General features: G+C 53.2%; 15 protein-coding genes, 2 non-coding genes and 1 pseudogene across 27 annotated transcripts; 9 read left to right on the top strand and 9 right to left on the bottom strand.

Annotated features, from left to right (window-relative positions):
- Window positions 1-3,759: 3,759 nt before the first annotated feature.
- Window positions 3,760-5,494, bottom strand: BATF2 (basic leucine zipper ATF-like transcription factor 2). Its single transcript, XM_090258964.1, has one exon. The coding sequence runs from the start codon at window positions 5,478-5,480 to the stop codon at window positions 4,911-4,913; it is 570 nt and encodes a 189-aa protein (XP_090115090.1). The 5' UTR covers window positions 5,481-5,494; the 3' UTR covers window positions 3,760-4,910.
- Window positions 5,495-20,625: 15,131 nt separating this feature from the next.
- On the top strand, window positions 20,626-26,411 carry ARL2 (ARF like GTPase 2). The gene is made up of 5 exons (XM_090258928.1): window positions 20,626-20,757; window positions 22,968-23,078; window positions 23,175-23,337; window positions 25,021-25,101; window positions 25,946-26,411. Exons 1-5 carry the CDS (start codon window positions 20,693-20,695, stop codon window positions 26,078-26,080), a joined length of 555 nt encoding a protein of 184 aa, XP_090115054.1. The 5' UTR covers window positions 20,626-20,692; the 3' UTR covers window positions 26,081-26,411.
- A 3,247-nt stretch (window positions 26,412-29,658) lies between these two features.
- On the top strand, window positions 29,659-37,960 carry SNX15 (sorting nexin 15). The gene is made up of 8 exons (XM_090258952.1): window positions 29,659-29,864; window positions 32,362-32,397; window positions 32,577-32,697; window positions 33,821-33,936; window positions 34,037-34,205; window positions 34,510-34,650; window positions 36,762-37,019; window positions 37,400-37,960. Exons 1-8 carry the CDS (start codon window positions 29,766-29,768, stop codon window positions 37,504-37,506), a joined length of 1,047 nt encoding a protein of 348 aa, XP_090115078.1. The 5' UTR covers window positions 29,659-29,765; the 3' UTR covers window positions 37,507-37,960.
- Window positions 37,961-38,378: 418 nt separating this feature from the next.
- On the top strand, window positions 38,379-40,740 carry SAC3D1 (SAC3 domain containing 1). Its single transcript, XM_090258916.1, has 3 exons — window positions 38,379-38,443; window positions 38,581-39,161; window positions 40,156-40,740. The coding sequence occupies exons 2-3, from the start codon at window positions 38,588-38,590 to the stop codon at window positions 40,677-40,679; spliced, it is 1,098 nt and encodes a 365-aa protein (XP_090115042.1). The 5' UTR covers window positions 38,379-38,443; window positions 38,581-38,587; the 3' UTR covers window positions 40,680-40,740.
- NAALADL1 (N-acetylated alpha-linked acidic dipeptidase like 1) lies at window positions 40,713-51,835 on the bottom strand. Its single transcript, XM_090258941.1, has 18 exons — window positions 51,636-51,835; window positions 51,378-51,550; window positions 51,170-51,291; window positions 50,715-50,837; window positions 48,593-48,876; window positions 48,389-48,490; window positions 47,594-47,679; window positions 47,336-47,455; window positions 44,516-44,601; window positions 44,352-44,415; window positions 44,205-44,272; window positions 44,007-44,098; window positions 43,839-43,929; window positions 42,304-42,385; window positions 42,048-42,221; window positions 41,886-41,973; window positions 41,680-41,772; window positions 40,713-41,390 (listed from the first exon to the last, which is right to left on the bottom strand). The coding sequence occupies exons 1-18, from the start codon at window positions 51,833-51,835 to the stop codon at window positions 41,204-41,206; spliced, it is 2,235 nt and encodes a 744-aa protein (XP_090115067.1). The 3' UTR covers window positions 40,713-41,203.
- Window positions 51,836-59,443: 7,608 nt separating this feature from the next.
- Window positions 59,444-62,104, bottom strand: LOC150017531 (uncharacterized; annotated as a pseudogene). Its single transcript, XR_016507507.1, has 5 exons — window positions 61,915-62,104; window positions 61,624-61,730; window positions 61,293-61,391; window positions 59,812-59,878; window positions 59,444-59,686 (listed from the first exon to the last, which is right to left on the bottom strand). The product of XR_016507507.1 is annotated as an uncharacterized LOC150017531 (transcript).
- Window positions 62,105-64,831: 2,727 nt separating this feature from the next.
- CDCA5 (cell division cycle associated 5) lies at window positions 64,832-70,398 on the bottom strand. Its single transcript, XM_090258863.1, has 6 exons — window positions 70,216-70,398; window positions 69,884-69,978; window positions 69,740-69,805; window positions 69,625-69,660; window positions 65,954-66,388; window positions 64,832-65,773 (listed from the first exon to the last, which is right to left on the bottom strand). Exons 1-6 carry the CDS (start codon window positions 70,259-70,261, stop codon window positions 65,693-65,695), a joined length of 759 nt encoding a protein of 252 aa, XP_090114989.1. The 5' UTR covers window positions 70,262-70,398; the 3' UTR covers window positions 64,832-65,692.
- A 169-nt stretch (window positions 70,399-70,567) lies between these two features.
- ZFPL1 (zinc finger protein like 1) lies at window positions 70,568-74,531 on the top strand. Its single transcript, XM_090258849.1, has 8 exons — window positions 70,568-70,653; window positions 70,959-71,068; window positions 71,378-71,489; window positions 72,599-72,792; window positions 72,897-72,969; window positions 73,043-73,189; window positions 73,449-73,572; window positions 74,072-74,531. Exons 2-8 carry the CDS (start codon window positions 70,967-70,969, stop codon window positions 74,256-74,258), a joined length of 939 nt encoding a protein of 312 aa, XP_090114975.1. The 5' UTR covers window positions 70,568-70,653; window positions 70,959-70,966; the 3' UTR covers window positions 74,259-74,531.
- CATSPERH (catsper channel auxiliary subunit eta) lies at window positions 74,523-80,009 on the bottom strand. Of its 2 annotated transcripts, none has more exons than XM_090258829.1 (5): window positions 79,609-80,009; window positions 79,385-79,459; window positions 74,946-75,120; window positions 74,742-74,841; window positions 74,523-74,655 (listed from the first exon to the last, which is right to left on the bottom strand). In XM_090258829.1, exons 3-5 carry the CDS (start codon window positions 75,117-75,119, stop codon window positions 74,579-74,581), a joined length of 351 nt encoding a protein of 116 aa, XP_090114955.1. In that variant the 5' UTR covers window position 75,120; window positions 79,385-79,459; window positions 79,609-80,009; the 3' UTR covers window positions 74,523-74,578. The 2 variants fall into 2 exon arrangements, with proteins under 2 accessions (XP_090114955.1, XP_090114960.1); XM_090258834.1 differs by having other exon boundaries at window positions 74,946-75,076.
- Window positions 80,010-80,077: 68 nt separating this feature from the next.
- VPS51 (VPS51 subunit of GARP complex) lies at window positions 80,078-85,681 on the top strand. The gene is made up of 10 exons (XM_090258825.1): window positions 80,078-80,403; window positions 80,898-81,027; window positions 81,833-81,979; window positions 82,060-82,279; window positions 82,389-83,106; window positions 83,414-83,629; window positions 83,838-84,056; window positions 84,448-84,569; window positions 84,666-84,753; window positions 85,275-85,681. Exons 1-10 carry the CDS (start codon window positions 80,176-80,178, stop codon window positions 85,533-85,535), a joined length of 2,349 nt encoding a protein of 782 aa, XP_090114951.1. The 5' UTR covers window positions 80,078-80,175; the 3' UTR covers window positions 85,536-85,681.
- Window positions 85,682-85,876: 195 nt separating this feature from the next.
- TM7SF2 (transmembrane 7 superfamily member 2) lies at window positions 85,877-90,267 on the top strand. 3 transcript variants are annotated; one of them, XM_090258812.1, is made up of 11 exons: window positions 85,885-86,058; window positions 86,456-86,652; window positions 86,753-86,807; window positions 87,142-87,336; window positions 87,416-87,519; window positions 88,719-88,838; window positions 88,928-89,096; window positions 89,324-89,404; window positions 89,491-89,613; window positions 89,862-90,046; window positions 90,154-90,267. In XM_090258812.1, exons 1-10 carry the CDS (start codon window positions 86,010-86,012, stop codon window positions 90,020-90,022), a joined length of 1,254 nt encoding a protein of 417 aa, XP_090114938.1. In that variant the 5' UTR covers window positions 85,885-86,009; the 3' UTR covers window positions 90,023-90,046; window positions 90,154-90,267. The 3 variants fall into 3 exon arrangements, with proteins under 3 accessions (XP_090114940.1, XP_090114939.1, XP_090114938.1); XM_090258814.1 differs by having other exon boundaries at window positions 85,877-86,058; window positions 89,862-90,267; XM_090258813.1 differs by lacking the exon at window positions 89,324-89,404 and having other exon boundaries at window positions 85,884-86,058; window positions 89,862-90,267.
- Window positions 90,268-90,412: 145 nt separating this feature from the next.
- On the bottom strand, window positions 90,413-91,734 carry ZNHIT2 (zinc finger HIT-type containing 2). Its single transcript, XM_090258819.1, has one exon. It carries the CDS (start codon window positions 91,671-91,673, stop codon window positions 90,459-90,461), a length of 1,215 nt encoding a protein of 404 aa, XP_090114945.1. The 5' UTR covers window positions 91,674-91,734; the 3' UTR covers window positions 90,413-90,458.
- Window positions 91,735-94,087: 2,353 nt separating this feature from the next.
- On the bottom strand, window positions 94,088-95,571 carry FAU (FAU ubiquitin like and ribosomal protein S30 fusion). Of its 2 annotated transcripts, none has more exons than XM_090258800.1 (5): window positions 95,485-95,571; window positions 95,158-95,240; window positions 94,924-95,068; window positions 94,427-94,482; window positions 94,088-94,259 (listed from the first exon to the last, which is right to left on the bottom strand). In XM_090258800.1, exons 2-5 carry the CDS (start codon window positions 95,230-95,232, stop codon window positions 94,134-94,136), a joined length of 402 nt encoding a protein of 133 aa, XP_090114926.1. In that variant the 5' UTR covers window positions 95,233-95,240; window positions 95,485-95,571; the 3' UTR covers window positions 94,088-94,133. The 2 variants fall into 2 exon arrangements, with proteins under 2 accessions (XP_090114926.1, XP_090114933.1); XM_090258807.1 differs by having other exon boundaries at window positions 95,158-95,272; window positions 95,485-95,545.
- Window positions 95,572-95,670: 99 nt separating this feature from the next.
- Window positions 95,671-98,681, top strand: MRPL49 (mitochondrial ribosomal protein L49). The gene is made up of 4 exons (XM_090258787.1): window positions 95,671-95,824; window positions 96,867-97,017; window positions 97,819-97,943; window positions 98,055-98,681. The coding sequence occupies exons 1-4, from the start codon at window positions 95,747-95,749 to the stop codon at window positions 98,199-98,201; spliced, it is 501 nt and encodes a 166-aa protein (XP_090114913.1). The 5' UTR covers window positions 95,671-95,746; the 3' UTR covers window positions 98,202-98,681.
- Window positions 98,682-99,705: 1,024 nt separating this feature from the next.
- On the bottom strand, window positions 99,706-106,680 carry SYVN1 (synoviolin 1). Of its 6 annotated transcripts, none has more exons than XM_090258757.1 (16): window positions 106,581-106,680; window positions 105,628-105,776; window positions 105,347-105,439; window positions 105,106-105,258; window positions 104,947-104,995; window positions 104,462-104,565; window positions 103,716-103,842; window positions 103,525-103,624; window positions 103,376-103,441; window positions 103,157-103,273; window positions 102,897-103,060; window positions 102,518-102,646; window positions 102,269-102,421; window positions 101,996-102,182; window positions 101,019-101,173; window positions 99,706-100,933 (listed from the first exon to the last, which is right to left on the bottom strand). In XM_090258757.1, exons 2-16 carry the CDS (start codon window positions 105,757-105,759, stop codon window positions 100,827-100,829), a joined length of 1,836 nt encoding a protein of 611 aa, XP_090114883.1. In that variant the 5' UTR covers window positions 105,760-105,776; window positions 106,581-106,680; the 3' UTR covers window positions 99,706-100,826. The 6 variants fall into 6 exon arrangements, with proteins under 6 accessions (XP_090114883.1, XP_090114857.1, XP_090114873.1 ...); XM_090258731.1 differs by having other exon boundaries at window positions 102,269-102,424; window positions 106,581-106,679; XM_090258747.1 differs by having other exon boundaries at window positions 101,022-101,173; window positions 102,269-102,424; window positions 106,581-106,679.
- Window positions 106,681-108,593: 1,913 nt separating this feature from the next.
- Window positions 108,594-108,698, top strand: LOC150017521 (U6 spliceosomal RNA). The gene has a single exon (XR_016509433.1). It is a non-coding gene; the product is annotated as a U6 spliceosomal RNA (small nuclear RNA).
- Window positions 108,699-118,361: 9,663 nt separating this feature from the next.
- Window positions 118,362-118,468, bottom strand: LOC150017520 (U6 spliceosomal RNA). Its single transcript, XR_016509393.1, has one exon. It is a non-coding gene; the product is annotated as a U6 spliceosomal RNA (small nuclear RNA).
- Window positions 118,469-120,616: 2,148 nt separating this feature from the next.
- On the top strand, window positions 120,617-123,417 carry SPDYC (speedy/RINGO cell cycle regulator family member C). Its single transcript, XM_090267452.1, has 5 exons — window positions 120,617-120,752; window positions 121,000-121,058; window positions 121,321-121,406; window positions 121,508-121,679; window positions 121,760-123,417. The coding sequence occupies exons 1-5, from the start codon at window positions 120,617-120,619 to the stop codon at window positions 122,312-122,314; spliced, it is 1,008 nt and encodes a 335-aa protein (XP_090123578.1). The 3' UTR covers window positions 122,315-123,417.
- The last annotated feature ends 295 nt before the right edge of the window (window positions 123,418-123,712 follow it).

Raw genomic sequence — 123,712 nt, 5'->3', positions numbered from 1 at the left:
TACAAACTGTCTCCTCTGTTGTGTCTGGTTTCTATAGCCTGACATTATGTTTGTGAAATGTATTCATATGGTTTCAAATGGTTGTAGTTTGAGCATCCTCTTTGCCTTGTAGCATTATCTTGTGTAAAATACTCCACAATTTACTCATTTTACTATTGACGGGGCATTTGGGTTGTTTTTGGTGCTCCGAAATAGGAGTACTGCTGATGTAAACATTCTTGTTCATGTTGTATGGTGAGCATATGTCTTTCTATTGTATATACTATATATACATGTATCTACAGATATATATACACCTATACACATATACATAGGGTAGATTGTGGGTAGGTACACTTTACAATTCTCATTTTTCAGGTGAGAAAACCGAGGCTTGAAAGTTGAGCCAGGCGGTGGAAGAGCTGGGACACGAACCCATTCCTGCCTGGCACTGGCGCTCAAGCTGTCTCACCACCATGCTTAATGCCTCCCAATGTGCGGGCTGTTTAAAAGTACCCGTGATGTGCCTGACTGGCGGCGCCACGGAGAGAGATTAAGAAGACAGGAAGGCTCAGTCACACAGGAAGAAAAATGGTAGATACTGGGGAAAGAAAGGCACAGGGGTGTAATGAGCCTGAGGAAAAGGGGGTCATTTTTATCTTGGAAGATCACAGGAGGCTTCCTGGAGGAAGAAGCATTTGAAGAGGAAGGACAGGGCCAGAGTCTGGGCATGCAGGAGTGGTGACGGAAGGAGGGCCAGGCTGAGAGGGCTCTGGGGGCGCGAGAAGAGGCCATCGTGGAGACACAGCTGTAAGAGCCCTTGGAGGCCTTCTCGCCTGCTCACCCACGTTTACATTGCTGGCCCCCAAATTTACATACCCAGTCTTGACCAGTCCCCTGACCTCCAAACTCTGTGTTCCAGGAGGATGGCTAACAGGCATCTCAAATTTAACATGGCCAACACAGTGTTCCTGATCCCCCGCCCGCCACACACACACTCCAAACTGCTCCTCTCCCAGCCTCCCTTGATCCTTGGCATGACCCACCACCCATGGCTCGGGCCCCAGACCACAGCAGCCTACGTCCTTCTTCTCTGTCCCCACAGCCAATCCACGAGCACATCCATCAGCTCTATCTGTAAAGCACATCCTGAATCTGATCTCTTCTTACCACCTCCCTGTGCCACCCTGGTCCTGGCCACCACCATCGCTCACCCCCTCGCTGCCCTCCCTGCCCCCATGGCCCCGGGACGCCAGGGCAGAAGCCTTCTTTGCCTCTTCCAGCTTCGGCTGGCTCCCAATGCTGCTGGGCGTGGGGCTGCCTAACTCCCATCTCTGCCTCTGTCTTCTCTTCCTATCATTGGTGCCCTCCTTTTACTGGTAATTGGATTTGGGGCTCACCTGGATAGTCCAGGATGACCTTAGCTTTAGGTCTTTAACTTAATTACATTTGCAAAGATACTTTTTTCAAATAAGGTCCCACTCACAGGTCCTGGGTGGACATATCTTTTAGGGAGCTACTGTTCAACCCACCACAGAGGTGAATACCGGGGGTGCAAACAGCTAAAAGAGTTTAAATTGAGTTTAAACTTGAGTCCTTCAGTGATTGATTACTTCTCAAAGCCTAGAAGGCCTCTGGCCTGCACATACTGGCTATTTCAGCACTGACGGTCCAAGCATGACTTCAGAGGTCATTGTGAGGAGGGAGCATCTATACTCTGCCTGCTGCAAGGCTAACTTGAGGCTGTGTATCTCGGGGGGGGGGGGGGAGAGAAGGGGGGGGTTGTTCAGTCCTAAACCTACCAGGTCCTCTCTGTTTCCTGCTGGGGACATTGCCACTGCTAAAGAGGGGACAAAGTTGTTTCCTTCTGAAAAATGTCCCCCTCAGCCCTGGCTGGGTGGCTCAGTTGGTTGGAGCGTTGTTTTGTAACCAAAAGGTTGCAGGTTCGATTCCCGGTGAGGGCACATACCTAGACTGCGGGTTTGATCCTTGGTCAGGGCACGTACAGGAGGCAACCAATCGATGTTTCTCTCTCACATCAATGTTCCTCTATATATATTTCAAATCAATAAACATATCCTCAGATGATTAAAAATATAGCCCCCTCAAAAAAAAAAAAAAGAAAGCCAACTGTTAGTGTTGGTGGCGAAAGGAAAAAGAGGGGACCCAGGTAAGTGCTGCTTCTTGCTCAGGATGGTAGGCAGCCTCTAAGGCGGGTGTCCCCTTGACGCCCCCTCCTGGCTTTTGTGCCCTCATGTAATCCTCTCTCCTGAGTGTGAGCTGGATCTAGCGACTGATAGAATGCAGGAAACGTGACAGGACGTCGCTTCTGAAATGAGGTTACAAAAAGATTATGGCTTCCGTATGGCGTACCTCTTCTTGCTCTCGGGCTTGCCTGCCCTGAGGGAAGCCGGCAGCCATGGGGAGCTGCCCCGCAGAGAGGCCCACGCAGCAGGGCACTAATATTGCCAGCCAGCCGCCTACGAGAACTGAGGTCCTCAGTCCAACAGCCCTCAAGGAATAGAATCCTGCCAACAGCCTTGTAAGTAAGCTTGGCAGTGGGCCTTCTGAGGCCAGCAGACAGCCGTGGGCCCGAGCCTGGAAGCAGATCCCCCACCCCACCCACCGTGGGGACCTGGGCTGGAGCCTCTGCACATCTCTGAGCCCGAGGCCCCAGCTAAGCCACGCTCAGAGTCCTGCCCCTGTGGGAGGGGAAGTGTTTGCTGTTAGAGCCCCTGAGTTTTGGAGGAATTTGTTAGGTAGCTGTATATACACGCAGGGTCTGTTTGACCACGTGGAAGGCTCCTGTGATAGGGATGGGCACGTTTACAAATCAGGGCTTGCTGGGTATTAGCACGTATACTTCAAAAACTGACAATACCTCCTCCCACTATTTCGATTCGGTTTATTTTTAAACAAGCAGAATATCAAGCTATAGTGACATTTGCACATTCTATTTTTTATGCTTAATACGTTGCAAGTATTTCTCACCTCATTAGACATTCTTCAGAGAATTCTTTGTTCTCAGTACGTCTTTAGTCATCATTAAATGAGGGTACCAATGTTAATTTAGTTACTCCCCTCTCTTACTTGTCTTGAACTTAAGGAAGGCTTCTACTTTCCTGGGTCATGTCTATCAGCCTGTGACTGCAAGGAGGGGATGGGAAGGCAGGAGGCAGGATTGCCTGTGGCCAAGTGCTCCTGATGCTGCCTCAAGTCTACTCCATTTCCTAGCTATGTGACCTTGAACTTATTACTTAACTCCCTGGCCTCAGTTTCCCCTTCTGCACAGTGGGAATAATAACCATACCTGCTTCACAGAGTTATCAGAAGAGTCACTGAATTAACTCAAGTAAAGCACGGCACAGTGCCTGACAGATTTTAAGGCATATAGACACAAGCCAGACCAAGGTATTCCCATCTGCCCCTCGAGTCCTGGTCCGTGGGCATTATACCAACTCCTGTTCCAGATTCCAGCCACCCTCTAAAGAACATCTTAGCTTCACTCCTGCCAATCTGCTCTCCCTGACCCTTCTGGTGACCCCAGCTCTGTTGCCATCCACAATCCTGTGACCATCACACCTACTCTTGCTGGGTGACCCTGGGCAAGTCCATTCCATCTCTGGGTCTCAGTTTCCTCATCTATAATGTGGGAGGGGAGTTAGATTAGGATGTCCATGAGAGATTGCCCACCTCTGAGATTCTAGACTATTCCCTCTTCTTCCAAAAGCCCTTTGTTTTCAATAGTACAGAGTACAAGCAGAGCTTCCCACAACTAGCCAAAGCAAAAGGAGTAAAAAACTTTATTTACAATAACAATGTGCCGAGACTTATGCTCAGCATCCTGGCGCGTGTCAAATACTAGCATAGTGTCTGCTTACAGAGTGTGTGAAAATCTGGGCGAAGAGCTGGATCTTCTCATCTCAAGCCCCTGACAGTGCTTGTCCTGAGTCTGAGTGAGAACCCCCCCTTGGAGCAGACACTGCAGCTGAGCTCTAGCCGGGCCCCAGCCAAAGAACAAGGAGGGGTGCTGATCAGAGGGTCCTGGAGGCTGCACAGGGACAGGGCAGTACTAAAGAAGACACGGGTCTTGCTACTGCCAGGTTCAGGTCCAGCACTTGCTTAAACACAGCCTTGCACCTGACCCTCCCATCATTCTTTCCTCCAGCATTTTGTCCCCTGGTTGGAGGTGGGGAGGGAGCTATTTGGGAATAGCCTGGAGAGCTGACCCCACAGAATCTCCCCAGGTGTTGGTAAGGCTATAGGCAACTCACCTGTAGAAACCCCAGGGGAGACTGTTCTAGGCTTCTCCCCAGTTCCCTTCCACAGTCTCAGTTTCTGGAACTGAAAACACTGTTAGAGGAAGAAAGCATCTGCTTCTAGGCTCCCGCCTGGTCTGTCCCCTCCCAGGCGTGGACTCTGGGCTGCCCCTAGTTAGGGCAAAGTTTCAGGGACTGCAGGGTTCTGTGGCCCTGGGAGTCACAAAGCAGAGGGAGAACTCCTCCCTGCTCCCAGCACTTAACTCTCTTCACACCAGCCCACAGCTTTTAGGACTTCAGTCCCTAAGTTACCTGGGCCAGGACCCTACCAGGAGAAGGAGGAATAGGTGGTGGCTTTTCAGGTCCCAAGAAAGGCCAGGTGACCTTGGACAAGTCACTTGGCTTCTCCACCCCTCTGTCTCCTTCTCTGAAAGAGTGGAGTGATGATCTGGATTGTGCAAAAAGGCCATGATGTTGAAATGAGACGGTGGTGGTAAGAGCTCCTGGTAGAATGGTGCGCACGTAGGAAGGATGGCTTCCTTTCCCTGGGGAAGTTCTGGGCCAGCTGGGCAGCCGAGAAGGGCAGCCTCCAGTGGCAATGGAAAAGGTACTTGTGTGCTAAGGCTGCCTCCCGAGCCCAGGAAGGGGCCAGGCCGGCTCCAGGGGGCCGGGTTAGAAGTGGACTTGAGCAGAGGAGAGCAGGGGGAAGGCCAGGAGGGGGTGGGGGCTGAGATCCACACCCAGCCCTGGCTGATCTGCTGCTGGGAGAGCAGGTTTGTCCATTTCCTGTAGGCAGGCTAGCCCCAGAGCAGTCGAGGGACTGCGGGGTGAGGACACCAGCTTCTCCCTCGTGAGGTGCTCTGGTTCAAGCGGCTGCTGAGGGGCAGGTTGGGCTGAGGAGCTGGGCAGGATGGCTTTGAGCTTGCAGGAAGGCCTCAATAGGCTGGAGCCAGAGGGCAAGGCAGATGGGCCAGGGCTGGGGGACAGGTGGGCAGGGAGTGCAGTCATCGCAGTAGGGCCAAGGGACAGTGAGGGCTGAGGGGACAGGAGGAAGCCAGGGGAACCATGAGGCTGCGGATCTGGAGAGAGTTTTTGCTGAGCCGAGGGAGAGGAGTCTGGGCTCTGGAACGGGCCCGGTGGCTGCTGGCAGCCATGTGGTCTGTGAGGTGTGGGGTCCAGGGGCTGCTTGGCCTGGCCCCAGCAGCCAGAGGACAGAGGAGCCAGGCAGGAGGCACAGTCCATGAGGCACAGGCGCTCGTGCGCGTGCAGAGTCTGCCTCCACCACGCCAGCTCCAGCTGCAGGTCCCGGATCTCCTTCTGCAGAGCGTGGTTGTGTTTCTCCAGGGACTCATGCTGCTGGAGGGAGGAGCAGGTGGGCAGGGAGGGGGTGTCAGCCAGCACTAGAGGCTCAGCATGAGCCCTGTTCACCTCCCCCATCACCAGCCCCTCGGGGATCTCCACTTAGGGAAAAGACACCGCCAGCATGCAAATGTCCAAGCTGGGGGCCCTGGGCTACTCTCTGGCCAGCCTCTACAACCACCACCATTCTACCTCCTACTGGGGCTCAGGTGTGCCTGCTCCCCATCCTCAATTCCCCAAGCCAGGGGTCTCTACCAGCCAGCAGCCTCCACTCAGCTGGGAGCTCCACCAGCCTCCTAACTGGGGCTCCCTGCAACCCACCCCATTTTCTTGGCCCAGGGGAACCATTGGGCAGCTGTATCATTAACCAAACGTTCTAAAGGTTCCCACAACTGCCTGTGTGTGGTGACCCCAGCTCACGCCTCCAGCTTTAACTCTCAAGTTCGCGTGTCCTCCCACTTCCTGTCCCTCAGACTGGACTCTGCTTCCTCATGACACTTCCTGTCCCCTCTGCCCGGACACTCTTGCAGCAATCCCCTCCCGGGGCTCATCCAGACAGAGACTTCTCACGGCAACCACAGCCCAGGCGTCCTGCCATCCTGGACGCCTCCGGGCTGCTCGGTGCCCTGCTGGACCTCCCCAGCGCCCAGGCACCATGGGGGGAGCCCAGATCCTGCTCTGCGGGGGGGGGGGGGGGGGGCAGCACTTGTCAGGGTCTGCCCTGCTGGGTTCTGAGAACCCATGGAGACAAAAACCAATGTGCAGTTCTAAACAGCCATGTATGATGACCACAGTTGTGGAAAAGGCAGAAAGAACTCTATTTCCACAGCTCAAGAGGCTGAACCACTTTCTTCGGTTCCCTCCCCCACGCCACCCCTTGGGGACACTCTTCAAAAGGAGAAGCTGCAAGGGCGTTTTACAAACAAATGTCGCTTAGGCCACGGACTCAAAATCCTAAGACATCAAAGCCACCAGCAGCCCCATCCCAGCCTGGTCTCTGCATGTGGAATGACATTTTTGAAATGTCATTAGGTCACCCTTCACCTAAATTCTCCAAAGGCTTCAAATCACCTCCGGAAACTGAGTCACTCACTCACTCACTCAATCACTCATTCATCCGTTTGCCACCTTTAGACTGCTCGAATGTCACCGACTCAGGGAGGGCATCCCCCTGTTGGCTTTCCATCACCCCCACTCCCTCCCCTCTCCCCCGCTTTAAATCATCTTCATAGCTCTATCACCATCTGGCGTCCCAGGCGCCTCAGAAACCATTTGTTTGTCTGCCTGGCTCCCCCATAAAAATATGAGCCCAGCTCTGGCTGCTGTGGCTCAGTGGATTCAGTGCTGGCCTGTGAACCAACGTGTCGCTGGTTCGATTCCCAGTCAGGGCATGTGCCCGGGTTGCAGGCCAGGTCCCCAGTTAGAGGTGCGCAAGAGGCAACCACACAGTGATGTTTCTCTCCCTCTCTTTCTCCCTCCCTTCCCCTCTCTCTAAAATAAATAAATAAGATATTTTTTTAAAAAAGTAGCCCAGGGAAGGGGAGGCTGGGCTTTTTTTTGTCTGCTGTGTTCACAGCAGTGTCTCTGATGCTTAGAAGCGTGCCTGTAACACAGGAGACACTAGGCCCAGCCTGGAAGGAAGGAAGGAAAGAACGCACAAAGCCCCACCCGTCACGCGCGTGTGGGTCCTCGCTCTCACGCCACCTATAGGGTGGGGTTCTGTCACGGCCACCCAGCGCAACTTCGTTTGCCTGCAGTGCCTTTTCTTACTTCCGTCCGTTTGGGAAACTCCTACTCTTCCTGCAGCGCCAGCTCGGGCTCCATCTCTGCCTCACCTTGATGCCGCTACCTGTCGTTCCCCCCGCCCATGCCCGCGTGTTTCTAATGCACTTTTATTCTGACTGTATTGTTCGCTCCACAGGGCATTACTGCGTCCCTTCCATTTGTCAGGCACTGGTCCAGGTGACAGGGAAACAGTGGGGAACAGAAGAGTTCCCTGCTGTCGTGTGGCGTACAGTCTGGTGAGGGAGACAAGCAAGGGACAGCATCCATGGAGGTCAGTGCTGACAAGAAAAATAAACCAGGGTAACAGGGAGAGGTCGCTTTAGAGATCTAGAAACGCTCCTCTGAGGAGGTGACATTTAAACCAAACAACTGGAAAGAAGTGAGACTCTAGCTGGACTGCTGTCTGAGGGTGGAGGGAACAGCAAGGGCGGAGGCCCTGAGGCTGGATGTGCCTGTCCAGGGACAGACCAGGGAGAACAGGGCGTGGATGTCAGGAGAGCAGGGCAGGCGGGTGGGGGTCAGTGCTGCAGGCGGCGTAGGGACTCTGGGTGCCGAGGGCTGTGAGTTCTAGACATCACTAGAGGGACTTATGTGTATGCCAGGTCCCGAGTCTCGCTCTCAGTATCCCCCCTAGAAAGGACCTAATTGCATCCTGCCTGTCCCCAGAGAGGAAGATGGGAACCTCCAAGGGCCGGTTACCATCCCAGGTCCAGAGGCCGGTGCGGGTGCAGCCCTCTCCTGACCCACTGGGCTCCTTTGCCTCCTTTGGCCTCCGCAAGGGTCCTGCCAGAGGGCAGGCGTTCTTGTCCCCGTTTTTGGATGGCGAAGGAAGTGACCTGCAGCTGAGTACCACGGCTGGGACTCTAAAGCCAGCGCTTCTGAACCCTGAACCAGAGTTTCTCACAGTGTGGTCCCTGCCACCTACATCGGAGGCAATGCGACTAGTCCCAGGGTGGCTCCTGGCCTCCTGAGGTGGGACCTGGGGGTGAGGGGGTGGGGCCGGGGGCGTGGCCGGGAACCCGCCTTTTAAGAGTGCCTCAACTGGCTCCTGGGCTGGATTCTCCCAGTTTGCCTCCACGTGTTGCCTCCTCTCCCTAGACCGGGGCACCTAGAGGGCAGGGCCGGCCATGGACCCACCTTCTGTCCCTGCAGCCCAGTGTGTACCTGGAATACGGTTTGCACTCCACACCTAGGAATTTCTAAATCTTAGCGGCAGAGCCCTTCCCTCCTCCCAAATTCAGCACCGGGGGAGCACCCGGCAGTGTAGTGGGGTCTGCTCCTAGGCGGATGGAGAAGAGGCAACGGGCCGGGTAAACGCAGGCAGAGGTCGGGAAGGGTGGAGTCCCCCACCTGGTGCAGGGCGTCCGCCTTGTCCGTGTGCTTCCGCCGGCTGCGCTGGGCAGATGCCCGGTTCTTCTGTTTCTTCTTCAGCTGCCTCTGGTGCTCCTCCGGGTCCTGCAGAGCACAAGCCAAGAGTTCAGGTCCTGGCAGCGGCTTGTGCCCTCCATCCTGGCCTCCTGGAAAGCCATGCCCTTCCCGAGTCAAGTCCCCGAACGTCCCCTTTCTCCCAGAAGCCGCCTCCAGCTCCCTCGGAGTCCACATACCCCACTGCAGGCTTGTCACGCCTCGTTGGAACGCCAGGCTCCCTCAACGTCAATGTCCTGCCCACATCCCACGTCGGGGGAGGATAAACGAGCAGCTGGGAGGATGGGATTTGAACCCGTACAGTTCTGGCTTCACACCCACACTTTATCAGCTAGGTCGCTCTGGGCAAGTCACTACTCCTCTGAACCCAGCGTCTTCCTCACTGTCGTAAAGCAGGCGGCCCAGGGCCAGCCCAGAGCCAGGGGTTAATAAAGGTCACCCTCCTATCGCTACTATTTCCACAACCAAGGCGGCTGATTTCCCTAGCTGTGAGCTCCACCATGAGGGCAGGGCCGGGGCCTGACTCGGTTCCCTGAGCAACTCAGCCCAAAGGTGATATTCACCTACTCAACAAATATTTGTTGAGCACCTACTGTGTGCCAGGCACTGAGCTAGGGGGACGCAGCAGTGAACAAAACAGGGAAAAATCCCTGCCCTCAAGTTGCTCAATTCTAGTGGGGCAGCAACCTAAAGTGAATGAATGATGTCTGCTCTGATGGAAGAGTGGACTCAAAGGTTGACAGCTATGACTGTTCCCTGCCCCCAGATGCCAGATTAGAGCGTCCATGATATTTAGATGAAATATTTAACCCAAATGCCCAGAGTTTGGAAGGTTAGGCAAGAAAGAATGTGGGAAGCCCCGCAGCCCAAGCTCCCATCGCACAGATCTCTCTGGGAGGTGTGTTCTGAGTGTAGGGAGCTCAGGTGAGACCCTGGCCTTCCTGTCAGAGGGTGCTGTGCTCCTAGGTCCGTGGCCATAGCAGGCTAGTTCCAAGTGCTGGGGCCGGGGGAGGCAAGAGACTGGGGCTTGGGGGAAAGACCCACAGCGAGAGAAGGGGCTGGCCTCTGGGTTCTGGGTCCTGGGAGTGGGGCAGGGCCTCCTAGGGGAGGGAGGAGAGGCTATTCTAAGGGCCGTGAGGGCAGAACAGGTGGGTTAGGGGAGAGCAGTACTCAGAGGCCACGTTCTAAACTGGAGGCTGGGTCTGCAATATGAGAGCTGGAAAGCCTGCATTCTGGTCCCTGGGGAAACCAAAACCCAGAGAGAGGAGCTGTGGAGCCCACTGTCACAGAGCCCATGTGTACAGAGCTGGGGCAAGGAGCTCTGACCACATTCTCCCCACCCAGGCACTGCGGACCCCCGGGGCCTATGCCCCCCCCCCCCCCCCCCCGAGTTCCCTGTACTCACCGACCCGGTCAGCAGCCCTTCGTCCCCGCAGAGGTGCATGGCTTAGGCAGTGGGGCAAATGCTCACACCTGGTTCAGGGTTTCCCTCAGCTGCTGTGACCTCCTAGTGCCCTCTGGGAACCTAAGGAAGTAGTGAGTCTTTAAATCACCAGTGACCACTCCACCCCCAGCAAGCCGAGTTTCAGTTTCTTCTAAAGCCACCGGCTGCTCAGAATCCCTGGCTCGGGTTGGCTCACGTGGCTGGAATTTCCTGACATGAATTGGCCTTCCGGTGGGGCCCCTTCTCTGGGAGGAGGACAGTGGAGGGTGGCCAGAGGAGGGGAGACCAAAGCCCAGGTGTGGGGAGGGTCTTCTCAGGGAGGGAGGGCAGGCTGCCGGAGACAGAGTCAGGAGAATGCAACAGGGGACTGAAGGCACATAAGGGATACGGGAGAGCCTCTGCGCTCTAGACTCGGAGGAGCCCAGGTTCACAGCCCGCCTCTGGCACACTGGAGCTGTGCAGCTTTGACAAGATGACTCAGCCTCTCTGAGCCTTATTTTCCTCAACTGTAAAGGGTGTTGGGGGGATGATACAAATACTCATTCACAAGCTTGATATAGAAACCACGCAAGATAACACAACCACCTCAAACCCTCTGAGACCAATGTTGAGGCAAAAATAATCAATGGCCCTTAAATAGGAGAACAGATGAATAAGTTATTGTGTTTTCATTCAACAGGCCATGCAGCAGTACAGAGAGCGGTGTCTCGCAGTCAGGAGCACAGCTTCCAAGCTATGCGACTCGGGTACATCATTTCACCTTTCTGTGCCACTGTTTCCAAATCTGTTAAGTGAGGATAAAAGTAATTTTGTTGTGAAGATTAAATGAGTTAGCCAGGTAAGGCACCTGCAGAGTAAGGGCTCAACAGCTACTCACAATTAATGCATGGAGGGAGATTCAAAGCCACACCTATCGTCATGCCTGTAAGTCCATAACGCCCCATTGTGTGACAGTAACAAGTGGCAACAAGACCTGAACAAGATAATATCTGTAAGGTTTAACAATATGGATATGCCAATATGTAATAAAAGTATAAAATATGCATGGGAATGTGATACACAATTCAGAGAGATGGACTGAGGGAGAATACGGGAACTTCAATTATGTCTCTGGTGTTTGGCTGCTTAAACTGTGGAAACAAAGTTCCATGTGATAATATTATCTACACTTTAGGGTATACCTGAAATGTGTCGTAATAAAAAATTCTATTAAAGACCTAGCAAACCCTGAAAGCCCAGACAAACCTGGGTGGGTGGGACTGGGCATGACAGCTGGGCCGGGCCCTTCTTGCTTGTGAGGGGCCTGGGTACAGAAGCTGAAGTGGGGCACCCCATGCAGTGAGGCTGCCCTATTTCTCTGAATTATTTTCGTTTCCCAGAAACCAGGAAGGCCGGGCATCTTGCCTGAGACAAGCACCCAAGGGGCTCATTAAATCAGTCCACAGAGGGATCTAGGGAGCCGCAGGCATGGTGTAATCAAGAGAAAACATCTGGGGGGGGGGGTGGTTAGGGCCTGAGTGTCCTCACCCCGGCCCCCAGCCCCCAGCGCCCAGCCCCAGACCTGGATCCCTGTCTCCCTCTCTCCAGACCTCTGCTTCGGGTGGGAGACAGTCAGCAGGCATACCTGTGGCCCCTCCCAGGAGGCCACAGCCCTGGAGGAAAACCAAAGAAGGCCGTGTTTATGGCTCGATATCCCTGAGGAGTGGCAGGGAGGGACTGACACAGAGGGGTAATGTTTAACTATGAATGGCTGTGCAAGGCTTCCCCACTGAGGTGGACCCTGTCCCAGGCTGGCAGAGCAGGTTTCAGGGACAGCCAATCAACTTCTCACTACAAGGTAAGGAAACTAATGCCTGAGAGGCAAGGCCATCCGGTGGGAGAGGGCAGAGCTAGAGGGAGGACATGCCTCTCTCCCTCAAGCGCTCGGTGCTCCCTCTGTGAACCAGGCGTGCGGAAGGGCCTGGTTCAGAGCCTGCAGCCTCAGTGAGTGAAGGGTCAGAGGCCTCCCAAAACATAGCTACAGAGTGAGCTCCTGGGCAGCAGGATCACTGCCTGTCTTTCTGAAGTATCCCCTGTGCCTCACACACTGCCTCCACATAATAGGTGCTCAATTAATGAATTCATGAATGAAAGTCCAGCAGGCAGCTTGCCACCCGGGAACCCCTAACGCTTCCTGGATGGGAAAAGAAACTTCTGCCTTACTCATTCCCACAGGACTTGCCCTGGGTTCCTGGGAGACTCTTCCTAACCAGCCTCCTCCTTTTACCACTGAGGAAACTGAAGCAGAGGAAGGGGACAGTCACACGGCTGGTTTGGGAGACGTTAGGATGTATTGATGCTCCATCCCAGTTCCTTCCCACACCTCCTGGAGTTGGAGATACCAGGGGTCTCCAGCTGTCCAGGGATGAAGACCCTCTTTCTACGTCCCCCTTCATGTGCACCCCTCATTGGAGGTCTGGTGTCTTCAGGGCATCTTGAAGGAACTTCAGACAATGAAGAGGAGAGAAAGAGGCCAGGTGGCTGCTGGAATGACTGAGGCTGGATATTGAAGTCCCACTTGCAACTGTGGATGGGCCTCATGGGAATTAGGCCACCGCTGGGACGAGTTTACAACCCAGCGGGGTGTGGGACACACACAAGGCACATGGACTGGCAGGCCAGGTGGCACACCTCCTGTTGGGGAGATCAGAGAAGTGGGCAGGTTCCATCCTGGACCTGGAACTTGATCTTGGGCCAGTCACTTAACTAAGCTCCTTCTGCCTCATCTGTAAAATGGGGATAATAATATAAGGATTTGATGAAGTAATGTATATTATGGGCTTAAAACAGTGCCTAGCACACAGTAAGTCACACAAACATCTGCCAAACTTTTAACAGAGGCGCTCAATACCTGATGAATTTTTTGTTCACATAACAATAGGCTTGCATTTTATTCATTATTATTATTAATTTCAAAGAAAAAAAAGTTGGAGTGCAAGGACAGGGATGAGATTTTTTTCCTAATGAAATACCGTTTTAATGAAAAAAAAAATGGTAATGACTATGTCCATGTGTAAGACGTAGTACTTAATATTTGATATAAGTTGCTCAACATTTTTCAAGCTCACAAAGAAGTCTCAATAAGAAATGGGAAATTAGGTGTTCTCTGGATTCTTTGTTTTATAAGGGATCTAACTCAAGGTTAAGTCATTGACAAGTCTAGAATGTTCCAGCTTCAGGCATGGCTGGATCATGCTGCCCAAACAATGTCAGAAGGGGTCTGTGTGACACTCCTGCTCTGCTCTGGGCTGGCTATATCCTCAGGCAGGGACCACTCGTGGTAGTAAGATGGCCACCAGAAACACCAGCTTAGCTGCCCCAGGGTGGGGGTGCATGTTCTCACCCCTTACTATGTTCCCAACAGTTCCAACAAAAGTCCCAGGTCTGGCTCTCCTTGGTCCGACTTGAGTCATGTGGCTAATTCCTGACATGAGTCACTATGTCCAGGAGATAAAAGGTAAGAAGGGCAAGGCTGGGTCCCAGGCCCTTCCTGAGCCTGGGGAATAGGATGAGCCCTGTCTTAACCAGAGGGACTATGGGTGAGGAAGAGCCAACTTCCAAAGGACACCAAGTGTTACTGGTGGGAGGAGAGGGAACACATTGCTGGCCCAGATCCTGATATGAGTAAGCTGCTGTGCAGAGGCACACCCCTCAGCTGAGTCACATCCCCAGATGGGACAAGCTCAATGAATGCTTGTGTCTCGGACACCAAGACCAGCGCTCCCTCGTTTCATTGCTTCACAGGGACCTGTGGGTGGGAAAGCAAAGTCTTGCTGAGGGGACAATGCTAGGTGAGCAGGGACTGGGGGCAGTGACATTGTGGGGACTCCCCAGGGCATTAGAGAGGAAAGGACTGACTCACTTGGGCACAGTACCTCGTGAGTGCTCACTAAAGCCAGAACCTGCGGGCAGCCAGGCTTCCCAGGAACCGGGTGACTTCACCGGGGCTCTCTGATGCCATCACAGCCCGGTCCCTAGCAAGTTTGCACAGTTCCCCCTCCCAGTCCTGCAGGGCCTTCGGCCTCCTCCAAAGCTCTGTGCTTCTGATCCTCTGCCATTCCTTTAACACAGCAGTCCCCTACCTTTTTGGCACTCAGAGACCGGTTTAGTGGAAGACAATCTTTCGTGGAAGATGGGCGGTGGGGGTGGGGGGAACGGGAGGCGGAGCTCAGCCGGTAATGCTGGAGAAGCTTCTCTGGCTCCCCGCTCACCTCCTGCTGTGCAGCCAGGTCCTAACAGGTCACTGGGTCACGGACAGGCACTGATCCAGGCACAGGGATTGGGGACTCCTGCTTTAACATACACCTTTCCAGGAAGCCGACTCAAACTTTTGGAAGTGGGCAGGGAGCATAAATAATAAACAGACAAGCGCCGAACAGTCCTGAGCCTCCTGGGGCTTTGCAGGATGTGGTAGTGGTGACCACAGCTCCTGGGTTTTCCCACGTGGTCCAGGTCCCAGATAGGCTTGAGTTCAAATCCCTGCTTTGCCACTTCTAGTGCGGATGGAGGGATAATAAATTAAGGGAGTTCTATTGGCTGGTAGAAGGCCTTACATGTCATGGCAAAATATAAAGCAAAATAAAGGATTTGGGGAATGCGGGTGGGGCATTAAGTGGTTTCAAATTTAAATAGGGTCATCAGCCTCATTGAGAGATTGGAACAATATACTTTTTTGAGGCATTGGAACTTGAGCAAAGTGCTGAAGTCGGGGAGGTGACAGGGAGGTATGGCTTAGGGGCTGTGGGAATGCCTGGCGGGCTGGAGGGTTGATAAGGGGACAGGGAAGAGAAGGCGATCAGGACAGAGAACAGAGAGGGCCACTCACTTGGGGCCTCACCAGCTCCGGGAGATCTCAGGCTCTAACTCTGAAGGATACAGGGGACATAGTGGACAGGGCTTTGAGCACAGGGGGGACAAGATCTGAGCACCGGTTACAAAAGTCTTGGGAAAGGGGGACAGGGAACCCGGTTGAGAGGCTGTTACAGCCATCTGGGTGAGTGGAGCTCCTAGCTCATGTGTCAGGTGGCGATAACAGGGTACCTGGCTCTCAGGTTGCTGAGAGAAGGCTCAGTAGGTACTCCCCGCGCAGTGGCCTGGCCAAGCCCTGGGAGACAAAGGCAGGCACGGCCTTGCTCTGGAGGGTGCCACAGGCATGGGGGGTGGGGGGAGGGGCGTGGACATGGTTCCTGGAAGAGCCCAGATTTTCAACTCCTTGAAGGCCTAAGGATGTCATGAGCCCTTGGGTGGATGGTGGGGGGTGGGGTGAGTAGCAGCTCACTTCATCATCTGGAAATTGGAGAGGACACCTCCTCTGCCTCCCACACCAGGCAGCTGCCCTGAGACCTGTAAGGAAGATTTCAGCTGTGGCCTGCTCGCTGCACACACCAACTGGGGGTGGGCCACCCTTGGGTGCTTAAAGGGCGGGGCTACAGCAGCAAGGCAGGGTAGGGCTGAGGCCTAGAGGCAGTTGTCACATCAGTGATCAGGGTGCAGACTTCCAGTCCTTTCTGTCCTGAGTACATGGTCCAAAAAAATAAATAAAACTGGCATCATAGACATGTTTCACCAGAGGAAAAACATAGGATTTCTCTTATCAAAACTGGAACTTTAATTTAAACCTCATATGTGCACTGTAGTTTAAAAGAATGAAAGAAAATTCATCCAGAGCAAGCTTAAAAATAAATATTTATGTACACAAATAAATAAAGTACTTCGGTATACTTCTTGCTAATGCTTAATATTCAGCAATTATAACTCTAGCAGGGTCTTTCTACCCCGGCTCTTTGTTGGTGGTGCTGCTGCTGCAGAATAAAGGGTTAAAGGCGACGCATGGAGCGCATGGTTGGGTCACAAGGGCTTTGTCTCTTAAATTTAACACTGAGGTGCCAAAATTTCCTCCCCAAACACTGGGCAAACCCAACTCTGTACAAGATTATCTAGAACTCAACCTGGCTGGTGGCTCAGTTGGTTGGAGCCTCATCCCATACACCAAAAAAGGTTGTGGGTTCCAGTCCTGGTCAGGGCACGCACCTAGGTTGCAGGTTCAATCCCTGGTCAGGGCATGTACGTACGACAGGCAAACAATCGATGTTTCTCCCTCATATATATCTCTCTCCCTCCCACTTCCTCTCTCTCTAAAATCAATAAACACATCCTCGAGTGAGGATTAAAAAATCATAACAAAAAAATAAAAAGTATCTAGAACTCTACCCCCAAGTTACAAGGCACTTAGAAATTCTCCCTTCAAAACCAGGTTTCCCAGCTGTCAGGATTTGGGTATTTTAAATTCATGATTCTTTCTCCTGAATATATTCAGTTATAAATAACTACAGCTCTATAGATCTCCTTTCCCAGTTTTCTTCCAAAGGTATTCCCTAAAAAGTTTATTTCAAGAGCACCCTTTCCTCCTTCCCACCAGGCAAATGAAAATACTGCCTGTCACTGGGGTCCTACATTTGCGTATCTTTAAAAGCCCTTACACTCCCCACCGTGGATTTCTAGCTATAGGCAAATATTATTCAAAACTGCAACACAGCTTCCGGCCAAGATGGAGGCCTAGGCTGGCACACTCCATCTCCCTCCACAATTAAAAGGAATACAACTACCGCAAAACCAGAAATAACCAGAAGTTCCAGAGAATAAAGCTACATGGAAGTCCAGCGTATGAAGTTATAAACAAGTGGTGCTCGTCCGGACGGGCAGGAGGTGCGAAGCCAGGGCAGAGAGGTCAAGCTGTGCTGGTGGCGGTGGCAGCAGCAGTGATGGCAGCAGGATGGCAGTAAGCACAGACACCCATGTTTAAGGGGAGGTGAGAAGCACCTGGGGAGCACCCCCAGCTGCAGACCAGACCCATCAGCTCGCGATTCCAACGCCAGGGAAGGCAGACCCGCATTGCCTTGGACTTGAGGCCCGGAGGTGGTGGGGATGGAGGAGGAGGCTCCCGGTCTCTCAGCAGAGAGTCAACGGCAGGAATCCATCTTGGACCCCTGCTCCCACACACAAAACTCCACAGCGTGGTGAGAAGGGTCACCCGGTAGTGAAGAGTGCATGGGGCTCTGCCCTTTCTAGCATCAGAGGTGTGACAACCCCGTACAGGAGGCAAAGGTAAACACAAAATAGTCAGGATGGCACAGATCATGATAGAGATCCCGGTGACACAGCTGACCACACAGCAAATATCTAATCTAATGGCTCAGCAGATAGGAAATCGTTCTGAGGCTCAGTTCAGAGCTTTGGTTATAAGAAAGCTTACAGACCTAACAGCAGATCTTAAGACAGGGAAGGAATGAAGGCTAATCCTGCTGAAATGAATGAAAACACATACGAAACTAGTGGTGAGGGAAGGAAAACCAAGGGATCAAATCAACAAATCGGAACATAGGGAAGGAACAAACAGTCAACCAGTGCAGAAAGAGGAAACAAAAAAATGAGGAAAATGAGGAGAGGCTCAGAAACCTATGGGACAGCTATAAGCGGGCCAACATCCGAATCATAAGGTTGCCAGAAGGTGAAGAAGAACTAGAAATTGAAAAATTATGTGAAAAAAATAGTGAAGCAGAACTTCCCTAACTTGGGAAAGGAAATAGACTTACAGGGCCAGGAAGCAGAGAGTTCCAAATAAACTGGACCCAAGACACATTATAATCAAAATGTCAAAAATTAAGGATAAAGAGAGAATCTTAAATCAGCAAGAGAGAAGAGAATTATGTACAAAGGGGTCCCAATAAGGCTCTCAGCTGATTTCTCAAAAGAAACTCTGCAGGCAAGAAGGGACTGGCAAGAAATATTCAAAGTAATGGAAAGCAAAGATCTACAATCATGATTACTCTATCCAGTGAAGCTGTCACTCAGAATAGAAGGGCAGAGAAAGTGCTTCCAGGACAAAGTAAAACTGAAGGAGCTCATCAGATCCAAACCACTGTTATATGCAATGCTAAAGGGACTTGTTTAGGAGAAGGAGGACAAAACTATGAACATTAAAATGAAAACTGTATCACAACAACCAACAACAGAAGCTAGGGAACTGAAACAAAGGCAGACTAAGTAGGCAACAAGAGTTGGAAAAGAATTATAGGTATGGGGAACATTATGGGGGGAGGTCAGCAGGGAGGGGGAAGGGGGAAAGGGAGGGAGATGGTAGAGGAATTAGGAAGAATAGTAGGAGGGAGTGGAGTAGACAGGAAGATGTTGAGAAGAACTATATGCACAACCAATGGGCATGGACTAAGCGGGGGAGACAACTGGAGGGAGGCGGGTCACTGGGTGGAGGGGAAAAAGGGGAAAAGAAATTGGGACAACTGTAACAGCATAATCAATAAAGCATATTTTTTAAAAAGTGCAACATAATTACTTCCTGGTCTCCTACTATTTCACTGAACTTCCAGGTTTTTGCCGTTGATATTCACTGTAATGCTACAATGCGGCCCCTGGGAATCCATGACAACGGCTTGGACGGGACTGCAGACCTGATATTTAAACAAGGATTTCAATGCTGGTGGCAAGAGTAAAGTAAAGCAATCCACAGGTGCTTAAGATAATAATTTTCAGCTTCCCTTAAACCCGCTCCAGAGGTAACAGTTTAATTGTAGTGATTTTCAAATTTTTGTGACTGACTCCTCGTGAGAAGTGCACACATCTATATAAATATCTGAAACAAACACTACGGACCTTTAAATTCAAGGGCAAAGGCAGTAATGCTTTCTGCTCTGTTCACTCTAATTTTTGCTAGTGTTACGCGGTAGAGCCCTACAAAATGGATTGATAGACAGCTTTGTAGTCAACACAGTCAAATATGGGCAACTTCATATGGTTCAACTTATTTGTGACACTAAAGTCATCTCAGTCTCCTTAATGTGCTGCATCCCATAGTTTGAAAAGCATTGTTTAGTGGGTTACTGTTATTGTTACCATTAAAATGGAATAGTTCCCTTTTTTCACTTAGTATGACGTCTTTCCACGCATGCACATTCTAGCTCCACCTCATCCTTCTCAGAAGCTTCATGGAATCGAACACACACATGTACCCCAGCTTAGGTAACTGATCCACACTGAAGGCACTTAGATTTCTTAGGGACCTGGAGGAACAGTGCACTTTCCTGTCAACCAGATCTGAATTTAAATTGCTGTCCAAATGCCTTAAACTCTCTGGACTCCACCATCACATCTGCAGAAAGGAAATAAACCTCACACGTTGCTGGGAGGATGAAGTAGAAAACAGAGGAGTCAGCCACGATCTTCAGTTGGTGCCTGACTTCTTTCCCGAACACGAGACAGAGCCTTCGCTGTGCTGCCTGCTCATATTTACCAAGCAGTGGGCTGGGGGAAGGGCTCAAAATAAGACAGTAAGGACCTGGTCAGCCAGGTAGCTCATTTGTCTGGATACCCCAAGGTTGGAGGTTGACCCCTAGTCAGGGCACATACAAGAATCAACCAGTGAATGCATAAATAAGTGGAACAACAAATCCATGTTTCTCTTTTTCTCTCAAACCAATTTAAAAAAATAAGACAAGGCACACTCTCCTGAGTTTACAATATGCCTAGCCCCTGGCCTCAGTTCCATCACTTTTTTCTGGACATTATCATTAAGGTAAAAAAACAAACTCTTGGACAGTCGTTCATTCAACAATACATATGGAGCATCTACTATAAGCCAGTGACTATGCTAAGACCATGTGAGCCTCAACCTTCTTGGTGGAAAATCAAAGAATTGTGCTTATTAACAGAGAAATGATGGGCATCTTGAGCGGGATAATTCTTTTATGGGTCTGTCCACTGCCCTCTAAACAACAGAGACCTACCTGGTAACTGGGACAACCCAATGACGCCACCGCACATTTCGAAACGGCCCCTAGGGGGCACTTTCGTCCTCCATGGAGAACCCCAAGCCCACCCTCTAGGATTCCAGGTGCCAAGAAAAGGAGTAGGCAGGTTCAGGATGACGCTGAAGCCCAAGATGAGAAGAATCTGGACCACGTTTTCGGGGAACATGGCCTTACAATGGCCACGGGATGAGATCGTCAACCATCTTGGGGCTACCGGTTCTGACTCCCGAGTCAGAACGCTTACTCTCCATGCAGCCAAGACAAAACCCAGGAACTTCAGGTTTCCGTTCCCGGCCGAGCCTGGGGTCCTCGACAGATAGGAATGGCAGTGCCCTTGTCCTTCAAGCCCTAGGAATGCGAAGGGTTAAAGCAGGTGGCCGCGCAGAAGACCCCATCACCGCTGGGGGGGCCAGCTCAGCTGAACCACTGGGCAACCTTACGATCACGTGGGAGCGAGGGCGGGGCTGAGCGAGGGAACGACCAATAGGCTGTGCTGTCCGTGGGCGTGATAGCCAATAGGAGCAGGGAAAGGGGTCCCGGGACTAAGAAGGAACGGCAGCCGGTAGGGGGCTACGGGGACCATGGGCCTTCTGACCATCCTGAAGAAGATGAAGCAGAAAGAGCGGGAGCTGCGGCTGCTCATGCTGTATCCTCCCGGACACCGGAGCCGCCAGGGTAGCGGGGCCCCGCCGGCGGGCGGTGCCAGGCGCCCCCTACCGGGTACGTGGTGCGCGGCCGGGCGGCCTGCCCCAGCTGCCCATTGTGCGTCACGCACGCAGGCCCTACCAATCGCTTCGGCAGGGGACCGGGAGGAGGCCGAACCACCGGCTCGGGGTGGGGGGGACTCGGTTCCCGAGGCCAAAGCTGTGGGCCCGAAGATGCAACAGTCGGACCAAGTGTCGCAGTGTAGGGGAGTGGTGGGGCCCGGAGGTGACTCGTACGCCACCACCGTTAGGTCTGGCCCTAGTGTGCGGCCGTGGTCCTCTTCGGCTCTGACCTCTTACCCCCTGTCCGAGGGGGATAGGCCCCGACCCCGCCCTCAAGGTCGGAACCCCGGAGGCGTGCGGGCCCCGCCCTCAACTCCCGGGAAAGGCGGGTAGGGACACCACGCGGGTCGTTTCGCAGGTGGGCCCAATTGTCCCGTCTCCTCCCCGCGGCTGATGGCTTGTAGGCCCCGCCGGCCTTCCGAATCCCACGAACTGGCGTCCTCACTCTTTCGCCCAAGTCTGTCCCGGACCCCTTGGCGGGGGAACTCTCTGAGATCCAAGAGCTGGGCCTTCCTCACCCCCAGCTCCCCTAGCAGACAGAGAAGACATTTCCGTACTCAAATAACTCAGAAGCAGTGTTCACATCACGTCTGTTTTAAAGAGCCCCGAGATAGGCACAGAGAATGCGATCATCCAGTATATATTTACTGAGCACCTACTGTGCGCTAGGACTGACCTAGAGGCTGGGGTTAGACTGCAAACTAGAAACAGCGGCTGCCTTCATGGCCATTCTGTGATGCTGGAGGGAGGAAGATGTTAACAAGGTAAGTGAGAAAACGCATAGCAGTTACGGAGAAGAATGTAGAGAAGAATGTAGTTTAGATTAGGTGGGCGGGAAGGCTGCGTTGAGAAAGGGACAGCTGAGTGAAGACAGGGAGGTGAAGGATGAACCATGTAGATATATGGGGACGTTTTTTTAAGCCAACGGAACAGCAAGGGCAGCAAACTCCCGGGAGGAGGAACTCAAGTGGGTGTCTTCAGGGAGTGACCTTGGCAAGAGCAGTTGTAGGGACGCAGTTGGAGCAAAAGCCTCATGGTTTCAGGAAAGAGCAGGAGAACAGAAATGGGAGGTGAGAATGGAAGTGGTTTGGAGGAGGTGCGCTGTTAAGGGAGGGAAATAATGGAATAAAGGGGACAGGGATCAAGTGAGGATGTTTGCTTCTCGTAAGGCGGGCGAGAGCTAGTTTGTCAGCCGAGGGGAACGATCCCGTGGAGAAGGAAGCCTGGGTCCTGGAGTTGAGGGAATAACCGGTGGCCAGTTATCAGGGGCTAAGGCTGGGTCTCAGGAGAGGCTCTCTGTCATCCCCACGTCACTGGTTTGAGTCACTTGCTCTGGTCAGGTGAGCAGAAAGGCTGCTGAGTCCCGGGCTGGGGCCCTCTTCCCAGCTGCAAGCCCCCCTGAAGTTGTTAGAAGGAAAGAGGGGGGGGGGTTCTCTCCCGATGGTGACCTTACATTTGCACACTCAGCAGCAGCAGACTTGGAATATTCCAGAAATGAGTGAGGATGGCTGCCTCTAGGTTCTTCTTCTTGCTCTTCCCTCTGCTTAGAATGTCGTTTCACCAGTCCTTCAAAAAGCTGGCTTCTCGTTGTTAGGGCCTCTCAGCTCGAGACCCTCAGAGAGGCCTTCCCTGACACTCAAGCTAAAGGGAGCCCCTCCAATGGCCCGCTCCGAAACGTCCTCATTGATTTTGTTTTTGTCTTCGTTGTATCGCTAACACTCACCAGGACCTGCCAGTACCTTGTTTCTCCTGCGTTCGCACTCCGTGGGCGGTCTCCACACTAGCACTGCAGCATCAGCTGCGCAAGGGCAGACTTTGACTCCGGGTCCCCGCAGCGCCCCAGCAGGGCCTGGCAGTTAGTAGGTGTTCTGTAAATATTGCCGAGTGAATCAGGGAGCCTTTGGTCTGGAGGAGATGGTAAGATACTTGTTTAGTGATACTCCCACACTTACCAAGGGCCGGTTGTGGGTCAGTCATGTGCTCACTGATTTTGACAAGTGGTGGGAAATGATTTGCCCCTCAGTGAGGGGCACTGGTGGTGACCACCCTGCAGAGTATGGGGGTCTCTCCTTAACCTGGTGTGTCCCAGCGGCCTAGACAACGCTGGCAAAACAACTATCCTCAAGAAGTTCAATGGGGAAGACATCGACACCATCTCCCCGACTCTGGGCTTCAACATCAAGACCCTGGAGCACCGTGGGTGAGCGGGGTCCCTGTGGGTGGGCCAGCACAGAGCAGGGTGGGGAGGGTGGGTAAGGGGCCAGGCTGACCGTCCGGCCACCTGCTCCCTGCCTAGATTCAAGCTGAACATCTGGGATGTGGGCGGCCAGAAGTCCCTGCGGTCCTACTGGCGGAACTACTTTGAGAGCACCGATGGCCTCATCTGGGTGGTGGACAGCGCCGACCGCCAGCGCATGCAGGACTGCCAGCGGGAGCTGCAGAGCCTGCTGGTGGAGGAGGTGGGCCAGGGGCCTGGCCGAGCGGGGAGGGCGTGGAGCCGGGCTTCCACCAGCAGCCAGGCCCCGGTGCTTTGTGTGCATACATGGACGTGGACATCCTCCTGGGCAGATTCCCTGAGCCCTCGCCATGTGCCCAGCTCCCTTGGGGAGGCAAAGACATCCTGTATGCCTGGTCCAGGGAGGCCCACGGTGCCACATGCAGGTCATGCTGTGGACCGAGACCTGGGTTCACATCCCTGTGATGTCATGCTCGACCACCCTTACTTCGGTTTCCCTGCCTTCAGTTGAGCTTTAGGAAGATGATGGCAGGCCAGCTTGTGGAGCTTTGGGAGGCAGTGGAGCCTGACTCAGGCATCGGACTCCTTGCTGTGTGACCTCAGGCAAGGCACTTAACCTCTCTGAACCTCCACTTCCTCATCTCCAAGATGGGCATTATAATTAGAATGGTCTTATAATTTACCATCTGGGCCAAAACACTTTTTAAAAAATAAAATTTTAGATTTACAGACAAGTTGCAAAGATAGTGAAGAGGGAGCCCGTATAGCCTTCACCCTGCTTCCCTACTGTTAATATCTTACATAATCACTGTACGTTTGTCAAAACTAAGAAATTAACACTGGGAAGTTACTCTTAAAAAATTACAGATTTTTGCCCTGGCTGGTGTGGCTCAGTGGATTGAGCGACGGCCTGCGAACCAAAGTGTCGTGCGTTCAATTCCCAGTCAGGGCACATGCCTGGGTTGCGGGCCAGGCCCCCAGTTGGGGGCTCGCAAGAGGCAACCACACTTTGATGTTTCTCTCCCTCTCTTCCCCTCTCTCTAAAAATAAAAAAAATAAAATATTTGGAAAACAAAATTACACATTAAAAAAAAAACCAAAAAACTAAATTTTTATTTGCGTTTCACAGGTTTTTCCACTAATGACCTTTTTTTGTTCTAGGATGTCATCAAGTTACTGCGCCACATTTAGATGAAAACAAGTACACTTTTGAGAGTGAGAGGGAGTTGTTAATGATGAGGGACAACAGGCATAAACAGGACTGTCATGGGCACACAGGGACATACGGTTAACCTGGTGGTACAGTAGCAACCTCCTGGGGGTGTCAAGCAGGTCCAGTGGGATCAAATGCTCAGGCCTGGGCTAGACCCACCCACCCACATGGAGCAACACCCAGGGCTAACCACATACACGGACATAACTGGAATGATAGGCAGAGGGGCCTGTCAGGGCAGTGGGGTAGTTGAAGGGCTCCATGAATGTAGGAGAAGGAGAGAGAGAGGTCATTTCCAGCAGACCTGTGGCCTCTGGAACAGTCGCATTCTTTGTGCATGTCAGTTTCATCAGGTGGAACAGTCTAGAACCACAGAGGGTTCTGGGATCACCTTGTCTATCACCCACCCCACCCCCACTTATGGAAGAGGAAACAGGAAAAGAGGAGAAAGTTTCCCTCTGGGTAGTGATTAAATTAGAACCAGGGCCTGGCTGAGCCCAGGGCTCCTCCACCTCATGTGTGCCCAGCCTCAAAGGCAGGTCCACGCTGCCTACCGCACTTGGGCCTCATCCACCCCCGTGGTGCCTTGCCCTGATTTTCCAGATTGGTCTCTGACTCCAGATGCTCTGGGCAATTAGATGAGGAGCCAGGCTGCCCTCTGAGCCCCCACACCCCTCTGTTTTTCTCCCCCAGCGCCTGGCTGGAGCCACCCTCCTCATCTTTGCCAATAAGCAGGACCTGCCTGGAGCTCTGTCTTCTAGCGCTATCCGCGAGGTGAGTTTAGGCCTCGGTGCAGGCTCGTGGAGGAAAAGAGGGACGCCTTTATTTGTTACCTTATTTTAAAGGCAGGTATGAGCCCCTGCCGTGTGGCAGGACCTGTTGGGGCCCGGGAGATCCAGTGATCAGAGTGGCCTCACAGCCGGAAGGCAGACCTGCAAATAGGTCATTCCACAGGGTAACAGTAACCAACTAGTGAGCGCTTTCTGTGCACTAGGCTCTTTGTATGGTTCACTCACTCAATTCCCACAGCAACCTCATGCAGTAGGAACTATTATCATTCTACAGGTAATGAAGTAGGCTTAGAGGCATTAGGTAACTCACCCAAGGTCACACAGCCAGTAAGTAGACAAGGATTTAAACTTGGACCTGTCTGACCCTAGAGTCTTAACTATTGTATAGCTTCAGCACCAGAATGAGAAAGAGTGTGGTTAGAATATTGGTTCTGCCACTTCCTAGCTGTGTGACGTTAGGCAGGTTGCTTAACCACTCTGAGCTTTGGTTTCCTCCTTGGTAAAATGGCCAGCGCAGACCCTGCCTAGTGTGGTCTTGGGAGGAACAGATGAGAGGTCGTTTGTTGGGCCCGCAGCACAGTGCCTGGGTCCTAACAGATACTTGGGAGCCTGTGTTGCTACTTTCTTCCTAAGGGGTAGAGCTGGCATGACAGTGCACAGAGAGCCTGGTGCCCATGCCTGCGAGGGCTGACAGCTTCACCAGAGACTGGGGGAAGTTTCCCAGGGCAGGACCGTGAAGAGGCATGGATTTCCCCTGGGCCAGGAGAGGAAAGGAGCTGTGGGCAGGCTGGGCCACGGGGCCTCACCGGCACTTTCCTCCCTTTCAGGCCCTGGAGCTGGACTCCATCCGCAGCCACCACTGGTGCATCCAGGGCTGCAGCGCCGTCACTGGGGACAACTTGCTGCCTGGCATCGACTGGCTCCTGGATGACATTTCCAGCCGTATCTTCACAGCTGACTGAGCTCCTCCAGATGCTCCCCACCAAGTCAGGTCCCCCCCACCAGGCCCTCACCAAGCACCACTTGTGGGGGGATGGGAATCAGCCAGCCCAACTAACACCCCCTGTTCCCCTCTGTAACTTGCTGCTGCTGCCCACTGCTGCTCCATGGCCAGCCTGGCTCCCGTGGCGGGCGGGCAGCTCCCTGACTGTCACCCAGGCTCCTGATCAGCCCGCCTGCAGCCGCCATACCAAGAGGGGAGGGCTGGGGCTGGGAGGGGGCTGCCTCTGCTGCAGTTGAGGCTGTGGGCCTCACCCTTTGCTCAGCTGTGAGAATAAACTTTTCCTGTCCTGATCCTGGCTGAGTCATTTGCTGATTCAACAGCCTCAGAGACCACCTAGAGCTCACAGTCCAGTCAGAGAGTTAACTGCTGCTGTATCTACGAGATGGGCAGAGACTACAGAAGCACAGGACCAGGCTGCAATTAATGCCATTTGGAAGAGTCCAGGCAGGCTTCCCAGAGGAGGTGACGTTAAGACTGGGAGTAAAGGATGAGTAGAAGTTTCCTGGATAGAGGAAGGGGGAGGACAGTTTACCAGAGCGACTGCTACCCCCAGCTGAATGAATTAGAAAAAGAGATATACCCCCACATCAAGGCTCACAGCTTCTTGAACATGGGCTGAATTTCAACTGCCAACTTCCTGCCACAGCCAGGAACCCACATGCAGTAGACAGCCTGCAGAGGGAATCACATGACAGGAATAAAAAGCAAGCGCTCTTGGGAAATAAGGAAGGGTGAGGACTCAGGCAGGGCCAGCTAACCAAGAGCAGAGCCGCAAGAGGCCTTTCCTGAAGGCTACAGCACTGAAGCATGGGCCAGTCTGGGAAGGAATGGGAACCAGGGCAACCCCAGGAGGGCAGGACAAATGGATATTTTCACAGGGACTTTTGCTGTGGTCCCAACAGTGACTGCTCGCTCTGCTGGGTTCTGTTCAAAGAACCTACTGTTTACTGTCCCATTGAAGGATGACCCTAAGCAGCATGGACTCAGTATCCCATTTATGTGGAAACTGACTCTCCAAATTACATGACTTGCTCAGAGCCACCCAAGGAGGAAGTGGGGGAGCTGGGATTTGGACCCAGAGCACTTAGCCACTACCCGCTACAAACTTTTTAGCTTTTGTCTCTGCTCAAAATTCGAACGCCAGGGCGGGGGATCTACTGTACCTAATGAGGGAAGGGTGGTTTTCCCAAGGGAAAGTCAGGGAAGAGGCACTGGTTTACATCTAAACTAGCACTCGGATCCCCTCCTGGAGGAGTAGAGACGGGTGCAAAACCTGGGCTCTGTTAGGGCGAAAGAAAGGAAACAGGTACTGGGGTGGATAACCTCAGAACAGCAGCTGTCCTTCAGTGTGGAAAATAAGAACCGCTTGCCCTGTGCTCTGTGTAAGACAGACACCGTGGACCCCATATTCCCAAATCTTGTGCCCAGTGAACACGCCTGGGCTCCAGAGCCACACCCCAGCTCTGCCCCTTCACTGGGTGATGCTGAGCACATTGCCTGGCCTACCTTTGTCTCACTTTCCCCATCAGGGAAAGATCATGGCACCTACCTCCTAGGGCTGGGATAAGGAGCAAATGGATGGATGTCTTGTGCGTCTTAAGCACTGTGTAATGCTAGCTGTAATTGTCACTGTATGAACCAGTAGGAGCGCAAGTAGATCCAGCCAATGTGAATTCAGCCATCCACTGATCTGGGTGAATCACCCCAGTGTTCAAGTCCTCTTGGGAGCCCTTAGTAAGCAGCATCCTTGATTTAAAATGTGAATTACGCATGGCTAGAGACAAGAAAATAACATGGTTATTATACTCATCACAAAGGCCTTCAGATGGGGAGTTTGAGCTGTGGCAGAAAGTCTGCATCACATGGTCAAGCAGTGCGAACGCGGGGGCAGCCCCCTGCAGCTGCGCACTAGCAGCTCTTCCCTCTCCCCGCCTTCTGCTAAAGCTCTTCTGCTTGCTTCTAGTGGCAGAACAGGGGTGCTGGCAATCTGGAGAAGGCCAGAGGCTAAACTGATCTAGACAGGAAAGGGTCTGGAGGGGACAGAAAGAAACAGCAGAAAGGGGAGCCCTGGCTATTGTAGCTCCGGCAACTGAGCACCAGCCTATGAATTGAAAAGTCACTGGTTCAGTTCCCAGTTAGGGCACATGACTGGGTTGCAGGCCAGGTCCTGAGTTTGGGTATGTGTGAGAGGCAAGCAATCGATGTATCTCTCACATGTTTCCCTCTTTCTCCTTTCCCCTCTCTCTAAAAATAAATAAAATTAAATTAAATTAAAAAAAAAAAAGCAGAAAGGGGAAAATTAGGAGTTGTTGGGTCAGGAAGGGGAGGTAATGATGGGTGAGAAGGAGACTTGGAGCCACAGCCCCGCCTGGAAAGATTCGGAGAGCAGCAGCCATGTCTAAAGGGGTCTTTAGAGGAACCCCAGAGTGTGTAGTGAAAGGGGGCACCACCCAATCCAGCCTCCTCCCAAGCATCTCCTAGATGAACTCTCTCATTTCTGAGTTTCCTAGAGTCTGATGTAGGGTTTTACTTCGTGTTTCTCTCTGGAGACAGTGTCCGCACACCCGAGTTCTAGTATCGGCACTTAGGTGCATCACCCATAGTGAGGGTCCTCGATGGCCTGCCCCAGAAGCAGATTACAGCTGCCTCCAGCTGAAAGAACATTGCTTGAAAGGACACTGGGGACTCACCCACAGCCAAAAGTGTACTCTAGGAACAAGTTGGTCCCCTTGCCAGGCACTGCATCCTCTGTCGCTTACTCAAGATTCAAGGCCTCAGGAGAGAGTCCCTCACCCCCACCTGGGACCTGGCGCAAGAAAAGGGGCTGGTACCTTTGGGTTCTGGGTTAGGAGGCTGGAGGACTACACATATTACACTACAAAGGGCTGGTGGTACAATACTAACAGGAAGGAAAAAAAGAAATATCTCAATTCTAGGGATAAGAAACTGAGGCTTGAGTGGTTATGGGAAAATCATACAGCTAGTAAGAAGTGTGACTTCAGAACCCAAGACCCCCCCCCCCCACCCATCCAGAAAACAAGAAATTAGGGAATCCTTTGGAAGGAGAGAGGAAAATAGTTCAGCTACGTCTGGTATATATTAGGCACATTAAAAATTGGGTGATCCCTGGCTGCTGTGGCTCAATGGATTGAATGTCGACCTGCGAACCAAGTGTCGCTGGTTCGATTCCCAGTCAGGGCACATGCCTGGGTTGCACGCCAGGTCCCTAGTTGGGGGCGCGTGAGAGGCAACCACACATTGATGTTTCTCTCCCTCTCTTTCTCCTTTCCCTTCTCTCTAAAAACAGATAAAATCTTTTAAAATTTTTAAAAAATTGGGTGAAGGAGAATGAAAGGGAATTGGAAAGCAGAGAAGCTGTTTGGAGATGTGTGATGAGGGTTTACGCTGAGATGAGTGATCCAACCTCCCCAATCCTTATCCGCAAGTCACGTTGTTTACGTTTTCCCAAACACCGAGACCTTTTTAGACGCTCCCTTGGCCGCGCGCCTTGGCTAAGAACTGCGCTGTCACTTGCTCCCAGCTCCCTGGGCCAGAGGCTGAAAGGCGCAAGCCCGGGAGAGGCGGTGGCTGGCCGCGGCAGACCTGGAGGGGCGGGGACTCAGCTCCGCCCCAGCTGGGTGGCCATGTCCCGCCAGGCGAAAGACGACTTCTTGCGGCACTACACAGTCTCGGATCCCCGCACCCACCCCAAGGGCTACACCGAATATAAAGTGACCGCGCAGGTGAGGTGGGACCCAGCGAGGACCTTACCCTTTTAACAAGAGAGGGGCCGTGTTTTACCTTAAGGCAAGGCGCGGCTGGACGCTCCCTCTTCAACGGACAGAAACAGATTTCCCCTTTAAGGGGCGGTGTACGTTCCTGGCTTCTTTTGCCTCTTTAGGCATCAGGGGGCGGGGCCATGGGAGGGCGCTGTCCTCTTAAAAGGGCGTGGACTGCAGTTCCAGGACCAGCGAGTCGGGGTGCCCACGCCCGAAGTGTGATGTCTGTGCGTCAGGCTGTGAATTTCTTTAAATTAACAAGAAATCTCTGGCTCAACCAAAATATTAGTTAGTTCTCCAATCTCTAGGACTAAATTTTGTTTTTTGGTTGGTTTGATATTTCCATAAAAGCCCTTTAAAGAGTTTATTTTTAATTAAAAAAAAATACTTGTCTCTGACTTAAAAATTCATACTGTTCTAAAGAGCCTAAGGAATATGTCCCCATCTTCACAGTCATATCAGGAAGACCAGTAAAAGCTACAGTTGATACACGAAGCAGTAACAACGTTATATATGCACATTATATAGAAACTGAAAAGAATTACAAATAGAAACAATATAATAGAAAATCTGTAGAGTGAAATACAAGAATTAGCTAGGGGAAGACTTCACTGTGAACTCTTTTGTACCTTTAGAATTTTGAACGAGGCAACTATTAAACTGGTGCAATAGTAGCTATTTAAGTGGAGCAAAAATATAAAGACACTTCCGTAAGTGCAGATCCTAAATATTTAAAATAAGCTTTCCCCAAGCCTTTTATAATGTCTTCCCAATGCCTAAAAAAATACAATTAAAAAGATAGTCCCTGGAGTGTAGGGGAGAGTGTGTCGCAAGGGACTGTAACCTTTCCTTTAAACCTTCTGTTGGCTTTTTAAACAGATAATGTGCATTACTTTGATATGCTTTTATAACTTTTAAAGATAAATAATTTTCCCTCTCTTACCCCCACTTGTCATTTTCATAGGAACCACCGCTGTTTTTAAAAATTTATCCTTATAGATAAACCAAATTTAAAAGCAAATATAAGTATTCATTCTATTATTACTTACAGTGAGTGGTGTTCTGCACTTTGCTTTTTTCACTTGCTGATATTAAATTATTTTGTTTTACCTTTAAAATTTTTTAAACTGAGACATAATTTACATGAATAGACACTAATCTTAAGTATACAGCTCAATAATTTTTACATATGTAAACATCTGTGCAAACACCACTCAGGTCAAGATAGACATTTTCATCACCCCAGAAAGTTTCCTCGCACCTTTCCAGTCGATATTCCTCCTACAGAGGTAACCGCTGTCCTGACTCCTGTCACCAGAGATTAGTTTCGTCTGTTCTTGAACCTCATACTCACAGCAAGTGTCTGGCCTTTTCCACTCAATATTAATGTTTTTGGAATTCATCCATGTTGCATATGGAAATAGTTCGTTCTTTTTTATTGTTGTGTAGTTACAGACCATTGTATGAAATATACCATCATTTCTTTATTCGTTCTGTTGTTGGACGTTTGGATTTCTAAAAAAAATTTTGTTTTTATGACTAAAGTAGTATGAACAAATACACATATGTACAAGTCTTTTTTTTTTTTATGGACACAGGGACTCATTTCTCCTTGATATATACCGAGGAGTGGACTTACTGGGCCATTAGAGTATTAATTTGCATTTCTCTGATGACAAATGATGTTGAGTATATTTTCATCATCTTATTGGCCATTCATGTGTTTTCTCTTGTGGGATGTGCCTGTTCAAGTGTTTTGCCCCATTTTTAAAGTTGGGTTGTTTGTCTTTTTTTTTTAGTATTGACTTGTAGGAGTCTGTTCTTAGGGAGATATCCCTCAACGGTTTTTAAACCGTAAACACTGTCAAGTACTCCAAGCTGTAGGATGTTATCTTCTTAGTACCTCAGACCCCGTCTGCTCTAGTCACAACCCCAGTGGCGGTTTCTTCTTTGTCCAGGAGTGTTTTGTTCGCAGAGGACTCCTCCTTTAGGAAGGCGTAGCTCCGGGGACAGGAGCTCATTTTTCAGAGAAGTGGTTCTTTGATATTGATCGGTTGCCTCTCCCACACCCCCAGCCCCTGCAACCCAGGCACGTGCCCTGACCGTGAATCTAACCTCGACCTTGCCGTTCACGGGCCAGCGCTCAACCCGCTGAGCCACACCAGCCAGGGTGGGACTTGGCTTTTTGAAAGAACTGAGATAAAAGTTGGCTGAGGATAGAGGGGTCTGGAGGGGCCTTTAGGTACCCTCTCATTTGACAGATGAAGAAACCGAGGTGCATGATAGACAAACTGCTCCAGGTCCCATTCAAAGCCTTAAAGCCAGGGCATCTTCATACCAGTGGCCAGTGGTCACTGCTCCTTTGAGGGGAGCTGGGATGGGGCATCCTAGGATTTTACCAGCTGATGGGATGTCAGATGTCAGTCTCTGGTCTCACCTGGTTCTTGCCTTTCTTCCTCAGTTCATCTCAAAGAGAGACCCAGAGGATGTCAAAGAGGTGAGGCTCCTGGGAGGGAGGGGGACCATTCTCCAGTTCCAGATCTGGAAAGAGTAAAGAACTCTGTGAGACCAGCCCCCCACCCCCACCCCATTCCTACCACACCCCTGGGCCAGGCTGGAGGTGGGGAGGCCTCTCCCCACAGTTGCTGGTTCCATCAAGTCTCATGTTCCTCTTAGGTGGTGGTCTGGAAGCGGTACAGTGACTTCCGCAAACTGCATGGAGACCTGGCCTACACCCACCGCAACCTCTTCCGCCGCCTGGAGGAGTTCCCTGCTTTTCCCCGGGCCCAGGTGTTTGGTGAGTGCTGATCTGGGCATTCGGGCCAAAGGTGGCCCAAGAGTTGGGCAAAGGGGACCTCTGCTGGTGAGGGCTGGAGAGACGGCCCGATGGTCCCTCCAAAGGCATTCCTTGTTGAGTGTCCAACCATTTAACATTCCTGTCCCCATTAGCCCCATTTTCAAGATGAGGCAACTGAGGCTCAGGGAGGTGAAGGGGCTGGGCCTGTAAGTGGCAGAACCAGAATTCCTACCCACAAGCCTGTGTTTCCTGTAGACCTGCCCTGTCCAAAAACAGCAGCCATGAGCCACACGTGGCATGGGAGCACTAGAGATGTGACATGCTGTTTGAGTCACATACACACGGAAAAAAGAATGTAAGCTATCTCAACAATGTATGTATTGATTATATGGTCAAATGAGACTAATTTGAATATATAATAGAAAATATTAAAATTAACCTTTTTAACTTTAAAAATTAACTTTTTAATGTGGCTACTAGAAAATTGTAGGTAACATATCATATTTCTGTGGGACAGGGCTGGTCTGTACTGGGTTCTCTAGACTTCCATGAGATGCTCTTCTGCAGGAAGGTGAAGGTTGCTGCTGGCAGGTTGTGCCAGGCAGTGGGGAGTGCAGCAGACTGCTCCCCAAGGCTGCATGATAACTAGGACAGAGTTAGATTACTCTGCATACCTAGAACAGAGCAGTGATGCTATAAAAAAGTGGGGGGCAGTGGGAGGCTACTTGCTGTGTGACCTTGGGCAAGTCACTTCCCCTCTCTGAGACTTACTTTCCTCCCATAACATCAAAGCCATCTGAAATTACTTTGTTTCTTGCCTGCCTCTGCTTGTCTAGGATGTGATATCCATGAGGGCAGAGATCTTGCTTCTCTCTCATTCACCTTGTGAACCTAGCACATAGTAGGTGTTCAATAAACATCAAATAAATGGATGAATAGGGAGACTGGTCCCTTCTTGCAAGCGCCCGCACCCTGGAAGGAGTCAAGGGAGATTGCTGGGAGAACGGGGAGGGGGCAGTGGGCTGTTCAGATCCTCTCAGAGAGAACCAGGAGAAGTGGCCTGGGGGCCAGAGGCCATGTGAGTCACTGCTTCTCTTCCTGCCCCTTGTTCTGGGGCCTGTAGGCAGATTTGAAGCCTCTGTGATTGAGGAGCGGAGAAAGGGGGCTGAGGACTTGCTTCGCTTCACTGTGCATATCCCAGCGCTCAACAACAGCCCCCAACTCAAGGAATTCTTCCGGGTATGTGTCCTGCTTGTCTGCCTGCCCAGCACCTGGGAAACCATCCTGCCCACCAAGCTGCACCCTGTGACTCCTCCTGGCTGGTCTTTCTCTCCTTCAGGGTGGGGAGGTGACAAGGCCCTCCCAGGTGTCCAGGGACCTGCACATCCTGCCACCCCCTCTGATCCCCACGCCGCCCCCTGAGGACCCCCAGCCACCACCTGACGAGTCCTGGTTGCCCCAGCCACTCCCTGCAGAGAAGAGAGGCCTTGAAGAGTTGGAGGTGCCAGGTTCGTTGAGTTGGGGAGGGAGCCAGGGCTGGAGGGTCGAGAGCGGGGTGGGGGACACACTCCTGCCTCAGTGATCTCAGCAAAAAGTCTAGGATGTGTGGCAGCTCCTCTACTACCAACCTGCCAAGAGCTCTGCACAGGGCATCTACGCTGTAGTTTCTTAATCTGTAAAATGGGCGCAAGCCCTACAAATGGGCTTGCCTGTGCCCGTGGTAGCTGCAAGGATTCAGTGAGAGGGAGCTCCATTTTGAAGCTGCGAAGTGATAAGGGCAGACATGAATGTCCCCACTGATCTGTTCCCCAGCGGACCCCCTGCCCTCCAGCCCTGCCCAGGAGGCCCTGGATCTCCTCTTTCACTGCGAGAGCACAGAGGCATCTAGTTCTCCTGCCCGAGGCCCCCTCACTGAAGCCGAACTTGCCCTCTTCGACCCCTTCTCCAAGGAAGGTAACAAGCTGGGACAATTAGAGGGAGGGCTGGGCAGAGCTCCTTAGGGACAGGGAAGCCAGCAGAGCCACTAGCTGGCCTGTGGCGCCTGTGTCCATCTGAGAAAGGCGCCCTCTGCCGGCAGAGGGCAGCCTCGGTGAGAAAGAGAAGCGGGGGCCATAGTCCCGCACCAGGGCTTGGCAAGCTGGAAGCCCTGTGTAGGGAGCAGCCACGGAGGAACGGAATAGGCCACTTCCCATGATGGGATCTTCTCCCTGAGAAAGCTGTGGAATGAGCAGGGGTCACACTGCCCTGGGAGGGTTTGAGTTGCAAGCTCTAGGTGGGGGTTCCCTATCAGGCTCAGGGTCTGGCTGCAGATCCTGAAGTCAGGAGAGGGCTGTTGGTCAAGAAGGGTGAGGCCTGGGCTGAGAGAGCAGCAAGAGAAGGTCCCGGAGCAGCTGCCGGCATGGGGGGCACCGGGGTGGAAGGGGCCCCCATAGAGGCCCAGGCCCTGAGCTCTTGGCAGCTGAGATCAGGAACTGACAGTCCGAGGCTCTGAGACACTGGATCTCTTCCTTGTGAAATTCTCTGAATTTATGCTGTTCCTGCAGCTGGGGTGTTGAAGTGGCTGATCTCACTTCAGGATCATCATGAATCAGTTTCATTTTGGATTCCTTAGCAGTTTTTATAAGCCCACGTTGTTGGCTTCTCTTCTTCACCCCTTGGTGACCTCCTGGAAGACCCTTAGCTTCTGATCAGTTTCAGGCATTTGTGCTCTCTCACCCTCAGTCTGATCCAAACCAGGACCTCAGTCTCTCGTCCAGTTTTCAGCCTCTCCCACCCCAGCCTACTCCAGCCTGACTGGTGGCCTGGGCTCTGGTCATGGTAACCAGGGCCCATGGTGACCACGGGTACGAGGGGGGTTCTTTTGCTCTTTTAATCATGCTCCCTTCCCAACCCTACTCCAGCCCCCCCACCCAGGGCTGGGGAAGGGAAGAAGGGACTGGAGGGGAAGGGCAGCATTGGTGTCACTGCGACTGATGTACCCGCTCTGAGAGGCAGGTGTCCAAATACTGTGCCTTGCTCCAGCCTGGGGTGCCCGGTGGCCAGATGCTTAGACAGGAGCCAGACAACAATCCTCAAAGGCAGCTCCCATGAGACATCCCCTTGGCCCATGGGAAAACTCACAAATCCTTGACCTCAAAGCTGGGAGGTGCAATTTGTGCAGATGCTGCCTTGTCTCGCCCTACTCTCATGGGCACTTCCGGCCAGCCTCTCACATTCAGAGCACGCCAGGCAAGAGTGGCACTGTCTGCTCATCACATACATCATGCTCCTGAACTCAAGGACATCCCATGAACTCTTCTGCCTTCTGCTCTGTTAGCAACACAGGGAGGGCTGCAGGTCCCACTGGGAAGCCCCCGGTCTGCTCAGGGGGTCACTTGGATGGAGTGGGAGAGATACCCATACTTCCATCTCTAGGCCAGTGGTGCACCATGGCACTTCCTGCTCCTGCACCTTCCCTGCAAAGGCCTTTTCATCATGGATCCATCAGCTCTCTAGTCTTCTTTTATATAAGCTACAGAAGGGGTGTTCGACCACCTCTTTGCCAGTCCTGGGGGATGTAATGAGCAATTTTCTCTGAAGTGTGAGGATACCTACTACCCAGCGTTTTCACACATGGGGCCTCAGCTGAAAGTATAAGACCTCAAAAAAAAAAAAAAAAAAAAGAGCCCTAAAATTCCAAGGCTTGGAGTACTTCTACTCTTGGCCTGGCGTGGTTGGCCTAGCATCCGGCAGTCAAACTTTACAGAGGGAATTCTTGAATTGACTGATCAACTGTAGTCAGGAGGGAAGTAGGACCAGTGGCCCAGAGCTTGCAAACTAATGTTAATGTGCATCTAAAGAAGGAACTAGTAAGGCAGATGGGTTTTCAAAAGCATATGAACTCCACCAACCAAATAGATCATGGCTAGTCTGCTATGCACGGTGGCTCCTGGGTTGCTCAGGCACTGTTCCCCCCGTACCTGGGACAGCTTGGTACCCTCATGAGCAAGAGAGGTCTGGGATGGGCAGCAGGCCCTGGGAAAGGGAGGGCCAGTGTGGCCTGAGTCCTCCATATCTGATTTCAGAAGGTGCAGGCCCCAGTCCTACCCACGTAGGTGAGCTGGCAGCAATGGAGGCAGAGTCTGAGAGGCTGGACCAGGAGCCCTGGGAGCCAGGAGGGCAGGAGGAGAAAGAAGTTGAGGAGGGATGGCCCACCCCTGCCTACCTGAGCCAAGCCACAGAGCTCATCACCCAGGCCCTGCGGGATGAGAAGGAAGGCGCCTACGCTGCGGCTCTGCAGGGCTACCGGGACGGCGTGCACACCCTGCTTCAGGGAGTGCCCGGTGAGTAGCACTGGAGGGAGGGGGGTCAGGCCTGGGGTTCTGGATGGTACAGCGAAGCGAAGGGAAAGTGAAGAAAAGCAAGTCAAGGATGAGAATTTCTCCTCACTGACCAGCTATATAACCTTGGGCAGTTTCTCTACTTCTTGTGGCCTCAGTGTTCTTGTTTGTAAAGGGGGGAGAATAGATCTGATACCCAGGGATGGAGAAAGACACATGTCGACGCTTTGTGAACTATAAGGGGCTAGACCAGGAAAGGCAGCGGTGGTGTCACTGCAACTGATATACCTACCTACCGGCTCTGAGAGGCAGGTGTCCAAATACTGTGCCTTGCCCCAGCCTGGGGTGCCCGGGCACCTCCGCTGAGCCATTTCTCTCCACAGGTGACCCATCGCCCGCCCGCCGGGAAGGTGTGAAGAAGAAGGCAGCCGAATACCTAAAGCGGGCAGAGGAAATCCTGCACCTGCACCTGTCCCAAGGCCCACCCTGAGAGGCAGTGGACCCTTCCCCAGGACTCAGGCTCCAGCACTGCCAGCCACTTCTTCCTCCTCTCCCTGAGGCCTGGCCCCATCTCTAGTCTTGTAACCCCAGAGGCAGTTTCTGTATGTAATTGGACCAAGAATGAGAAAAATAATGACTTCTCAGTTGCTTGACCACACCCGCCAGCATGGAATGAGGGACTCAAACTTCTGATCCTGCCTGTCTCCATCTGGATGTGTGAGCAGTAGCTCTGGTCACTAAACTGTTTAGCCTTCTAGAACCGGGGTCTGCAAACTGCGGCCTGCAGCCAAATCTGACCTACTACCTTCTTTTGTAAGGCCCGTGAGCTTGGATGGTTTTTACATTTTTTTAATAGCTGAAAAACAATTAAAACAATAATGTTGTGACAGGTGAACATGATATGAAATTTAAGTATCTAAAAATACAATTTTATGGGAACACAACTAGGCTCATGTGTTTAGTGTTGTCTCATGGCTGCTTTCCGGCTACACCAGCAGAGTTGAGTAGTTGCAGAGTCGAGTATGTAGTTGCCACAGAAAGTCCCAAAACATTTACTCTCTGGCTTTTTTCAGAAAATTTGCTGACCCCTGATCTAGAAAATGGGGAGCACAGTCTCCAGGGAAACAGCAGAGAGTGACAGTATGGCCGATTGGGCAAGTTCATTGATCAGAGGGGATGGTGGGGAGGAACTCGTTTTGAGGTGGGTGCCAGCCCCGAACACTAACCGCAAAGTGCGCTGGACTGGCGCGGCTCCGCTCCTGCCCGCCCCCTGCAACGCGATTGGCTGCGGAAGGGACTACAAACTGGGGTGTTGGGGAGTGTCCGCCCGCTACGGGGACGGTTGCTGCTCTGGCAGCCGCACGGAACTACAACGCGGTGCATCTCGGGAGACCCGCTTGAGGCTTTGTGGGAGGCAACGGGACTCGGTGAGCGGGGCGGCTGCCGGACGGTTGGCGGGGGCCTTATACTCCGCCCCGTCTCCTCCCAGCCTCCGCAGTCCGCAAAATGGGGCGAGGGGCCGCCGCCGTCCTCGGGATGCTGAGCGCCCATCCTCTCCCCGCAGCCCACCCATGCCCAGCTGTGAGCTGCCGGTGGGCACCTGCCCCGACATGTGCCCAGCCGCCGAGCGCTCACGACGCGAAAAGGAGGGCCGCCTGCATCGCTTCGAGATGGAGCCCGGGTGCCACGGGGACCTGCCCCGCGCTGACCCGCAGCGCGCTGTGAAGGAGTACAGCCGGCCGGCCGCCGGAAAGGCCCGGCCCCAGCCGAGCCAGCTCCGCCCGCCGTCCGTGCTGCTGGCCACCGTCCGCTATTTGGCCGGCGAGGTGGCGGAGCGCGCCGACGCCTCCCGCGCGGAGGTGGCCAGCTTCGTGGCGGACCGGTTGCGCGCCGTGCGTCTGGACCTGGCCCTGCAGAGCGCGGGCGAGGCCGAGGCGGCGGTGGTGCTGGAGGCGGCGCTGGCCGTGCTGCTGGTCGTGGTGGCGCGGCTCGGGCCCAACGCAGCGTGCGGGCCCGTGGACCCGGTGCTGCTGCAGGCCCAGGTGCAGGAGGGCTTCGGTTCGCTGAGGCGCTGCTACGCGCAGGGCGCCGGGCCGCACCCCCGCCAAGCCGCCTTCCAGGGCCTCTTTCTGCTCTATAACCTGGGTGAGTCGCAGACCCGGCAGCGGCACAGAACGCGGGCGCGGGGTACCCTGCATGTGGACAGTGGGTGCCGGGACGGAACGAGAAGCTTTAAAGTCTCACCTGTTTAGCCCTCCCCCGTCCCTGCCTTTAAATGTGTGTCAAGTCCAAGTCCAAGGTGCGCCAGCCCCCGCCGTGGGCCTTCAGACCTGTCCCTTCCCATCTGTGTGTCAGTTTTCTCCAATAAAAGCGGAGGGGATGGGGTTGGAACAGGAAAATTGGCTTGTAATTTTCAAACTTTTTAAACCTCCAGTTAGTGTTGTAAAGCATCCAAGAACTTAAATGCCTACGAATATATGAGACATAAGTTTCAAGACTTTAGATCCTTTCTGTGGATGCATGGTGCATTCTAGTAAGTTCTATTTAATGTAATAAAATGCTCTTGACTTAATCCACTAATGGGTCAAAAGCCTCAGTTTACAAAAGTGACCAAAGGTTCCAGTGCCCGTGATTCTTCTGGAAGGGAAGCAGGGCCAGTAACTCCTCGAAGAAATGGCCTTACCAGGTGGACAGGGGAAGGTGTGGCCGAGCCTGTGCGGTAATCCATGCGGCAGGTACGGCAATGGAGAAAGGGCTGGGTTCCAAGTCAGAAAACTTGGACTTCATTGGATCGGTTTCTACTAGATGTCAACTGTAGGACAGTCCCAGGCAAGTAGTTGAGTTATCCGGGCCTGTTCCCCTCATCCAAAAACACAGCCTCACTGTATGAGGATGCAGACTGTTTGAGGGGGCAACCGCAGCGAGGGCTGCTGGGAAAAGGGGGAGAGTGGAGGTGGCTTGATCCAGGCGAGGGGCGTGGCCAGAGGTGGTTGGTGGGCGGGACTGAGGTGGGGGGGCAAGTTTGATGGAGGACCGGAGCTGGTGGGTGGGCAGGGGACGCATGAGAGAACAGCGTGGAAAGTGGGCCTGCTCCTGGAAGGACTCATCCCGTTCTCATCCCGGCTTCCCGCCCTCACAGGCTCGGTGGAGGCCCTTAATGAAGTTCTGCAGCTGCCCGCCGCCCTGCGTTCCCGCCCAGCCCTGCGCGCAGCCCTGGCTGTGGACGCAGCCTTCCGCGAAGGCAACGCCGCCCGCCTGTTCCGCCTGCTGCGGACCCTGCCGTACCTGCAGAGCTGTGCGGTGCAGTGCCACGTGGGCCACGCCCGTCGCAGGGCCCTGGCCCGCTTTGCTTCTGCCCTGAGCACCCCCAAGGGCCAGACCATACCCCTAGGATTCATGGTCCACCTGCTGGCCCTGGATGGGCCCGAGGAGGCACGGGACCTTTGCCAGGCCCATGGACTGCCCTTGGATGGACAGGAGAGAGTTGTGTTCCTGAGGGGTCGCTACACTGAGGAAGGACTGCCACCTGCTGGGACCTGCAAAGTGTTGGTAGGGAACAAACTTGGAGGGCAAACCCTGGAGGAAATAGTCATGGCAGAGCAGGAGGATGAGGGTGGGGACAAATCCAAGTCCTGGGCACGAATAGCCGAGGACTGCGTGTGAGCATTCAGGTTTCTTTTCCACGATTCCCACATAATAAAAGGAGCTTGTTTTGTAGGGATAATAGCTAGGCTTGATTTATTTGGGGGAGGGCAGAGAGGAGCTGAGAAATGCCAGGGGTGTGAGGGTAGAGGAACCCAGAGTGGGCAAGGCCCTGTTTACCCTGGGCCTCAGTTTCCCTGCTGGTTCCTGAGAGGTGGCCCTAAGGACTCTGAGCTGGCATCTAAGGTTGGCATTATGCATCCTGTCCTCACCCACCCACCACAAAGAGCAATTGGGAGTTTTGCCACTCCCGTCGTCCACACCTCCTGTTCCCCACCCTCTGCCAACCGAGAGCCAGAATGCAGGAGACTTTCATCCAGGGCTTGTCACTCTCCTCAGGCGACCATAACTAGTAGGACCCTGAGCTGTTGCTTCAGAAGCTTGAGAGGATTCCGTGGTTGTGCCCTCTCGGCATCAGGGAAGACTGGGACACACCCAAAGAAAACTGGAGTGGATTAGGGATAGGATAAAGGGTGGTGGTGGGGTCAGAGGTCAGCCACAGGCCTCAGGGTGGCTGCTGCACCCTTCAGGGCCACCACCACAATGCTGAGCTGCCTCTCCACCTCAGCCCAGGCTGCAGATCCTGGGCCTGTATTCATGGCCTTGGAACAGGCATTGGCCAGGCCTGGGAATGTGGCTACGGAGCCGGTGCGGGGTGCCCAGAGCACATGGCTAACAGGAGAAATAAGGAAGAATCAGGGTCATTCGGGGGTCAGAAATGGGGGGAGCTTAGCCTGGAATGGGCTCAGCTGTATAAAGCTAGGCCCAAAAGCACCTCCCACTGCCTCTGAAAGCTGGTGGTAGCAGATATAGGTTCTAGTCCCAGGGTGACCTCGACTGATTTGCATCCCTTCCTCTGAACCTGATTCCCCTAAAGGCCAGCGAACTGCTGATGTTCTCCTTGCTCAGTGCCCATTACCCAGCCTCACCCCATCTCCCAAGAGCTTTAGGACAGGCTCACCTATAGTAGCGTTCCTCTGGGAAGGCTCGAGGGTTCAGGAAGCTTCGTTCCAAGAGCATCAGCTGGTCATTGACCATCCGGACCTGCAGGGGGCTGGAGGTAGCAGGGCCTGCTGGTCACTCTGGACCTGCATCCGAGCTGCCAGTCTGCATCTCGCCCTGGGTGCCCCCGCCCCTCCCGGACACCTGCTTGCTGCCCTTGCTCACTTGAAGGTTCCCTTCTGCAGCGCTGATATGTGTCGGCCCAAGGCCACAGCTGCCCCCTCAAACTTCTCCACTGCAGTCACCAGAGGCCCTGTGGGTACAGCCAGCACCTCAGCCCTGGGAGTGCAGGTTCCCCTGTGCCTCCACGTCAGGGGGCCTTCATACCCAGGCTGATGCTGTGCTGCTCTAGCAGGGCCCCGAGGTCCTGCTGGGCGGCCTGCAGGAAGCTTCGGAGGGTCTCACTGTAGTCACTGACATTGAGAGGCAGGAAAAGGCTGTCACTGAGCCGAAGAATCACATTCCCTGCCGTCCGGGCCACAGCCTGGTGGCTGCTGAAGCCTGCAGGGAGGGCGACATGGGCAGGGCTCAGCCTTCAGCCCATCCTCCTCCAGCCTCAAGGGCCCGTTCCACCTCTCCTCACCAGGGTCCACAAACTTGTCCACGTAACCAAAGGTGTCGAAGGCTGTGTGGTAGGTGGGGTAGATCCGGGCTGAGGTCTTGCTCTGGGGGAACAAAACCCCGAGATGAGAGGCTTGAGGTGGGAAGAGGGAGGAGGTGGACCTACAGTGAGCTACAAGGTAGGGACATTATCAAGTCATTGCCCCATCCATGAGGTAGGTTCTAGAATTCCCACTTTGCAGAGGAAGAAACTGGTGCTTGAAGAGGTTAAGTAACCTGTCTGACATCACACAGTATGTGGCAGACGTGGGCAGGCACCAGTTTCCCCCTTCACATAGAGGAGATCCTGGGGCTTTGGAGTCAGACCATTTAAATCCAGCTTCCCTACCCAGGAGCAGTGTGGCCATGAAGGGGAAAAACAGCTTTTGAGACACAGGCTAGCATTCTGCATCCTTTATCTCATTTCTCTGTCACAGCAATGCTAGGAACCCTCCCTGTTTGACACTGTTACTTAATTATTCTGAGATAAACTTTTCACACTTTAAGATCTCGAGAATCAGGATGCTTCTTACGGTCAATGTTATCCTACAACTAGTTGACAGGGTTTTTTTCCCCCTCCTGAGTAGTGCATGTCATAATGGTGCATCTTAAAATCAGTGGTATATTTTTTTAATTTTATTTATTGATTTTAGAGAGGGAGGGAGGGAGAAACATGGGTTTGTTGTTCCACTTATTTATGCATTCATTGGTGGTTTTCTTGTATGTGCCTTGACCAGGGATTGAACCCGCAACCTCGGTGTATCTGGGTGACGCTCTAACCAACGATCTACCCAGCCAGGGCATAATCAATAGCATATTAAATTGGATATTGCCCTGGCTGGTTTAGCTCAGTGGATTGAGCGTCGGCCTGCGAGCTAAGTGTCGCTGGTTCGATCTTCCAGTCAGGGTACATCAGAGAAGGAAAACTCTGACTCCAAAAAACCTCCGCTGCCTTGCGGCATACCTCTTCTGGGGAAAGGCTAAGGGAGTAAACCCCGACAGAAAATCCGGAGCCGGAGTCCCTAAGGCGGTTTGACGTTGTAGTCAACACCGGCAACTCCTGCGGCGCACCTGAAGCCAAGCTGTATCGACTCCGTCTTTCCCTTGGACCCTTCAGCTGCGAAGAGAGGGGGGGTCTGCTGCATGGGCAACAGCAGACCCTCCATATCACCCTGCCCAGGCTCTGTAGCTTCAGCTCCACTGGAGAGGACACTCCAGCGTCATCGCAAGATGTCAATTCAACACGGGAGGAGACAGATGCCATGTCACTCCCGAGTCGGACTGCACAGCCATTCTCGGCGGTGCAGATAGACACTTAAGAAGCTACACCATCGTCTCTCGAGACGGACGGCTGCCGACGACGACGATTAAATTGGATAAATTAGATGAGCATAAGCAGATTCTCAGAGAAGTTAAGAGACTTGGCTGATGTGGCACAGTGAGTGAGTGATGGAGCCAGATTCAGACCGCACCACCGCACCAGAGCAGCCTGAAGGAGAGGAGGGGGCTGCCGCTCACCCGGTCGTAGGTGTAGGCGATGTCCATGGAGGAGATGCCCAGGAAGTGAATGAAGGGGGCATAGTCGCTGCCAGCACCCAGAGAGCCCAAGCTGTGGGAAGGAGGATCGGCTAGAGGCTGCTGGGCCAGCCCGCCCACCGGGGGCCCCAGTTCCGGCCCTGGGCTCACCTGGGGACCAGACCATACACCGGGCTGCTGCGGTTGAAATACCGGATCCAGTTGTTGTAGATGCTGAGGCCGCTGGGGCCTGGTGCGGGAACCTGACGAGAGAGGCGTCTAGTCTCGGGGTGGGCCCCTCGGGCCCCTCCCCGATCCCAGCCCCTCGCCCCTCACAATAAGTACCAGCTCCGGCCCCGCCCCCTCCACCTGTTTGGCTGCGGAGAAGATGACGCTTTGGACCGGGGGCGTTCCCTGAGCTCTTAGGGTGGCATTGGCTGCGGGAGGATCAGAGAAAGACTGTCAAGGCGCCCTCCCCTTACTTCCCTCCTGAGTTCGCCCAGTCGCCCTCCGTACCAAACACCGAGATGTCCACGTTGATGTAGGCCACGGTGCGCTCCTGCAGCTTGCTGAAGAACTCCTGCGGGTGCGGGAGGTGGTGGGGGATGTGGGGCGACGTCAGCCTGGCACTACCCCGCGCCGGGGATCCCTTTGATCGGCCTCCCTTGAGGCTCACTCACCTCCGTGAATTCTGTGGAGCCAATGAGCCCAAACTCCTCTGCCCCCCAGCTCGCAAACACGACTGATCTGCGGGGGCGCCAGGTGCCTGGGGACAAGAACGAAGGGTTGGAGGGCAGGGGCCCTCCCGGGGATGACTTAAAGGAAAGGTTGGGGATGTGGAGAGGACCGAAGACTGGAAGGGGGCGGGGCAGCCAAGAGGTAAGTCCTGACACCTCTCCAGCCAAGCCTTCCTGGAGCCCAGAGTGACCCAGTTGGTAAGCAGAGAGCCAGGGTTCAAACCCAAGGCCTGGCTGCAGAGTCCGGGGGCTTAATCAATGCCCCACACTGCCTCTCACAGCCTCGTGCAGCCTGGCTTCCATCTCTCGTCTCTATGCCCACACTGCTCTTGCCATGGTCCCCAGCTCGTCCTGTGACTTCCCCCGGCCTCCCTGTCACCCTCCGTCACGACCCATGCTCCTGGTTGTGCTCCCATCTCTGGCTGCAGCTCAGTCCCCTTTAATCATTGCTCATCTTTTTTGTTGTAAATGGAAAAAGTATGTATACAATTATCACATGCTTGCAATTATAAATTTCCATACTCTTCCCTGCCAAAAATGAATCGCCTGAATCTAATCAGATAAACCCAAACCAAGGGACATTCAACAGGATAATACCAGAATCAAGAAAGACAAAGAGCAGCTAAAGAACTATTATACAAAGAACTATTATACAGTACACATGCAACGACTCCACACGCAACATGTGATCCTGGATTGGCTTGAACCAGAGAATTCTTTTGTTCTAAAGGTCATTATAGGAACAAGGGCAAAATTGTTAATTTCCTGATTCTGATATGGCCCTGTGGCTATTTCAGGAGCTATACAGCGACATGTTTATGGGTAAAGGTGCAGCATTTCTGCAACTTTCAAACACTTCAGAAAACACAGAGAGCAAACAAGGCAATACATTAATAGCAGGAATATCTGAAGGAAGGCTTCTTTGTACTCTTTCTGCTACTCTTGTAAGTCTGAAATTATTTCAGAATAAAACACTTAACAACAATAATAATAAAGACAGGAATTCCTGCACTACCAAAGGAGGTCAGATCAAGAGCCCAGGCTCCCTTTCCAAGATTCTTCTTACTCTCCACTCCCATCAGTAAATCACAACCACACCTGTGTTTCCACATATCATTTACGCCACCGACTCTCCAGGTTCTCTTTTCTAACCTGGAGGTCAGCACCTTCAGCTGTCTGCTTGCCCTCCCCCCAAATGTCTCCTCGGCACCTCAAAATCAATATGAGAATGGGCACACAATCTGTAAAGTTGTAATTTGTGACACTGATAACAAATGGGAAGGACAGCTTTGGAAGAGTAGTTTTCGTATGTGATTGAAGTTAAGTCGGTCCAATTCAAATTAGATTGTTATAACTTTAGAATGTCAGCTCTAATGGAAGGTGAAAAGGTTCTAGTGATGGACGGCGGTGACGGTTGCACAAAATTGTGAAGATACTTAATGTTACTGTCCTGCACAGTTAAAAGGCGCTAGAAGGTAACAAACAAATGAAGTAAAACAAAAACAAACTCAAAGATGTAGAGAACAATCTGATCGGTGGTTACCCAGGAAAAGGGGGCTGGGCGGTGGGTGTACAGGGTGAAGGGGGTCAGTTCTATGTATGCACTTTGTAGCGGATACAAGACGTGAAATTAGAACGTTGCACGCCCTTCCAACATTGAGAATCAAGGGTCTCCCAGCCTGCCTGTGCTTGAGAGGTGGTTACATCAAAGCATGGGAATAAGCCCTTAAATTGAAAAAGGAAAGCAGTGGAAGGGGGAACGGTTAAAGGGGTAAATTTTGTGGTGTGTATAGTTTACCACACTAAAAAAGAAAGAAGAAAGTCATTACGCGAGGAACTGAATTCTGTTCTCCCCAATCAGTGATCAGCTCTCTGGTCCTGTTTTGTTTTTCATGGATGGCCCCGCCACACACACTGGGCTGCTCAGACCAGAAGTGAGAAATCCGGGAACCCCCACCCATCCTCTCCCTCACCACTGTCACCAACAGACCCCAGGTCTCCCCACTGTCTCTCTCTCCCACTGCCCCTACCTGGTCCAAGCTCCCACCTCTCCTGGCTCTGAGGACGGCAAAGCCTCTGATGGTCCCCCCACACAAGGCCTGCCACTCATACCTCCCCCACCGTAGCAGAGGAAACCATCTAAAATTTGGGCTCCCCCCTGTCCCTCTCTTGACTGAAATCCCTCCCCAGCTCCCTGCTGCCCTTGGGTGGAACTCCAAACTGGCCCTACTGCCCTGCCACCTGGCCACATACTGTGTCCTCCACCTGGATCCACCCCCTGTTCTCTGAACTGCCCTCTGACTTGCACCTGGAAAGGCCTTCAGATACGTTTCTTTATAACACACATCCTAATTGTCATTATACCCAGGAACTCTGGGTGCTCGCTGCGGGATATCGGTGCTTAGAACTGGCCGGACATACAGTAGGCATTGAGTTAATCAGAAGAACGGGGCTGAGGCTCCGGAGGGCAGAGCCTGGGCACTGCCTTGCTCACAGCAGCATCGGGCCATCCTTCCATCAAGGGGCACCAGAAGGCTCTCAGAAGCTACCGCATGAATTAATCAATGGTCCACACTGGGCTACCCGAAGCCAGGGCTGGGGTCTATGCCTGTCTGCCCCTGGCGCCCTCAGGCTTGGCACAAGTGGGCACTGGAGAATGAGAGGGGGGAGGGGGGACAGGGTGCCCAGAGCTAGGAAGGAATGGGCTTGGAGATGAGCTCCTGAGGGGAGAGCCCCCGGACCAGGGGAGAGGGGCGTCCTCACCCTTCTTCAGCAGGGTCCCCAGGACGCGGGAGAGCTCCAGGAGGACAGCGGTGCCACTGCTGGGGTCCACGGCCCCATGCACCCAGCTGTCCCGGTGGTTTCCATACAGCACGTAACGGTCTGGCGAAAGGAGTAGAGTCAGAAACCATAAAGAGGGGGAGCCGGCCAGGCCAGGCGGAAGGGACAGAGGGGACGTGGTCAGGGCACTCAGAGCAGGGTGGGTCCTGGGGGCGCGGGGAAGCGTGAGGGGGTGCTCACCAGGCTCCACAGCCCCGCGGATGATCCCCAGGACGTTGGAGGAGTTCCGCAGCTCCAGGCGGTTGTGAACGCTCACGTTCACCTGGCTGGGGGCGTCAAGGGGGTGACCGAGTGTTGGCCTTGCTCATTTCCCTCGACCCCTGCTGCCCCGACTCCCTGCCCCAGCGCAGGAGGAACTGGGGCCCAGCGGAGCAAGGCTAGAGCCCAGCTCTTCTGATTCCTGTTCTCTTTTCCGCTGAGTTACGCACTCCCTCTGTCCGTGAGTACTTATTAGATACTTAGCGCATGCCGGCACCGCACTAGGCTCTGGGCAATGGTAGACATGGACTCAGCCTCGTGAGGCCTCCCTCTGCCGAGCCAGACAGACCGCGAGGAAGTGAGCAACCGCAGGAGGTGAAGGGGCCTGGGACCCCACTAACGAGCTGATGTGGGACAGGTTACCCAGTGGCAAGTGCAAGCCGGGAATGGCAGGAGCATCGGGAAGAGTGTGCTCCGCAGAGGGAACAGCACGTGCAGAGGCCCTGACTGGGAAATGGGCTTGGTGTGTTCAGGAGAGGGGTGGCTGGAGAGTGGAAGCCCGAGATAAGGTGGGGGGACCCCATAGGAACTTGGGGGCCATGCAGCTGTTCTCCTGGTTCCCCCAAAGACAAGACAGATATTTTGGAGTCAGGGGAAGGCTTGGGAGAGAGAAGAAAGAGAAAGGGCAGAAGAAGTGGGCAGAGGGGAAACTCCAGTCAGCGCAGCCTAACAAGGGAAGGGGAGAGGAGAGCTGGGGGAGGAGGGGCCCCATCTCACCTGCCTGCAAAGATTCCATCAGGCTGGAAGCCTGGCCCCAACTTGTAGTCACAGCCCAGGGCCCCCTGCCAGGCGACTGAGGCCAACGTTCCCTGGAGGTTACTGGGGAGGAGGGGGAGAGCCTTCAGAGCAAATGTAGGTGTGTAGGTCGGAAGTCTGGAGGCCACTGGGGGATGGGCGGGAGACACCAGGGCACAGGCTCACCACAGAAGGACTTTCGCATCCTCGAAGCCAATGGGCTGAATGGGAATTGGGGGAAATCCGGAGGCAGTGGCGGGGTCCAGGCGAAAGGAGGAGGGGTTGGCCGGAAGGTAGGGAGTCAGGGGGTCTCCAAAATACTCATAGTAGGAGCCTCGCTCCACCCCCGAGGGAGGCAGGTGCCAGGAGTGTGGGAAGGTCTCGTTGGGCAAGCTGTGGCCATCATTGATGTCTGCGGGGTCCGTGTACACCAGCACCCCCGCCACCCCATGCTTGGCGGCGTTCACAGCCTACAGGAGGAGGAGGAGGCTAGTTTAGGTGGGTAAGGAGGACGCATGCCCTCCTTTGCTCGCCATGGAAGCCAGGAGAGCTCTGTCTTCCCACCGGCAGGATGATGCTTGCCGAGCCCGTTACTGCAGAGCTGCTTTAGAGAGCAAAGGCTGTCGGGCACAGGCAAGCCAGTGCTTGTCAGGGGGCTCTGGCTGAATAAACTACTAGGGAACACCATGCAGCCATATAAGAGAACCAGGCCGTGCCGGTCCCCCCATGTTCATCGTGGTGCTGTTCACAATAGCCGAAAGGGAGAAAGAACTCGGGTGTCCATCGACGGATGGATGGAAAAGCAAAACGTGGCATAAAACATGCAAGAGACTATTACTCAGCCTATAAAGAGAAGGAAATTCTGATACACCCTTGATGAACCTTGATAACATTATGCTAAGGGAAATAAGACAGAGGCATAAAAGGACAAATACTGTATGATTCCTCTTAGATGAGATACCCAGAATATGCAAATTCATAGAGACAGAAGGTTGAAGAGAAGTCACCAGGGGCAGAGAGGGGGAGAGGGGGAAAGGGTTAGTGTTTGATGGGGACAGGGTTTCATTTGGAATGATAAAAGAGTCCTGGAAATGGGCGGTGGCGATCGCTGCCCAATTTTGTGAATGTTCTTAATGCCACTGCATTGTGCACTTAACACTGGTTAAAATAGGACACTTCGTTACACGTGTTTTTGCCACAATAAAAACAAAACAGTACCTTTAAAAAACTAGAACAAGGACAGAGTTTATGTACCAATTGAGGACGATTTCCAAGACATATTTATGTGAAAAAATACTTTTCAGAACAGTGGGTATAGTCTGCTACTTCTATGTAGAAAGAGGGGGGGAATGCGAATATGTATTCATATGTGCTTCTTCCAAAAGACACTATGAATAGACATTTCATAAACTAACAGTTTTCTCTCCCTTACACTGGAAACTCCATCATGCCTGTCCCTCCACCTTTTTTCTGTTCTTTTCTTCCTTTTGCTTTTTTTCAGCTCTTATCATGGACACTTCTTTAAAACCTGTGATAAAGTATGCATAACATAACATTTACTGTCTTAACAATCTTAAAGTGAACAGCTCAGTGGGATTAAGTACATTCATATTACTGTGTAACGATCATCACCACCATCCATCTTAAGAATTCTTTTCGTCTTGCAAATCTGAAATTCTGTATCCATTACACACGAACTGTCTTTCACTCTATACCTTTTTATATTTATAAAATGTTAAAACCATAGATTGTAATATTTGGTCAAACATTTTAATGGAAAAGAGGCAGGTGGCGGGGAGGGCAAGTGGAGGGATTTAAGTTGAATATTCAGAACTATTTCCCAGGAGGACTGAGACTCCCTAAATATCAACATTGAAAACTGCCTAATTCAACCCTGGCTTGTGTGGCTCAGTGGATTGAGCGTTGGCCTGCAAACCAAGAGTCGCTGGTTCGATTCCCAGTCAGGGCACATAACTAGGTTGCGCATCAGGTCCCCAGTTGGGGGCGCGAGTGAGAGGCAACCACACAGTGATGTTTCTCTCCCTCTCTTTCTCCTTTACCCTCTTTCTAAAAATGAAACAAATAAATAAATTATTTTTTAAAAAAGAAAACTCACCTAATTCCTCTATTTCCTGAGGCTCAGAGAGGTTAGAGGAGGTATCCAAGGTCACACAGCACATCAATGGCATAACACAAATACAACTCGACCCACAAGTCAGCACTACTCCTTCCCCCGCCTCCCACATTCCCCTGTCCACTGCTGGGCCCCTGTCCTGACCCAGCCCCTGCAGGGCGGGCTGCTGCTCACCTTGGCTCCTCGTCCTACACCCCCATAGCGGGTCAGGGCGATGGTGCCGTTGAGTTGGATGCCCTGAGCCAGCAGCTCCTTAAAGTCTTCCTCCGTGCCCCGGTTGGCGTAGACAAGGAGGCCCTAGTCCCAAGAGGAGGCAATCCTTAGAGCCAGACGGGGTGGGAAATGAGAGGGAAAGCTGGGGGGCAGGAGAAAGGGTTCAGATTCCGGTTCCCCACCTCACCGAGAGTTTGTAAGCTCCCTAAGCACAGTTACACCTGGTTTCCTCTGTGTCCATGTACCCTGTAGCTGGCCTGGCTTGGAGCAGAGGCTATTAGCGTTTATTGAGAGGCTAAGCGATGGGTGAAAGAAGTAGCAATGGAGTATGGAGGAGTAAATTCTGGGGGTGGGGTCAGGATGGGGGAAGCTGGAGTGAGAGCCATGGCAGTGGGGTGGGCATGCTCTAGGCCCACCTGTGGGGTTCCAGGGGGAGCGTAGGCAGCATAGGGTGGTACCACATCGGGCCCCCCCTGCTCCCCAGTCAGGTTCGCTTCGCTCTCACTACAGGAGAAGAGTATGTCACCAGTGGGATCCACTGTGAAAGGAGAGCCGTGTCAGGACTGGGCCCCACGGCCCCCCCACCCCACAGGCAGCCCTAAGCCAGGGCAGGCAGGACCTCACCAATGGTCACGCGGTTAGGCTGCCCCTGACTGGGGAAGGACAGCAGCACTTCGTACGTGGAGGCCTCAGCCCAGTCCAGGCCTGACTCTGGGTCCTGCCAGCGCCGCAGCAGCAGCTGGACCAGTGCTTCGTCCCCAGGGCTGGTGGCCAGGTGTGGCTCCCTAGAGAGTTCTCTGCAGGATGGGCAGAGCGAGGGCAGGCCCAGGGTCAGGGAGGGGCCTCAGGCAAACAGAAGGGGCAGATAGATAGGCCTCTCACCTGAGATTCTCCCGGATCCTGCTGGCATCAAGCTGTCCCATAACGATCTCAAGGATCTCTGGGTCCAGGTCCTGGGAGAGTGAGTCACTGGAGGCTGGTGGGCTGGCCCCTTTGGGGATGGCAAAGTGACCCAGGATGATCCCCAGCCCCAAGAGGGCAGCGGCCCCCACCACCCCACCAAGCACCTTCACCCACTGCATCCTGTGGAGTCTTGGCCAGTCAGGGTGGCTTCTTATAGATGGGGTGTCAGGTCTAGTTAACCATTACCCCAAGATGGCACTGCACTTTGACCTCCCTGCTGCCAGGGAAGGTGAGGGAGCATCCTGCAGGGAGGGCCAGGAGCCATTCACATCACCTCAGTGTATATCATTCACCTGGAAAAGGCCTCTAGGGGCATCAAGTACACACAGGGACACTGAGGCCCAGAGAGCGACCAAGTCCTATCCAGGGTGTCTCAGTAAAACAGAGGCCAAGCCAGAACTGGAATTCAGAGCCCTTGTGTCCAGAGCAGAGCTGTGCTTACTCCCCACCATCCCTGCCTGTCTCCTTGGTGTCATTTGATCTCTAGCACATTCAGCACTGACCTCTTGAGCAGGTTTTGAGTTCAAATCCCATCCTTCCTAGACAGAAGCTGTATGACCTTGGGCAAGTCACTTAACTTCTCTAAACCTGTTTTCTCAACTGTAAAACGGGGATAACAGGATCTATTTCATAAAACTGTGGTTCTGTTTTCATTAAACAAGACCACATCTGTAGAAAAACCTAGTACAGCCCTGGCTGGTGTGGCTCAGTGGATTGAGCGCCAGCCTGTGAACCAAAGGGTTACCAGTTTGATTCCCAGTCAGGGCACATGCCTAGGTTGCAGGCCAAGTCCCCAGCTGGAGGTGCAGGAGAGGCAACCACACATTCATGTTTCTCTCCCTCTCTTTCTCCCTCCCTTCCCCTCTCTAAAAATAAATAAAATCTTTAAAAAAAAGAAAGAGATATCTAGCGCAGTGTCTGGCACATAGTGAAAGTTCAATACATTTTAGCCACTCCTGTTCTGTCTGACCCCTTAAAATGCAAAGTTTGGAGATAAAAGAAGGACCCAGAAGAATTCTCTGTATCTAGCCTGCAGGATTCCAGCTTATGGGAGGAAGGGGAACTCATAGAAAGATAGGCTGCTCTAGAGAACAGAAGAGAGGCCCACACTTCTTGGCAAAGTGACTTCCTCTTCCATCCCCTGACCCTATCTGAAATCCATTAATCTGTTCATCCATATATACACCTATTTATCCACTACCCACCCTCATTTATCTATCATCTCTTCATCTACCCACCCATTCATTTATCCACCCCCTTTCCTGTCCATCTATCCACTCCCCTTCCCATCCACCCAGCCATCCAAGCATCCGTTCTCCATTTATTTACACTGTCACTCATACCTGCAAGTCTCATTAATTCACTCAGCTCTATGCCAGATCTATGCCAGGCCCTGAGCAAAGGTACTCAGGAACTCAGGTCCAGCAGGGGAGGCAGACAGGCTTTGGACTCAACCTTGTGGTAAGTGCCCCTTTGTGAGGAAGGACCAATGTGTTCCCCAGGAGGAGAATGAGGAATTCTGTCTAGGAGGGGCCATTAGAGGCGATCTTCCAAGGATGAGAAGGAATTCAGCCCACAGGGAAAGCAAGGACCAGCCATGTGTACAGATGGCCTAGCATGTGTGAAGGCTGGGGGAGAGGGAGACGGAGAGACCAAGTACTCAGCACAAATACTGAACCTCTTCCAGACCTCACAGGGCCACGCAGAGCTGGGAAGGTCCCTGAGGCTCAAGCTGTGACTGTTCCTCTCACCTCCCACATGACATCCTGCCTTGGACCACAGCCAGGCTGCAGCCCATCGACAGGCCAAAAAACACCCGAAGAGCTGGGCAGCTGGACTTAGTGAGCGCACGTGTGCGTGATTTCACCGCCAGGGAGCTGGGCCGGGCCAGACTAGTGAGTGTATGTGTATGTGTGATTTCAACACCAGGGAGCTGGGCTAGGCTGGACTTAGTGAGTGGGCCTAACTTAGCGCACATGTGTGTGATTTCACTGCCACAGAGCCAGGCCGGTCCAGACTTAGTGAGTGCAAGTGTGTGTAATTTCACCACTGGGCCAGGCTGGACATATTGAGCGCTCCTGTGTGTGTGTGATTTCACCGTCAGGGAGCTGGGCGGGGCTGGACTTAGTGCACGTGTGTGTGATTTCCCTACCATGTAGCCGAGTCGGGCCAGACTTAGTAAGCGCACATGTGTGTGATTTCACCGCCAGGGAGCCGGGTCTGGCCGGACTTAGCGCTCATGTGCTTATGATTTCAACGCCAGGTAGCTGGGCCGGGCCGGACTTAGCGCTCATGTGCTTATGATTTCAATGCCAGGTAGCTGGGCCGGGCCGGACTTAGTGAGTGCACATGTGTGTGTGATTTACCCGCCAGGGAGCCGGGCCAGGCTGGACTTAGCACTTGTGTACTTGTGACTTCAATGCCAGGGAGCCAAGCAGGGCCGGGCCGGACTTAGTGAGTGCACATGTGTGTGATTTCACCGCCAGGGACCCTGGCTGGGCCGGACTTAGTGAGCGCACGTGTGTGTGTGATTTGCCCTCCAGGGAATCGGGCTTGGCTGGACTTAGTGCATGCCTGTTTGATTTCACCACCAGGGAGCCGGACCAGGCCGGATTTAGTGAGCAAACATGTGTGTGTGATATCACCACCAGGGAGCCGGGCCTGGCCGGACTTAGCACTCGTGTGTGTGTGATTTCACCGCCAGAAAGCCAGGCTGGTCTGGACTTAGTTAACGCACGTGTGTGTGTGATTTCACCTCCAGGGAGCCAGGGCAGGCCGGACTTACTGAGCGCATGTATGTGTGACTTCACGTACAGGGAGCCTGACCTGGCTGGACTTAGTGAGCACAAGTGTATGTGATTTCACCACCGGGCCAGGCTGGACTTAGTGAGCGCTCATGTGTGTGTGTGTGTGTGATTTCACTGTCAGGGAGCCGGGCAGGGCCGGACTTAGCGCACGTGTGTGTGATTTCACCACCAGGGAGCCAGGCCAGACTAGTGAGTGCACGTGTATGTGTGATTTCACCGTCAGGGAGCCAGGTTCGGCTGGACTTAGTGAGCGGGCCTGATTTAGCTCACATGTGTGTGATTTCACCGCCAGGGAGCCAGGCCAGACCGAACTTAGTGAGCGCATTGCGTGTGTGATTTCACCTCCGGGGAGCCGGACTGTTCTGGACTTAGTGAGCACATGTGTTGCATTTAATATTTGTGGAAAGAGACGCTGAGATTAAGTCCAGCAAGCAGGATGAGTGGCCAGCTGTGAATGGAGGGTTGTAACTCTCTCTGGTAATCAGCGATTGTTCACAGCCCGACCATTCCTTTTATTGAGTTGCAGAAAAGATTTTTTTTAAAGTAAAACTAAACAGAAACTAAAAAGGCTTACATAGTAACAAACATTCTTTCCACTAAAAGGGATATACATTAACCTACAGAGCTACAGAACTAACAAGCTCACGTGATCCCACTAAGAGGGACAAACATTAACCTATAGGGCTACAGAGCAAAGCGGTAAATCACAAAAAGTCCAAGGGTCTGTCCCAAATCCAATATAGTTGCTATGGGAGAGAGGAGACACTAATTTTCAAGCTTCTTTGTTCTTAGAGACTTGTAAACCGGTCTCCAAGAACTGTGTGCAGGTAAGGGTCCAAGGGTCTGCACCACATCCGATGTTATCACGATGGGAAGGAGGCTTAGGTCTTCAGCCGGCTTTGTTCCCTGGCTTTCGTGACTCAGTTACCAGGAGCCGCGTGCAGCTGCTGGCGTCAGCAAGACTCTCTTGCAAGTTCTTGCAGGCTGAGATCACAGGACACCTGGGTAGGGGGGCCCGCTTGCAGGCCCCCGGCAAAGGGCTTGTGACTTTCATCTACACACACGTGTGTGTGTGATTTCACCGCCAGGAAGCCGGGCCGGGCCGGACTTAGTGAGCGCAAGTGTGTGTAATTTCACCACTGGGCCAGGCTGGACATAGTGAGCGCTCTTGTGTGTGTGTGATTTCACCGCCAGGGAGCTGGTCCGGGGCAGACTAGTGAGCGCACGTGTATGTGTGATTTCACCGCCAGGGAGCCAGGCCGGGCCTGACTTAATGCTCATGTGTGTGTGATTTCACCGCCAAGGAGCCGAGCCGTGCCGGGCCGGACGTAGTGAGCGCACATGTGTGTGTGATTTACCCACCAGGGAGCCGGCCGGGCCGGACTTAGTGAGTGCACATGTGTGTGTGATTTACCCACCAGGGAGCCGGCCGGGCCGGACTTAGTGAGCGCACGTGTGTGTGATGTCAGCACCATGGAGCCGGGCTGGGCTGGACTTAGTGAGCGAACGTGTGTGTGTGATTTACCCGCCAGGGAGACGGGATGGGCTGGACTTAGCGCAACTGTGTGTGAGTTCAACACCATGGAGCCGGGCCTGGCCAGACTTAGTGAGCCGGCCTGACTTAGCGCATATGTTGTGATTTCACCACCAGGGAGCCGGTTTGGGGCAGACTAGTGAGCGCACGTGTATGTGTGATTTACCCGCCAGGGAGCCGGCCGGGCCGGACTAGTGAGCACGTGTGTGATTTTACTGCCGGGGAGCCGGCCGGGCCGGACTTAGTGAGCGCACGTGTGTGTGTGATTTACCTGCCAGGGAGCTGGGCCAGGCCGGACTTAGCGCACGTGTTTGTGATTTCACCACCGGGCCAGACTGGACTTAGTGAGCGCATGTGTGTGTGTGATTTCACCGCCAGGGAGCCGGCCGGGCCAGACTTAGTGAGCACACGTGTGTGTGTGATTTACCCGCCAGGGAGACGGGACAGGCTGGACTTAGTGCAAGTGTGTGTGATTTCAACACCACGGAGCCGGGCCTGGCCAGACTTAGTGAGCCGGCCTGACTTAGCGCATATGTTGTGATTTCACCACCAGGGAGCCGGTTTGGGGCAGACTAGTGAGCGCACGTGTATGTGTGATTTCACTGCCAGGGAGCTGGCCAGGCCAGACTTAGTGAGGACACGTGTGTGTGTGATTTACCCGCCAGGGAGCTGGCCGGGCCAGACTAGTGAACGCATGTGTGTGATTTTACTGCCGGGGAGCCGGCTGGGCCGGACTAGTGAGTGCACGTGTGTTTGTGATTTACCCGCCAGGGAGCCAGCCAGGCCGGACTAGTGAGTGCACGTGTATGTGTGATTTCACCGCCAGAATGTTTGGTTGGGCCAAACTAGTGAGTGCACGTGTATGTGTGATTTCACCTCCGGGGAACCAGGCCGGGCCAGACTAGTGAGTGCACATGTGTGATTTCACCTCCAGGGACCCAGGCTGGGTCGGACTTAGTGAGCACACACGTGTGTGATTTCACTGCCAGGGAGCCGTGCATGGCTGGACTTAGCACACACGTGTGATCTTTCCGCCAGGGAGCCAGGCCGGGCCGGACTTTGTGAGCGTACATGTGTGTGATTTCACCGACAGAAAGCCGGGCCCGGCCGAACTTAGTGAGCACACGCGTGTGTGATTTCACTACCATCTCTAGGAGCGGCCCCCTTCCTGCTCCCCACCAGGCCCATCTTCCCTTGTGCTGCTAGTCAGGAGGGTCTGCATGTCAGCAAAGGAGGCCGGGAGGTGGATGGGGGTGGGGCAAGTGGGTGCTGTGATTAGTGACTTTAGGGTTGTGCCCTAGGAAGCCACTGTTCTTGGCATGAGATTATCAGCACCCAGGATATTGACCTCAGATCTTATCAGAAGTCTGTTCTTACGAGGACACAAGATGACAGTCACCACCATGCTGACACCAAGGTCCGCTGATAAGTTTAAGGAAGAGACAGGGTTATGACACCACGAGGCAGCAGCTTTATGGTCCTGCCCACTTCCTCCTGGAAGGATCTAGTCACTTGAACATGTGAAGTCAAAAGACGGTGTTTTGGATGGGAAGTAGCTCTCAGCTGGCCTGGCAGAGGGTGGCAGGGTTATTTTGGGGTGTTTTAGAGAGGAAGAGCTCTGAAGCAGAAGCCTGCCATTCTTCCAAAATTGTGTAGCTTTTCAATCTTATGTTGTTTTAGTTTGTAAACTAACCCTGTAAAAATAAGGTAATTAAAAACTAACAGGGGGAAATGCTAGGAGAGCTCAGGTGTTAGAGTTTGGCCTTAATTGGTAGGTTTAAGTGATTTAAGATGTAACTAGAGTTTAGCCTTATAAGTAATTAAAGCTGTAACTAAAGAGTTAAAGACTTCAGCCTTATTGACAGGCTTAAGTGACTAATATATGTGGAAAGCTGTTGTTCCCAAACTGCAGGTTTTGAATAGAGTCCTATCTTTTATCACCAAAAATAAAAAAATAAAAATAGAAAGAAAGAAAGAAAGAAAGAAAGAAAGAAAGAAAGAAAGAAAGAAAGAAAGAAAGAAAGAAAGAAAGAAAAGAAAAGAAAAGAATCACGGGGAGCCCTAGCTGGAGTAGTTCAGTGGATTGAGCGCCGGCCTGTGAGCCAAAGGGTAACCAGTTCGATTCCCAGACAGGGCACGTGCCTGGGTTGTGGGCCAGGTCCCCAGTTGGAGGTGCGTGAGAAGCAAGCACACATTGATGTGTGTGTCTCTCTCTTTCTCCCTCCCTTTCCCTCTCTCCAAAAACAAATAAGACCTTTAAAAAGAAAAAGAACCATGGGGCGCTGGTGCTCTCCCTCCCGGAAGCACGCCGCACCTGCCCCCTTCCCCTGGCCCGTCGTCACCTTTCCCTGTCCCTCTCCTAAGCTCCGAGAGCCCTTCTTTTGCTTCTGCAACTTCTTTCCTCAGCCTATTCCTCCTACCACTCACTTCTTCTAAATAAACTTTCTCTTTGGTTAAAAAAAAGAAACCCTGGGACATCTAGAAAGGCCCCCCGAGACTACACAGAGGCTGAGGGCCTGCAGGCGCTGGGGGCACAGTGACCACAGCTGGAAGCTCAGGCAGCCAGTCCTGAGCAGGGTCGGAGGAGTCTGTGGCCCCCGACAGAGAGATCCCCGCAGATCAGTGGTTCTCAATCTTCCTAATGCCGCGACCCTTTAATACAGTTCCTCATGTTGTGGGGACCCCCAACCGTAACTAAAGCATAGTGATTAATCACAAAAACAATATGTAATTATATATGTTTTCCGATGACCTTAGGCGACCCCTGTGAAAGGGTCGTTCGACCCCCAAAGGGGTCAAGACCCACAGGTTGAGAACCGCTGCCTTAGATGAAGGCGTGAGGTCTCAAGGGAGACCCCAGGAGGCCCTGGCTGGAGGGTGGGCGTGGGTGGGAGTGGGACTTCAAATTCCAGAAGCATCTCCAGCCTGAAGGGTGTTGGGCACTTTGGGGAGGTTTCACTAACTCCTCTCCAGACCAGGACTTGACTTACAAAGGGTGACAGACTCATCCAATGGGGCCACAAGGTGGGAAGTGATTCTTCTTGCTCCTCCCTAGTGTATCTGCCCTTTGGAGTTAGACCTGGTGCCTCCATTCTCCCCAGGAGGGGGGAGGCCCCCTTCTGGTCCTGCCCCAGCACTTGTCACAGGGACGTTGACCTGGACGCTGACACTAGACCTAGAACCTCCTCTGGGTTGGGGGAGGCTCAGAGCCAGCAAACCCAGGGAGGTGGGGTGATATCAGAGGCCAGTCCAGGGACGAAGCTCCGTTTGGAGCCGGTGGCCTCCTCTGCTGCACAGTTTTCAGGAGCCACGACACACTGGGAGCTGCCACTCAGCAGTGGGGAAGTTTATTGCTGGGACCTGGGGAGGGCCTGCAGGAGCGGCTTCCCGAGGTGTCCGGTCTCTGGCCTTGGGCCTGTCCAAGGCTGACGTTGGTCTCTGTGGTCACGGGGTGGCTCCTGGGCACTGGGCTGTCGCAGGCAAGGGGAGGGAGGCGCACCCTCCTTCATCACTTGCTGAGGGGCTACCTGTCCACCTGGAACAACCCAGTTCCCTGGTTGGCTGGGCTCCTGGGCTCCCTCCTGGACAGCCTTCCCTTCTTCCTTCAGCTTCTTATACAAGGAGCTGGGCTAGAACCAAGGGTTGCAGAAGGCCGAGGTGGGTAGCAGACCTGGGCAGGACTTCCTGAGGCTCCCCAACACAGAGGCCAGCTGGGGCGGGAGGGAGGAGGCGCTGCAGAGGAAGAGGATCTCACCAGGTTTTGCAGCTTCTCCCTCAGGACCAGGTTGTCTGCTTGAAGAGTGCTCAGTGACTCCTGAAGCCTAGGGTGAAAGAAAGACGCTCCCCTGGGTCCCCAGGCCCTTGTCCTAGGCAGCCCCACTTCCGCAACCCATGCCTCCCGCAGGAGCGGTGGGACCTGGCACAGCCACCTGAGACCAGGGTTTCACCCAGAACCCAGTCCTGAGGGGGACCAAAGTTTTTCCACCCCAACATGTGCATTTTGAGATATTGATTTTTAAGCTGGTTATTAAGAAAGAACAGACTCAGCTATTTTGACCCTCCTCTTATGACCCTCCTCTTACCTGCCTAAAGAATTCGGATAGAAAAACCTGCTTAAAGGAAGGGACTATCACCTTAGTGTCATAATATCGACAAAATGTGGCAGAAACCCAGCAAAGCTTGTCAGAAGCCTCTCTGTGTCCCATTGTTTCCGGGTGGCCCAGCAGAAGTCCCAGCCCCCGGCCTCCCCCGACTCCTTAGTCCAGAATGGCAGTCTTCAGGTCAGATATCTTATGGCCCCCCCACATGTACGTCCGTAATAAATTTTGAAATTTTCGCCTTTTAATCTCTCTCGTATTAATTTGATTATTAGCCCAGCTGAAAGAACTTAGAAGGCGGGAGAAAAGTTGTTATTTTTTGCACCCCCACATACTTCTGGCACAGCCACGGTTGGGGAGGAAATTGCTGCTCCCCTGTGACTCATAGCAGGGGGCCCAGACAGACAAAGTGCGCTTTCTCTCTTCTTTAGCAAGAGAAAGGCAGGCTGCTTCCTCACACAGGCTGGGACAGAAATCCCCCAAGGTCCCCACTGGGAGGGGGCAGCCCAGGGCTAGCCACCCCACCCTTCCGGGCTGCATGGGGCTGCAACAAGACTCAGTGAGTCCTATGTGGAGACGGCCCTGCCCGAGCACTCTCAGTCAGCGGCAGATCAACAGCTGCGCTGACCCTCGGAACCGCGGCCATGGGAGCCTGTGTGCGGCCCTGGGGGAACAGCATCCCCCGTTCTCAGACGGCCGGCCGTCTGCAGGCAGACACTGACCTTGGCATTACCACAGGTAGGCAGACAGCCATGGCATCATGCAGATCTGAGCTCCAGAGCCTGACATGCAGAGAACAGACCCCCAGACCAAACTACCCCTCAAGTTCTTGAGCAATTAAAGTGGGGGTCCCTAACAGGCAGCCTTACAGATGACCCAATAACCAGGCGTGTGGGCATACACACAACTGACAGGAGAAAGCTGTGGCCCCACACCTGGGGGCGGGTCCCACCAACATACGAGAAGGACGCTGATGGCTGGGAGGGAAGAAGCCTGGGGGCGTCCAGAATAGAACAGGGGGAAGGCAGGGGGAGGCGGCAAGTGAGGAGTAACTTGCAGCCATCCAGCCCCAGGCCCGGACCCCCTTGGGGGAAAGCCCTGTCACCTCCCTGGCCCCACCTGCCCTGACCTGGCTCACCTCACGCAAGCGTTCTGCAAATGGCTCACTTCCTCTGAGGTTCGCCGGGCGCCCCAGTCTCCCGCATCCAGGAACCGGCTCTCCTGGATCTCCAGGTCCCTAGGGTGGTGTGCAGTGAGGGTAGGACGGAAGGATCCATAGGCTGGGAGAGAATGGGTGTGAGGAAGTGGGAGACAGCCCAAAGCCCAGGCTCCTTCAGCCCCATGTGGGCTGCCCTTTGCCCACTCCAGGGCTGAGTCCTGGCTCCAGTCTGCGTGTTAATATGGGGGCGGGGTGGGTGGGCAGAGAAGCCCCATCGGCCTCCCTCCCCTTCACACGCTCACACCCTTACTCTTCAGGGGGTCTGGGCTCAGAGGGCTCTGCTGCGCGCAGGAGTGTGCACAGGAACTTGACTGTGGGTTCTGGCTGCAGGCCGAGCTTTGGCTCTGAAGAAGGTGGCTTTGGCAGAGAAGGGATCATGGTGACCAAAATGGCGTGAGGCTGGTAGCCCAAGAGTCTGGGTCCTCCCACACCCTGGAGCGATGGCTGGGAGTTCAGATCTCCACCCAGCCAGGGAAAGAAGAATTTCTCCAGCCCTCCTGCCACCCCCGCCTGTCACCTCCGTGCCCAGCTCCCCAGAGACCTGAGGGTCTTTCAGCTTCTGCTCCTCCACAGGCTGCACCACTGGCTTCTCAATGGGCTTAGAATGGGCTCTTGGTCTGGCCCGGGAAGACTGAGGAAAACAGAAGCCCGGATGGTGAGCCACGTCCACCATCCACCAGCCTCCCCTTGCCAGACTCATCTGGTTTTCTAGGGGCAGCCTCCAGTCTGGAGTCTCCACCACCAGTTTTGTCCAGCCAACCAGATCCCTGCAAATGCACGGCGTGGAGGCATGGGGTGTGGGGTGGGATGGTACTATTTAAAGGAACCCTAGAGAAGCTTTTAAAAAACGGAGAGTCCCTCCCATTTTTGGTATAGAAATCATCTTATTAGTTGGACATTGAGAAGCAAATAGTGTGGCATTCAAGACCCTCTGCTATGGACGCCATTGGTTCCGACCCACATAATACGCTACCGTCCTTGAACAAGCCTCTGCTCAGACCAGCCAGGAGCCTCACTTCCCAACACCATCCCAAGCCCTCCCCAGTGCTATGCTCTTGCTTGTGATGTTCACCTCTCTCCCATTCCTGCCCCCTTCTGCAGTTGGAACTCGGCCCATGCTCTTCTCGGCTGAACAAACTTGCCTCCCCTGGGACATACCCCCTCCCAGCCCCCCCCCCCCCCCAAGTCTGCAGTGGAGCCAGAGCTGGGCTGAGCCTGAGGATGCTTCCGAGGTGGTAAGAGATGTCCCACGGAGCAGGCTTGAAATAGCAGCTTCTCCCCAAGTCACAGAAAGTCCTAAGTCAACAAATGGAATTGACACCATTTTCCACTCTGAGATTCTTCAGAATCTTGTGCATCTTCTGGCAAAATGATGGGGGACAATCTAATTAGAGGACAAATAGTGACCTCAGATGTGTCCCTCACACTGAGCTCCACCCAGGCTCTGGCAGGCTGTGGTTTGTGGAAGGGTTTCTACAAACGTGCTTTCTGCATTACATTGAACCTTTTCAAGCGGCTATAACCCTGGGGACCCACCAAGCTCCAGGGGGGTACCCGTTCTGGGAAGCAGGGAGAGCTGTCCCAGAGGGATGCTGGCAGCATATAATGAGACCTACAAAACTAGCCAGAGTCTTGCCTTGGCAACTTCACTTTGGAAACTAGGTCTAAAGAAACGACTCCAAAGGAATTAAAAATAATTTGCAGAGGCCCACAGTGGCTGATTTGCACCAAAAAGAAAAACAAACTGGCTGAAAGGGCCCAAGTATAAGTAGAGGTGAATGAATGATAACTTAGGAACAAGAGAGAATTCAATCTGCTCTGCAGTTAACGGTCCCCAGTAAACACTGGCTCACCAGTCTGCAAGACAAGCCTCAGGTCAGGTCCTGAGGACACACAGATAAGAGGACAGTGATCTGGTTCTGCCCCAGAGAAGCTTTGGGGGATGCGAGTGAGCGGGACAGAAGCAGAGAACAATTTTTGAACATTCCTTCAAGGAGCCCAACCTTGAAAGGAGTAATGGTAGTAGCTAAAAATGAAGGCTGGTCAAGACTTGGATTAGGGTCGTTGTTTTCAACAATAAAATGAACAAAAGCCTGCTAGGACCTCGTAGAAGACGCACAAGATCTGAGATGGGAGGGTTTGATCAAAGGCCAAAGCAGAAAGCTTGGCCTTGAGAAGAGGGGCCTGCTTTCCTCTGGGCGAGGGAAGAGGCAGAAGCAGGGAGGTCTGGGGAGGCTGTGGGAACCTGAAGGCCTTGGTTTGCTCAGTCTAGGAGGCAAGGACAAGCGTAAGGAGACCTGAAGAGACGGGTCTGTGCCACCCGAACTGCCTGCGCGGGGTCGCTCGCACGCCTGCGTCTCTGACTAGCTCCCCAGGGCCTCTGCACCCACCGCTGAAGAGCATCCGGGCTGGGCGAGGCCGAGCAGCTGGGTCCTTCACAGGAGCCTGATGGGGGTGGGGGGCAGGAAACGGGGGCTGGACGCCGGGTAGGGCGTAGGGTTCGTTTCCAGGCACTGGACGAAGCTCTTGGGAGCTTCACCCCAGATCCAACCCCTTTCCTCCTGGGACAGCGGGGACGGGGCTCCCCCTTGAGGCCTCCTTTGCAGGTAGCCCAGCCTTGGAGGAAAGGGTGTGAGCGACTGGATAGAGCAGACGTGGGGGTGGGGGCAGTGACCTCCCACAGAGTACCGAGGCCAGGCTGGCAGCCCCCCTGTAAAAGGGACAACCTGAGACACAGGCAGAAGGCTTAGCTTCCTGGGCCTCGCATCCCCAGCTCTGTGTTTGACCCAATGAAAGAAACACAATCTCCAAACAGACAGAAACTTTAATCAGGTATATTTACAAAAAGACACTCCAATTTTCCCTGAAACTCCACATTCTTAGTTCTGCAGGGACAGAGTTTTGCAGTGATGACATCACCTCAGTGTCACCTGGCTACTCCCAATTCTGCAGGACTGACATTTCCCGGGAGTCGTGCCCCACCAGCGAGTGAGGACAAGAATTCTCCAGGTGTGGCCCAGCTCAAGGGCATCTGCCCCCCCCGCCCCCCCCCCCCGCCAAGGGGCTTGCTTGCAGGATCTGACAAAGCACAAAGCGTTGAACAGGAAGTCCGGGGATCCCCAGGCCTGGTAAAGAGTTTAATTAGCGCCCGCCAGGCCAGCACCATTCCAGGTACCCTAACCAAGCGCTCATCTTCCCTGACACTGCCGTCACTAGCCCCTCCACAGCCCTGTAAGTGGGCAAAGGTCCAACCACCTGGGGGCTGTGGAAGCTGCGGGTGGGCAGCCTTTGAAAGCACACCTTTTACCAGCACTGAGAAAAGAAAAACAGGGGGTAGGGGAGTAGGGTTCCCCGAAGACCATGGCATGATCCCCCAGGCCCCCAGCTCCACTCCCAGCACACACCTCAGACAGTGCCCCCAGGTGACAGGATACTAAGGAAGCTAAAGGCTGTGCCATCAACCCCGGCCCCCCCGGAACATGAGGAAAGCTTCCCAGGCCCTTACAAGTGCAGCCGCAAAACGCTTGTGGGACTAGGACTGTTCAACCTGAGTTTCTGTTCTAGAGCTGATTAGGCTCCGTGCAGTTTAGTTTGTAAGAAACAGAGGTGAGTGACAAGAGGGGTCGCCTAAGGTTCTGCGGAGGCTGGAGCCTGCGGCACCGCATGTCACACCCCCAAACGCTCCCTTTGCCCTGTGCAGCCAGCACTCTGTCAGCCTGGCATTTAACCAAACGCCTCAACAGCAGAACAAAGAACTAGGACATGTGGCTTCTAAGGAGTAAAGGCCTCTGGTCTGAGACCAGCCGAGGTTCCCCACCCTCCTTCACAACCTGACTACTGGCTCAGAGTCCATCTTCTTCCTTACAGATAGAACTGCCCCCAACCTATGACTTCTCTCCTGGATCATCTACAGAATCTAAGAGAAAACCCGAGCCTTTCTATATAGACAGAGCCAAGCCACGAACAGGGGGCACCTCAGGAGAGACAGCCAGAGTCTGATCCAGCCGTTGGCACCTGTCTCCCCAATGATAGCAGAGGGGCTCTCACCCAGTCCCCAGCTCCACAACCCCCTCTGGCCGGGCCAGTGAGTCCTCCCCAGTCTGTGGCCCAGCTGGAAACTGGCCAGGACACTGCAGGGGAGGGAGGAGATGATGGTGGGACAGCTGACCAGGTGAGCTCAATTTCCTACAGCTGAAACGCTGCTGCCATGCGCAGGTAACAAGCCCAGGGAAGGGGACCCCAAGCGTCTTTTCCACAGGAAGAAGGGACTATGCACAGGGAGAAGAGGAGAGTGTCTGGCTAGGTGCACCTGTTTCTTCTCATTCAACCAGCAGATCAAACTGCTCAGCAGCTTCAAACTCAGCATTCATGGCCGCGGCCCACTCATCCAGCTCCGATTTCTGGGGGAAGAGAAATGGGGGGCAGGTGAGTGGAGCAGGGGCGTGTTGGCTAAGAGCTTTTCTACCCACACCCTCCAGGGGCTGTCCTTCCCCAAAAACAGCCAAAGCTGAGCCCCAGTCCAGCATATTACCTACGATGTCTGCCTCACGGCAGAGGAAGGCCCCTTGCCCCTCACTCACCAGGATCTCTGGCACCTTCTTCTTCTTTCTTTTCTCTTTCACGGGTGGAGAGATTCCGGGGAGAGTTGTGTCTGGGGCCCAGGGATTCAGAGGGACCCTGGGGACCTCAGTTGACTTTGAACACACCAAAGGCGAGACTCCAGCCAGGTCTTCTGTCCCCAGCAGCCCCTCGAAGCCAAAGCAGGATGGGCGGCCTGGGGTGGAGGTGGAGGCACAGCGAAGGGTCTCCAGCCGGCTGTAGGATCGCCTGACTTTCTTAGACATTTCCAAGTCTCTGGTGTCCAGGTCTCCTTCCTTGGAGTTTGATTCAATGTTCGCGCTGCATAGCACAGGAGTGGTGGCGGGGGTGACAGGGACACTACATGTCTTGAAGACGTCCTCCCTAGTGGGCTCCCTGTTAGGAGGGTTGTTTTCTTTCTCCAAGAAGAAAGCAAGCTGTTCCAGGACAGAAGAGAGAGCGCCTGTCTGTTACTTGGCTGTTTTACTACTTACTTCCAAAAGGACCCGAGCATATCTAGGGTGGAAGGAAGGATCCACAGGACAAACACTTTTAAAAGGAAAAGAGAAGACAGGGCAGGCAAGAAATCAGACCCTGAGATAGGTGTGGAGAGCGGAAAAAAGAACAGTGAGCCATCGCTTCTGAGGAGCCTTTGTGGCAACACGAAGCCTCGCCACCACCTGCTGGTGCCGCCAGCTTTATCTCCAAAATGAGACTGGACCCGAGCCACCTCTAACTGATGTGAGTCCCCCGTTACCTGTCTTTGGACTTGTTCGGTCTGCTTCTACCCTTGCCTTCTGTGGTCCCTGCGTCACAACTGACAAGATTTCTCTAGTGTCCATCAAGTCAAAAGCACTCACTGGTCACCCATCTACTTCAGGCACTGTTCTAGGCAGTGGGAGTACAGCAGGGGATAAAGCAGAGAAAACCCTGTCTCTTCGGAGCTTCTGTTCTAGTGAAAAGGTATAAATAGGGAGAACCCTGTAATATGTTAGAGACGGTAAGCATTTTGGGGAAAAAACAAAACAGGACCGAGTACTGGGGGTGTTGGAATTTTTAAGTAGGTGAAGGTCGAGGTAGGCCTCACTGAAGTGGCATCTGAACTACAACCTGGAAGAGGTAGAAGAGGCGGGAGGGGTGTTGAGGCACCTGGAGGACAAGTGTTCAAGACAGAAGGAATGGGTGGCCTACAGGTCCCGGGCTGAAGTGTGCCTTTACAGTAAAAAAAACAAGGCCAGTGTGGCTGAAGCGAGAGGAAGTGACGAGGAACTGGAGATGGGGTATGAGAAGTAATGGGGAGGTGTTACAGGGGTTTTGTAGGCCCCTGGCAAGGCTGGAACAGGATTAAGAGGTGACATACTGGCACTTGGCAGGGAGGCCATCCCTCACCGTGGAGTCCAGACCCGCCCCCCCTCACCTCTGCAGTCACTCTCTGGCAGCGACTGTTCCTGTACGGCAACCGCTACCACCTATCTGCTTTCGGCTTGTTCACTGGTTAACTGTCACCCACACAGAGTGTGAGCTCCATGAGGACTGCAGTCTTCATATCCGGCTGACCTGCCCATGCCCACCGGGCACCTTTGGGGGAGCCCTACCTGCAGGAGGCGTTCAGTAAGTACTCACCAAGTTGATGTACACAAAACTTGGCACTGAGTTTTTTGGCAGCTCAGACAAGAGGGAAAACAGGACAAATCCAATGACTTTTGTGGTCAACTAGAAGTACGTATTGGTTATCAAGAGAGACATTTCCTGTCTACAAGTTCCGGGGAACATGCCCCACGGGTCTTAGTAAAGAGATGTTAAGCAAAATGGGGGTTACCGACCGCTTCTTCCTCACCCCTTACCACCAAGCAGTGATCCAAGTCCTTGCAGCGTTTTCTGTTCAATGTCTCATGAAACTATCAGTTTACCAATAAGAATCAGTGGCTACCACGGGGGAGGTAGAAGTCACTGCCCTCAAGGCACTTGTTGGGGAGACAGACAACAAACATGCACAAAAACACTCAGATATTGATAAGACCTGAGGAGAACTACAGTAAGAAATGCGGCCCTGGCTGACGCGGCACAGTGGATTGAGTGCCGGCCTGTGAACCGAAACGTCACTGGTTTGATTCCCACTCGGGACATGTGAGAGGCAACCGATCGATGTTTCCCTCCCTCTCTTTCTCCTTTCCCCTCTCTCTAAAAGTAAATAAAATAGAAAGAAAGAAAGAAAGAGAGAGAAAAGGATGTGACAGTAATAGCGGACAGGTGGTCAGGGAAGGCTTCTGGGAGGAGGTATCCACTGAGCTCAATCCTGTGTGATGAGATAGTCAAGAGGTGAGACGGGGGAGGAGGACCACTTTGCTTTGCTGTTATTTACTTCAGGCCCTCACACGTCAGGATTCCTATCAAGTCTTCCTACCTGGTCTTGGGGTCCCAGGCAGCTTTATTCTAGCCCATTCTCTTCCCAGCTCTAAGAGGGAGCTTTGTAAAATATACACCCAAGCTTAACTCAGTAGTGACTTTGCTTAAGATGCTCCAAAGGCTGGCCACAAAGCCAAGGAGAAGACGCTCAAGCTCCTGAGCATGGCTTTCATGCTCATCAAGATTTGTTCTGGCCCTGGTTGGTGTGGCTCCGTGGATTGAGTGCTGGCCTGTGAACCAAAGGGTCCCCAGTTGGGGGCGCACGAGAGGCAACCCACTGATGTATCTGTCGTCCATAAATGATTTTCTCCCTTTCTCTCTCTCTAAAAATAAATAAAGTCTTTAAAAAAAAAAACTTGTTCTGGCTCAGGACACTTCCTCCCCTGACAAGGTCTGCTGCAGACACACCAAACAAGCTGGTGCTCCCCAAGCCTCATGATGTGTGTGCATGTGCGTGTGTGTGAGAGAATGGACTTCAGGTCTCTGCAAATACAGCTTCCTTTGCCCGATATTCTCCTACTTGTCTGTAAAGATTAAAGACTCAGTTGGGTTAAAAAATTTCTTCTGTGAAACGCTCCTGAGCCATCTGGTCTGGGTTAGGTGCGCTTCACTGCATCTAGTTCTTTCCATAGTTCAGTCCTCGTCACACAGTGTTGTTTTCACATGTTCATTTGACTTTCTCCCCACTTGACTGTAAGCCCCATGAGCTCATCAGAAAGTCAGCATTTCTCATTGATTATATCTTCAAGCACAGACCTATTTTTCTTTCTTTTAAACTTTATTTACTTTTTAAAGATTTTACTTATCTTTAGAGAGAGGAGGGAGGAAGAGAGAGAGAAACATCAGTGTGTGAGATACATCGATTGGTTGCCTCTCACACGTACCCAACTGGGGACTGAACCTGCAACACACGCATGTGCCCTGACGGGGAATCAAACCCGTGACCTTTTGGTCTGCAGGAGAGCTCCCAACCCAATGAGCCACACCAGTCGCGGTTACATGTACATATAACTCACCTTACAACGATCATAAGTAAAAACAGAAGCGACAAGATGGAGCAAAGAGAAAGAGTAGCTGGGACCCACGTCAACTTTTAAAGGAAGGTGGTAGAGGATACCACCGCATCAAAAGCCAGCAAGTCCGCAAGGAGTACGCGAGGCTGGCGATGCAAAGCAGCTCTCTGAGCACGTGTCCGCAGGCGCAGGCCCTGTCCCAGCCCTAGAAGGTCCTGCATTCCATGCAACGCAGGAGATGAAAATGAACTCACCCTAGGGCTCCTTCGAGGCGAGTGGACAGATGGGACCTGGGGAGACAACACTAGGTGATCATGCAGCCGGCCCCCAATTTTGGTCCCCACCCACAACCGCTCTCTCAGCCCTCACCTCCACAGGCTGGGCCACGATCTTCTTCAAGACAATGGGCTTTCTGACCGGAGCGGGAACGAGTGCCTGGAGACAGGGGGTGACCATGAGTTCCATGTTAGTCCAGGGGCCTCCGGGGCAGGAACTGAGGAACCCCGGGCTCACCTTCGGCCAGATTTCGGGAAGGGTGCTGGGGAGATCAGAGCCTGATTTCCGCTGGGACCTCCGCAGAGACTGCGTAGGAGATGGGGCCGTTGGCCCTGGGGAAAAAAAAAAAAAAGTTAGGAGGTGGTGGAGGGCTCTAGACCGCAGAGTCCGGCAAACAGGTTCCGGAGAGAGAGACACAGGTTCCCAACCAGGCCCGCTGGGGGCGCCACCGCGGGGCTGGGGCTGGGTCGTGGGACGAGCCTCGTAAGGAGTTAGGGGTAGGGCCTTCCTTACGGACTGTGTCCCTCGGACGGCTCGGCCCCCGCCTCTCCCGCGCGCCCCTCTCTCACCGGAGACCTTGGCGGCCCCGCCGGACCGCGTTCGCCTCTCGGACATATCTGGCCCTGGTCTCGACCTTGGCCGCGCCGCCGCCGTCGCCGGTGCTGGGGCTCCCGCTAACTCCAGACTTTTCTGAAGCAGAAACGTTCGAACTACCCGCCCTGCTGTGAGGAAGCGGAAGTGACGTAAGGCGGGAGGGTGAGGATCGTCGGTTCTCTCCTTCCTCACCGTGTCCCCAGCCAGCGTCAGCAGGGGCGGGGCCAGTGGCGCGCGAGCGTCATCAGTACGCGCCGCACCCGGAAGAGACGTGGCAGCGGAGGGGTAATCGGAGCGGCCGGAGTTGGGAAGAGCTGAGTCGGAGGTCGGCGGAGTGCCGTGTCTACCCCTCGGACCGGTGCTCCCGCTCGTCGGGACTGGTGCCGCAGGGCATCAGTAAGACCGAGAGTCGGGTCTGTGGAGAAAGGGGGGGCGGGGCTCGGAGGGGTGGGACTCATGAGGGGCCACTGGGGGCGGGGCTGGCGGTATCAGTGAGACGCTGATGGGGCAGCCTGGCCAGGGGCGGGACCCAGAAAGAACGAGGGGCTCTCCGGAGGCGGGATTTATGCAAGGGGCGTGGTCCGGAGCGAAGAGGGGCGGTGGGCAAAAATTTGGGGCTGGGTGCCAATAGGAGAGTCTAGGGGAGTAGAAACCAGCTGGGCTGGTGAGTGCCTAGTGGCGGCCACCAGAACCCGGCTCCCTGCCAACTCTTCCCCAGGATCGACAATGGGGCTTTGCAAGTGCCCCAAAAGGAAAGTGACCAACCTGTTCTGTTTCGAACACCGGGTCAACGTCTGCGAGCACTGCCTGGTAGCCAATCACGCCAAGGTGGGGCCTTTAGGGGAACGAGTGATCAGGGCACTGGGAGGGCAGAGAGTATTGGCTTCCAACAAATTCACGAAGGGCGTGGCGCTGGAATGGAAGCTCCACGAGGGCAAGGACTTGGTTTAATTGGCGCTCTGCTGTATCCCCAGCCATAAAGACAGAGCCTGGCCCACAGTATGTGCACAATACGTGTTTATTGATTGAACATACAAAGGGATAAATATCCTCTGTGGCGACTTAAAGAGGCAGTTGAGCCTTAGGGAGCTGGGCTGTGGAGTCCCTGCCCCAGTTGTGACCTCTCTCCCTCTCCAGTGCATTGTACAGTCGTACCTGCAGTGGCTCCAGGACAGCGACTACAGCTCCAACTGCCGCCTGTGCAACACACCCCTGGCCGCCCGGGAGACGACCCGCCTCGTCTGTTATGGTGAGGCCTGGGCACCTTAGGGGAACCAGGACAGACCCAGCTTGATGACTGGTTTCCAGGTCCTCCCTAAGCAGCAGCACAGTGAGACTGTCTAGCCAGAGTGGCTGGAGCCCCAGTTCCTAGTCTTGCTGGGTTATTTACCTGCTGTGTGAACTCAGGCAAGTCATCTTCCCTTTCTGGGCCTCAGTGTCCTTCCCTAAAAATTAAAGCTGCTAGTCTCCTCCCTCCAAAGTCGGTTGAGTGAGAGCCGGCCAAACTTGGCGTGTCCATGGCTCTAAGCAGTAGCCGGCCGGACCAGCCATTAACTGGAAGCATGGGGCTTCCAGGCATTCAGGGTTCATTACTGAGTCCAAGATTCAACAGAGACAAAATGAGTTCCCCGCAGTAAAGTCTGCAAAAAGAAGTCAGCAGACACATGTCATGACCTTGACCTGACTCTGGTCGAAGAGCCTGAGCTCTACTTGTTGAAGGAGCTAGTGCAAAAGAGTGAGGTCCATGTATGTGGTTTTTAGTGTGTGGATATTTGTACATGACCTTAGTGTGTTTTGTCTTTACATAAGGGTTAGTGTGTTCATTAGTACTTGTATTTTGTGTGAACATGACTGAAGGACGTGGGGTTGTAGGAGAATGTGTGGGTGACGGTGCTCAGGTGTTAGCAAATGAGTGTATAGTTGTGCCTGTGTGACTTGGTGTGTCTGTAAGTATAGATACAAGGGTGGCACTTGTGTTTGGTTATGTGTATAAAAGCCAGTGTATATGTGTGCCCATGAATGTGTACAAGCATACATGTGCCTGTGTGTATGTCTGGGAAACTTCTGAAACAGTTCTTGATAGGCTGTTAGCTCGGGAGCTTGTGGCATCTTCTCCCCACCAACCCCCACGCCCTAGTGGCTGGGGAGCTTTGTAGCACCTGTTTTAGGCTTTAGTGGGGTGCTGATGGCTTAGGGAACACTGATGACATGGACCTAGGGTGAGGATGGGAAGGAGAGGGCTCTGGGCGTGCATAAATGTGCATACATCCTTGCGGTGGGCTGGGGGCTGTTGCTGGGCTAGGGGTCCAGAGTGTCTTCTTCCTTATGCCTCTTCTTTGCTATTTCACGGGCCCTAAGATCTCTTCCACTGGACCTGCCTCAATGAACGTGCTGCCCAGCTACCCCGAAATACAGCGCCTGCTGGCTACCAATGTCCCAGCTGCAATGGCCCCATCTTCCCCCCAAGCAACCTGGTTGGCCCCGTGGCCTCTGTGCTGAGAGAGAAGCTGACCACGGTCAACTGGGCTCGGGCAGGACTGGGCCTTCCTCTGGTGAGAGTTCCTCTGTCTGTCCATCTGCCTTGGGTCCCACCTGGGCCAAATAAGTGGGTCCGGATTTCACCGGGGAGGCTGGTGACACAGGTTCCTTCCGCCAGATTGATGAGGTGATAAGCCCGGAGCCTGAGCCCCTCAACAGCTCTGACTTCTCTGACTGGTCCAGCTTTAATGGTGAGTGGTGATCTTCACCTGCTATTGGGGCCCCTGCCTCCCTGCTCTGCTGACAACTGTCTTCCTGCCACAGCCAATGATACCCCTGAACAAGGAGAGATAGCCAGCGCTTCTACTGCCCCAGCCTTCTACAGCCAAGCCCCCCGGCCCCCAGCTTCTCCCAGCCGGCCCGAGCAGCACACGGTGATCCACGTGGGCGGTCCCGAGCCCTTGACTCATGGTGAGCCAGGGGGTTGTCCAGGCCAGGGGAAGATAGAAAGGGGGTGGGGTGGTTCATGTGCAAGGAGCTCAGGGCTCCAGAGACCCATCCAGGGGGACCCTTCTTCACTCTAAGCACAGACATTATCCCCCCCCCCCCCCCAACAACTGTGAGATACAATGTCAGGCTCAGAAGGGCAAGGTTCTCCTTCCCTACCCACTCCCCCTGCTGTGGGCCAATTTCCCTGAAACTGGGGGTGCTGGCGGCTCTGCTCCTGCAGCCTCAGCCCCAAGGAAGGTGTATGACACACGCGATGATGACCGGGCAGCAGGCCTCCATGGGGATTACGATGATGACAAGTACCGTCGCCGGCCTGCCCTGGGCTGGCTGGCCCAGCTGCTCAGGTACCCAGGGTCAGGTGGGGCAGGATGCCAGGCAGGGGGAGGACGTGAGAGCCAGAGGCCCAAGCACGACAATTTCAAGGCAAAAGGGGCTTGATCTGGTACCCAGGCTTTGGGGCTGTGTAGAAAGGCTTCAGTGTGACGATAGAGGTCTTGGGTCTGCCCTCTCAGGCTGTTCCTCAGCCATTACGTACGAGGTTTGGACTCGGGCTCTTTGAGGCCTCTTCCTGCTTCAACACCACCTGATCTTTATGACTGTCCCCATGCCCGACACATTCCAGTTTCCAGAACACAGTCATTGCTTCTGCTGGTTTGAGCTGCACAGTCACTCTGGTAGTGGGCAGGTGCAGGGAGGCTCATCCCCAGGGTACACTCGGGGAAACGAGGCTCAGGAATGGTGGCGCTGGGGCCAGACGACGAGTGTTGTGACCAGGCTCCTTTCCAGGCCATGGGGGCCACCAGGGACTGGCGGCCTGACCTGACTTTCCCCTCACCCCCCCAGGAGCCGGGATGGGTCTCGTAAGCGACCACTGACCCTGCTCCAGCGGGCGGGGCTGCTCCTGCTGCTGGGGCTGTTGGGCTTCCTGGCCCTCCTCGCCCTCATGTCTCGCCTGGGCCGGGCTGCAGCTGACAATGACCCCAACTTGGACCCACTCATGAACCCTCACATCCGTGTGGGACCCTCCTGAGCCCTTGCTTGCGGCTGGGCCAGCCTAGGACCTGGGGGCTTGAGGAGGGGAGGCGGGGAGGTCTGAGGGCCCTTTTCTGCTCCTCTCTCTCAAGCCTGAGACACTACGATCCCAGGCCCAAAGCCGAGGCCACCGGAGTGGCTGCAGGCGGGGCCTGGGGACCCTGCAGATCAAGTGTTTGTCTTGACCTGCTTCCTCTGGGTCTCTGGCCTCCCACCCACAACCCATGAAGGAGCTGACAGGTGGAAATAAATGGCAGACTGTATTAAAATACCCAAAGCCTCCTTTTCCTTCCCCCTTCTCAGCCCAATCCCCAAGCCTCAGTGGTTCTCCTCCCGGTACTGCATGGCCAGAAACTCCAGGGACAGGCGGTTGAAGAACATGGCTCCGTTGAGCACTGAGGAGTAGAGAGGCCCCATCAGTCTTTCCTGCCACCTCCTTGCACCTTCTCAGGGTTCCAAAGCTCCCCATTTCCCCACTCACTCAGGATGGTCAGGGCAAAGCACCGAAGAAACCTGTCCTCTGTCATCTCAGCGTAGAGGGACCCCATGGCGGCCCAGCAGATGCTGATCACCTGGGAGAACTGTAGGCCCATCCAGTGGGAGAAGGGCCCCCTGACACAGCAGTGGGGTTCGCACCAGCCCCTGGGCCTCCCCCAACCAGCCCTCAAGGCCCTGCCCGGCCTACCATCAGAACGATTGTGTAGTGGAAGCTCATGCGGTCGTAGTGGTGGGTGAAGCAGAAGTTGTACACGTCACTGGCAAAGATGCTCAGGTGTATAAAGAAGAGGATCAGTGCAGCTGTGGTGAGCATCATGCCTTGTGGGAAGAAGAGCACAGCCATGCGGTCCCGCCACTGCATCCTGGCAGCAGACAGGCTCAAGTCAGGAGAGCGTGAGCCAGCTGCCGATGCCCAGGAAAAGCAGCCGACCCCTCTGCTTCTAGAATGCGTAGTCTGGGATAGCAGTGGGATTCTAGAACCAGGACATTCAAGGGGACAGGATTCTAGAACACAGGCTGCTTCCAGCCAATACAGGAGTGTCTCACGGGTGGCGGGGGAGCTCTGAATTGTGAAGGTGTGGTACGCCAATGGAATAATCACTGGGGACCTGTCGTGCTGAAGGGACAGTGTCCCCATCATCCCTCCTACGTATACATTTTGCACTCCTGTGCATGTCTTACCACCGAGTCCTCTAAACAGTTCCACTGAGGAGTTAGTGGGAGCACACTACAGATGAAGGACTGGGGCTCAGGAAAAAGGAAGCGCATATCCCAGGTCCACAGCAAGAATTAGGCAGATAAGAAATTAGGACTCAGATGTAGAGCTGGAGGGCATTCCCAGGTGAGGGAAGGCCTGGGCTCACGAGTTCCACTATTTGCTTTAACACCTAATGGGAGGAACTAAGGGAAGGAGGGGACAACAGGTTCCCCACAGTTGCCCTAGGACCTTCCTCATGCTCTCCTTAGGTGTGGCGCTGAAAGCAACTGGCTTTTCAATCCCCCCAGATGTTCTTCAAGAACCTGACGCTGAGCAGCTTCCCCTGTACCACCTTCTGGCACTCAGAGCATTCTTACACCCATTGTCTCTGTCATTCCTATAGTTCCATGGCAAAGCTGGGGCTGGTGGCATAAATTCTCTTACACACAAATCTGAGGTGCAGAACGATTGTCAGCTCAAGCTTTCCCAGGCAGTGAGCGAGGAAGTCTGTACTGAGACCAACCTGAGGCTGTGAATGAGCAGGGAACGTTAGAAGCCAAGAAAACACCTTCTCCCTACATGTAAGAGGTTAAAACTCCAAGACTGTCAACAAAATAAACCAGAGATGGTGTGGAGGGGCACAGAAGCACCCATCGACTAAAGTAGAACTAGGAGGACTGGAAGTTGAACTTGCCACTCCCCATTGCCTCCTGCCTTACTGTTTGCCCCGGAAGCTAGGTCGAAGGTCAGTCCAAGGCTCGAAATCTTCTGCCTTGAAGCAATAGGGTTAGAGCCTGACCTCACCATCCATGTTTGCTGCCCATCAATCACGACAGCCCCTCAGACCCCTAACCTAACACAGTAAAGAGGTGATGCCCCAGTGCCCAGCCATGGCCCCACTGTCGAAACAATGGTTTGCACCTTAGTTCTCATTTGAACACAAATAAACATTTATAAATCAGGGCTTCTAGTTCAATCCCCTGCCCTGGCTGGTTTGGCTCAGTGGATTGAGCGTCGGCCTGCGAGCTAAGTGTCGCTGGTTCGATCTTCCAGTCAGGGCACATCAGAGAAGGAAAACTCTGACTCCAAAAAACCTCCGCTGCCTTGCGGCATACCTCTTCAGGGGAAAGGCTAAGGGAGTAAACCCCGACAAAAAATCCGGAGCCGGAGTCCCTAAGGCGGTTTGACGTTGTAGTCAACACCGGCAACTCCTGCGGCGCGCCTGAAGCCAAGCTGTATTGACTCCGTCTTTCCCTTGGACCCTTCAGCTGCAAAGAGAGGGGGGGGTCTGCTGCATGGGCAACAGCAGACCCTCCATATCACCCTGCCCAGGCTCTGTAGCTTCAGCTTCACTGGAGAGGACACTCCAGCGTCATCGCAAGATGTCGATTCAACACGGGAGGAGACAGATACCGTGTCACTCCCGAGTTGGACTGCACAGCCATTCTCGGCGGTGCAGATAGACTCTTAAGAAGCTACACCATCGTCTCTCGAGACGGATGGCTGCCGACCTAGTTCAATCCCATTTTTAGTGGGCATCTTTGGGGTCCTTTTTTGATATAACTTCATACACCTACATGCTCATATACATGCATAGCTTTAAAAAAATTTAAAAATATCACATCATATGGGTGTGCTCTCCTTCCCAGGAGCATGCCCACACCTTTACCTTTTCCTTTCCCCTCTTCTTCCCCCACAGGTGTGCATCCCCTAAACTCTTAAGAGTCCCCACGAGACTTGCAACCAGGGGAGCAATGGGCAGTGGTAGCTTGTCCCGGGCCACCCCCCTGAACCTGTCCCCAAGGCCCACTTTTCTCTGACCAGGAGCTAACAGCAGCCCTGCCTTGGCTCACTTCTTTCCCATGACATTTCTAAAGAGCCAAAGCAGCCCGCCTCTCTCCTGTCGCTTCTTCTATCCTAAGCCCTTTCTTGTTTCACTGTCCCCAGCTTTAATAAACGTACTCTCAAAATAATTTTAAAAATCACATCATAGGCATTGTCAAGGTAAAACTTTTAAAAAGTTAAAAACATGATGTCTAGATACAGAATGAACATGTAACTAAGATGTATTAACGCATCAGTGAGGGGATTCCCCCTTAGATGGTAATACATTTTCAAGAGCTGGATATTGATAGGCACTTGAAGAGCAGTGTTAAAATATGATTACTACATTAGATACAAAACTGATTGATGTCCTGCAGGGCAATAAAATTTTTAATCAAAATAATTTTAGGCTATTTTTTCTACTGGATATGCTTTGCATCTCTCCTGGAAAATATCTACTTGTAATTTCAGACTCTGAACCATTAATAGTAAATGGCAAAATCAAACAAATGTACAAACCTGTGGGTAGTTAAATAATCCTTAGGTGGGTTTATGAAATACTGGCCTCATCCTGACCAATGTGGCTCATTTGGTTGGACATCGTTCCACACAAGGGAAAGGTTGCTGGTTCAATTCCCAATCAGGACACACACCTGGGTTGCAGGTTCAGTCCCAGGTCAGGGCACATACAAGAGGCAACCAGTCGATGTTTTTTTTGAACATCAATGTTTCTCTTCTTCTCTTTCTCCCTTCCCTTCTCTCTAAAAATAAATAACATCTTTTTAAAAAATAATGGGCCAGTATGCCACTCAAAGGACATACTACACTCTTGGTCTTACTTCCAAATTTTGGATGATTTGCCTTAGTATTCTGCATCCCTTTAAAAAGCTTATAGGTTTCCTGGAGTAGATCTAAATCTTAATGCTCTTCTTCATCTTAAGATTATAGCTTCATAGGCTGAAATCTTCACATGTATTTTTTAAACAGCCCTCTGAACATCCCATGGATTCAGGGATCAGCACACTTTCTGTAAAGGACCAGATAATTAATGTTTTAGGCTTTTCCAGCTATATGGTCTCTGTAGCAACTACTCATTGTAGAAAAAAAAGCAGATGGGCATGGCTATGTTCAAGTAAAATTATTTATAGCTCTGACTGTGTGGCTCAGTGGGTTGGGCGTCATCCTGCAAATAGAAAGGTTGCCGGTTTGAGTCCCAATCAGGACACTTGCCTGGGTTGCAGGCCAGTTCTCAGGTTGGGGCCATGTGAGAGGCAACCAATTGACGTTTCTCTCCCTTTCTCTCTCCCTCACCTTCTCTAAAATAAATGAATAAATACACTCTTAAAAAAAACTTTATAGACACTGAAATGATTTCATACAATTTTATAAAAATAATTTTGAATGAAGATATAATTGACATACAACATTAGTTTCAAGTGTACATTATTCAATATTTGTATATATTTGGAAATGATCAACACAATAAGTAGTTAACATCTGTCACCATACATAGTTACAATATTTTTTTTCTTGTGATGAGAACTTTTAAGATCTCTATGATTATATGAATTTAACAGAATTTTCACATATCATGAAATATTCTTATTTTTTCAACCATTTAAAGATGAAAAAAAGTTTAGTTCATAGGCCATATGAAAACAGGTCGTGAGATGTGTTTGACTCGCAGGACCCTTGCCAAAGAATAACTAAAGAAGGTTGTTTCCATTGTACCAACGTCTCCCCCACCTCCCCCCACCCCATGATAAGTAATGTTTAAGGACCACGTCCTTAAAAGTCCTTTGTTCCGTTCAATGTCTCAATTTGAACTCCAAGTCATTCCCTGTCCTCTGGAGCTTTTCATCTTGGTCCAAATCAGAAACCTGAGAATTATCCTCAAATTTCTACTGAACCCATCACTCAGCACATCCTATCAGTCACCTGAGATCTGCCAAGTCTGTCCTCTAAACACGGTATATTTAAGTGCACTAGAACCCGCTGAGCACTTCTTTAAAAAGAAGCTAGATCTGTCCCGACTGCTGTGACTCGGCTGGACATTGTCGTGCAAAACGAAAGGTCCCAGGTTGTTTTCCGGACAAGGCACATACCTGGGTTGCGGGTTCGGTCCCAGTCGAGGCGCATCGAGAGGAAACTGCCTCTCTCTCTCCCTCCCTTCCCCGTCTCTAAAAAAAAAAAAAAAAAGAGAGAGAGAGAAATAAAATCTTTATTGGAGGAGGGAGGCGGGGGGGAAGGAGGAGGGCGGGGGAGGAGGGGGAGGAACAGCAGCAGCCATTGCTAGGGTCTGGGCGAAGCCCAGTGTCTTAAAACGCACCACGGGTAATTCTGCAGTAAATTCGGAAGCACGTCAGAGAACCGGGCCTCGAGAGGCTGCTCTAGAGGCACCGTGCAGCTTACTATAGGTGCAATGAATCCGCGCCCCTCCCCTGTGAAGTATGACCCCAATTTTAGGAACTGAGGTGTCAGCTAAGCCGCTGCCCAGGTAACGAGGCAGTGGCAGGATGCCGGGCACACGCTCTGGCTTTACAGCCCACGTTCCGTGCACTGCATCTAAGGACATATTTCGCGGGCGCTTGCCTGCGGGGGTGCGAGGAAGCGGTGTTGGGAGCCACTAGCGCCCCCACCCCCCACCCTTTGGGAGGGCAGCAGCCCGATCAAAGTCTTTCCTCCTAAGAAGCTGTGGGGAACCAAGGGATCTCTCGGAACCTCTTTGCTCGGTGGCGGAAAGATGCGGGGGAACTCTAGTCTTAAAGGACTCGGGCTGCAGGGGGAACGTTTCGCCTGAAGGACTGCCTCGTTTCAACAACAACTTTATGGTTCCCGGAAGTGCCTCCTCCCAGCCCCCGTCCCAGCCCCACGCCGGTGGGCTGCGGTTGGAAGGATGGCGGCGGCGGCAGCCGCTGGGTCTGGCCCGGGGTCTGGACCTGGGGACTCCCCGGAGGGGCCGGAGGCGGAGGCTCCGGAGCGTCGGAGGAAGGCGCACGGAATGCTGAAGCTTTACTACGGCCTCTCGGAGGGGGAGACGGCGGGGCGCACTGGAGGGTCGGACCCCCTGGACCCGACTGATCTCAACGGGGCGCACTTCGACCCGGAAGTGTATCTGGACAAGGTATGTTTATTGGGGGGGGAACCAGGCCCCTGATATATTGCACCCCCAGGTCATGCCTCCGACTCTGTTGCGGGGGTGAAGGAAGCAGGGATTCATAAGTGGAAGACGGCCCTCGGTGGTACGACCCCCGGCCAGGCAGTTGGGACAAAGCTGGAGTCTAAGGGGGAGTGGGCAGATTTGGACTGGCCTGAGGGGGTGCGGGCTCTGAGGTCCCCTGATGTTCTGATAGTCCCAGGATAGGGGGCGTGGCCCAGGCGCTGACAGGCACTGGTCTGGACCTTGGCTTAGTCTGAGCATTTCAAATGCTGACAAACCCCAAATACGGTTCCCCAAACGTAGTAACTCCTGAGCTGTGCCAGTTATAGACTCTTATTTTGGGATTCCTGACAGGGTGGGGAAAGGGTTTTCTTTCCCTGAAAGCCTCCCAGTTAGGGGCAAGGCTTGGGGACGTGAGGACCCTCTCACTTGAACACTAAACATCCAGTTTCCTCCAGCTGCGTAGAGAGTGCCCCCTGGCTCAGCTAATGGACAGTGAAACGGACATGGTGCGGCAGATCCGGGCACTAGACAGCGACATGCAGACCTTGGTCTATGAGAACTACAATAAGTTCATCTCAGCCACAGGTGATTCCTCCTGGGACACACCCCTCACAGTCCCACCTTCCCCAGTGCCTCTGCCTGTGTAAGTGTTAGTTTCTTTCATTAGTGGTAGCTTTCGTCCCTGGTCCAGCTCTGTCTTGAGGATGGGCTTGCCCCTTCCTTTCTTCCTTCCTTCCTTCCTTCCTTCCTTCCTTCCTTCCTTCCAAGAAGCAGGGGTCTTGAAGGGAGAAGGAGTAGAATCTGTCTGGAAGTGTTACGGGGCCAGGCCCTGAGGCAGCTGGATGTGTAAAGGAGAACAGCCTCCTTGGGCAGGTTTCTACTGGAACGAAAGGGAAAGAACCCTTCAGAGAAGATCGACCATGGTCGGGAAGGCAGAGTGAAAGGTTTTGGGAAGTCTGGGAAGGAGATTAAGGTGAACAAGTATTTATTGTCTCCCCAGTGCAAGGCATTGTACTGGGCATGGAGGATCCCCCTGGGAATAAGCAAACAGCTCTCTGCCAAGGGCCCTGTGCCCTGCTTTGGATCTGGGCATCTTCTGAGGGCAGGGATTGCAGCTCCATGGGCTGCTTTCCCACCGTACCAGGGCTAGGATGCGCACAGAGGGTGTTCACTGACATCATGACCCCCCTTCCCATTTACAGTGACCAAGCACCATTGCAGCCCACATCACCTAAACATCGAAGCGACCCTCCAGTAATGGGCTCAGGCGTGTTTGGGAAGGGCGTTAGTGTATGTGAGAGCATGCAGACTGTGTTCTCAAGTGGAGTTCTGCGCCTGTTACTGCCCTCCCCACCTCCTTTTTTCCTCTTCTGCGCCCTTGCCCTCCCAGACACCATCAGGAAGATGAAGAACGATTTCCGGAAGATGGAGGACGAGATGGACCGGCTGGCCACCAACATGGCTGTGATCACGGACTTCAGTGCGCGCATCAGCGCCACGCTGCAGGACCGCCACGAGCGCATCACCAAGCTGGCAGGTGGGCCCTGCCCCACAGAAGGTGCTAAAGTGGGTCACCCTCAGGGCTTTGGGGCTCACATCACCTGCCCTCACCCCCAGGGGTCCACGCTCTGCTGCGGAAGCTGCAGTTCCTCTTTGAGCTGCCCTCGCGCCTCACCAAGTGCGTGGAACTGGGTGCCTATGGGCAGGCGGTGCGCTACCAGGGCCGCGCACAAGCCGTACTGCAGCAGTACCAGCACCTGCCCTCATTCCGTGCCATCCAGGATGACTGCCAGGTCATCACGGCTCGCCTGGCCCAGCAGCTACGCCAGCGTTTCAGGTGTGACCCGTGGGCCCTCATCCTACCCCTGCCCAGCACTTTCCCTTCTCCCCCAGCCCCACCCCGAATTCTGTCTTTCTGCGCTTCCCTGCCATCTTCCTCCTGGCAGGGAGGGCGGCTCCGGCGCTCCTGAGCAGGCGGAGTGCGTGGAGCTGCTGCTGGCCCTGGGCGAGCCTGCGGAGGAGCTGTGCGAGGAGTTCCTGGCACATGCCCGAGGGCGGCTGGAGGAAGAGCTGAGAGGCCTGGAGGCGGAGCTGGGGCCCTCCCCTCCAGCCCCCGATGTGTTAGAATTCACCGACCACGGAGGCAGCGGCTTCGTTGGGGGCCTCTGCCAGGTGGCTACAGCCTATCAGGAGCTGTTTGCGGCCCAGGGCCCAGCCGGTGCCGAGAAGCTGGCAGCCTTTGCCCGGGAGCTGGGCAGCCGCTACTTTGCACTAGTGGAGAGGCGGCTGGCGCAGGAGCAGGGTGGCGGGGACAACTCACTGCTGGTACGGGCCCTGGACCGCTTCCACCGGCGCCTGCAGGCACCTGGGGCCCTGCTGGCCGCTGCCGGGCTGGCCGAGGCTGCCACAGAGATTGTGGAGCGAGTGGCCCGTGAGCGCCTGAGCCACCATTTGCAGGGCCTGCGGGCAGCCTTCCTGGACTGCCTGACCGATGTGCGGCAGGCACTGGCCGCGCCTCGCCTGGCTGGGAAAGAAGGCCCTGGCCTGGCCGAGTTGCTGGCCAATGTGGCCAGCTCTGTCCTGAGCCACATCAAGGCCTCACTGGCTGCTGTACACCTCTTCACCGCCAAGGAGGTGTCCTTCTCCAACAAGCCCTACTTCCGGGTATGGCCTGCCCCTCGGTGTCTTTTTTCTTCTTCTTTTTCTGGGCATTATTCCCCCTCCACAGCTTGGCAGCTACCAGTATACACAGTCCTCACCCCCAGGCACTCTGGCTGCCACGAGGAAGACTGGCACAGCCTGAAGGGGTGGGGAAGGCTCTGAGGGTACCTGCAAGCAGGGGCCCTGGGATGCAGGAGGGAGCTGTCCCTTGGAGAGAGACCAGGGCATTTAAGGTTCCAGTAGAGCATCCCTAGCAGCCGCTGCCTGGAAGAGGGGACCTGCTGAATATCTGGGCCCTTCCTCCTCACAGGGCGAGTTCTGCAGCCAAGGTGTCCGTGAGGGCCTCATCGTGGGTTTCATCCGGTCCATGTGTCACACGGCTCAGAGTTTCTGCGACAGCCCCGGGGAGAAGGGGGGTGCCACGCCACCGGCCCTGCTCCTGCTCCTCTCCCGCCTCTGCCTGGACTATGAGACAGCCACCATCTCCTACATTCTCACTCTCACTGATGAACAGTTTCTGGTGCAGGTGAACTGCCAGCTCATAGCAGGGTAGGGGCGTGGCGGTGCTGGGAACGCGAGAGGCTGAGCAGTGCCCTCACGGTCAGGCCCAGGCCAGCTGCCTGTGCCCAGCTCGGCCTCCCCCTTGCCCAGCCTGTGCCCAGGTCCTGTTGGCCGTGGCCCCTGAGCTTCGCCCAGTGCCCACGGCCTCTCTGTGCTCTGCGTCTCTGCCTCAGGACCAGTCTCCAGTGACGCCCGTGAGCACACTGTGCACGGAGGCCAGGGAGACGGCCCGGCGGCTACTGACCCACTACGTGAAGGTGCAGGGCCTGGTCATATCGCAGATGCTGCGCAAAAGTGTGGAGACGCGGGACTGGCTCAGCACCCTGGAGCCCCGGAACGTCCGTGCTGTCATGAAGCGGGTGGTAGAGGACACAACTGCTATTGACGTGCAGGTGCTGGCGGGGGAGCCCTGACGCGGACGGGGGCGCCGGGGAGACAGCCCTCTGAGGACCAAGGCTGCAGGGACCAGGCAGTGCCTGTCTCCATGGCCCCATTGCTCCTCAGCCCCTGACTGGCATCATCACCCCCATTTCACCTATGGGGATGCTGAGGCCCAGGGTCACCCAGAAAAGAAGGGCCTCAGTATCAGCTGTTCACGTCCCACATTTGCCCCACTCCACTAGTTTTGTAGACAGTGACTGGGTGCTAACTAGGTAAACCAGGCCTGCGATTCTTGTAGCAAATGAGTATAACTTAGGGCATCCCTGGCCCTTGCCTGGAGCAGCTGCAGGCCGGCGGTCCCCTGTGCTCTGGTCTCCTTGCAGTGTCTCCTTCCACCACCAGGTGGGGCTCCTGTATGAAGAGGGTGTTCGCAAGGCCCAGAGCAGTGACTCCAGCAAGAGGACCTTCTCGGTGTACAGTAGCTCTAGGCAGCAGGGCCGCTATGCACCCAGCTATACTCCCAGGTCTGCTGGTTAAGGTAGCCCCTGGGGCAATGGACAAAGGAGAACAGGGGTTCGGGGTGGGATCTGAAGGCTTGTTTCCCCCCCCCCCCCATCCAGTGCTCCAATGGATACCAACCTCTTGAGCAACATCCAGAAGCTGTTCTCTGAACGTATTGACGTGTTCAGCCCTGTTGAGTTCAACAAGGTCCGAAGTCCCCAGTGACCCTGCCTTCCAGGGGCCCTGGGGAGGGTTGGCTGAAGCAGCACCACACTGGCTCGGGGAGCCCTAGAACTCTGCCCGTCCAGTCCCTGTCTCTGAAGGGTGTTTCTAGGAGTGAGTGGTTGCTCAGAGCCCCACCATTACCATCCCCTGGCCCTCTGCCCTGACCTTGGTGTGCTCCCAGCCTGGGTCTGGGTGCTTATCTAGTATGCCTCTTTGGCCTTGTACTAGTCCGCACAGTAGTCCTGGGTCTTTCCCAGGGGTTTCTGTTCACCCCACGGTCTCTGCCGCAGCCCATGCTCAGGGACCTGGTGTTCTCCCTCTAACTCAGTAAGCTCCTCCCCGACAGTGCTGACCCACATCCCTGCCTATGATTGCCGGGTGCTCCTTGTCTGCTTCCCTCCGATGGGGGAGCTGATAGTGTATCCCTCCCTCCCTGGGGCTTTCCACACTGCCACAGCTACCCCTGCTGTCGTGGAGCTGCATCCCTGTGTCCTTCCCTACAGGTGTCAGTGCTGACCGGCATCATCAAGATTAGCCTGAAGACGCTGTTGGAGTGTGTGCGGCTGCGCACCTTTGGGCGCTTTGGGCTGCAGCAGGTGCAGGTGGACTGCCACTTCCTGCAGCTCTACCTGTGGCGCTTCGTGGCTGACGAGGAGCTTGTGCACCTACTGCTGGATGAAGTGGTGGCCTCAGCTGCGCTGCGCTGCCCAGACCCAGTGCCCATGGAGCCCAGTGTGGTAGAGGTCATCTGCGAGCGCGGCTAGGCCCGGCCATTGTCATGTCATGTCATGTCGTATCGTGCACGGGCTTGCCAGACCGCCCCAATCCGCACATTTGGCGCCCGTGGCCCTTCCCCTCCTAACCCTTCCCCTTCAGCCTCAAGACCTTCCTAATAAAGACGTGCAATCTCTTCGCTCTTGCTTGCCGGGGCGGGGGCAGGGGGCGGGACTTGCGGGGGGCGGAGTTGTGAGGCTGAGGCTTACTCGGCCTCGGAGGTGCTGGCGTTGGGCTCGCCCCCGGGGGCTGATTGGCTGATGCTCTGGGCCCAGGATGATGCGGGGGGCGGATCCACTTAAGACTGGAACCAGAGCTTTGGCCATCTGAGCTCATCCCAGGCAGGTGCAGGCGCTGCAGGGGCCAGATCCCTCGCGTCACCAAGCCCATCTCCTAGGGGATGGGGTGGGATGTGTTTCCTTGACGGATTTTTGTAAGCCCCATCTCCTGACGGAGCAGAGACCATGGCCCCTCAGGGCTCCCGGGCCCCGCTGGAATTCGGGGGACCCCTGGGTAATGGGGTACAGAAGGGGGGGCCTGGGGCCAGAAGCTCCTCAAGGGAAAACTGGAGGAGTGAGCTACGAGCAAGATGGGGCAGGATCGGGAGGCTTTGAGGAGTGTCGGGGGGCAGTGTCTGGAGAGGGAGCTGGGGAGGAGCCAGTTCTGGGGACTGCAGAGCGGGGGATTTGTGGAGTGGCGGCCTGGACTGAGTCCGGGGAACAAGAAAGTCTCCCAGGATCCTGGAGGCGGGAACCAAGATGGAAGTTAGGGAAGGGGGCTGAAGGCTGAGAACGGGATAAAGAACAGGGCGATGGGAATGTTGAAGGCGCCTCGGAGACGACTGGGCACCTGTGGGGGTAGTGGGAGAATTGGAGCGCGGACACCTGACGCGATCGCCCCCCTTCACCAGGCGCCGCGGCGCTGATGCTGCTGCTCCCTGCCACCATGTTCCACCTGCTCTTGGCGGCTCGCTCCCGGCCGGCGCGCCTCCTGGACGTGCCCCCCTCCCTGCCGCGGCTCGAGGCTCTGTGGAGTCCCCGGGCACTGCTGCTGTGCCTCACCTGGCTTGGCCTGCAGGCGGCGTTCTACCTATTGCCTGCGCGCAAGGTGTGGACTCGCTCGAACGCCCCAGGGAAGAGGGCGGAGGGAAGGGCTCGGCGAGAAGAAAGGCACCCTCAACCCTTATCAAACCCCTTTGTGCCTGCAGATGGCTGAGGGCCAGGAATTGAAGGACAGGAGTCGCCTACGCTACCCCATTAACGGTGCCTGAGGCTGGGTCCTTTCGCTGGAGTTGCACGGGTGGGGTGGAGCTCCAGGCCTAGTGGGATTAACCCCTGACCCCAAACTCCATTATGTGTCTCTTCTGCCCAGGACAGATCTGGGGGGAATCTCACTGTCCCCCCAGCTCTTCCTACAGCATTTGCTGCTACTCTGCACCACAGCAGCCGCTGAGGTGATCTTCTGAAAGTCGAGGTGTCCACCTAATGGCTTGGAACGAAGTCTGTGATCTCCCTGGGCTTTGAGCTTCGGTGGTGGTGGTGGTGGGGGGCGGTGGAGGGGCACAATCCCCAGGACTCACTTTATGCTGTGGTTCAGGCTTCCAGGCCCTGGTGCTGACGGCCCTACTGGTGGGCCTGGGGGTGTCAGCGGGGCTGCCCCTGGGGGCACTCACAGAAATGCTCCTACCCTTGGCGTTTGTGGCCACCCTCACCGCCTTCATCTTCAGCCTCCTTCTCTATCTGAAGGCTCTGATAGCCCCCGCCTCCGCTCTGGCACCTGGCGGGAACTCAGGTGAGAAGGGTTCCAGTAGGGTGCGGATGGAGGCAGGTGGGGGTGCTTGCTTGCACCCTTACCCTCCGTTATTCTCCAGGCAATCCAGTTTATGACTTTTTCCTGGGACGGGAGCTCAACCCGCGCATCTGTTCCTTTGACTTCAAATATTTCTGCGAACTGCGGCCTGGCCTCATCGGCTGGGTATGCTGGGCACGGCTGAGTGGGACTCAAGCCCGTAGGAGGGGTGGGACGGGTGAGCAGTTCTTGGGCAGGGCAGGCCCAGTATTGCACAGAAATAAATCATTCATCATCCATTCATTCCACAAATATTTGTGGAATTCAACACGTGCCCTAGGCACTGCTCTAGGTACTGGGATACTGTACACAAGAAAAAAAAAATTACAGAAAAGAAAAAAAGCCTGTCTTCACAGAGCCTACATTCTAGTGGGAAAGACAGACAAGAAATAAGTATATATAGCATGTCAGGGCATGCTGAGTGCTATGGAGAAAAGATCAGGGAAGGAGTTAGGAGAGCAGGTGCAATTTTAAATAAAGCAGTCCAGCACAAAATCTATTTTGAAGAGGAGAGTTATGTTATACTGCTTGCTAGTCAAAGCAGTGCAACACCTAGAACTGATCACTGGGTTTAGCAACCTGTCCGTCACCGACATGCCAACTGTGTTCCTGGTTATCATCAGTGCTGGACTGCGGTCAGGATTTCCCAAAGGTCCCTCCTGTCTCCTGGAAACCTCATCCAGAGGCAGGAGGAATGCCAAGTGCTGGGGATCTGGATCCCAGCCTCCAAGGCTACGTCCTGATGTGTGAAACAGGGTAAAGTAAGAGCTTCCTGCCAAGATTATTGTGAGGATTAGAAGTGATAGCCTGACAGCACCTAGTCACTGCCACCAGGTGGGGGTGCTCCGTACAGGCGGGCTGCCAGCCACCATTACTGAGCACCTACTATGTGTCAGACACAGAGCTCAGTGCTTCGCATACACATTACGTCTGAGTCCTCAGCCAGCTCCATGAGGCGTGTCCCTAATTATGTCCATTTTCCAAATGGGGGTGGGGAAGGTGGGCCTGAGAAAGGGTAAGCAACTTGCCCAAGTGGGGAAGCTAAGACCAAAACCAGGTCTGATTTCACTCTCAGGCCTGACACGCCCACTTACTTCCTATGCTGCTCTCCCAAAGGGAACACTACAGGGCAAGATAGTCTAGGAGCACCTCCAAGGTAGTCTCACAGGCTCTCTGCCCCTGGGTACAGGGGCTGGATCTATTTGGCAAAGGGCTGGAGCATTAGTGGCAGACGAGAGATGGGGAGAGGCTGGCCACTGCCCCACCCTGCTCCCTCCATGGAAATGGGCGGGGGACAGACTGCCCTGTTTCCCCTCAACCTCCAGGTCCTCATCAACCTGGCCCTGCTGGCACAGGAAGCAGAACTTCGGGGGAGTCCCTCCCTGGCTATGTGGCTTGTCAATGGCTTCCAGTTACTCTATGTGGCCGATGCGCTCTGGAACGAGGTGAGGTTGGATTGGGCAGGGGAGGCAGGGGAAGTTGCCTGAAGACCTTGTAGGGACTAAGCCAGTGTGTCTGGGTCATGTCCCTGCAGGAAGCTGTCCTCACCACCATGGACATCACACACGACGGGTTTGGCTTCATGCTGGCCTTTGGGGACCTAGCCTGGGTACCCTTCACCTACAGCCTGCAGGCGCAGTTCCTGCTGTACCACCCACAGCCCCTAGAGTGGCCCATGGCCTCAGTCATCTGCCTCATCAATGGTCAGTGAGGAAGGGGCAGCAGGCTGGGTGCATTATTCTCCATCCCCTCCCATTCATTCACTGTTCAGTCAGCACCCACTAGGTAGGTGCTAAGCCTTAGGTTCATTTCTAAAGCTAGGGGCTGGGTCCTGGGGTCCAGGTGGCCTGGGTTTGGGCTGTGGAGGGGACGATCAGGGTCAGGCAGAAGGATCTGACCCTCAACCCTGACTGCTCATGCCTTCCCCCAGCTGTTGGTTACTACATCTTCCGTGCAGCCAATTCCCAGAAAAACACCTTCCGAAAGAATCCTTCTGACCCCAGAGTGGCTGGTGAGCTGGGTTTCCAGGGTGCTGTGAGTGACGTGGGGCAGCCAGGCTCCCTGAGGCTCACCCATCCCACTACCTGTCTTTCCCAGACCTTGAGACCATCTCTACAGCCACGGGGAGGCAGCTGCTCGTGTCTGGGTGGTGGGGCATGGTCCGCCATCCCAACTACCTTGGAGATCTCATTATGGCTCTGGCCTGGTCCCTGCCCTGTGGTGAGTGGCCTGGGTTGGTACAGGGTGGGGCCACATGTGTAAGGGGCAGAGATGGATCAGTAACCACAGGACACCCAGGCTGGGTGTGGAGGCAGCAGTCAGGGAACTGGAGGTGGACACAGGACGTGGCTTGCTGCAGACCCTGAACCTTTCACCACTGAGTCCTGATACCCCCATGAGCCATTAGGTGTGGAAACCTTTGTGACCTGGGAGCTGCCCGAGTGGTCACGGAGCCCCCTTTCCCACAGGGGTGTCACACCTGCTTCCCTACTTCTACCTCCTCTACTTCACCGCGCTGCTGGTGCACCGCGAGGCCCGGGATGAGCAGAAGTGCCGGCAGAAGTACGGCCTGGCCTGGCACGAATACTGCCGGCGTGTGCCTTACCGAATTGTGCCCTACATCTACTGAAGTGGCTGGCTCCGCCCACCCCAGGTTGGGGCACACGGGCCTGCCCATCCGCCAGCACACACAGCACCAGGAACCTGGACACACCCAAGACTCAAAAGCTTGTACTTAGTCCTGTTTTGATCTCCCAATAGGCAGAGATGACCAGCCTCAGAGAGGTGATTTGGAACAAGAAGAAAATGAAGCCAGTACCCAAAAATAGAGTGGAGGGGTTGGTCTCACTTCTTGGATAAATATCAGGAACCCTCGGTGCCACTTTTCTCCCTTTCTGGGGCAGGGGTGTTTAAAAATTGGCTGGGCCATCCCTGATCAGGGAGAAGCTGGGAGATGATTTGTGGGCCCAAGAATCTGAGGCTGGGTGGAGCCAACAGGTGTATTAGAAATGGGCACTGCTGACGGGGAAGACCATTCACAGCTTTATTGGCAAGGGGTCCACAGTTCAGCCAGGGAGCTCCTCAATGAGAGTCCTCGGAGCAGGTGGCAGGGGACCTCCCCAAAGCCGCTCCAGCTCCCCAGTGAGGGCTGCGACCTCTTCGGCTGCTACAGTGTGAGCTCGATGGGCCCTGGCACAATCCAAAGCGAGGACAGGGAGGGCCACCTCGTTTTCGTTGGTCCAAGCCAGCAGGAACTGACACTTCTTCCTTGCCCGGTAGAGACGACCTCGCTCTTCAGTAGTCTTGGCCTGTTTTCGGGCCCGGCTCAGGGTCTGCACCAGGTGCCCCAGTGCTGCCAGCGTGTAGCCCCTCCGGTTAGCAGGACCCTCACCCAGCATGATGCGGGCGGCCTCGCGCATGGCACCCCGTGTGCCCAGCGGCCCGGGTGGATGCTCGCCCCCTTCCAGCACGTGAGCTGCGGCCAGCAGGGCCTCTTCGGCAGAGGGAAAGACTTGCTGGGCACCCAGGGCTCCCGAAACGCCAAGCAGCGTGGCACAGAAGTCGGAGAGCAGTGCATCGTCACCGCCGTGATACAGGGCAAGAGTGTGTGCGTAGGCGAACAGCACGTTGGGCAGCTGGAAGCGTACGAGCGGCGAGGCCCGGCCGCGGCTCAGGCTGGCCAGTGTGGGGATCCGGGTGGGAACTACGGGCATGCTGGTCCCCGGGGCGTCTCCGAGAACCGTCTCCTCGGCGGCCGGGGCCTCCGCGACAGCGGCATCCGTCGCGGGTTCAGGCGGCGCCCTCGCAGGGGCGGGCTCCAGCTCTCCAGCCACACCGCCCGAGGTATCATCCAGCTCCTCCAGGAGTCGTGGCCCGGCCCCGCAACCCCACCACCACGGCCGCCACGGGGGCAGCAGCTGCCCGGCGTCGCCACGGTTCAGCAGCCGCTCAAAGGCCGCCCTCTCGGCTGGGGCTAGCCGCTCCCATAGTCCTAAGAGGCCGCCGGGCGCCGGGCCAGATCTCAGGCCTTCGTCCTCCGGCTCGTCCTCAGTCTCGCGTTGCTGACGCAGGCGCCGGAGGGCGCTGGCTAGGCGGCTGGGAGAGGCGCTGCGGCCGCGGAGCTCCCCGACCACCTGGTCACGGTAGAAGTCTTCGGCACAGGTGCCATGCGCCCGGTAGCAGCGCAGAGAGCAGTAGGGCACATTACAGCGCGGACAGGTGTAGCGCGCTGCCCGGGCCTCCCCGGCCGGGCAGAAACCGCAGGGCCCGGCCGGCTCCATGGCAACCGGCACTGCGTGCCACCCGCGAGCGCGCAGGCGACTGCAGCTCGGCAACTTCCGGCGCTTCTCGATGACTCCTTCCTCTTTATGGAACCTACGTAGGGCCCAGTCAAAACTCCTCGAAGGCTCTCGGCAATTCCCGCTCCCACTCGGAACCCAAGCCCCCCCCCCCCCCAAGAAGCGCTTGGGCAGGCGCAGGAGCCGGTCGTCGTGACGTAAGCCCCGCCCTTCGCGGTCTGGTAGGACGGCGCCCGCCTCCGGTGCCAGCTCGCCCCCTGGTGGTGGCCTTCTTAGCACCGTGAATCGAAGAGGCACAAATCTCTTTGCCAAGCATCTTCTGGGTTATTAATTGTGCCAGGCCCACAGGAAATGAGATGCGCCCCTGCGCTGTGGGGGCAGCCATCCCGCTAGGCGACACAAAGCGGAGAGTGGAAAAGCCAAGGTGGGGTACCTAGCGCAGGCTGGGTGTGTGTTGGGAGCATTTTTTTTTTTTCCAAAACAGCAACATTTAACAAATATCTGAGCTTTTCTGCAAACCTATTTATCCAGCTTTGAAGTGCAGATTCCACACGGGGCACCGAAAATACATTGAGCCAAGAGATGGGGGTCCTATCATAATGGAGCTTACAATTTATGGTAGAGTGGGAGCGATGACCCACAAACATGCCAAGGGCTGAGTTGATCCATGGCACCCTTGAAAGAAAGCTCTGGTTCTTTGGTCCCTCATTTCACTCACATCCAATCTCACCTAGTCAGTCCTACCTTCAAAATACCTCGTACTACCCCGGTTGGTGTGGCTCCGCGCATTGAGCACCAGCCTGCAACCCAAAAGGTCGCTTGGTTTGATTCCCAGTCAGGTCACATGCCCGGGTTGCCAGCAGGTCCCCAGTGGGGGTGTGTGTGAGAGGCAACAGATTGATGTAGCTCTCACACATCAGTGTTCCCCTCACTTCTCCTCCCTAAAAAAATAAAATCTTTTTTAAAAAAGTATCCCTACCAAGATCTAGGTAAAAGAAATGACCTTCACGTCTGTTCTTTTTTTAAGTTTAAAGTGAGAGTTCATTAGTGAAGCAGTGAGACAGTCAAGTCTCTTTTTTCACACCCCCACCACCCCTGGGGGCCTAAGCTCCTTGCCCCTCAACTGAATGACACAATTTTAACTGGTTTCTTAACTTTCTTGCCAGCCCTCTAGAAAAATCAGCCAGAGAAAATATTAGATCACAGACTGCCTGTGGTGACTCTTCACTGCATTTGGACCCAAGTTCCCCTCCATGTCTGACTGCAGTTATTTCAGCTGGAACATTTACCATCTGACCACCTCATTGGCTCATTTCAGGTGTCACAGCCTATCATCTTCAGACACCTTTCCCAGGGTAGTGTGTCTGTGTACCCAAAACCCCTTGGTTACAGCACCCTACTTACTTTCTTTGAGGCTATTAACACTGTTGCCTCATGTAAATGTATTTCAATAAGTTCGTAGAAGGGAGGAGGCCAAGTCTTTCTAGAGACAAAAACAGCCAGTATATTTCTACTTACTATGTGGCAAGTGCTGATCTAAGTAAGCACTTTGCATCCTTCATTTAATCCTAACAACTCTCAAGTGATGATAGCAGATTAAATAGTTATAAATGGAGCAAGGATCAAAACTGAAGGCAGTCCAAGTCTAGAGCCCCAGGTCTTTCTCTACCCCATGGTATGCTGTATTCCAGGAAGCAGCAGGATCAAAAACATTAGCTGAATGAATGTGTGGGTATGCACTGGTTACTAGTAGGAAACCTTGAATCAGACCCAGAGAACTCAATTTTCTGGGAACAGTGAAACAATCCACTGACCAACCTGAGTTGTGATTAGGTTAACAAGACCAGCCATGTAATCCCAAGTACAAACAAGATCCCCACAGTGCCAATGTAATCAGGAAAAAGTTTCCAAAATGGGGCAGATCAGATTCCTGCCCTGGACTCCACTAAGGCTGGCCCCAAGTTCAGGGAAAAGTCAGACCGGCATTCCCTAGAATTTCTTCTATTGGAACTCCTTCCTTCTACAGACAGCTGCCACCATAAAACTCCCACCACAATGATTCCTATTTTCTGTTTAAGAACAACAGAATAAACAAGTAAAAGAACAAGAACATAAAGATTTGGGGGAATTATCAAGTTATTTGAGAGCAGAAATTTCCCAAACTCTACATTTGAAGAACTGGCATGTGTTGTTACTGGTTTTCATGGGAAGCCTTTTCCTATAGTTTACCACTTCGACCCCTCACCCCAACCCCGCAACCATTCAAGGGCCTCTGCTTTCCTCACTTGACACTGCCAAGAAACCAAAATGACACCTCACTGTTGTCGCAGACACACCACTGGCCCTTAAAGCCGTCTCTCTCTCTAAGCCCTTACAAATGAAGACGAAACAAGATGAACAGGCTACGTGGCTTTATTAGAGAAAGCCAGGATTACAAAGGACTTAAGAGTTGGCATTGGGGCCTTTCTTCTTGCCAAAGGTGGGCACGACGTTGACAAAACGCCGGTTGTACTGCATCCGCCGCTTGGCCCGACCAGTCTTCTTCTTCTTCTTCTCCTGTTTGGCCACCTGGAAAAACGGGAGGCTGATCAGACCCTGACCGATTCTTCTATGCCTTCCCCCTCAAGCTCATCTCCATGGAGCTAGACGACAGACAGGTCAAGAGCCAGGGGCCTTGGCTTATCTGTGATACAAAAAAATGAAGTCCAAAGGACACCACTATTACTCTCACTTACCTTGGGGGTCTGACCTCTTACTTTCCCAGCACGGGCCAGGGAACCATGGACTTTACCTGTGGTGGGAAAGGAAAAGAGCAAGCAGTTAGCAGAACAAGACCCCACCCAGCAGAATTCTTTCTCCCTGAACTCAAGCTTTAAAGGGAAGGTGGGCACAACAGGGAATGAGAACGAGTTGCAGAGATTTAACATCCTGACTAAGAATGTTAGTCTGGTATTCTGGGTTTCAGGTCAGGATTCTTCAGCCTGACTTTAAACAAAAACTGAAGGGCACCTTGGGGACCCGGTCTACCCTCCTGTTTTTAGTGAGGAAACCGAGAAATAAACAAGGATCTAGTAAGTAACTGAAAGAGAATTGTACTCGGGCTCAGTCTTCATGGAACCCCGAAGGGACAATTCTGAGGGAAACAGGAAAACCCGCCCTGAATTGAGGCCACTGATCTCCACGTCGATTAGGTGTTTACAATCAGTTCAAAGGACAGTCCTCCCCAACTCACCTCCCAGCATGCGGCCGGCTACTTCCAGAGTGGTCAGAGCCTCCACCCCACACTGGCCCAGGATAGCCTCATCTTCTAGGGGCGTGCCTGCAAGGAGCACGACTTGATCTTCTGGAGCGATGCCCTCCAGCGAGGCTACATGAGCCTACAGGCAAAAATGAGGTTCATTAGTGGTCTCGCACGGGGCGCGGTAAAAGAATACAATGGTACCCGGGGAGCACTACGCAGCCTTACCTTGATCTGGGCGACAGTCTCCTGGCCGGTCACCTCGAGGGTGTGTAGCTCCTGGGCGCGGACAAAAAGCTGCATGTTGGCGACTGAGGAAAGAAATGCTCGTAAGAGAAGTATCCTAGGGGAGAGGGAGTTGGGGAATCGATGGCAGGCCGGGGGCGATCGCGGATCTCACGTGGATAAGACACGGCCTACGAACCAGGGAGGTTGGGTGGGGACAAGAAGCCGGCCCACATAGCAGCCCTTCTTCCTCTATTTTTCCTGCGCCCTCTGATCTCGCAGCCAACCTACTATGAAGCCCTCCAGATTCAATCGCGCCCCCAAACGTACCTGAACGGCGGCCTCTTCCGCTACCGCGAAGATGGAGTCGAGAAAGAGGAAGGCGCAAGAGCGCACACGTACTAGCCGCTTGCTGCGTCCTACGTCACTGCTAAGCGACGAGGGACGCTGACATTTGTACCGCCCACGGACGTCCTAGCCCCGCCCCTTTACGCTCGCGTAGGCGTTTTCCCGGTTCCGAGAGGCGTGCGCAGGTCGGGGCGGGACGAGGCTGGTTGCGCGCGCACAAGGCTAATGTTCGGCGGAGTTCAAGATGGCTCAGGCCGTGCTCCGGGCTTCGTTTCAGGCTTGGAGAGTCGGCATCCAGCCGGGCTGCGGGCTACGGCGGCAGGTGAGAGCGCTGAGGCTGGAGCTGGGGGCAGAGGGCTGTGTGTGAGGCTCACTGTTAGTCCTTGTAACTTTGAAAATCGCTTTGCTGCCTGGGGCCTCAGTTTTCCCATCTGACCAGGGAGACCTTTTCTGTAGCTGAGATTCTAGATTGAGAAGGAAGGTGACACGGACTGGTGTGTGCTTCGGCGTGTGGAGTTGGAACCTGAGTGGGGGACAACCCTGGACTGTCGGAACCGGGAGCGACTGTACATCGACTCTCGCTGCCTAATGTTTTGGAAGGGGAAACCGGTGCATAGGTCGGCCCACTTCTAGAGCTCATGACGTACAGGACGCTTGCTTCATCCTGCTTCGCTGCGCTCATTGTAACCCCGCGGCCTAGCGGGACTCCGGGTATTTGTTGGGAGAAGTGCCCAAGAAGGATCTTAAGGCTGGAGGATGGGAGGACGGACTCCAGACTGTGCCCTTGGGTAGAGTGCTTAATGTCGTAATCTTCCTTGGATTCAAAAAGGGTGTAATAAAATACATAATTTGTCCCATTATGAGAATTAAGTGACAATGCCTGTAAAGCGCTTAGTACAGTGCCTGGTGGTGTCCGTATGAGACTGAAACCTTCCAGGTGAGGGAGAATCGCGTCAGGTGAGTGTGAGTGCAAAGCCGTCGAGAGTGTTGAAAGTGCCTAACCCAGAACTGGAATATTTCAGTAGAACGTTTAGATGAAACTTTCAGCCCTGAAATATGCCAGGTTGGTCAGGCTTCCAGTTAATTGGATTTTCAGAAATATACACACACTTGTCATTGGAGTCCCAAGAGGGACTAAGAGGGCCAGGAGAGGCGGGCTCTTCGGAATGCTTGAGCTGCTTTTCCGGCCCCACCTGCGCCTTGACAAACAAACCTGGCGCCTCTCTCTCTCCAGCCATTCATTTATGCCGTTTTCTCCACCTGCAGTGTTGCCTTCCTCTACTTACCGAAGTTCTCTCTATCCTGTGTTGGTTGGGTGGTGAGTGAGCCGATGGAGAGATGGTTGCTTTTTGTTTTTACCTCAGAGCCAGACCAAGGGACCTCCCGATTACCCCAGCTTCGTGGAATCTGTGGATGAATTCCGGTTTGTGGAGCGCCTGTTACCGCGCACCAGCATCCCAAAGCCCCCAAAGCATGAACACTGTCCTACTCCTAGTGGCTGGCAGCCCCCCAGAGGTGAGCTGGACAATGGGCTTGGCTGAAGGCGACAGGGAAGTACCCGTCCTCAGTGGTCGGGTGAGACTCTGCCCTCCTCAGTGGGTTCAGGATTTGTGTTGAGATCTCTCAGGGCTAGTATCTGTCTCATGTTCGAGGAAGGGCCCAGGAATGGAGCCACGTTTTACAAGGAAACATCCATCCACACTATTGGGGTAAGGTCCTCCCATGCAGGGTAAAGAAAGCATAGAGAGAAGACCCAAGAGCTTGGGACCCCCATCCCCCGCCCCCTGCACCTCCCCTTCCCACACACACATACGCACTCCATAGGTCATGTGTCATAATTGAGAACACAGCTTGGGAGCTGGGCAGTTCCGGGTCCGAGGTTGGCAAGTGTGATCTTGTGTCAGCTTCTCCCAGCCTCCGTTTCACCAAAATGGAGATAATCTGCTTGGCACATAAAGCACTTAGTGCAGAGCGTGGCACGTGGTCAGTGGTCAGTGCTTGTAAATCCCCATCCCTTTGTGCCAGAGATTCATTTTAGCTTCCCTAACGCAGAGGAGGAGGGCAAGGATTGGCCTCATAGGGGGACCCAAAGATCCGGGGAGGCATGGCCCTGACTTCATTTCTTCTTGAGCACCTTTTAGTGCCAGGCCCTGTGCTGGGCCTTGGGGTACTAGTGTCCTGGCTCTGAACTCAGGGAGAGAGCAGGTCTCCCGACCCGAAGTTTGGACACGGCTTTGCCATCGGTGCACTGACCCTCTGCTGAGGTGGGATAAAGCCTGGGAAGATTTAGCTTATCACTGTTCCTCCCTGTTCCAGACCCTCCACCCAACCTGCCCTACTTTGTGCGGCGCTCTCGGATGCACAACATCCCTGTCTATACGGATATCACACATGGCAACCGCCGGATGACTGTGATCCGGAAGGTGGAGGGAGATATTTGGGTAAGTGTGTGGGTGGGTCAGGGTCTGATTGTGACCCTTTCAGGCCTGAAGTGATGGGAGTCCTCTAGAGGTGACAGTTTTCTGACCAGGCTTGATGGTTATCTTCCCCAGGCCCTGCAGAAGGATGTGGAAGATTTCCTGAGCCCACTGCTGGGGAAGACACCTATCACCCAGGTCAATGAGGTGACAGGTACCCTGCGGGTCAAGGGCTATTTTGACCAGCAGCTGAAAGCCTGGCTCCTAGGGAAGGGCTTCTGAGGCCTGGCTCAGCAACCTGCATCACAGCACCCCCACAGCCTGGAGTCCAGGCGATCTCAGGAGGAGGAAGTGGGTGTAGGAGCAACTAGGATGGAGGTACAGAGACCAGGGCTAAGGGCTGGAGCAGGCTAGCGTGAGGGCTAAAGGGCTTCGGCGCTGGCTCGCATAGAGGGGGAAACAGGACCATCGCACAGGCGCCAGCACCCGGCGAGGGCTGTCTGCCATTGGAGACGCACTGCAGGTAGCCAAGCCGGTGAGAGGCCTTAGTTGCTGTCCCCCGCCACTGCCCGATTTTGGTCTGTTCTTTTTCTTTTTTTTTATCTTAAGCCAAGGACATGTTTATAGATTTCAGAGAGAGGGGAAGGGTGGGGGCGAGAGGGAGAGAAACATCAATCGGTTGCCTCTTGCAAACGCCCTGCCTGGGAACCCAGCCTGAGACCTTTTGGTTCACAGGACAACACTCCTATTGACTGAGCGCCACCCCCCACCCTCCGCCCCCAACCTGAGCCAGGGGTAGGTTGTTTTTTTATTTGTTTGTTTGTTTTTAACAACCTAGGCATGTGCCCTGACCCAGAACTGAATGCACGACTTTGCAGTTTACTGGGTGACCCTCCAACCAACTGAGCCACACGAGCTAGGTCTGTTCCTGCTTTTTCTTCATTGCAGCTCCATGGGCTCAGCTGTTCAAACTCTGGAGGTTGTTGGCTGCCCCTCTCGTGGGAGCAGTAGCCCAGCCAAGTTAGGGAAGGGCAGCAGAGGACAAGACCCACTGGGCAGCTTCCTTCCTTGGCCTTCAAGACTCCCTGCTGCAAACATTCTCAAGGCCTTGCTCTAGGCCAGACCTGGCTTGTTGGAGGCTAGAGAATAGAGGTGATGACAAGTCCTGGGGGTCTTCAGTTCCAAGTGCAGTGCTGGGCACAGGGGCATGTGTGCCCATGTCAGCCTCTGGGCTCAGTCTTCCTACTCATGGTGATACAAGGAGGCCCACTCACCTCTGCTCCATTCGGGACCGGTTGGGCCTCATTAGGTTTCCAGCTGTAGCTGGTCTGCCCACAAGGGGGTGCCAGGGAGCACCCAGCACTGAGCCATGTTTCCCAGCTGGCGGACCTGGTATCAAGGCTGGACAGGGTTTGCAGGCAGGAAGATGCTGGCCTTTTGCCCCTACCATCCCCTCTCACCACCGAGCCAGTGACCCTCACACTTGTCCTGTCCCAAAGGCCAAAGCCCTGAGTTTCCCCCTCTGCCACAACATCAGACTGGCTAAGACATGGTTCAGAGCCTGGTTCCCTTACTTGGTCTCTGACCTAAGGCAGGGTACTTAACCTTTTGGCGGCTCAGTTTCTTCATGTGTAATATGGGTATATCTTCCTAATAGTTGTTAATTACAGTGTGCCCAAGGACAGCGCTAGCTTGTATAAATAAACCCGCCTGGAGATTCTAGGCCACTCAAATCTACAGTCTGAGCAAGAAAGCAGAGCCCAGCTCACTGCTCCTATGACACCAGTTCTACCAATTGTTAATGCGAGTTTTTATTTGGCTGTATATACAATTCAAGCTATTAAAATTTGTACAATATTTACAAATTAAATAATCATCTGAAACTCTCCTGCAACTCATGTAACACAAAACCAAGGGGAAAAAGACAGGGACAGGCAGGCCATGGCTCCTGGTTCCACCTGGCCCAGATCCTTTTCTAAACTGGAAAGACCGGGAGCCTGGCACTCCTGCTTCTTTTTCTTGGGGTCAAGCATTCAAAGTCGAAGACAAAATATAAGCTGAAGGAAATAGCAAGAAAGTAATTCCAATTCTAAACTCAAGAGTTCTGTATGTTGAGAAGTGGCCTTCCGTCGATTCTGGGTTTGCAGTGGTTCCAGCGCAGACACAAGCCCTCAGCCTGGAGGGAGGCTGGGCAGCGGCTGCTGGGTGAGACCAGGGACAGTCTCACTTTAACAAGCTACAGGGAGAGAGGGGCCTTGGTCGGGGGGACAGGGCAGTGTCCCTCAGTGCTGCCCTCTTGCTTCTCTGCCCCCAGGCACTCCTTTCCCTGAGTTGTGTGGTTGCCAGTAAGACACAGAAATGTCACAGGACATAAGGGACACAGCCACCACCATGAAGGGCTTCTGGGGAGTTCAGGGTAAGAACAAGACATTGGTAGCAGTCTTGGTTGGTGGGTCAGGGAGCAAGCTCCCGGCCTGCCCCCAGCCCCTTGAGTCCACACTTGGGAATGGGAACTAATACTGTTCGGTACTGCAGCACAACTCCAGACACACAAGTGGGGCTCAGTGGGGGGCTGCCCCTTCTCCCAGGAAGAGGTGGTGGGCGGAAGGCTTTCAGAGGCTGTGCTGTTCTGCCCTCGCGGCCCTAGCAGAACACAGGGCTGAAGGGTTGGAGAAGGAGGCCGGAATGGACCCACGATCCCCATGGCTGCCCAGGACTGGAAGGGCTGGAGTCAGCTAGGGCCCTAGGCCTCTTTCCACTTGGCCTAGGAGATGCCACCTCCTCCGTCTCAGAGCTGGGGGTTACTACTCCCTGGTACAGATAGAGAGGGAGCTGGCACTTGGTGGCAGAACATGTTCCAGCAGGGGCTGCTGAAGAGGGGGAGCAGGGGCCAGGACTGGGGCAGCGTCAGTGGGCAACAGGGGACTCCAGCTTCTGTAGACGGCGGCGACGGAGCTCTGCTGCATCAGGCTCCCCTTCCTCAGGCAGCTCCTCGGTGCCCACTGACTCGGGAGCTGCGGACAGAGAGGCGAACAGTGGAACACAGAGACGTCCCCTGCCCGTGCCAGCTCCCCCAGCCCCCCCAAGACTGCCCACAACTACCTGGAGGCTTTTCAGTTTCAGGGGCTGGCGGGGAAGCTCCTGGGGACGGGGTGGTGGCCTCAGAGCTGGGGACACTGGTGGAGGAGGCAGCAGTGACAACTGTAGGGGCAGTCTCCTCAGTGGGGTTGACTGAGGTGGCAGGCCGGGGAGGCCTAGGAAGAGAAGGGACAAGAGGTAGGCACAGCTTTGGCATCCTGGCATGACTAGGCAGACTCTCCTGTCCTTGGTTAGCCTTGCAGAAGAGTCCAGCCTTGATACGCCCCTGCAGCCCCCGAGACCATCAGACAGGAGTCCGCGCACGTAGGACTTCCTGTGATTCTGTACCAGGCTGACTGTAAGCCACCTACAGGCAGGGACTGTGGGCCTGTTCGCAGTTACACTGCGGTCTCCACCCTGGGGTGTCGGGCGCCTTTCAAAAGGGACCCACTAAGGCATCGCACTGAATAAGCCCCCGTCCACGCCTGTGCTGTCATTGTCGGGTGCCAGGCACTTTGTACACGTGACCTGTGAACAGGAATGAGAACCCCTTCTATTCCAGTAAAGTAATGGTGGTCACAAAGCACTGAGTGATGGGACCAGGACTTGAACTTGGGCCAGGCTGGCTCCAAGTGACTACATGCTGTCTAAGCTCAGCGGCACTGATTCGCAGTCAGTGTCACCATATGTCAGGAGGATGTACACGATGAGCTAAAACACTAAGAGTTATGAATAACCTGACTTTACAAAAATGTAAGGCAACAAAGTTCAAAATCAGCTCTCTGATGATCCTCACTCCTACTCAGACCCAGACAGGCCTTCTGCAGAGGGAGGGTCAGAAGACACCAAGAGCCCTCAGACCAGGGTGTGCCTGCCAAGAAGTGGCAACAGGTACCACGAGGGTGGCAGAAGAGCCGAAGGCCAAGAACCACTGTCGGGAGCCACCTCCTGGCAGCCCCACGCCCCTCTGCCCGCCCTGGGGCCCCGCGCCCACACACCCCAAGGAGGCGAGCACGGTGAGGTACTGGTTGATCTGCAGCATGGCAGCGTCCAGCAGCGTGTGGATGTTGCGCAGGCTCTGCAGCCGGGCTTCCAGGTGCTGCCGCTCGTGGCCTTCAAGAGCCCGCAGCTCCTCCGGGGTCAGCCCGGCAAAGCCAGCAGGGGGCACGGGCATTGGGGGGAAGGCTGGAGAGAGGCAGAGGCTCAGTCTGGGTTGCTTGGGCAGTACATCCCCCAGCCCCACGGACAACCCTGAGAGTGGCCCTGCTTACCAAAGGGTGGTGGCAGTGGCATGCCCATCCAGGGAGGGGGGAAGGGGAAGCCCGGGGCGGAGGCAGCCTCGGCGGTGGGGGCAGAGCCAGGTGCCGGGGCAGAGGCAGCTGAGGCAGCTGTGCTTGTGGCTGCTCCACTGGGCCGAGAAAGGGCTGCTGAAGAGCAGGAACAGGAAGTGAGTGAGTGTTGAGGGGCCTCTGCTTCCGTTCCTCCCACATCCCTGGTTGTCGTCGTACCCAAAGGCTCACCTGCACTGGTGGATGGAGGGGCCACAGCCTCTCCTGAGCTGGGGGGAGGTGGGACTGGTGGAAAGGGCCCCATGGGGGGCCACAGCGGGAACATGCCTGGAGGAAAGGGAGGCAGGAGGCCCTGGGGGACTGCAGAGAGAGGACAGGAGGTGGTGAGAAAGGTCCAAATCACAGGCAAGGGGCTGGCTGTTGGTAACTGTGTCCTCTGTGAGCTCACCACTGACCACATGACCGCACCCATCTGTCTTCCCATGACCCCCTCCCCAACCAGACTGAGCTGCTAGTGGGCAGTGACTCTGATTCCCCTCTGTATTTCCCTTTCCCAGCCGAGGGCAGGTACTCGACAGTGTGTTAGCTAGCTCAGTGAGGGGCCACTCACAGTTGGGAGGCTGGGGCAGGAGTGGTGGGGGGTGGGGGGCAGGTGGTGGCCCCTGATCCGCAGGTTCAGGGGGTGGCGGTGACTGAGTTGGCAGTGATGCACGAAGGACATCCATACGGCAGGTAGGGCAGGTCTGCTGCCGCTGGAACCAGGAGCGCAGGCAGCTGGCGGTCAAGACCAGGCAATGGTCAGCACGTTCCTCGGGGCCTGCCTCCCAGAGCCTGTGCCCTGATGCGCAGGCTCCCCAGGGCCCCTCCCACCTGGTATGGAAAATGTGGTTGCAGGGCAGTCTCTTGGCACCGGTCACCATCTCTTCTCGACAGATGATGCAGACATTGTCCACTGCCTGGAGTTCCTCAGGGGTGGCATCTGGGTACCTGATTAGGACAGGCCAACGACATGTCAAGACCAGATCTGGAGAGCAGAGTACCACAGCTGGGGGCAGAGCTCAGGAGGGCACCTAAGGCAGGCTCACTCACAGTGTGTTCATGTTGCGGATAGCGCGGCGAGACATGATGGCATCTGTCACAGCTTTCTTGAACTGCCTGAGGGGACAGTTTCAGTGAAAGTTGGGGGAGGAAGAGGGAGAGGAGGGATCAGAGCGGGGTTGGGGGTGTGGCAGGCTCACCTCATGGCCAGGTACATAGGCCGGATGGCAAACAGAGGGAAGGTGTGCACTTTGATCATGATGGTCATGAAAGCCATGTACAGCAGAACCTTGATGAAGCCTGGGGGAAGGGGTGTGCAGAGGGCAGGTTACAGGGCCTGTGAAGCAGAGCCGGGCACACTAGTGCAGGTCAGGGGCCAGGCTCCTTTCACCTGTAAACAGCTCTGTGTAGAGCATGTACACGGCCTTATTGTCCCAGGGGTTTTCGCTCTGGAGGTCCACGGAGTGCAGCACGTACTTGATGAAGATGGTGAGCACCATAGTCATCAGGATGGCGTACTGGAGGGAGGAGGGATGGCGGGCGTAAGCACGCAGCCCCCCCTTGCTCTGGCCGCAATGCTACTCCCAGGCCTCTGCACAGCAACGGTACAAGCACAGGCTTGGACCCAGCCGGGGTCTTCCCAGCTCCTCCACTCTCTACCTGGTGTGACTGCTGGCAACCCACTAGCGCTCTCTGAACCACGTTTGGCTTGTCTGTAAAATGACAGAATTAACTGCTTTGCTGATTAAAAGAGACGCAGGGCAAGTGCTCAGCACAGGGCCTGGCGTACACTAAGCACTCAGCAAAGTGGGCTGTCACCGATGAAACACGCTCTTCCTCTCCCAGCCATCCGCCACTAATTCCTTCTGTCCATCAACAGCCAGCTCCTCTGGTTCCGCTCCCAGGAAGCCTTCCCTGAGTGCCAGGTCAGGACCCCTCCTCCACAGGCGCCTCTTCCTGTGCCTTCCCTACTCTCCTAGGAGTGCGTAGAGGGCTGGGACTGACTGATGACTGCTCCTTGGTGGCCCGCGTGGGGCTGGCCACAGAGCAAGTGCTCAGTAAGTGTCTGCTGAGTTATTCAAGGCACATGCAGTGCCACCTCAGACTTGTCCTCCCAACGTCCCAAGCCAGTTTTACCTCAAAGCCAAACACCAGCTGCACAGAGGCCCCACGGGTCAGGATGCTGTGATAGGCATGGCTGACGAAGAGGAAGTCCAGGATGCCCAGGAGGAACATAAGGGCTGTGGGGACCCCCCAAATGGGGGGTTGGAGGGGTCAGCCCAGGGCCTGGGAGCCACCCGCAAGCCCACCAAGGTCCCAGCCTCTAGTCAGGTGAGCACACACCACTGAGCCCTGCCCCCTGGGAACTCCAGTTCCGCCCGGTGGGGCACTGGGGCAGCCCCAGCTCCAGGTGAGGCAGAGCTGCGGGGGCAGGCAGTTGAGAAGCCCTGGAGTGGAACAGGGCAGAGATGATGCAAATTAACGTCCTAAATTATCCTTCCTGCACAGCTGCGGCCGAGGGGGCAGCCTGTGCTCCAGGGCACAGGCCTACAGGCAGTGACTATGTCCCCGTGCTCCGCGGGGCCACCTCTGCCCCCCTTCCCCGCGCGGATCTCACTCACAGACAATGCGGCAGTGAAAGAGCCAGGAGATGTTGGGGCTGCGCTCCATCTGAGGCAGAGCAGAAGGGGCGTCCTGTCAGGGGGGCCGGGGCTCACCCCACGTCCCAAACCCAGCCGCCTGGCCGCTGGCCGCTCCCGAGAACCCCCGGCCCGACTCACAAAGTCCACACGGTCTTCAGCCAGCCAGTGAAAACACTTGAGGAAGAGGAGGAGAGTGAAGAGCGCCACAAAGCGGGGGCTGAAGTCGTCCCGGAAGACGGTGAAGGCCAGACATGTCTCAGTGACGGCATACCAGGAACGTTCCAGAAGGTGCTGGGGGTTGGGCGGGAAATAACGCGGAAGTCAGACATCATGCGCGCCCGCTCCCGGGCCCTCGCCTTCGGGGCTACAAACATCTCACCTCCATCTCTGCTGCCCTCAGCTGCCCAAAGAACACCTTGCCCATCACCTTGCCCAAGAGGAAGACGAGAACGAAGGCCTGGATGTACAGGACCTAGGAGCAGAGAGAGGCTGCGGTGTGAGGTCACCTGCTGCTGTGCTCGGCCTGGGGCTCATCAGTCAGGACCCTCCCCACAGCGCCTTCCAAGTGAAGCAGCTGGAGGCTCCTTCTCTCCGACCTGACCTCTAGCCCCACCCCCGTCTCAAGCAACCGCCTCCTTCCGTCCCTGACCCCGCACTCACCGCCATGCTGGGGCTGGACTTGGTCAGGTACACCACCGTGGGGTAGAACTGGTGCTTGAGGTAGTAGGCATGGGCCACCACAGCCCCGGTCAGCGCCAGGCTGGCCGCCATCATCACTGCGGTGCGGAACATGGCCCCGGCCGGGACACCTGCACGGGGCAGGAGAGAGGGGCTTGGATGGCGCCCACCTGGTGCACACAGCCACCGCCTGGAACCCAGAGGCAGGACACAGAGGGAAGGAGAACACTCACTGCACGCGCACAGTCCCATCAGGAATAGCACACACTCCCCCGTGTCACAAACAGAAAACTGAGACTCAGGGATCACACGGGCGCCTGGCTCAGTTTTGCTTCAAATCTAGGGCTCGCTCCTCGCTGCCTGCCAAGCCGCCGCCCCTGGGGAGCGAGGAGGAAAGGCAGCAGTACTAGAGGGAGCAGAGCTGCTACCACTGACCCTGAAGTGAAGACGATGCACTGTGATGCAAAAGACATCTCCAGACGCGGGAACCTGCGGCCTGGCCTAGGAGGAGCCAAAGCGCTGCGGGGCGCAGCCGGGCAGGCGACAGCGCGGGGGACAGCTCTGCCAGGTGGGCAGCCTGACACGCGCCCCGCGGGAGCGGGCGGGGTCCGTCAGTCTGGAACTCTGGTGCCCCCCAACCTGGGGGCAGTGTCAACTCGGGCCACGGGAGAAACGGCCGACCGACAGGATGCAGTGCTGGGGCTGAGGGGCCGGGGTGGCCCCGTGATCGCGCACCTGTAAGCGCCAGGAGCTGCGAGCGTCGCAGGCGGGGCCCAGCCTCAGAGCTGCCGTGAGGGCGCCTGAGGTCTATCTACCGCCAGCTGACAGGCCGAAAGCGGGCGGCGGGCTGAGGGGCGCGCAGCCCTGGAGAACTCAAGGGGAAGGTCCAGGTCCCGACTCCAACCGCAACCCGGGCCAGACCCGGGCCCACTCACCAGGAGCCCAGCGCCGCGAGCCCGCTCAATCCCCACGACTACGGAGGCGTCCGGGTTAACAACACTCCCCCACCCCCTGCGAGCCGGAACTTCTAGGCTGAGACACCTCACTTCCGGAAGCGCGGGGCGCGGCGTGGGCCGTACCAAGTGCACCTTCTGCTTGGCCGCATCACGTGTCTTGTGTGGTGCTGGCAGCACTCATCCCACCACCATATCTGTGTTCGCGCCCACGGTTTGAGCAAGAGATGTAATATGTGGCCGGTGCGGAATAGGGCAACCGGGGAGTGACTAGGGTTCCCCTATTTATTAATCAGAGATGGTAGCGTCGCCGCTGCTGAGTGGCGTCTGCTGAGGACTCAGGCTCGCAAAGTGGCTGGAAGGTGGAGCATTGTGGGGGCCCCGCACTTGGAGGGGGAAGTAGACGAGGGATAGGCATTACAGGCCTAAGACAAATAAATTGTTTTAGAAACTCATTCCAGGGGGGATTTACAACATTCGACAAACGAGAAGCTTTCTGGGAAAACTGGATTCAGGAAAGGAAATACTTGTCTCCTGCACGATTACCCCCAAATTGTGTGGGAGTGAGTTGGGTCTCCGTGGCTACTCCTGATTGGTCGAGATAGAATTACTCGGACCAATAAGAAAAAGAAACGAAATTTACTGGCCTATAGGAAGAGAAAACAGGTGAGCGGTTGCTAGGGGCGGAAGGCAGCGTTGCCTAGGACTAAGTCCAACCCCTGTGGGCGGAGAGTGGGGAAGGCGCAGTCCGTGGGCGGGTGGGTGATCATAACGGCCTGGGGGAACGTTTGCCACGCTACTTAGGGGAGGGGCAGTCAGGTGTGCTAGGGAATGAGGAGAAGGCAGACCTTTAATACCGTTAATCTTGGAGTGGAAATGCTGTGTGCAAAAGGACAGACTTCAATGATGCATTCCCGCAAGCCTCCCCGGACCTGTAGCTTTACTGTCCTTGTATTACTCAGTTCCGGGCCAAAGGCACAGTTGCTTTTAGTCTCGTGCTGCCCAGTATTTCAGTATGGGTCTGGGTCGCTGCCAACGCATTCTGTTCATTGCCAGAATGGAGCTAAGGCACCCACTTTGTGCCTTGCGAGTTTGTCGTCTCATTTAACTATCACTCATTAAAGTTAATAAGCTAGGTGCTGCTATCCTCATTTTATACGTGGGACAGTTGAGGTCCAGAGATGGTATCAAGACCTGTCCTGGGATTGTCATTGAGTCCTGGCTTGTTGCCTCAGCCACCCTCACCACCACCTGTTGACCTCAATTGGCCTATTCAGTTTGGCTTGTAAGCTGTCACTGAGCTGACTCCATAAATCCATCTATGACTTTCTAGCGACTATTGGAGTTAATAAATGAGTTCAGCAAGGTTGCAGGATAGAAGATTAATATGCAAAAAATCAATTGTATTTTTATATACTAGTAATGAACAATCCAAAATTGAAATCAAGAAAAACAATTCTATTTACAGTGCACACAAAAAACGTTTATGAGTAAATTTAGTGAAAGAAGTATAAGATTGGTACACTAAATATTACAAAACATCACTGAAAGAAATTAAAGATCTGAATAAATGGAAAGAAAACGCATAAGTATAGATTTGAAGACTTACTATTGTTTGATGGCAACACTCCCCAAAATTGAACAATTCTGCTCTGGCTGGTGTGGCTCAGTGGACTGAGTGTCAAACTGTGAACAGAAAGGTCACCAGTTCAATTCCCGGTCAGGGCACATGCCTGGGTTGCAGAGCAGGTTCTCAGTTGGTAGCGTACAAGAGGCAACCACACAAAAGCAGATTGAAAGATACAAATAAACCCAGTGGGGGTGGGGAGGAGAGGCAACCATACATTAATGTTTCTCTTACTCTCTTTCTCCCTTTCTTCCCCTCTCTCTAAAAAATGAATAAAATCTGTTTAAAAAACCATTCAACAATCCCTGTCAAAAACCTATCTGCCTTTATTGCAAAAATTAACAAGATGATCCTAAAATTCACTTTGAGTGCTCACTTTGGCAGCACATATACTAAAATTGGAAGGATACAGAGAAGACTCACTGGTCCCTTAGCAAGGGTGACATGTAATGGGTGAAGGTTTCCATGTTTTAAAAAAATAAAGAAAATTCATGTTAAATGCATGAGATCCAGAATAGAAAAAACAGTTTTGAGAAAAATAAAGTTGGAGTATTCATACTTTGTGATTTTAAAACTTGCTATAGCTCTGACTGGTGTGGCTCAGTTGGTTGGATTCCAGGTCAGTACACATGCCTGGGTTGTGGCTTCAGTGCCCGGCTGGGGTGCATACCAGAGGCAGCCAATCGATGTTTCTCTCTCACATCGATGATTCTCTCCCTCTCTTTCTCCATCACTTCCCCTCTCTCTAAAACTAAAAAAGTCTCAATTCAAAAAAAACTTACTACAGCCTTGGCTGGTGTGGCTCAGTGGTTTAGGCACTGGCCTGTGAACCAAAAGGTCGCTGGTTCGCTTCCCAGTCAGGGCACATGCCTGGGTTGTGGGTTAGGTCCCTGGCTGGGGGCGCACAAGGCAACCCCCACTGATGTTTCTCTTCCTCTCTTTCTCCCTTCCTTTCCCTCTCTCTAACAATAAATAAATAAAATCTTTAAAAAAAAAACACTACAAATCCACACTAATCAAGACAGACAAATAAATCAATGGGCTAGAATTAAGAGTCCAGAAATATGAGAGGGATCCCCCCCAAAAACCGGAATTATCTTCTGGAGGGTGAGCCCCTTGTAGTACAGGCTTCCCCTGCTAGGTGAGTATTCTAGAAACACATCTGTATTGGTGTACCAGCTGGCGTTGTTGTAAGAGACTGTGTTAGGCTTCAGTGACTTTTTTTTAAAGACTCAGTGCATTTGCCCATTTCATGATGGGTGATTTACGAGCACACCTGCCTACACTACACTGAGTGTTCAGCAGTTTTTGACCAAAAATGGCATGACCCCCATGTCTCCCCTCCCCCACTATTCACCCATTCTTGCTCAGAGCAACTTTTTTTTTATCTCCCAGGATGGAAAAAGGTCCTCAAAGGGGAACGTTTTGCCAGTGTGGAAGAAGTGAAACAAAAAATGGCAGAAACGGTAAAAGACATAAAAATCAACAAGTTAATCCTGATTAGTGTGGCTTGGTGAATTGAACTCAGGCCTACAGGCCAAAAGGTTGCCTGTTCAATTTCCAGTCAGGGCACATGCTTGGGTGGCAAGCCAGGTCCCCAATCGGGGGTATGTGAGAGGCAACTGATTGATGTTGCTCTCCCTCTCTTTCTCCTTCCTTTCTCCTCTCTCTAAATTTTTAAAAATCAATGAGTTAAGAAACTTTTGAGCAGTGGGAAATACATCTCAATAGGTGTATTGCATCAAATGGAGAGTACTTTGACGGTGGCTAAAGTTTTAAAATGTAAGAATAAATACACAACCTTTTGTAAATAAATTCAGGGCTTTTGGGGGGGTATCCCCACCTCATAAACTCATATATTTATAGGCAATTGATTGTCAACAAGGGTGCCAAGACAAAGCAGTGGGGGAAACAATAGTCTTGTCAAGAAATGGTGCTGTGGCCTCTACCTTACATCATACACAAAAATTAGCTCAAAATGGATCAAGACGTAAATGTAAAACCTAAAGTTACAAAAGTCTTAGAAGATTTAACTCTTCATGACCTTGGATTAGATGAGGGTTTCTTGGATATGACACCGAAAGCACAACAACAAAAGAAAAACTAGCTAAAGTGGACATCGTCACAATGTTCAGATGTTGCGCTTCAACAGACACCAGCAAGAAAGTGAAATGACAACATCTCAGGCCAAGGTGGAGGCCTAGACAGACACGCTGCGTCTCCCTCCACAACTAAGAAGGAATACAACTACCTCAAAACTAGAGACAACCAGAAGTTCCAGAAAATCAAACTGCATGGAAGTCCAGCAAACAAAGATATAAAGAAGAAATACTCATCCAGACAGGGAGGAGAGGCGGAGCCGTTGTGGTGGCGGCAGCGGTGGCGGCGGTGGCAGTGGCAGGCCGGTGGAAAGCGCAGTCACATGTTTTAAAAAGTCAGGAAGGACACCTGGGGAGTGCTCCCAGCTCCTCACCAGACCCCGCAGCTCACGGTCCCAGCACCAGGGAAAATCAAGCCTCATTGCTTCGGACTGTGCAGACCAGTGGGGGTTGGGATGGAGGCAGAAACTGCCGGTCTCTCAGCATAGTCCGCTTGTTTAAAGGGCCCCCATGGTCCTAGAACGTCCGCAGACCCACCCACTCTGGGAACGACAGCCAAGGCAGCAGCTAGAGGGGTGCCAGTTCCATATGGAAGTGGGAGAGGTGCCTGGAAAAGGGGTGAGTGCTGGACAGGCAGCACTGTTCCCTCTCGTACCCCTCCCCCACATACAGCGCCACAACGTGGTGAAAGAAGTCATCCTGCACTGACGAATCCCTAAGGCTCTGCCACTTACAACATAATGGGTGTGACAGCTCTACCTAAGACACAGAGGCAAACACAGGAGCCTGTCAAAATAAGGAGACAGAGAAATATGGCCCAAAAGGGGGAACGGATCAAGGTTCCAGTGAGAGAACTAAGCGACAAGGAGATAGGCAACCTAACATATGAGGAGACAGACAACCTAACAGACACAGAATTCAAAACACTGGTGATAAAGATGCTCACAGGCTTGTCAGATCTGCTTGAGTACGGCAAACGCATAAGAGAAGAAGTGAAGGCTATGCCAAGTGAAACGAAGGAAAAGCCACACAAAACCAATGGTGAAGGGAAGGAAACTGGAGTTCAAATCAATGATTGGGAACATAAGGAAGAAAAAAAGTCAACCAGTCCAGAATGAGGAAGCAAGAATAGAAAAAAATGAGGAAAACTTCCAAATTTTGCGAAGGAGATGGACATACAGGTCTAGGAAGCACGGAGGGTCCCAGTCAAGCTGGATCCAAAGGGGACCACACCAGGATGCACCATGATTGAGATGCCAAAGGTGAAAGATAAAGAGAGAGTCCTGGGGGCAGCAAGAGAGAGGCAGAGAGTTGCCTACAGGGGGTTGCCTATAGGACTATCAGCTGATTTCTCAGAGGACACTTTGCAGGCAGGAAGGGACTGGCAAGAAGTATTCAATGTGATGAAAGGCAACCTGCAACCAGGATTACTCTATCCAGCAATGATATCATTTGGAATGGAAGGGCCGATTGAATACTTCCCAGACAAGGTGAAGCTGAAGGAGCTCATCATCACCAAGCCATTATTATATGAAATGTCAAAGGGACTTACTTAAGCAAAAGAAGATCAAAAGTATGAACGCTAAAATGACAAGAAACTCACAACTATCGACAACTGAATCTAAAAAATAAAAACAAAAACAAACTAAGCAAACCAGAATAGGAACAGAATCATAGGTATGGGGATCATTTGGAGGGTTATCAGCTGGGAGGGGGAAGGGGGAGAAATTGGGATATAGTGCAGGGATTAAGAAGCATAATTGGTTGGTACAAAATAGACGGGGAAGTTCAGAATAATATAGGAAAGGGTGAAGCCAAAGAACTTATATGCACGACCCATGAACATGAACTAAGGGGGGTGGGATTGCTGAAGGGAAGGGGGGGTACTGGGCGGAGGGGAGCAAAGGGGAAAAAAATTGGAACTACTGTAACAACATAATAAAATATACTAAAAAAAAAGAAAGAAAGTGAAAAGACAACCCACTGAATGGGACGAAATATTTGCAAATCATATATATTTGATAAGGGACTTGTACCTATAATATATAAGGAACTCTTTTTAGAGTTTTATTATGTTTTTTTTTCATCTTATTTTAGAGAGAGGGGAAGGGAGGGAGAAAGAGAGGGAGAGAAACATCAATGTGCGAGAAAAATGTCAATTGGTTGCCTTCTGCCTTCTGCCAGCGCCCCAACAGGGTTAGAGCACAGAACCCGGAACCCAGGCAATTGCCCTGACCAGGAACCAAATTGGTGACCTTGGGTTTGCAGGATGACACCAAACCAACTGAGCTGTGCTGGCCAGGGCTGTAAGGAATTCTTATAACTCAATAATAAAAAGATAAGTAACCCAATTTTATGGGCAAAGGATTTGAATAGAAATTTATTTTAAAAAAAGGTAAAAAATGGCCAATAGGTACTTTGTGGCTATGCAAATCAAAACCACAATGAGATACACCTTCACACTCACTAGGATGTTATAATTAAAAAGACACACAATAACAAGTGTTAGAGAGAATGTGAGAAATTGGTACCCTCGTGCATGTCTAGTAAAATAGTCCAGATGCTTTGGAAAGCAGCTGGCAGTTTCTCAATAAGTGAAACACAGAGTTACCATATGACCCAGAAATTCCACTCCTAGGTGTCTACCAAAGAGAATTGAAAAATCTGTTCACACAAACACATACATAAATGTTCATATCAGCATCATTCATAATAACCAATTAGTGGAAACAACTATCCATGAGTGAATAAATAAAATGTAACATATCTATACAAGAGAGTCTTTTTTAAAGATTTCATTTATTCATTTTTAGAAAGAGGGGAAGGGAGGGAGAAAGAGAGGGAAAGAAACATTGGCTGTCTCTCACATACCCCCAACCCCAACAAGGGACCTGACCTGCAACCCAGACACGGGCTGTGACCGGGAATCAAACCAGCACCTTTTTGGTTCCCAGGTTGGCACTTAATCCACTGGGCCACACCAGCCAGGGTTCTGTATGAGGGAGTATTATTCAGCTACAAATAGGAATGAAGTACGGATACATGCTACAACATTGACAAATCTTAGAAACATGTTAAATGAAAGAAGCCAGATACAAAAGGCCACATATTACATCACTCCATTTATTTTAGAAGTCCAGAATTCAAATTCATATAGACAGAAAGTAGTTAGTGGTTGCTAGGGGCTGGTGGAGTTGGAAATGGAAAGTGGGGGCTAATGGGTATGGGTATTTTTTGGGGGGGGGATAAAAATGTTCTGGGATAGTGTTTTACAACTTTGTGAATATACCTAAAACCACTGAATTGTACACTTTAAATGGTGAACATCATGGAATATGAATCATATCAATAAAATGCAAGGAAAAGACAAAGATAAAATACAAATTAATAAAATAGCCAAGTGCTGGAAACAGCCTAAGTGCCCATCAGTAAATAAGTGGATCAAAAAACTGGTACATTTACACAACAGAATAGTACACAGCAGAAAGAAAGAAGGAATTCCTAACCCTTGTGGCAGCAAGGATGGAAGTGAAGAGTGTTATGCTAAGTGAAATAAGCCAGGCTCTGCAAGACAAATACCATATGATCTCACCTAACAGTGGAACCTAATGAACAAAACAAACAAATGAGCAAAATAGAACCAGTGACATGGAAATAAGGAACAAACTGACAGCGACCAGAGGGGAGGGGGAGGGGGATAACAGAGAAAGAAGGGGAAGGGTCTAGTCAAGGAACCACGGACAGGAACAGGGTGGGGGCTGACCGTGGGAGTCGGAGTGGGCGGGGCAGGGGAGAGCAATGGGGGAACATTGGGACAACTGTAACTGAACAACAATGAAATTTTAAAAATAAATAAATAAAAATAATAAGACTCTAGTAGGTGCAATTTCTTGGCAATAAATTTTAAAACTTCGGCGAAATGAACAATTTTCTAGAAAAATAAAAGATGTGTAAAAACTGACCCAACATAACATAGAAAAACACGAATAAATTAATAAATACTTTAAAGATGACTAAGTAGTTCAGTATCTCCATTCCTCCTCCCATATACAGACAATAAATATGACTTTATTAAGTCCAGAGGATTAACAAGCTCAGTACTAGAAAAATCTCAATTCTCCCCAAATTCATCTGAAATTTCAATCTAGATCAAAATAAATTTTCATAGAATTTAAGATTTTATTTTAAAATGTATATAGAATATCAAAAGATTAAGACAATTTTTAAGAAAAAATGAAGGATAGGGGACCGCTCCTTCACACCAAGTATAATTTGTACCTATTGTACGTAAGAAATTGTAATAGTGTCCCAGCGATTGTAACTGAATCAGTGAAACAACACAGGAAACTCAGAAACCGGCGCAGGCTGGGACGGACACAGGAATGCAGATGCTGGGAAAAGAGGGCTCTACCATCAATTGTGCTGGGTGATCATCCATATGAAAAGTAACTTCAAACCATACACCCAAATCAAGTCTAAGAGTTGGTTCACTCAGATGTTAAAAAGCAAAGTTTTAAAACTTTTGGAGGAAAATACGAGGTAGGCAAGGATTTCTTTTAAAACACATTGATGTTTCTCTCTTTCTCTCTCCCTGGGTCTCCCTCCCTGTCTCTCTAACAGCAACGGAAAAAATGTCCTCGAGTGAGGATTATATACAGATAAGGATTTGCTTTTTCAGTGCAAAACCGACTGCACTCCAGAAATAGCTGCCACTATCCAGATCCCATCTCAACAACTGGCTAAACAAGAACAAAAAAAAGGAGAGAGAGAGAGAGAGAGAGAGAGAGAGAGAGAGAGAGAGAGAGAGAGAGAAAACTTGCTTAAGCACACGTCCCCCACTGGCTGTGATGTGCCCTGTGGGGTCTGTTTCCCCGAGATGGCAACATGCCCTCTGGATTCACTGAGACGCTGCAATTTATCTTCTCTAATCTGTTAAAGGAGTAAATTGCACAAATCAAATTTCTCACTTCTAACCTTGCATTTTTTAGAATAAGTCCAACTTGGGCACAGTGTGTTATTTATTTTATATATCACTAAGTTCAGTTTACTAATAATTTGCTTAGGATATTTACATCTATGTTTATGAGCCTGCACTATTTCTCTCCCACGGAGTCCTTATTAGCCTTCGGTGTCAAGCATGCCACCTTTATGACACGTGTAGGCAAAGTTGGAAGGACTTGTACAAGAGAGCATTATTCGTTCTTTGAATGTTTGGGTAATCTTATTTGTGGAACCAGTAGGCCTGGAGTTTTCTTTGTGATACAATTTTGAGTACTGATTCAATTTGCTTAATATTGTAGGACTAACCAGGATTTCTGTTTCTACTTGTTTCAGTTTTGCTAAGTTTTATTTTTCTGTAGGGATTTATCTGTTTTCATATAAACTTAAATATAAGTAGATAAAATCAATACCTATTTTATATATAAAATATAAAGTTGACATAAGGTTGTTCATAATATCTTCATATTTTTATTGACTGACAGGTTTAGTTTTATCTTTCTCATTCTTAACTTTTGTCTTCTCTTTAAAAAATTATTCTGAATTCCTTTTTAAAAAAGATTTTATTTATTTTCAGAGGGGGAAAGGGAGGGAGAGAAACATCGGTGTGTGGTTGCCTCTCGCGCACTCCCAACTGGGGGCATGGCCCACATCCCAGGCAAGAGCCATGACTGGGAATCGAACCGTGACCTTTCTGGTGGTAGGCCACCACTCAATTCACTGAGCCACACGAGCCAAAGCATATTCTGAATTCTTGTTGCTAGAGGTCTATCAATTTTATTGGCGTTATCAAAGAACTGAATTTTGACTTTTTCCATCCTTTCCATTATGTTTTCTATTTTATTAATTTCTGCTCTTTATTATGTCATTCCTTCCATTTTCATTAGGTATATATTTTTATTTTTTTAAAAATTTTATTTATTTGCTTTTTATAGAGAGAGGAGGAGAGAGAAGGAGAGGGAGAGAAACAACAATGTGCAGGAGATAGATTGATTGGTTGCCTCTTGCACTCCCCCAACTGAGGGCCTGGCCTACAACCCATGTGCCCTGACTGGGAACTGAAGAGGCAACATTTCGTGTCTCAGGCTGGTGTTCAATACACTGAGCCACACCAGTCAGGGCTCGTTAGGTATATTTTTCCTTCTTCTTCCAAGAGAAGACCCTTTATCAATTCTTGTAATACTGGTTTGGTGGTGATGAACTAACAGCTTCAGGTTTTTCTTGTGTGAGAAGCCCCTTATTTGTCCTTTGTTTCTAAATGATAGCTTAGCTGGGTAAAGTAATCTTGGTTGTAGGTCCTTGCTTTGCATAAAATTTCTATATATTTTTATTTTTCTAAAAAATATTTATTTATTTATTTATTTAGAGAGAGGGGAAGGGAGGGAGAGAAACATCAGTGTGTGGTTGCCTCTTGTGCACCCCCAACTGGGGACCTGGCCCGCAACCCACACATGTGCCCTGACTGGGAACCAAACTGGCAACCCGTTGGTTCTCAGGCTGGCGCTCAGTTCACTGAGCCACACCAGCCAGGGCAGGTATATATATATATATATATTTTTTTTTTTCAGGGCAGGTATATATTTTTAAAATCACTATGTAAGCACCATCTTTCCCTCTAGTAATGTGTTTAACCTGAAGTTAATTTTTTTTCTGATACTAATATAGCTGCCCCAACTTTCTTTTTGTATTTGCCTAATGGTTTTCTATCCTTATACACCCAGACTGTTTATATCATTTTTAAAAATGTGTATCTTTTATAAATAGCATTTGGTGCTAATATATTATTTCACAAATAGTATATTAGTTAGCTCAGTATAAATGCTGCTGTGATAAATGTGGTAGGCAGAATAATGACCTCCCAAAGATGTCCACATCCCAGTTACTGGAGCCTGTGAACCTATCTCACAGGGCAAAAGGGACTTTGCAGATAGGGCACTTGAGATGAGGGAGTATTCTAGATCATTCAGGTGGGCCCAATTTAATCACAAGGGTCTCAAAAGGTCACATACAGTATGATTCCATTTATGTAATCTTAATGGGACAGGATTAGGGATAGAAAATAGATTGATGGTAGCCAGGGGCAGGGGCAAGGAGTAGGGTATGACTCTTAACGGGACAGCACCAGGGAATTCCTTTGGGATAATGGAAGGGTTCTAATCCTGACCGAGGTGGTGGTTACACCAGTCTACGCATGTGATAAAATCCATAGAACTAGACACCAAAAATTTTAACTGAGTGCTTGTAAACACTAGTAAAATCTGAATAAGCTCTGTAGTTTTGTTGTACCAGTGTGAATTTCCTGGTTCTAACTGCACTGTAGTTATGCAAGATGTCACCATTGGGGGAAGCTGGGGGAAGAGGACACAAAATCTATATGTATTTAGTAACATGTATGTGTCCAAATTCTTCCAAAATTAAAAAGACACTGCCGGGCATGGGCCTGAAGCCCACCCAGAGTTAAGGCAAGCTTTTCTGTGCCCCCTTGCTTATCTCTAGCCTTATGTATGGTGGGGGGAAGGAGAGAGGTAGAAAACACAGCTGGCCTGGGAGTTCATTCACAGTTTTACTCAACACCTACATTTCCTAGCTCGCATTTCCTTCCATCTTTCAGTCAAAGGTCAGGAGGCTGGGTTCTGGAGCTTCTGTTTCCCCGTCCCAAAGTGCAGATGAGAACCACAAAACCAGCTTCACAGTGCCAACCCCACGTTGTATTGGACGTGTGACTTGAGCCCACTTCTGTTGTCAGCAATGGCAAGAATTTTCTTTTTTTTATCATATATACTTTTTAAATTTAGTTTATGCCTTGGCTTGTATGGCTCAGTGGATTGAGTGCTGGCCTGCAAATCAAAGGGTCACTGGTTCTATACCCAGTCAGGGCACATACCTAAGTTGCAGGCCAGGTCCCCAGTTGGGGGTGTGGGAGAGGCAACCACCCACTGATGATTCTCTCCCTCTCTTTCTCCCTCCCTTCCCCTCTCTCTGAAAATGAATTTTAAAAATATTTTTAAAAATTAAGTTTATTGGGGAGACATTGGTTAAAAAAATATGGAATGCTTCACAAATTTGCATGTCACCCTTGCACAGGGACCATGCTAATCTTCACTATATCATTCCAATTTTAGTAGATGTGCTGCTGAAGCGAGTACAGTGGCAAGACTTTGAGCACAAATTATTCCACTTCTATTTCTATTAAATACATATGTTTTTAAAAGATTTTACTTCTTTTTAGAGAGAGGGGAAGGAGGGAGAAAGAGGGGGAGAGAAACATCAATGTGAGAGAGAACATCAATTTGTTGCTTCTCATGTGCACCCCGACCGGGTACATGGCCCACAACTCAGGGGTGTGCCCTGCCTGGAATTGAACTGGCGGCCTTCTGCTTTGCAGGCCAATGTCCCATCAACTGAGTCACACAGATCAGGGCAATTAAATACATATTTTAAGTCACCTGTCACTACCTCACACTTGTTAAGATGGCTGCTATCAACAAAACAGAATATAACAAATGTTGGCAGGAGTGTGGAGAAATGAGAACCCTGTGCACTGTTTGTGGGAATGGAAAATGGTGCAACTGCTGTGGAAAACAATTTGATGCTTCCTGAAAAAATTAAAAAGAGGCCCAGCAATTCCAATTCTGGGTATATAACCCAAAGTATTGGAAGCAGGGTCTTGAGATACTTGTACACCCATGTTCACAGCAGTGTCATCCACAATAGCCAAGGAATGGAAACAACCCTAAGTGTACATCGATGGATGAATGGATAATCAAAATGTGGCAAATACATAGGGTCAATATTACTTAGCTCTAAAAAGGAAGAAAATTCTGACAAATGCTACAGCATGAATGAACCTGTGGGCATTACGCTAAGTGAAATGAGCCAGTCATAAAGACAGATATCGGACGATTCCACTTACAGGAGGTGCCTAGAGTAGCTGAATTCATAGAGACACAGAAGAGAGTGGCGGCAGCAGGGGTTGGGGAGGAGGGATGAGCAGTTAGCGTTTCATGCCTACCGAAACCCAGTTTTGCAAAATGAAGAGTTCTGGGGACGAATGGTGGTGTCGGCTTCACAATATGAATGTACTCGAACCCCCTAAACTGAAAAATGATTACGGTCGTAAATTTTATGTTACGTATATTTTAGCAAAACATAAAACATTGAGGAAAAAGTCAAATGTGAAAAGTAATGTGGGGGCCGGCTGTCCCACCCCTCCCAGAGCAAGGCACAATCAATGAATTTTAACTTACCTGTCACTCACTCGTCACAGCCCAGGCCCCATTTCCAGGATGCACCTTGGCTCCGCATTTGTAAAGAGGCGGGGTCAGCTGGTCTGCCTTCACCCCGCTTTGTAGGTGATGGAGCTTTGGCGAAGATCTTACCTTGGGCAGCTGGCGGAGGGGGGATTTAACTCAAGGTAGAGGTAGGTGGGAACGGCCCAAAGCCCCACCCCCAGGAAGGAGTCTGATTGGTGGAGTGTTGTGGGCGTGGCAGCTCGGAGGCTATATAAATGTAGTGGCTGCGGGCTGCCGGTTATGCTGTAGGTAATCCCTGAGCTCAGGTGAGGCTTCTGGAGCGAGGGGGGCGGCTGGGCTGCTTGTGGCGTCCCAGGTGGAGGGAGGCTCCCCAGTTGACTACAGGGTGGTGGGCAGCACCTTCTCCTGAGTCCTTTAGGTGGCGTCTTTCTCTGTAGCTTGAAATCTTTGAGGTGACCCCAAATATTCGTATAATAAAATCCCTCTTTCTGGGCTTCAGTTTTCCCACGGCGAAGTAAGGCGTTAGTGGTTCTGTAAAGTTTGCCAGCTTGGGGCATGGTGAGGGGGTGGTCATGAGTGGGGGGCGGGGCAGGCAAGAAGAGCAATCAAACTCTTTGGCTTTAGGGATCAGACAGGTGGCCATGAGTCTTCCGCATTTGTTTCCGCGTTTGCAAAATGGGTCTTGGGTTATACTTACCAACCAGGATGCAAAAGAGGATGTCCTTAAAGCATGTAGCACAGCTCCAGGCACTTACGGGACCCTCAGCGGTGCCTGCTGCTGCTGTTCTTGCCCTCTGGCCCAGGCTGGAGTGGCAGGGTGGAGGGGGGGAGCTGCAGCCCCCAGGAACTCTGCGGCTTTTCCGGCCTCCCCACCCTCCTGGCCTCCAAGTTTCCTGCTGTCCCGAGCCCCTTCTGGAGAGCCTCTCTCAGGCCAGCCGCTCTGACTTGTTGGGGGTGCGGGGAAGGTACTAAGTCCTGGGGCTCCTTTCTCTACAGGGCACCCACCCCCACCCCACCCCACCCATCCCCACCCCCTATGAGATGAGTGAAGCCCAAGACCCTGCCCATGTGGTTGCCACCCAGGTGAAACCGTGGGGCTGGAGCCATCAAGCTGGGGGCAGTGGGGCTCTCTATTTCCGCCAGCACCAGGAGCTTCAGGCCTTCCTCAGCCTTCTGGGTGAGTTGACTTGGGGCTGGCATGGCAGGGGCTGCAAGGACCAAGTCTGAAACAGACATGAGAGGTGGAATCTCAAACTGCCCGTGCAAGGGTCTGAAGTCTCTGTCCCTTCCCTTCTCAGGTGACCCTGGTTTGGCAGGTGGGTGGGGGGAGGGTTGTGCCAGAAAGTGTGCTCAGTGGATGTCACTCTTCTCTTGTGGGAGGTGGGTGGTCACCCTAGGCTACCATTTTTCCTCTCTACCCCTAGAGCACAGTTTCCTTCAAGAATTCCTCTCCAGAGATCCCTGTTTCCAGATTTCAGATAAGGTGAGGGGTCACAGTGTGAGAAGAAGTTGGGGTCACTTGGGGAAGGTTGAGTTAGTGGGGCTCTTGTGCTGCTAATTCATTGGGTCCCCTTGTCTGGTGGAAGGAGCACCTGCCTTTTCAGCCCTTGTCTCTGCAGAGCCCTCCCACGTTTTACCCCAGTTTTTCTACCCCCCACCAGGACTTCCTTGGGTGCAAATGGGCCTGGCACGGTCCCTTCCCCCCAGCACCTGACTCTAACCGCTCTCCCTTTCTGCGTCTGCAGTATCTCCTGGCCATGGTGCTGGTCTACTTCCGGCGCGCCAACCTGAAGCTCAGAGAGTATACCTGCAGCAACCTGTTCTTGGCACTGTGAGTGTCCCCGGAGGGTGGCGGAGACACTTGCTCCGAGTTGTAGGATGGAGCAGGGCAGATACTTGTATCCTCTGCCTACCCCCGACATCTGTGGCCAGGTACCTTGCAAACGACATGGAGGAGGACCTGGAGGATGCCAAATGCGTGATTTTTCTGTGGGCCCTGGGCAAAGATTGGCGTAGTCGGGTGGCAGACTTCCTGCGTCAGAGGGACAAGCTGTGGGCAAGGATGGGCTTCCGGGCTGCTGTGAGCCGCCAGTGCTGTGAGGAGGTGAGGCCCCGGTGGCATCCTGGGGTGGGAAAGAGGGGCTGGACCTCCCACCCCATTTACCCTTTCCTCTACACCGCCAGGTCATGGCCAAGGAGCCGTACCATTGGGTCTGGACTCGGGAGCGGCGCCCCCACCACGGCGGAGCTCAGAGGAGCTGCCCAAAGGCCCGGGTCCCCCTCCCCCGGGGCCCTGGCCTCTCACCACCCCACTGTTCCCTCTGTGGTTTGCCCTCTCTCTGTAGCCACTGCTGCCACCAACCCTGCCCCTTGCCTGTCTTACCCAAGTGTCCTTCCGCCAACCCGAAGTGGTACTGCCCTCCTTCCCGTGCTTGTCTCTCAGTGGCTGAAGACCCCTGGGGTGGGGGCTTCCTCATGGTCCTTCCCCCCCAGCTGCGTCTGGAGCCAGGTACCTACACCCTCCACAGTGAGTTGGAGGCAGGAGGTGGGAGGCCATGGGCTTGGGAGCCTGGGAGGCAGAATGAGAGGAAGGGACGCCAGGACCCCAGGCCTGGGGACCAGCAGGTCTGGGCACATGTCCCAGCTCTGCCACCTCTTGGCTGCGTGAGCTTGGCAAGTTTCCTCTCTGAGCCTCTCTCTGTCCTTCTCCCCCCAGTCCTTCCAGAGCCACCGCCCTAGGCGCTGACACTCTCAGGGTGAAGAGCAGCCTGCCTGCTTGCCCGCTGGCCCCACACTCTGCCGGCTGTGGCCCCTGCCCTCAGGCTACCAGTGCCTCCCAAGCCCCTTCCCCCTCCCTCCTCCCAACCTGTAACTTGTACCCACTCTGACTCTGACCCCCTCTAATAAACTCGTGTCCGCAGGACACCGACTCTGCTCAGGCCCTGGCCTAGCTCCTTGACCCAGGGGCAGGGTAGGGAAGGAGCTGGGGGAGAGGGCCCCTCAAGTTTAGATGTCGGTGGTTGAGACTCATGAACGTGACAAGTTCTGTGACAGCTCTTCTCCTTCCCATTTTTGGCCAGTCATCCCCAGCCTCAATCTCCCCTCTGTAACATCACCTGTGGATGATGGGATCTACGCAGTGTAGAGGAGACTGAATGAGATCAAGTCTCATTCATAGCCCTGAGAGGAGGGCCTGGAGCCTACTGGACCAAAAAAGCTCAGATGGAAAACGGCTCCACACCAGAAATGTCCGCGGGGGCAGGTCTGTTTAGGAATAAGACTTGGTTCTTGCCCTGGGCTGCAATCAAATGCAATGTAATTATTAGAGACCACCCCCGCCCAAAAAAGGATATTTGTTAATGAGGGGGCAGGGAAGGCTTTCCAGAGGAGGTGCGATTTGATCTGGGCCTTTGACAATGTCAAGTTTGCCCATGAGGGTTGGCGGGTGCAGGTGCTTATGAGGAAGGGTATTCTTAGAAAGACAGCATAGAGGAATGATTAAGTCTTGGTCTCTGGTGCCAGACATCTTAAGTTGAAATTCCTGCTTCCTGCATGAATTTGGGATGTTATTTAATCACCTCATCTGTAAAAAGGGTATTATGCTAAAATGGATGTTGAACGAGTTAATCCTAGAAAAGTTTAGAACTTTCTCAAGAGTAGAGCTCGCCCTGGCTGGTGTGGCTCAGTGAACTGATCGCCAGCCTACAAACCAAAGGTCACCAGTTCAATTCCCAGCCAGGGCACATGCCTGGTTGCGGGCCAGGTCTCTGGTTGCAGGCCAGCCAGTGGCAACCCATCAGTGTTTCTCTCGCACAGCAATGTTTCTCTTCCCCTCTGTCTCCCTCCCTTCCCTTAAAAATAAATAAAATCTTAAAAAAAAAAAAATTTAGAACTCAAGTGTGTGTTACAAGTAGAAGAAAATGTGGCCTACAGAAGGGCTGGAGGGCGGGTGAGGCTGGGGCTGGAACAGAAGGTGGGGAAGGCTGGCGCTGTCTACGGGGCCCAGACGGCACGAATGGCGACTCTCCTGGGAAGGAAACCTGGAGGCTGCAAGTGTTAGAAGCCAAGACAAGGAAACCAAAGTATTTTTATTTTTCAAATAGGTGATATATTCACATGTACATTTTGAATTTTGAA

The sequence above is a fragment of the Furipterus horrens genome, unplaced genomic scaffold (genome assembly GCF_987537825.1).
Source record: "Furipterus horrens unplaced genomic scaffold, mFurHor1.1.pri manual_scaffold_2, whole genome shotgun sequence".
NCBI classification, from domain to species: domain Eukaryota; kingdom Metazoa; phylum Chordata; class Mammalia; order Chiroptera; family Furipteridae; genus Furipterus; species Furipterus horrens.
Note: the sequence above shows the minus strand (reverse complement) of the source record. Positions and strands in the feature narration are given on the sequence as shown.

Coding starts and splice junctions, on each gene's coding strand:
- BATF2 (XM_090258964.1), bottom strand. CDS start 5,480: ATGGACTGTGCCTCCTGCCTGGCTCCTCTGTCCTCTGGCTGCTGGGGC.
- ARL2 (XM_090258928.1), top strand. CDS start 20,693: ATGGGCCTTCTGACCATCCTGAAGAAGATGAAGCAGAAAGAGCGGGAG. Junction 20,758..22,967: donor GAGCTGCGGCTGCTCATGCT/GTATCCTCCCGG, acceptor GGTGTGTCCCAG/CGGCCTAGACAACGCTGGCA. Junction 23,079..23,174: donor AAGACCCTGGAGCACCGTGG/GTGAGCGGGGTC, acceptor CTCCCTGCCTAG/ATTCAAGCTGAACATCTGGG.
- SNX15 (XM_090258952.1), top strand. CDS start 29,766: ATGTCCCGCCAGGCGAAAGACGACTTCTTGCGGCACTACACAGTCTCG. Junction 32,398..32,576: donor ACCCAGAGGATGTCAAAGAG/GTGAGGCTCCTG, acceptor TGTTCCTCTTAG/GTGGTGGTCTGGAAGCGGTA. Junction 34,651..36,761: donor CGACCCCTTCTCCAAGGAAG/GTAACAAGCTGG, acceptor ATCTGATTTCAG/AAGGTGCAGGCCCCAGTCCT.
- SAC3D1 (XM_090258916.1), top strand. CDS start 38,588: ATGCCCAGCTGTGAGCTGCCGGTGGGCACCTGCCCCGACATGTGCCCA. Junction 39,162..40,155: donor CTTTCTGCTCTATAACCTGG/GTGAGTCGCAGA, acceptor CCGCCCTCACAG/GCTCGGTGGAGGCCCTTAAT.
- NAALADL1 (XM_090258941.1), bottom strand. CDS start 51,835: ATGCAGTGGGTGAAGGTGCTTGGTGGGGTGGTGGGGGCCGCTGCCCTC. Junction 51,292..51,377: donor GCCTAACCGCGTGACCATTG/GTGAGGTCCTGC, acceptor CTCCTTTCACAG/TGGATCCCACTGGTGACATA. Junction 47,680..48,388: donor GATGGAATCTTTGCAGGCAG/GTGAGATGGGGC, acceptor TGACGCCCCCAG/CCAGGTGAACGTGAGCGTTC.
- CDCA5 (XM_090258863.1), bottom strand. CDS start 70,261: ATGTCCGAGAGGCGAACGCGGTCCGGCGGGGCCGCCAAGGTCTCCG. Junction 69,661..69,739: donor TCGTGGCCCAGCCTGTGGAG/GTGAGGGCTGAG, acceptor TTGTCTCCCCAG/GTCCCATCTGTCCACTCGCC. Junction 66,389..69,624: donor CGCCTCGAAGGAGCCCTAGG/GTGAGTTCATTT, acceptor GTCCTGGAACAG/CTTGCTTTCTTCTTGGAGAA.
- ZFPL1 (XM_090258849.1), top strand. CDS start 70,967: ATGGGGCTTTGCAAGTGCCCCAAAAGGAAAGTGACCAACCTGTTCTGT. Junction 72,793..72,896: donor CAGGACTGGGCCTTCCTCTG/GTGAGAGTTCCT, acceptor TCCTTCCGCCAG/ATTGATGAGGTGATAAGCCC. Junction 73,573..74,071: donor TGGCTGGCCCAGCTGCTCAG/GTACCCAGGGTC, acceptor TCACCCCCCCAG/GAGCCGGGATGGGTCTCGTA.
- CATSPERH (XM_090258829.1), bottom strand. CDS start 75,119: ATGCAGTGGCGGGACCGCATGGCTGTGCTCTTCTTCCCACAAGGCATG. Junction 74,842..74,945: donor ACTACACAATCGTTCTGATG/GTAGGCCGGGCA, acceptor ATGGGCCTACAG/TTCTCCCAGGTGATCAGCAT. Junction 74,656..74,741: donor CTTTGCCCTGACCATCCTGA/GTGAGTGGGGAA, acceptor TCTACTCCTCAG/TGCTCAACGGAGCCATGTTC.
- VPS51 (XM_090258825.1), top strand. CDS start 80,176: ATGGCGGCGGCGGCAGCCGCTGGGTCTGGCCCGGGGTCTGGACCTGGG. Junction 80,404..80,897: donor CGGAAGTGTATCTGGACAAG/GTATGTTTATTG, acceptor AGTTTCCTCCAG/CTGCGTAGAGAGTGCCCCCT. Junction 84,754..85,274: donor GCCCTGTTGAGTTCAACAAG/GTCCGAAGTCCC, acceptor CCTTCCCTACAG/GTGTCAGTGCTGACCGGCAT.
- TM7SF2 (XM_090258814.1), top strand. CDS start 86,010: ATGGCCCCTCAGGGCTCCCGGGCCCCGCTGGAATTCGGGGGACCCCTG. Junction 86,808..87,141: donor CCTACGCTACCCCATTAACG/GTGCCTGAGGCT, acceptor GCTGTGGTTCAG/GCTTCCAGGCCCTGGTGCTG. Junction 87,520..88,718: donor GGCCTGGCCTCATCGGCTGG/GTATGCTGGGCA, acceptor CTCAACCTCCAG/GTCCTCATCAACCTGGCCCT.
- ZNHIT2 (XM_090258819.1), bottom strand. CDS start 91,673: ATGGAGCCGGCCGGGCCCTGCGGTTTCTGCCCGGCCGGGGAGGCCCGG.
- FAU (XM_090258800.1), bottom strand. CDS start 95,232: ATGCAGCTTTTTGTCCGCGCCCAGGAGCTACACACCCTCGAGGTGACC. Junction 95,069..95,157: donor AGACTGTCGCCCAGATCAAG/GTAAGGCTGCGT, acceptor TTTTGCCTGTAG/GCTCATGTAGCCTCGCTGGA. Junction 94,483..94,923: donor AGCCGGCCGCATGCTGGGAG/GTGAGTTGGGGA, acceptor TTCCCACCACAG/GTAAAGTCCATGGTTCCCTG.
- MRPL49 (XM_090258787.1), top strand. CDS start 95,747: ATGGCTCAGGCCGTGCTCCGGGCTTCGTTTCAGGCTTGGAGAGTCGGC. Junction 95,825..96,866: donor GCTGCGGGCTACGGCGGCAG/GTGAGAGCGCTG, acceptor TTTTTACCTCAG/AGCCAGACCAAGGGACCTCC. Junction 97,944..98,054: donor AGGTGGAGGGAGATATTTGG/GTAAGTGTGTGG, acceptor TATCTTCCCCAG/GCCCTGCAGAAGGATGTGGA.
- SYVN1 (XM_090258731.1), bottom strand. CDS start 105,759: ATGTTCCGCACCGCAGTGATGATGGCGGCCAGCCTGGCGCTGACCGGG. Junction 103,061..103,156: donor AACCACATTTTCCATACCAG/GTGGGAGGGGCC, acceptor CTTGACCGCCAG/CTGCCTGCGCTCCTGGTTCC. Junction 101,174..101,995: donor ACCGTGCTCGCCTCCTTGGG/GTGTGTGGGCGC, acceptor TTCTCTTCCTAG/GCCTCCCCGGCCTGCCACCT.
- SPDYC (XM_090267452.1), top strand. CDS start 120,617: ATGAGTGAAGCCCAAGACCCTGCCCATGTGGTTGCCACCCAGGTGAAA. Junction 121,059..121,320: donor GTTTCCAGATTTCAGATAAG/GTGAGGGGTCAC, acceptor CTGCGTCTGCAG/TATCTCCTGGCCATGGTGCT. Junction 121,407..121,507: donor AGCAACCTGTTCTTGGCACT/GTGAGTGTCCCC, acceptor ATCTGTGGCCAG/GTACCTTGCAAACGACATGG.